The sequence below is a fragment of the Seriola dumerili genome, unplaced genomic scaffold, assembly GCF_002260705.1.
Source record: "Seriola dumerili isolate Sdu_G_001 unplaced genomic scaffold, Sdu_1.0 BDQW01000044.1, whole genome shotgun sequence".
NCBI classification, from domain to species: Eukaryota; Metazoa; Chordata; class Actinopteri; order Carangiformes; family Carangidae; genus Seriola; species Seriola dumerili.
This window is the reverse complement of record NW_019174299.1, coordinates 4,054,980-4,198,218: the sequence shown is the minus strand read 5'-3', so window position 1 is coordinate 4,198,218 and position 143,239 is coordinate 4,054,980. Positions and strand designations below refer to the sequence as shown.

At 40.8% G+C, this 143,239-nt stretch overlaps 10 protein-coding genes across 15 annotated transcripts in view; 4 read left to right on the top strand and 6 right to left on the bottom strand.

Annotated features, from left to right (window-relative positions):
• asic2 (acid sensing ion channel subunit 2) overlaps window positions 1–15,580 on the bottom strand; it is a 368,823-nt gene extending 353,243 nt beyond the window's left edge. The window contains exon 1 of the mRNA XM_022739489.1: window positions 15,008–15,580. Within this exon, the coding sequence (XP_022595210.1) occupies window positions 15,008–15,580 (573 nt within the window). The remainder of the gene's footprint in view (window positions 1–15,007) is intronic.
• An 8,524-nt stretch (window positions 15,581–24,104) lies between these two features.
• On the bottom strand, window positions 24,105–32,745 carry cunh17orf53 (chromosome unknown C17orf53 homolog). The gene is made up of 10 exons (XM_022739710.1): window positions 32,734–32,745; window positions 32,516–32,566; window positions 31,395–32,384; window positions 31,102–31,185; window positions 29,877–30,011; window positions 28,362–28,470; window positions 26,331–26,416; window positions 26,060–26,182; window positions 25,698–25,923; window positions 24,105–24,854 (listed from the first exon to the last, which is right to left on the bottom strand). The coding sequence occupies exons 1-10, from the start codon at window positions 32,743–32,745 to the stop codon at window positions 24,799–24,801; spliced, it is 1,872 nt and encodes a 623-aa protein (XP_022595431.1). The 3' UTR covers window positions 24,105–24,798.
• Window positions 32,746–33,098: 353 nt separating this feature from the next.
• asb16 (ankyrin repeat and SOCS box containing 16) lies at window positions 33,099–36,953 on the top strand. 2 transcript variants are annotated; one of them, XM_022739325.1, is made up of 8 exons: window positions 33,099–33,135; window positions 33,739–34,005; window positions 34,159–34,500; window positions 34,581–34,848; window positions 35,180–35,588; window positions 35,700–35,783; window positions 36,431–36,541; window positions 36,615–36,953. In XM_022739325.1, exons 3-8 carry the CDS (start codon window positions 34,164–34,166, stop codon window positions 36,798–36,800), a joined length of 1,395 nt encoding a protein of 464 aa, XP_022595046.1. In that variant the 5' UTR covers window positions 33,099–33,135; window positions 33,739–34,005; window positions 34,159–34,163; the 3' UTR covers window positions 36,801–36,953. The 2 variants fall into 2 exon arrangements, with proteins under 2 accessions (XP_022595046.1, XP_022595045.1); XM_022739324.1 differs by having other exon boundaries at window positions 33,739–34,500.
• Window positions 36,954–37,496: 543 nt separating this feature from the next.
• Window positions 37,497–40,976, top strand: tmub2 (transmembrane and ubiquitin like domain containing 2). Its single transcript, XM_022739329.1, has 3 exons — window positions 37,497–37,638; window positions 39,082–39,701; window positions 39,790–40,976. The coding sequence occupies exons 2-3, from the start codon at window positions 39,097–39,099 to the stop codon at window positions 40,175–40,177; spliced, it is 993 nt and encodes a 330-aa protein (XP_022595050.1). The 5' UTR covers window positions 37,497–37,638; window positions 39,082–39,096; the 3' UTR covers window positions 40,178–40,976.
• A 1,512-nt stretch (window positions 40,977–42,488) lies between these two features.
• atxn7l3 (ataxin 7 like 3) lies at window positions 42,489–49,972 on the bottom strand. 3 transcript variants are annotated; one of them, XM_022739327.1, is made up of 13 exons: window positions 49,723–49,972; window positions 48,937–48,976; window positions 48,700–48,799; window positions 48,460–48,592; window positions 48,196–48,367; window positions 48,006–48,103; window positions 47,888–47,910; window positions 47,738–47,783; window positions 47,141–47,178; window positions 46,964–47,032; window positions 46,805–46,848; window positions 44,612–44,748; window positions 42,489–44,527 (listed from the first exon to the last, which is right to left on the bottom strand). In XM_022739327.1, exons 3-13 carry the CDS (start codon window positions 48,748–48,750, stop codon window positions 44,331–44,333), a joined length of 1,008 nt encoding a protein of 335 aa, XP_022595048.1. In that variant the 5' UTR covers window positions 48,751–48,799; window positions 48,937–48,976; window positions 49,723–49,972; the 3' UTR covers window positions 42,489–44,330. The 3 variants fall into 3 exon arrangements, with proteins under 3 accessions (XP_022595048.1, XP_022595049.1, XP_022595047.1); XM_022739328.1 differs by lacking the exon at window positions 48,937–48,976 and adding an exon at window positions 46,038–46,112; XM_022739326.1 differs by lacking the exon at window positions 48,937–48,976.
• A 4,365-nt stretch (window positions 49,973–54,337) lies between these two features.
• ubtf (upstream binding transcription factor, RNA polymerase I) lies at window positions 54,338–63,350 on the bottom strand. Of its 2 annotated transcripts, none has more exons than XM_022739349.1 (21): window positions 62,410–63,350; window positions 59,940–59,998; window positions 59,284–59,456; window positions 59,094–59,177; window positions 58,846–59,001; window positions 58,683–58,747; window positions 58,466–58,592; window positions 58,265–58,375; window positions 58,023–58,156; window positions 57,790–57,931; window positions 57,665–57,706; window positions 57,408–57,518; window positions 57,051–57,206; window positions 56,810–56,956; window positions 56,342–56,452; window positions 56,166–56,254; window positions 55,877–56,066; window positions 55,718–55,765; window positions 55,526–55,579; window positions 55,304–55,432; window positions 54,338–55,217 (listed from the first exon to the last, which is right to left on the bottom strand). In XM_022739349.1, exons 2-21 carry the CDS (start codon window positions 59,974–59,976, stop codon window positions 55,104–55,106), a joined length of 2,220 nt encoding a protein of 739 aa, XP_022595070.1. In that variant the 5' UTR covers window positions 59,977–59,998; window positions 62,410–63,350; the 3' UTR covers window positions 54,338–55,103. The 2 variants fall into 2 exon arrangements, with proteins under 2 accessions (XP_022595070.1, XP_022595069.1); XM_022739348.1 differs by lacking the exon at window positions 62,410–63,350 and adding an exon at window positions 61,754–62,283.
• A 740-nt stretch (window positions 63,351–64,090) lies between these two features.
• Window positions 64,091–73,979, bottom strand: LOC111217489 (band 3 anion exchange protein-like). Of its 2 annotated transcripts, none has more exons than XM_022739381.1 (21): window positions 73,820–73,979; window positions 72,392–72,478; window positions 72,015–72,070; window positions 70,920–71,029; window positions 70,786–70,832; window positions 70,538–70,703; window positions 70,280–70,415; window positions 70,106–70,175; window positions 69,936–69,978; window positions 69,656–69,840; window positions 69,303–69,510; window positions 68,928–69,131; window positions 68,666–68,814; window positions 68,370–68,564; window positions 68,007–68,252; window positions 67,799–67,888; window positions 66,990–67,156; window positions 66,633–66,874; window positions 66,367–66,536; window positions 65,315–65,488; window positions 64,091–65,242 (listed from the first exon to the last, which is right to left on the bottom strand). In XM_022739381.1, the coding sequence occupies exons 2-21, from the start codon at window positions 72,416–72,418 to the stop codon at window positions 65,165–65,167; spliced, it is 2,763 nt and encodes a 920-aa protein (XP_022595102.1). In that variant the 5' UTR covers window positions 72,419–72,478; window positions 73,820–73,979; the 3' UTR covers window positions 64,091–65,164. The 2 variants fall into 2 exon arrangements, with proteins under 2 accessions (XP_022595102.1, XP_022595103.1); XM_022739382.1 differs by having other exon boundaries at window positions 73,836–73,979.
• Window positions 73,980–79,107: 5,128 nt separating this feature from the next.
• On the bottom strand, window positions 79,108–80,905 carry mien1 (migration and invasion enhancer 1). Its single transcript, XM_022739302.1, has 4 exons — window positions 80,794–80,905; window positions 80,463–80,560; window positions 80,238–80,314; window positions 79,108–80,147 (listed from the first exon to the last, which is right to left on the bottom strand). Exons 1-4 carry the CDS (start codon window positions 80,820–80,822, stop codon window positions 80,064–80,066), a joined length of 288 nt encoding a protein of 95 aa, XP_022595023.1. The 5' UTR covers window positions 80,823–80,905; the 3' UTR covers window positions 79,108–80,063.
• A 1,949-nt stretch (window positions 80,906–82,854) lies between these two features.
• Window positions 82,855–89,280, top strand: LOC111217724 (GTPase IMAP family member 8-like). Its single transcript, XM_022739709.1, has 6 exons — window positions 82,855–82,879; window positions 84,021–84,707; window positions 85,055–85,765; window positions 85,950–86,591; window positions 88,568–88,783; window positions 88,916–89,280. The coding sequence occupies exons 1-6, from the start codon at window positions 82,855–82,857 to the stop codon at window positions 89,278–89,280; spliced, it is 2,646 nt and encodes an 881-aa protein (XP_022595430.1).
• Window positions 89,281–108,506: 19,226 nt separating this feature from the next.
• LOC111217770 (tumor necrosis factor receptor superfamily member 16-like) lies at window positions 108,507–137,063 on the top strand. Its single transcript, XM_022739762.1, has 6 exons — window positions 108,507–108,545; window positions 111,130–111,292; window positions 120,729–121,091; window positions 129,784–130,024; window positions 131,543–131,787; window positions 136,922–137,063. The coding sequence occupies exons 1-6, from the start codon at window positions 108,507–108,509 to the stop codon at window positions 136,972–136,974; spliced, it is 1,104 nt and encodes a 367-aa protein (XP_022595483.1). The 3' UTR covers window positions 136,975–137,063.
• The last annotated feature ends 6,176 nt before the right edge of the window (window positions 137,064–143,239 follow it).

Sequence of the window (143,239 nt, the reverse complement as noted above, 5' to 3'; positions counted from 1 at the left end):
TAACATACCCAGCAGACAAAGAGCATCATTAGTATTTATTTGGATTCATGTTCATGTCCACCTCACAGGATAAATCCAGTATTGGGTACTCTATTTTTATCCGTTTATGAAAAAAACATTTCTGGTTCTTATGGTATTGCATGCTCAACTATGTTTACCTGCTAGCTGTTTACTTTGTCTGTTGGACATATACATTTTAGAGCTTTTTTGCTAAGAAAGGCTATCTGCTGCTGACCTGCTGAAAACAAGGTCAATGACAGCACTGTGAGCCCAAACACTACATTTGTGAGCTATGGAACCGAAACTATGAGATAAAAGACATGGAGTACCGTGGAGTTAAAGGTGGAGTAAGCAATTCTAATCCAATACACTTTGTCAAATTTAGTGAATATCTCGTCATAGCCTGCTAGTTGTTCATTCTGTGTGTATGCGCTGAAAAAAAAAAAAAAAAAAAAAAATCTACTGTTCCTACACAGCCCTGATTCTGTACATGGGAAAAAACAGCGGCTCGAACCAGGACACTCAACACTATTCCGGCCAATCAGCAACAGGGGCCATTCATGCTTTTGCACAGGACAAGGGAAAGAAGGAGAAAAGAGGGAAAGAGAGGAAATGAGGGAAAGGGGGAAGTGAGAGCAAGAGACAATAACTCCAGCACATACTAAGTAATAGTGTCAATTTAAGTATCACCAGTGGAAGGAGCAGTCTACCCTTCCATCACTGCCAGACTGTGTGGAGTATTGAAAGGAACTGATTGCGACTCCAGACGAGCAGCAAAGACGAATGTCTACCGGTGGCAGTGTGTACTCCATAACATAATCACATTGTCAAGAAGGAGAAGAAACAGCCAAAGAGGAGAAGGTCAAAAGAAGAAAAATCAACTGCTGTGATCAGGCAAATATGTACAGCCGCGTTAACATCAGTGAGGCCTTCAAATAGTTTACCAGCCCACTTCCTAAATGGCAGGCACACAGCGAGTGCACAAGAGGTAAAGAGACTGATAGGGCCAGTAAAAATTTTGTCAGCCACCTTGGCAATGAATTTTAAACGACACATCCAGCTGAAGCATCCTACCAGTCCTTTGAAATATCTACTAGTGAATGAGAAATCACTAAGAAAGGGTACAATCATGAGCCAACAGCCACAAAGTTCCTCCACCTAAGTCAAATTCACAGCATATACACATAAAAAATATACTAATTAGTTTTTCATGGCTTTTAAAAGTAATCTCTGTCAGTGACTCTATAGTGGTAAACAGTAGTGTGGCAATAATGGGGGCTGAAATGGATGAGTGGTAGGAGGTTCGACTGAAAAAGTAGCTCATTAAAAATAAATTAACCAATAAAACAAAAAACAGAAGAAATTAACGTGAACTAGTTGATTTTTTGGACTGTGAACTTAGTTTAATACATACACTCACCGGCCACTTTATTAGGTAAACCTGTTCAACTGCTAGTTAATGCAACTCAATGCATTTAGGCATGTAGACATGGTCAAGACGATCTGCTGAAGTTCAGGCCGAGCATCAGAATAGGTCAAGAAAGGTGATTTAAGTGACTGAACATGGCATGGTTGTTGGTGCCAGACGGGCTGGTCTGAGTATTTCAGAAACTGCTGATCTACTGGGATTTTCACACACAATCATCTCTAAAGAGAAAGTATCCCGTGAGCGGCAGTTCTCTCGGCGAAACTGCCTTGTTGATGCCAGAGGTCAGAGGAGAATGGCCAGACTGGTTCAAGCTGATAGAAAGGCAACAGTAACTCAAATAACCACTTGTGACAACCAAGGTATGCAGAAAAGCATCTCTGATTGCACAACACGTCGAACCTTGAAAGCAGATGGGCTACAGAAGCAGAAGACCACACCGGGTGCCACTCCTGTCAGCTGAGAACAGGAAACTGAGGCTACAATTTGCACAGGTTCACAAACATTGGACAATAGAAGATTGGAAAAACATTGCCTGGTCTGATGAGTCTCGATTTCTGCTGCGACATTCGGATGGGAGGGTCAGAATTTGGCATAAACAACATGAAAGCATGGATCCATCCTGCCTTGTATCAATGGTTCAGGCTGGTGGTGGTGTAACGGTGGAGGAGTGGTGGGGGATACGTTCTTGGCACGCTTTGGGCCCCTTAGTACCAACTGAGCATCTTTTAAACGCTGACCATGTCCATCCCTTCATGACCACAGTGTACCCATCTTCTCATGGCTACTTCCAGCAGGATGACACGCTATGTCACAAAGCTCAAATCATCTCAAACTGGTTTCTTGAACATGACAATGAGTTCACTGAACTCAAATGGCTTCCACAGTCACCAGATCTCAATCCAATAGAGAAGCTTTGGGATGTGGTGGAACAGGAGATTCGCATCATGGATGTGCAGTCAACAAATCTGCAGCGACTGCATGATGTCATCATGTCAATATGGACCAAAACCTCTGAGGAATGTTTCCAGCACCTTGTTGAATCTATGCCAAAAAGAATTAAGGCAGTTCTGAAGGCAAAAAGGGGTCCAACCCGGTACTAGCAAGGTGTACCGAATAAAGTGGCCAGTGAGTGTATGTGTGTATGTATATATATATATATATATATATATATACATGGTCAAGACGATCTGCTGAAGTTCAAGCCGAGCATCATACACATATATACACACACACACACACACAACACCACACACACACACACACACACACACACACACACACACAGGTAGTGTATTTATCTGGGCCTAAGATAACTGATCATAAAGTCAGCTGACTGCAGAGCTCAACTAAAATTTAAAAGAATTCATCATGCGTTCGGGCTGTCATTCTTCTGGGTGGGATACAGCCCAAAATATGGAGGAAAGAAAAGCCCTGTTTAAACAAAGGAATAGCCGAGAGAGAGAATCAATCCAATTTTGCCCTCGTGGGGCCAGTGTCTGTGATTTCCAGTCACGCTGTCCTGCACACATGCGTCATTTTGACAAAAAGAGCGCACATTGTCCTGACACCAATGTAAGATCCTTTCCAGGAGGACAGCAGCCGTACCTGGAGACAGGAGGGTCAGCGCTGGCACGTCAAACTGTTGAAGGGATATCTTGACATTTAAACTTTTAGACTGGTATTTCAAGTCACATTTGAAGGGAAAAAAAATGCATCTATATGGCAAATTACAGCAGCACTTCAAAAGTTCTCCATTTACCAACAAGAAGCAATTGTAGAAAAGCAACCTCTAAACTGTTTGAATGATGAAGCATTTTAACATTTTGTGGAATGTCAAGTCCAACTGATTAATTGACTGAATCATTAAGAAAATGTACTGCAGAAAAACATGCAACAAGTACTTTCCTACACTCCCTAAATGTGACAAGTGTTTAGCAAACATGACAAAAGACACTGCGGCTCAAAATATCAAGGTATCCATTTAAGCAGTGGTCACTTTCCATTAAAGCAGCCTAAATCTCTTTAGCCCAGCAAACAGACCCATGAGGCCTCAAGCACACAGCTCTCAGGTGACGCTGAACGCCAGGATCAAAAGAGCTACTGGGCAGCTTACAAAGATTAAAGATAGACAGACAGGTGGACAAAGGGAAGTCTAAAAGAGTCTGTCAGCCTGTTTAAGGAGGGCAGTCAGCCAGTCAAGTTTGAGCATCTAATGCTCCATACAGACACTGTCTGGTAAATTATGGAGAGGGGAAGAAGGCTGGGATATGAAAGGTAATAGAAAAACAGAGCAGGAGACAGAGAGCACAGGAGGAAGAGTATCACTGCAGACAGCATGAAATCACGTTCGACCACTACGGTAATAAAATCCTCAAAGCTGTATTTATGCTGCAGAGGAAATGTTTATGTAGTCATCATCTATGTTTATATAGCAGAAAATCTGATCATAAAACACAATCATGTCACCAAGAGAGGAAAATAAGCAAAGTTGATCATGTAGGGGGGGGTGATAAATGAGGTTCAGCTTCATGTCACATGCTCAGTGTATTGTACCCTTTGAAATACAAGTGCTTCAAATTGTTACCACTTCTCTCAATACTGCTGTTGTCACCATTTTAATAATTGAGGAAGGTAATGACTTATTTGTTGGACAACTTCTTAATAACCGGTGAAAACTTGCATTAGGAAATATATGTTACCAAAGGGTTACCTTAATGTGCCTACTTCCTATATGTTTCTGAGTTTTTATCTGAACAACTTTTCAGTTAGAAACTGCAATGAAATAACAAAATTATTTCTCTTACTCTTTGAATTTGTGAAATTCCAATCCCCACTTTCAGATAGGCAACATACCCTTAGGGGTGGGCAATATGGCAAAAATATCATATCACGATTTTTTAAAAATAAAATCACGATTTCGATTTTAACACGATCTTAACTTGGAAAAAGAAAAACAGACAATTTAGACCAAAGAACCTTTCTTAACAGATTTTATTTCAAATAGTCGCAGTTTTGCCTGCATGTGCAAACAACGTAAAATTTAAGGTAAACAACAACAACATTCTGGTTCGTCGTGTTACCACCTGACGTGCGAACGGTTTCTGTGCAAACTTTGCAAATTACATTTGCTTGCGCTTGATCAGTTGCGGAAAATCCAAACCAATTCCATATAATGGAGGTGGAATTTTTTTTTAGCGACCGACTCCGTTTGGCTTTCAGCCATCGCTCTCCATGTGCTACCGCTACACACACAAACAAGGAGGCGGGTAGGAAAGCGCGTCACTGCCCGTAATTCGCTATGATTGGTCGGTCAGGTTGACGACGTCAATACGTCTGGTGCGTCGGTGCATCAGCATAGAACTGCAATTTATAGAATGTGCCCTAGACGATCCCACGATCTCTGCAGTTTGAAAGATCGTCTTCACGTTGTAATCCTTCACGATCTAATATCGTCATATCGCCCACCCCTACATACCCTGACATAAACCTGAGGTTGTCTTTAATAAGCTAGAGCTAGAGACACTAGGAGACTTTTCCAGCAAAGATTAGATACCCTGGTCTTAAACTTTTGGTTTTGGATATTACGCTTAGGGCTGCCACTAACAAGTATTTCTCTAACGAATTAATCGAATAGTCGATTGATCTAAACCATTCATTTTTACTGGAAAATCTAAATGACACTGGCATGATCAATAAACCCAGATTCTTCTCAAAGACTTATTCAGTGTAAATTCTCAGGCAGCAGCAGACAACTTTATGNTTTTTGGATATTACGCTTATAACTTTATGAAAGTATTTATCAGCTGCAACGACAAATGACATTAAAAAGCTCCGTCTACTAAGGAAGATCCATCACGTTTGTGGCTGATGTCACTGAGCGCCAAAAGAAATAATAACCACAAAATAGCACTGGTTAAACAAGACTTAGAGTGAAGGGATTTAAACTGCAATGTGCTCATCCTCCCAAAGTCAGACATTAAACATACACTTAATGATCCAGCTCAGACTATTACTGGTTCTTTTAAAAAAAAATTTAAAAAAAAACAATGAATTCAGAACAGGATTTAAATTGATTGTTCTGGTTAGTCTCAGCCAGTTGCTCAGTTTACAACAATCTGCCACGTTTTAAGATTTGTGAACTAAAGAACTAAGAACTAAACTAAGAAAATCAGTTAGATTCACATACAGACTGCTTTCGTTGTAGTGTTTCCTAACAGTTCGCTGTTAGCATAACCAGCGCCAAGTTGTTGTGTAAAAGACACCAAGGGTCGGCGGAAGAAACAGATGAAAATATCTTTTTGCTGTTTGTTGCATATTGAACAGTTGGTTGAATAAAGTTCTTATTGGCCTTTTACTTTTTATTTCACTTATAATAAAGTTCAGTGATAGTTGTCGTTAACTCCAGTAATTTTCAGTTATCTTTATTTCACCTGGTTCTGTGTCCAACGCAGCTTCTGTCATGCTGTTTGCTGTGTGTGTGTGTGTGTGTGTGTGTGTGTGTGTGTGTGTACCTGCAGCCCCACCTCTCCCGGAGAGCAGATAGAGTAGACAGCAGAGGATAGAGAAGCAGTGTGACCACAGATTATTTCGAAAATAAAGCCCTAATTATGCTTGAGTATGTTCAGCCAGAATTTTGCATGCACACAGTGAACTGTAAAAGCCATCATCAGTAAAATGCTGAAAACATGAGCCCATACAGTTTGAACTTTGTCATACCCATGAAAAGAGCTGAAATTTCAGCCGCCAGCTGTTGGGACAAACAAAAACACGTGTTGAGTAAACTATGTTCAGGCAGAATATTGTGAAAGCTTAACAAGAAACCTGTCGGGGCCAAAAAACTCTTACACTCTACAGCTGCAAGGAGCATAAACATGTAATGGCAACCTCCAGCAATCACACAAGTACCCACCCACATGATATTTTCCGACAACCAAGACTGAGATTTTATGACTTTCTCACTGAAGCATCAATTTGCTGCGATTTTCTTAATCAACTAAGTAGCCTACAATTCTGAAATTTAGTCTTAGTTTTAATGTAATTCAGGGCACAATCACTTCAAAGTACATGCTCAGTTAAAGCCATTATAGCTTCAACACATGAAAAATATATACTATATTACAATTTCTAACAATTTGCAGCTGGAAGCGGAACCCTGTTTCTTACCTTTTCTTTTCTAAATGCATCCATACTTGAAACCATTAAGCTGAATGGCCTTAGAGCAAGTCCTGCTGCTCTGTAACTGAACTGCAGAGGTTGGTAAACAAAAAAAGGACTTTCTATGCAGATCAATAAAGCATAACATTATCATGATTATGCAAGATACCATTCTTCTTGGAAGCTAACTACTGATTCAAACAGCTCATAATTTTCACTATGTAACAGTTAACTAGCCAGTTCACCTTTGATTTCATAATAATTTGTCAGTATCTGCTGAAAGCAACTGATGGCTAATTCATAGAGCAGCTACAACAGACACACACATGAAAAGCAAGACTGACTGCATGTGACAGCACATTACAACAAAATCCACATGAAAATAAAAACATGCCCTACAGCATATTAAAACACACACTCATGAACAACACGCATACACTCCTTCTCCTCCTCCTCCCGTGGCCAAGATGAAGTAGGTCTCCAGACAGGCTGCTGAGGTAATGGACCGTACTTCTCTCCTCTCTTCCAGTCTCCTCTTCTCTCTTTTCTGGTGTGAATGCCAGCCAACATCCAGACTCAAACCATGACTTCATGTCCCGTCTACTCCTCTCTTCAGTCACTGACAACACTCTCTGTCTCTGCTATAAACCTCTTTTCTGTCTTGCTTAAAACACCAAAAGGTGATCAACTGGGCCAACAAATAAATATGTATAGCAGTGATGTCTTGAGCAGAACTAGGGGCTTTTTTTTTGGATCGACTGGTACTGATTTTATAAAGCCATATCCATTACCAAATCATAACCAAACTTAATACACTGCACAGTGAAGTAAGTGCACAAAATAATTTTAACACCATCCCGCAAAAGAGTTGTTCTATTTCAGTGACATTTTAAGCATAAAGAAAGTCAGTCTAAATGTATTATAAAAAGACTGGGTCTGTGCTCGGCAGGAGTCTGGACTCACTCAGGACTATTGTGGAGTGACGCACGCAATGTAAGGAGGCCATCTTGGACAATACCAACCATCCTCTTCACAACATTCTAGCAGAACAGAGAAGCAGCTACAGCTGCAGCAAACGTCTCATCTCACTGCGCTGCAGAACAGAGAGGTTCAGGAGATCCTTTGTTCCCACTGCCATCAGGCTATACAACACCTCAGCCAAAAGAAGTGGACTAATCTAATTATTATTGTTTATTTATTATTAACTGTTTTTATTATTATCAACAATGAGCTAACCGACACATGAATTTCCCCTAGGGCATAAATAAAGTATCTATCTATCTATCTACACATGCTATATTCTGTATTAATTGGTTTATGACTTCCCAGTAAGCTCAGGTCAGGGCAAAAGAAAACCTCTGCATCGTTTATGCTGCTAAGTCACAACTTACTCAAGTGCAAGACCATGGTTCTATGGCAGCAAGAAAAACATCTGTATAACCTTTTTATGACGAGACCTTTGAAAATGGATGGAGCAGTTTAGGGTTACGCTAACCTTTCTTATTTTTGGTTGGACACCTAACAAACTAAATTACTCAATCATTTCATCAATCATTAAACCCCCAACTGTCAGTACAGCCAATAAGTCAGTATCAGTGGTTTGAGGATGAGGAAAACCCTTCAGGGAAAATTACTGCTGCTTTAAGCTTCACCACAACACACACTATATCAACAGCCTACCATAATCCACCACTGCAGCCAGCTGCAGTGTCTACCACATAAGCACTATCCACACTGAGCTGTCTGTCTGTGGCTGCACTCCAGCTTTTCTTCCAAGCTGGTTAAATAGCAAAGGTCGGCGCTGCCTCTCCGGGGTGTTTCAGAGTGGTGGGCTTATGGGTGGCAGTTCCATGCCCTTTAAGAGACTCAGACATCATTCCTGCCAGGAATGTAAAATGCCATGGTAATACCACATAAGTGATTAATACAGTACAACCACTAAAACCTATTGTGATGCATTGGGCTTTTAAATGTTGAGAAATTAATCTGAAGATGATAAAATGCAGTTAGAGAGATGGAGTGACCAGAGGATAAATGGGAGGACAGATTATAAAGAACACAATCCTCCCTGATTATGACTGACGGTAGTCTTGTGAGGCTCTGCTGGCGAGAGCAAAGCAAATCTAGTCATGCAATGATCAGCCTGTGAAGTGTTAAGGCCACAGGTTGTGTGTAATGGCTAATTGCTGTTGCTGTAAACAGCCAGCACCATAACATTTGCAGTGCTGATACAACAAGGCTTCAGTAAAAGGAAGAGACGAGTGGCTAATTAGTGTCTTTGTGATACAGAGCTCAGGGTCTGGCTGCTATCAGGTTTCACATTAAGGCAGAGTGTGTGATAGGGTCGTCCCTGGCCTGCAGTGCTCCAGGGTCTTTATATATATAAATGAAGTATGCAGCGAGTGCAGGCCTGGCACACTGAAATGATTCACTCTGGCAGTCACTGATGTGGCTTGTCAGTGCGATCAATCAGTGTTTAATCATGTTTGCAATCACATTCTAAAACAAACACAGGCAAGGGGAAATCTCTAATTCACATACACATGACACATGATCTACTCGAACTGACATCTGCACACCTTCTTAAGGCTGGGCATTATGGTTAAAATCAAAATCACAATATTTTACCACATAAAAATTATTGGCTGAAGTGATAAGGGACCCAAATCCTGACACATCTCAACTCATGATCAATTCTGATAAATAGATTGCAACCGAAACCATAGTCACAGTCATTAAATGTGACATTAGGCGTCTGCTCTTTTTTTTTTAAAGTTAATGTTCTATTACAAAGTGTATTTTGATGTGATTTTTATTTCTGGCCTATGTCCCGTATTAAAAACTGTGAGAAAATCCCCAATTAAGAGTATTTTCTTCAGTATCAGTATATCATGATATTGTACATGTAGGTCTGGGACAGGTGTGTCAGTTTGGCTTCTTTCATTAAATTAAGAAAAAGGTTTAGCTCTATATTTCCTAAACTCTATATTTCCTAAATTGAGGTGGTATTGGTACAAAACCTAAGAGTATCTAAATATTTCAATTCATATCATATTGGTAATTACAGGTTTTAAAAATATCCAATAAAACAAAATTGACAATATTTATTTCTTACACAAACACTTGAGGATCCTTTACATTTCATTATTTAAGATCTGTGACCAGGGTGTTCTACAGTTGAGAAATAATGTTGTCAGTGCTCTTTGGTGGACAAACATTTCTGTATGGCATTTCTGTAATGCAATTTCTTGTTAGTTTCCAGTTCTAAACAGAAATTTGCAAAATGATAATGCAGTATGATCATGTCATTTTATGATTTAAGTGAAAGAAGATAAACAAAATTACGTCTAACATTTTGAAGTAAACTACAGTATTTCAGTAGTTGTTACTGACACATGTGGACGCAATCTGAATCCAGACTGTATATTCTGGATTTTTCCCTTCAGCACCACAACCTTCTCACTGATCCACAGTCACACCATATTAACTAGGATGGAGTTGTATTCTGACTACTCAGCATCCTTGCAGAGATACTGGATTGAAAGAATCTCTAAACAGGGTGAAGGCAGGCTATTGTATCATTCACTAGCTCTGCTTGGATAGGAGAATGCTGAATTTGGCTCAAGATGTGCCCTCCTTTTTGGCATCCTTGGAAAAACAAGTGTACCAAAGTGCTTATTTAGGATGAATCATGTCAGGTGGATTGCAGACGTGCTCCCGTATGAGCATAAATTAACAAGATGAGCAGTCTGCACATCTGAAGAGACACATTATACATGCATATAGGTGGAAATGCGTACACTGATGCCACTTCCCATTTGTGCAGTACTCTGCTCCAGTTCCATCAGTCACATCACACTGACTCCCATGTCCCCACAATCCCCCCTACGGTCATTCATCACAATGTCACTCAAATGCTGACTCGGGTCCCTGGAGTGTCATGGTAATGTTGTCCCTCTGTGTGTGTGTGTACTGTGTCATGTATGCGTATATTTTAGTGTCTGTGTATGCGTTTGTGTGAATGCAATGAGTGCATGAGTGCATTCATGCATGCATCTTTTCTATTTTTGGGGACCTGGTGTTTCTTGTTTTGTTTTTTTTTCTTTCCTCTCAGAAGGCACCATAGATAGGAAGGTGTGTCGCTGCAGTGACAGAGAGAGAAGAGACAGAGCGAGTCAACAGAGAGGAGTGAGGAGAAGTCAGGAGGAGCTCAGCAGCAGCAACAGGCAGCGGGCAGAGAGGATGACAGTGCCTTCTAGTAGCCTCTCTGTCAACATGATTATATTTGAACCCTGCTTGAGGTCAAAGGCGTGTCAGACAGCTTGCAAGATGGTTACCAAGGGAAGTCAAATAGAGACTCAGTGGGCTACATGGGAAGGCAATGACAGAGCCAGGCTAGCTTGAAGATTCAACAGAATGAAATTATGAAAATCAAACGTTGTCCTGGCAGACATGAGTAGGGAACTGCTCAGTTGTAGCTTTGCTGTGGCTCACTGCAATATGGATCAGAGCTCCAGGGGGAGCATCCATCTGAAGGCATGAATGGAAAATCACTATGGCCAACATGTGATCCACCATTGTTGTTTTTCCCCTTAGCGTCTGCGCATTGAGCATCTCTCGGGCTGAAACATGAATGTATCAATCCAACAGTAACAAACACAGACCTACAAGATTTATTGTCTTAGATTACACACTGCTGAGGTGCAATAATGCTGTGGATGTGCTGTTAATGACAAAACAGTCTACTAGTCTCATCAGTCTAGAGCTCATCAAAGCACATCAGATCCCAGAGCGCTGTTCACGTTGTGCATGCACCACTGGTCAGTTTTGAGGCCGACAAACAAAAAGAACATCTCGTTAACTCTATCAGCTGCAATCTGTGTACGAGCTTTAAATAGAAAGTCAGGCCGCAGTGCATTACATGACCCTGTGCCATGATACATACTGTACATAATAACTCTGTTCCATAGACCAATGTAATTGAAGGAGAAGTACAAAGCTGACTGTAGCTGTACCAAGAAGCCAGTTGTTTCCACTCATTTCTGTGCAATATTAAAAGCTACTTGAAAAATCATAAAGCTTGCTTGAGTTGTGTTGTCTGTTACCATGCTGAGTTGGCATCATATTTTTGTCATACATAGGGTTGGATTTCATCACGATATGCAGTTCCATTTTGGATCCGACTCCCGTTCAGCAAAATACCTGGATTCAATAGACTATGGTACTATAGCTGAAATGATTACTCCAGTTATCATTTAGTCAATCGATATAAAAAATAATCTGGAACTATTTTGATAATTAATTAACCGTTTCCGTTAAATCTGTTATCATCTCCAAGCAAAAACTGTGAAAACTGCTACACATTCTCAGGTTTCACCTTCTCAAATGACAGGATTTGCTGCTTCTCTTTGTTGTATATAGTCATATACAGAATATTTTTTGTTCAAAACGTGACATTTGATTTTTACATTTTTTGACATTTCATTGACCAAATGATTAATTATTTAATTAAATAATAATAATAATAGGCAGAATATATCGATAATGAAAATAATTGTAAGTTGCTGCTAGGCCTGCACGATATGAGGAAAACTTGCGATGTGCAATGACAGTGTTCAATACTTCAATGACGTTATGACTTCAATAAACAAATGAAATGAAATGTGTATAAACAGTTTTGCTGAGTAAAGCTGAATGAGGAACACAGAAAATGGTCACTATCGGTCATCTCCTCCGTCCTGCTCCCTCTGCTGCAGGTAACACTGCTGGGGGGGGGGGGACTGCTGTCTCAGGCTGTAGTTATAAGTTTACAAAAGTTTGTGGTAAATTAAGCTGCAGTCTACACAAAGACAGTTTTCCTTTTAGCTTGTTCATCACAGTTTACTATTAGCTTAACTTTAGTACTCTGTACTCGCGTACAATAAACAGATGGAGAAGTTGAAAATGTAGTTCTTCTTCATTTCAAATCTTGTTGAACAGGTGGTGTGATGGAGGACGCTAATCTCACTTTTACACACAAAGGTTGTAATGACACTCACAGTGCTACAACCGTAGTTGTTGTAAAAACTTTTCTCCTCACTGGTCACCGCCGCCTCCGTGATCTCTGTGTGTGTGTGTGTGCGTGTGAGTGTGTGTGTGTGTGCGTGTGAGTGTGCGTAAGAGGCTGCAGCTCGACACACGCAGCAGTTTTTTTTACGGCTCATTTGGCTCAGGCATTGCGCCTTGAAAAGCCTGTGACTGCATAGCGTGTGTAAATGAAATCATTTTTTCTAATTCATCACGTTTCAATCAGTCTTTTGCGATGTGTTTATTGCATATGTTCATATGGCGATAACAATGAAAATACGATTCATCTGTCAGCACTAGTTGCTGCCCTTTCTGACTAACACTAAAGAATCTCTAATGCCACTGCTCTAATTCCCCAAATTTTATGTCTAAACCTTAACCTTATTGCATGGAACTCACTGAAATATGTTCAAGTGCAACAGTGCAGGATTGTTGTGGCACTAAAAAGCCAACAGCTTGCCTTAACTGAATGGATATAACCAAAAGCAGACACCCTAAATTTTGCACTACTATTAACATAAAAATGGCATGTTGAAACAGTTCATCCCAAAGACATTTCACTTTAACTCCAGTCCACAACCACATTCTTCTCCATCATGTCACGCCCATTTCAGGTGTAGGAATTTCCCAGTTGTTGTACTAGTCATTTTATATTGGTATTTTTAGCTCATTAACTTAACAGCCCTCAGGAACCAGGACTTCCAGTATTAAAGTAACTCATGAAAAGTAAGGTGTGAAATGTAAATTCTGCTCATTTCACACAGCTTGTTGCTACACATTGAGAGGCAAATTAAGTTTATTGCTAAAAAAGTGTTTCTGTCCTGTCCGCCAACAAAAGGTGTTGATTAAATTAATCTTTGAGTTTTACTTAGTTATAACTACTATTGTTTGTAAATGTTGAAAACTAAACCCATTTAGATTCAATACAGAATTTGATAAGATTCAGATTCAATAAATTCCATTAAGCCACAATCTTAGTCATAGTTACACTGTTATTAGAATAAGGTAATGTAGTGCAGTCCTTTCAAAATCAATCTGAACTTAAACAACATTATTAGGCAACAACAATGCAGCACCAACAAAGCTTATGCAGACCTGGTGTTTAGCGAGATGGATTTTCAACTCAAGAGTATGCCAACAATCGTTAACAATAGAACTGCAGAATAAATACATCCTAAACCCTAAAACTGTACAGAATATATTAAAAAATCGTCTGCAGAAATGTATGTATGATTTGTGGTCACGAGGTAAACCTTGCAAACACCCTGGTGTGGTACTCTAAAATACCAGCAACAGGATCCTTCACAAGAGTTTCCAGAGGCATCTTAGAAGATCTTAAAAGTCTTATGACTTTTGTTTGTCATTGAAGAAATGACATTGAAATTATAGTCTTTTTATTCACAAGGTCAACAGAAGAGTTTAACTATTCTCTTCTAACTTTTACATGGTGTTCACCTATTCACTGCTGGACTTCATTAAGAGTCAGTCAGAGAGTCCAAGTATGCAACAAGTGCCAACACTTGCTCACTTTGATCTGCCAAAAAGTGGAGTATTTGTTGAAACAGAAAGGCCTTAAATGATCAGCGTGTCAGTTTTAACAGTGCATGAAAATGCACAGCCTCTAAACAACATAACACTACTTAGCTCTGGTCTATGTCCTCAGGTTTTACAAGCACAGTTTTGACATAGAACAAACGAAATAAGAGGCTGCTACACTCAACGGCAAGCCAAATTAGTTTTCTAATTATTAGAAATTAACACCAGCAATCATCCAAATAATGGTCCATTTGTTTGGCTTTTTTGGCTCTATCAGACAAAGCAGCAGGTTCAGAAACATCCTTTGAATGTTCTGAAAGAAAGAAAACTATTTGGCTGGAATGAAGTATGAGGTAGCAGAGGGATTTGGGGTAATTTACTATTCACTATGGCCCAACACAAAACAATTTCTTTCATTAAGTGACTGCAATACTATACACCGGTTGCATAACTGTATGTACCAGTAAACACAATGTTAAGATGTAGGGGCTGCGGATAGCAACAAGGTAACAGCAGAGCGCATATTTACAGAACAAAGCATCAGAGTCAACCTGTGCAGCCAAACACTAAAGTCCCGAGGAGAAAACACAGCAGGAGACTCCCAGAGTAGAAGCGTGGGAGGGAAAGAGCAGCTATCAGCATATATCAAGTCATTTTACTGGCAAAAAAAAATGATCCATCTCTGGAAACTTGCAAGACTCAGAACACGCAACCCAAACACCTCAGTGCCACAGTCCTTTAAGGGCTGTGAGGCAGCAAAGACACTCTGACCCCACCTGATCTCAGAACAGAGCTGACATTTAAAAAAAAGAGTGGACTCACAGTTTTGAAGTCGCTGTGGCTGCATTCCTGGCCTTGGTAGCGGCAGTAGAGCATCATCTCTTTCAGGTCGTGGCCAACCCTCTCGATGAATTCCTTCATGCTGAACGGTGTGGGCTTATATTTGGTGAAGTTGGCTTTTTCCTGCAGGGAAGCCAGCACATCAGGCTCAGCCAGGTGTGGCTGGGGGATTTTCAGGTGCACATCCACCAAGGCCATTAACTCTCCTGCGTGGTATAGGTCATTGCGTGTGAGACGGCTGAAGCGGTATGCATTGAGGTTACAAATGGTCACGGCGGGAAAGACCAGGCTGCTCGATACCACGGCATCCACGCTGGTAACGTGAGGATAAGAGAGGAAATAGGCCAGGCGTTCAGCACTCTCCAGGGCTAACAGTCCCAGGCAGGCCAGCAGAGCTGCTGCCCAGAGCAAGCGGCGCACACTGGGCTGACCATAAGGGAAAACATAGCGCAAGCCATGCAGTGTGCTGGCATGAGCAAAGGCCTGCCAGGAGGTGGGGCGCAGGCTGGAGGTCTCCTGGCTCCCCTGACTGCCACAGCTCTCCTTCAGATCCATCATCAGCCCTCCTGCTCCTCAGCCAGGGAGCCCCTGGTGCACTCACACCTGCACAGGCAGAGACGAAATGTCAATAACAAACATAGATTCCACAATCATATCGACGATACTGATAAGATGCAGGAAGAAAGAGAAGAGGAAAATAGTGGCACAATAGGGCAAGAGACAAAGAGGAAAGTAGAAGACAGAAACAGAGACCTGCAGCAAACAATCACAGAAAAAAATAAAAACAGAAAAAACAGCTAATTTAAAGCCAAGCAACAAATGACAAAGAAGAGGAAGTAAACATATGAAGGCAAACCTCGCCACAATCCAAATAACTACTATGGAAAGTAAGAGACAGAGGATAAAGATGCTCCCTCAGGGCATCCCTCTCCATTCCACCTCCACTCTCAATCACTCCCTTGAGCTGAGAGTTACTGTGGCTGCCAGCAGCTCCTACTACACCCCCAACACTCTCACATATATCCACTAAACACACGCTCTACCAAAATCCCAAACTGCTCCCCCACCCCTACCCCCCTGCCTCCCCTCCATCCTCTGTCGCCCTCTGTAACTGCTCGATTTCATTGACAAAAATCCCAGAGGTAAGTCCTCTGTGACACCCAGAGCAAGAGGTGAGAGTCATTTAAGCAGCAAGCCAATCAAAGCTGCCTCTGTGTATTTAACGTCCCGACTCATCTCCATTCAAAAACGCACACACTCAGGCGGTAACTCAGTCTTCATGCACACACACACGGACAAACACACACCCACATGCACATCCAGGTTCCTCAGGATCCCCCATGCCCCAAACTAATGACAAGCCTAAGCACCTCTCTCTCGTTCAACCTAGCAAGAAGACATCCAGCCGGCGCGAGTGTGTGAGTGTGTTTGTGCGCGTGTGAAAGAGAGAGAGACAGAGCGAGAGAGAGGGGGAGAGAGAGAGAGAGGGCTGTTGATGATCAGAGCTGCTGGTTAGTCTTGCATGCCGATCCAAACTCCTCCCGTTTTCCTCTTCCTCTGGCCAGATACATCCGCTTTCTGTCCTCTTCCCAGCTCATCTGTAGCAGCGACGAACAACAGCGGAGCCGGGAGAGACGAGAGGCGCACACACCAACACACATGCTCGGAGAGAGAGAAAAAGAGAGAGAGTAGAGGGGAGAGAGAGGGAGGGGGGAGAACGAAGATGGGAAGGCGACGCTCTCGCTTGCTCTCTGCACAGCCAAGTCTCTCACTGAATATGTTTCCTCCTCCAGCACCGCCACCTTCACTCATTTGTCTTTCTGCCTTTGATATTTCCACATCTTGTCATTGCAAACAGGGTGATGGACGGATGAAAAACGGGAGGCTGTCGGAGATAGTAGAGGGGAAAACAGTGGTGGCTGCTTGGTCGAGGAGGGGGGTGTATGTCATGGGAAGTGAAGCAGAAGTAGAGACAGAGGAGTAAAGGCAGGGAGATGTAGGTTGAGCGGAGGGATAAGGACAAAAATAAAATAGAAACACTAAAAAAAGAGTAAGCCAAATTAATAAGTGTGGTCACACAGGCTGCACGGCAATGTCACATGCACAGATGTATAAGAGAATAACAATACACAGAGTGTTTGTCTCATATAAACAACTGAAATTGTGAACCTGTATCAGTAACTGAAGGCATTTTATCTTTGTGAGTAGCTGTGTTTATCAATCAAGAGAGAGAGAAAACAGCCAGTATGTGACGCTATATGGGAAGACAGGAGGAGGAAAGCAGTGAGAAGAAAACAAAAGAAGGTGTGAGGGGTTAAAAGGTGGTAGGAGAGAAAATAAATCAGGTTCTGTGAGGATTTGTACTGAATGTAAATAGGCCTGTTGTCAACCCAATCTATCACAGTAAATCAGAATGTCACCTCATAATTTTCAGCAAATAAAAGTTATAGAACATAATGAAACAAAACAATCGTACTTACCTGTAAGTAAGTTCAAACAATGGTCATGTAGATCATCATTATTATAAGCAATACTAATTGAAAACTACATGCATGCATTACACCTGCTACCTTGGCAACAACACTACTCCCATCTTCCGTCAAAGCCTGACTCAGTCCTTTGGTATCATGTCATGCCAACATGCCAGTTAGAGTCTACTATCTGAAAATTACTTAAACAAAATTACACCTGTGAGAAACCCTTACCAATAAGATGGCAGAAATTAAGGTTGTGATGGTCAATTAAGGAATAAGAAATTTACTAACAAACCAACCAACAGCCAGTTAAGGTACTGCACATTTTCTTAAGATTACATTAAAATGTTTGGTAAAAATGCAGTGTCAGCTGAGAACCTCATCTTCTAAAATTGTTGGGTAATTACTGTATACCTCTAATTAAGTGATTAAAAAGTACTGGGCAGCCCAAATGAAAGTGCCAGTCATAAAAATATGTCTTAATAGCTCTAGGATAAAAACTCATTACCTAAGTTTAAGGAGGGTACAGTATAATTAAGGTACTTTATATGTTACATCTATTTAGAGCTGCAAGAATCAGTTCATAAAAATAATCCCTAAATAACTTGACAACTGATTACTTGTTTAAGTTTTTCAAGCAGCTATGCCAAAAAAAAAAGAAGCTGTTTCCCGACTCTCAAACATCAGCCTCTGTTTATAATTATCACAAATGCAATATATTGAGGATTTTGACTGTTCGTCACATAAAAGAAGACATTTGAAGACCTGACCAAGGACTCTGACAAACTTAAATGGATTAATTTATGACATTTTCACGAATAAACAATTAACAGAGAAAATAAGTGGCACGTTAATGTCTGTTTATGTTAGCTAACTGGTCCTTGCTAAACACCTGGCGCCATGACTGCACCTCTTTTCAAACACTTATAATTAATAATAGTAATGCAAAATATTTTTATTTGTATTTTACAACGACGATATTAAAAGTGCGTTTTATCACGGTAAAAGTAAAGCGTTTGTTTTGAAGGTTAGCTCACCTGTCGTCATTGCAGACTTCACGGTTGCTACCTCGTTTTAATCCTCCTTCTTATTTTTTTCCAAATAAAAATTAATCCTTCAGTCGTGTACTGTTCTATTTGGATACTGTTGCGTTGGATAGGCCACTCAAAAGGATATCAAACCACATTTAAGATGTCTTTTATGGGCCTATGGTCTTCCCCTTCGTCCATGCACGGCTCTTTGCTAAAATTGCCAAAGGCTAAAACTAAACAATATGGCGGTCGGAAATGGCGTACTTTCTTTTCATTGTTGCCAGTTGCAAGAAAAAAAGACAAAAAAATAATATGTTTACGTGCATTTATGTACCCCTGTTCCTTTTTTACAGACATGCCTTCTAGTGTTTTGACTTATTTTATGTTCTACTTTTGTACTTGTGCCATTTTACGCCCACTGCTGTTTTACCTGAAATATTATATTTTACTTTTGTTAATAAAAAAAAGACCAACAAATGTATGTAAAAGTTTTATTTAAAATAATGCATAAGTGTTACCCATTATATCTTAGATATAAACCACACCAGGATACCTTGTATGCATTTTGTAAAATCAAAAAATAAATAAAAATAAATAAAAAGTGATGTGACTTTGATTTGATTTGATTCATTCGATCTCCTGTGTCAGGGAGTCCTGAATAGTAGTAATAATAGTCGTAATAATAGTCTCCCAAACAATGTCAAATGACCTGTAATAAGACTCTAATGTGATCGTCTGTGCAACAGTCTTTAATGTAAAATTCTGTAATATACAAAATAAATAAATAAACATTCACAATAAAATCGCATTTTATTAGTGAAGAATACCAAGAATAACATTTCATTTAATTTTTGTTGTATGATTAATCTATATTCATCTTAGATAGCTTTTGCCCTTATTGCATCAGAATCAGCTATGTGTTATGTGCATCTTGGGGTATCTGTCCATCTCTTTGCACTTGCAGACCAAGTTCAGCAATTTGCAACAACACAGACACACTAATAAAAAGTAAAGTGTGACTGAATTTGAGAGATACAGTAATGTATTTTTGTCTTTCTGTCAAGAGCACACACACACAGCCTACACCCACACACACTGTCAGTCAATCAGTCTTTCTCCCAAATGAAATTTGCTGTGGTCTCAGACAGCTGCAGGGTTTGCTGGTTTCTTAACAACTTAATTAAGCAAATCTCCCCTTTTCCCACCGAGGTAATGAGCGTAGTTTTACAGGGATTAAACAGTCTCCAGGGTTGAAAATAAGGCTTTATGCTTGAGCAATCTTATCTGGCTTTATCCATCCGGCTAACTTTCCATCCTCAAGATTATTAAAGGAATGAGCCTTGTTAGCCTTACAGTATTTTTCTCTTTTTAATTTGCAAGGTTAATGCTAAAAAGCTTAGTGCAACATTATGAAATGAGTCTATTACATTATCTAATATGAGTTTATTCTTTCTGACATTGGGTAAAGGCATAAATTGGCCTTCTTGACTTGGATTAACATCGATAGCTGATGATCACTCATTCAGTTTAGAGGTGTCACAGCAAAGGTTTGCATATAGGTGAGTGAGAAGTTAAAGGAAAACCCATAAAAAGTATCATTGTAATGCTACCAAGAGCATCGTGAAACTCTACTGAATGGATGAACACCACTCTCCTAGATTATATACAATCATTTGGTGTTTTGATGATGGGCTATCCCATGTGTTCAGTTGGGTTGAGATCTGGTGAGTGCAGAGGCTGCAGCATATGATTCACATTGTTTTCATACACAATCCAGTCACTGACCTCTCTTGCCGTGTGAAGACATCTCCATTTGCTAAGTTTTTCAACTCATTTATTCAGAATCTTCATTTTATGTGTCAACTATCTATATATAAATGGTATGTAAATATATGCACTTTATTATATGAACAGTAGCCTACAGAATACATTACGGACTACAGTAAGGAAACCAATGTGCAATGCAAACCCATTTTCACAGTTTTGTTCATAATTTTTCTTCCAATATTCATTCTGGACCTTGGAAACAGCAATTGACAAAACAAAATGAATTCCAGGTCCATTTACTAGCTGTTGTGCTTCCAATCATAACACAAGCTCTTTACCAGTAAATGTTGTATACAATAATTTTTTTTCCTTTACCTTAGAGACATACTGTATATATCATAAATTTCCAGAAAATATAAGTTCCAACTGACAACCTTTAAGCCTAAATGCATGATTCATTCCTAATGTGCACAGAAAAATAATGAAACTTTGGAAAATTACATTTTCATCATGATGAAGATAATTTGGTATAACTGAAAGCTCTACAGCACCTACTAAATGGACCTGGAGTTGATATTCTTTTGTTGATCGCCCTTTCAGAGGTCAGGAATGAATGCTGAATTTCATCTTGGTACAAGTTCTAAAAGTGTTTTGACCTTAGAAAGAGCAGCAGACAAAACAATCACACATCAAGGTCCATGTAGTAGGTGTTCTAGGGCTTTTGATCATATCACATAATCATGATCAGCAGATGGAGTTTGCCACATTGTCATGGAATTGTAGATGTACAAATTTGCATTCCCAGTTGAAGTCTGAAGTTCATTCTTGACCATGGAGACATATATAACAAACATATATCACAATTGAAAGCTTCTGAACACCTACTAAATGGAGCCTGAAGTGAGATTGTTCTCAACTGCTGTTTCCAAGGTTAAGAAATTTAAACCTCTGCAATACAGACAAAGTCTTTGAAGTGCACAAAAAAAAAAATCGTGCAATCTGATCAAAGGCTCCAGAAAACATACTTAAAACCTTGAGATGTGATTGTTTTGTAAACCAATGTTTCTTCTGGATTGTGGCTCTTGTTTTATGAACTTGCAGTTGAAGTTTCACTTTCAGACGCATTTCTCTGACTTTTAATACAAAATTGCCAGAAACCGGTAAGGATAAATTTAACTAAACCTGTTACTAATAATAAGATAAGTCGATGTTTCTTGTTCACTAATGTCGTTTATTGTGAATACACCATGTCCCTGTTTCTTAGCTTCTACGGAGGTAAACTTGGAGAATTCTTCAGCCTTTCGCTGTGAATTTCAACTGCCACTTTCTCCAATTTTCCAACCATTGTGAGTCATCAACAATTCACTTGAGAGAAATTATTTAAAAAAGACGCCTGTTGGATATTTCAGGCCTTTCTACCCAAATCTCAGAGTTAACGGTTCTTTACATCAGATTAAAAAGTTCTTTCCTCCTGAGTCTCCAAACAAGAATACACCACAGATAAGGATGCCTTTTAAAAAAATCTTTTGTGAATTTTTTTGGGGTCAGTAGGCACTTCTTATTCTATACGCATGACGAGACTGAAAGAGTAATTACACTTTCCGACTATCTTAATGGATTATGAAAAATAATAAGCTCTTACCAGGAGATAATTAGGATGTGTAAGTACCAGAGTTGGCAAGACTGGGCACAGTTGATTATTACCTCTGGCGAGAGGCGATTGAAGTTGAAGGGCAAATTATTCCAGAGTGTGAGCAATAGCTGCAGACTTATTGGAACCGAACCACTTTTGTGAAGGTCTTAATTGGTAGATGTACAGATAAGGGAAGGAGCAACCCCCTCTGCACTCACATACATAAAGATAAGAGCCTTGTTCTGGTTCATTTAAGTTCCCCTCCAATTAGGATTGTTATCACCATGACTCTGAACTGGGTGTTGGATGTCTGTATGCTCTCATAAACCCATGAACTTGACTAATGATGTCCACTAGGACCTGCACAGCCAGGGAGGGTGTTAGATGCTACCCCCTACTGTTATTGGGATTAATATTAGGTTATTTACTACTATGTAGATGTTCTACATCTACAGCAGTGGTTCCTAACTTTTTTGGCTTTGTCTACTTGTGACCCCACATCATAGGCAATGGCCTAAGTGTGGACAACAACTGTTAGCAGTAGAGCGAAAGAGAGTGATTTTTTCTTCTCGGATTATTTCATTTGGTGGATTTTAAAGGCTTGAAGAGGTGACAGTATCTGATATTTCTCTCAAGAATCATAGAATTTTTTCAAAAGAAAAAATATTTATGCTACTTAAAATCAGGTTGATCTTATCTCATCTTCATATATTTCCTGTCAATTAGTGGATACTATCACCCCTAGGTCTCTAAAAAGTATTCAAGAAATACAAATACCACAGGAATTATCAACTCTTGGTTTCGCTGGTAACATATGTAACCTGTGACGAGGGCCGTGCAAGTGGACATAGCACCATTTTGAGGGGGTCACAAGCCAAAAAGGATCTATAGACTCCTTAAGATTTACCTTGGGACTCTGTGTTGTCCTCAATCCCTGGTTGGGAATGACTGATCCACACTACACAGCACAGTTCTTAAGTATATATACAGTGACATGTTTTCTGCTGTCTAGATTCTGAACATCAGTGCACTGGATTTGAAAGTAATCAGTGGTTGTGAGGTTAAAATGCTGACTTTCAGCTTATAACTGAGGGTGTTCACATTGATATTGGGTGAACACTTACTTAAATCCCTACTCTGTAAAGCTCCTCAAACTTAAAAGCTTAGTTCACTCAAATTACAATGAACCCATATTTTCTCACTCACCTCTGATATCTAGCCAGAAAAGTGCAGCTTTGGTTTTGAAGTTGCTGCTACAACTCACATTCAATGGAAGTGAAATGAAATGTGTTTGTGTTGCTGCAAAACATTGAAAATTACATTTTAAAAAATTCAACAGCAACATCTTTTTCCAGAAACAGTGTCCCAGTTACTCTGGACAATCCACTAAACACTCTGTCAACAGTTTCCATTCATCTTCGGTGTAAAGTAGCTTCACTGTAAACTGTTCACAGTGAGGAGTGTAGATTATCCACCGGTCTTTGGAAAGACATGTTGCTGCTGACTTGTTTTAATTTCTTTTTCCGGTCCTTTGCAGAACTACAAATGATGTTAAGAGACTCAAAACCTGGACGAGTAAAACAAACAGTATCTGCATGGCTAGTTACTGTGAGGAATGAGGGAGAAATTTGTGTGAACTGACCCTTTAATGTTATTCAAATCCATTTCAGGTTAGCAGTGGGGAGCTTGTAGCCCTTTACGTACAACCCCACCCCAAGTTTTGAAGCTGTAGAATAAGGACAGACCCACAATTTCAACACTGTTTTCTCCATATGGATGCAAAAGTTGCCTAAGCTGAAAGTCACCACCTTACCATCATAGTCATTGTCTAATTCAAGATCAATTGTGTTGACATTTTGAGCCAAAACTGTATAAAATGCATCACTGTGCAAATCCTTACAGACTGTACTGTAAACTGTACTTACTTCAGGCACACAGCAAAGAGGAGAAAGCAAGAATTATTCGGGATGACTGCAAATGCACTCTATTTCATCATCCCCATTCTCTTTCTTCTGAACATAAACCAGGAAATTTGCACAGCTGCATCATACACAAAATGACAAAAAGGCTGAGGATTAACCTGAATCTGTTACAGTGTTTGTGAGGCTGGGGTAGTGGAAGAGTCTGGATCTGGGGCTCAGATCCTATTGGGAAAGCCTACATAAGAGCCTGTTAGTCACGGTACAACTCTACCCTGATTCAAGCAGGGCTGGGTAAATACTTTTTGGTCAAGCAAACCACATGGGACTCTAAGACTGCCTCCCTGCAATCCCTGCCCAAAAACCTCTATTACACCTCTTAATGCACAGTAACAAGCTGGGTCACAGTTTATCCACTCCACTCTGACACTCAGATAAACAGACACCAATGAGAAGAGAGGGCAAGGACAAAAACTAACAGGAAAATGAAACAGACAAAGAAGCCTCACCTCACTTTTCATTTAGCATAATTTGCAAATCAATGCTGTGTAGATTAGTCTTCTATTTCAAGGTCAGTGAAGCAAGGGCAACAATGGACAATACACACCCAATCTCAGACTAATTACCAGAATTATCTTTATGAGAATATAAATTGTGGAGCTGAAATGAAACAGGGATGATTTCTGCAGCTTTGTAATTAAATAATGAGCATGTGTTGGCTTTGAGTGACTGCTCCTTATAACAGATCAATCATCAATGATGCACAGCGATGAGACAGCAACAACAAATTAACTCAAGACTATACTCTGTGGTATTTATGAAACGGGTATTGAACACAGTTGACGTACTAGGAAAACATCTTCCCAGGATGAACTGTTGGCTGTTAGTCAGCCAAGAAATAACTCAAGTCAGTGGAGACAGTCTGTATGTTTCCTGATGTAAAGTTACATCAAAGGCTGTAGGTGTCCTCAGGTAACTCTCCCAGGAGTTCATCCAAGTCATCATCTGCACAACAGACATAGAATGGAGACAGGTGAGAGCATGAAACAACTCACTCCTATTCAACTGCCATGCTAGAAAAACTACCTGTCAGAATTAGTGTTACAAAGTAAGAGTGATTAATGACATCTAAATGAAAATATGTGATGCTAAACATTTATTGAAGACATTACAGAGGTAGCTAGGAACTGAGGGAAGAGAGAGGTCAGTGGCTGGAAATGAACTGGGGATGTTGCAGTTACGTGGTCTGTTGAGAGTTTAATATCGTTTTGTGTATTAAAATAAGGTACTGCACAGTGTGTCTAACTGAACAATGCTCAGCCACTTCTGTAATTAATCCGCTTTGTAAATCACCATGAACAACAGAATCACTGTTAGGAGATGTCATCCAGACAGCACAGTAACAGGAGCAAAAATTAAGTTGAGTGTTTTATGAGCAGTGAGGGTCTGGAAAAGATTATTCGCTCAACTGATTGACATAAAAATATTCTGGAACTATATTAATAATCAATTAATTGTTTCAGTCATTTTTTTTTTTATGCCAAACATTTGCTGGGTTCAGCTTCTCAAACGTGTGGATCTGCCGTCTATCTTTGTTATATATCACTGTAAATTTATATGAACTGGTTTTGTTTTTCATAGTATATCATGGTGTATGTCAGTGTACAATGGAATGTTTCGCTACATTGGATTCAGGGCCAGAGAGTCAAATGTCTCAACATTTTACCATTGCTTCTGTTTTATTCAGAAAAAACAGCGCCTGACACTTGGGAAACTCAGGATGTGACAAGAATTAATGTCTTTCTCTCTCACCAGAAGTATTATTACAGTCAATCTGAGGGGGCCCACCTGCATCCCAGCCTGTGTCCTGTGCTGCTGGATACCCAGCAGGCTCTTGGGGGCCTCTGCTGGAGCTCACTCCAGTGCCAGTTGGAGCTCGAGGTTCTCCGTCTCCCTCTGTGCATTTTTCACCCTTTTCTCCCTCGTCATCCTCCTCGTCAAACACCAGATGCATCCGAGATACCGGCTCCCGGAGGACCGTGGGAGACCGAGTAGATGATGGCAACATCCGCTCCTGGATAGGAAAAAAAAAAAAAACATTTTGAGGGGACAGCTGACAGGTTGACAGAGCGTTTCTGGATGACAGATTTAATATTTGTTGGAATGCAACTTTGCTATTCTTGTTTTGAGCTGACAATAGTGGGGCTCACCAGGACCAGCGGGGGGAGCTGAGTGGAGGACAGACTGACTCCATCAGGGGCGTAGATCCTCAGCAGGTTGTTGGGTGTCACGTTCAGGTAATGGTTACGATGGGAGGGGGAAAACACACCAACCTGCCCAAAGAGCAAGCGGAGACAAACACCATAATCTGAATAAACCCTGTAACCATTATACATTTAGATGAGGTTAAAACACTTAACTGCAGTTTCCAACATTAGTGAAATTAAAGTTTTAAGTGATGGTGGTGTGAGTGAGTTTTACTTGTTTGAGCAGCAGTACGGTTCCAACCTTCAGCTCCTCCACTCTGTCCTCCAGGAGCTGCCGATGTACAGTCCCCTGAATCTCCCCTTCAGTCAAAGATATTAAGGATAACAGAACAATGACAAATAGCTAATCAATGTTTTTGTTTTAACAATGAAAAACACGACACAATGCACTGTGAGAAGTGCTCAGTGACAAACCCAAAGATAAATATCACCTAACTCTGCTGCTCCCCTCGGAGTGTTTTAGAGTCTTTAGGCTCATTTTGTTTTATAGCCCACTACTTCACTCTCACCATTCTCAGTGTCATTTGCCCTCACAGGAGGCAGCTGCTTGCATCACAAACGCTCTGATAAACCCAGTGTGCAGCACATACCCAGCACCAAACAGCAGAGAAGAGGGAATATTGGACTTAGATTGACCAGGTAACTAGAGACATGACTCCAAATGAATGCTAATGTTGCTCCATAACTGCTGAATGTGTAAATAACACGTTCACCCTATTGAGTTGAAAAGATGATGTCAACGATGTGTTTAGATTAGAGCTACACAGATAACTCAGTCAGTATTTATTTATTTATTGCAGATACAGTATATCGTATCAGTGTAAATGTTTGCCACTAAGTGACAAGAAACTGCAAAACAGAAAAGCCAAACTTGGTTTAAGGTCATTTAGAAACTGTCTCACTATTGCATAGCTTGTCCACCTGAGACCACTGACAAAATGATTTATACACTGTAAAATGTCTCATTCAGTGTGTATCCTGCTCCGTATCAAGTCAGTTTGTTTACATTACAATACAAATCATTATCAGATTCTGCTTTTCTGATTAATCATTCAGTCAATTAAAAGTCAGAAAATGCTCGCGGGCGCCTTGGTGGCTCACCTGGTAGAGCTCGTGCTGCGCAGGTTTAGTCCTAACCGCAGCAGCCACGGGTTCCGGTCTGACCCACAGCCCTTTGCTGCATGTCATCCCCTCTTTCTCTCCCTGACTTTCCTGTCTATCCCTCACCGTCCTCTCAGAATGAAGGCAAAATGCCCCAAAAAAACCCCAAACAAAAAAAAAAAAGTCAGAAAATGCTCATTATAATTTTGATCAGAGTGCCATTACCAAACTACCAAAAATGTTCAATTTATATGAACCAGAGAAAAGCAGCAAATCCTCTTGTTGGAGAAGCTGAACCCAGAAAATGTTTAGCTCTGTGCAGTCTCTCTTGATAAATAATGTACAGGATTAATCAAATATCAAAATTAAACCCGCTAACCTTTTCAGCACTAGTATACAGTCACCATAGGCTGACAGCAGCTCCAGAGATAACTGCCTGCTAGAGAAAAACCTGAAGAATTTCCAGCAGGTGGGAGGCGAATTACTGACAGAAAGGTCCCTCATGGTGTCAGAAGCACTTAATACTCACCCCTAATGCCAATCAACTGTAACTGAATCACAAGAAGGAAGTCTGGTGTTGAGTACAATATCCACTCCTGAGTGCTGATAATCAGAACACTTTCATTTGGCTGCTTTCTGGGGACCATGGCAACTGGCTAAGCTTAGAGGTGGATCGGACAAAAAGGGTTAAGCCTCGAGACAGAGCAGCAGAGGAAAGGAGTCAGAGGAAAGAAAGGGGCTTGGTGCTGAAGTGGCAGGACAGATGTGAACTGGACTGAATGTGTACTATATGTACATGTATATCTGTGTGTGTGTGTGTGTGTGTGATCAAGCATGTTACAGTGGCTGAACTCTGCTCTCGCACCATGCAGAGCTCAATCAGGCGAGTTCTCGGTGAGCAAAATGTCAAATGTGAAGCAAACAGCTCACAGCTTCTCCACCACCTCTCTCTCTCTCTCTGTCTTGTATTCACCATTGCTTAACACATTTATTTTTTTATTTTCCCTACAGCAGTGCAGTTTATTTGGAGCCTGGGTGTTTTTACCAGCTCCAAGATCTTTCAGTTTCTTTCTCTTATTGCACATTTATACACATTTCAACAATGAGCCTGTGTAATTATTTTGTGCATGTGCATGTCCAGTACCTGTTGGGTCTTTAAACACAGCCTTGGCATCAGCATGCGTGTGGATGATGCTCTTCAGAAGCACAGCCATGTTGGGCACTTTGTTTTTTGCCAGCTGTTTCAGTGCAGCCTATATTTATGAGAGAACAAACACACACATTAGCTTTCTTTGTTAATCTGTAATTATTGAAAATTGATTGGCAACTATTCATTTGTAAAGCAAAAATTTAGGAAAATGTTTGGTTCTAGCTTGAAATATGATAGTAAACTGAATATATTGAAATTGGAACTGTTGGTCAGGTAAAACAAGCTATTTCAGTCCTTTAGCCTTGGGCTCTGGGACATTATAATGTGATTCTTTTAAATATCGTCAGACATTTTCCAGACAAAACCACCATTTGATTGATTAATATGAGAAAATAATCATCAAAACTGAGCTTCAAACCTCTGAATGAAGCTGCGATCACATAATAACAGTTCGTCTGATCAGCAAATAAACGTTCTGCTCTCCAGTCACATATCTGTACACTCGGCCAGTAATAACAAAGCTGTTTGGCTCCATGAGACGTGTGTAGAAGTTTTAACATTTTTGTAACCCTGTTTCTTTGCATTGCAGTTCTACATGTGTTTGAATAATTATTTAAGTCCACTATTTGTAGGATTTGAAAGTTCTTTGTTTTGGAAACATTTGGTGACGGCACCAAAAATGAAGCTGTGGTGGTGCTTGAATTTTATTTATGAAACCTAATTCAATAAAAACAAAACAACTACCAATCTATATCAAAAATTCACATCCAATACATCAACCAATAGAAAATCTAACTGCCTAAGTCTTAAATCTTACCCCCCTGACTTCTGGTTTTCACCATCAGTTTAAATGTCACACTCACACAGGGCTGTGGCGATGTACCGATATCACAAATAAACAGCACTGAGCAGTATTTAATGATGGGATCACAGTGTTTCTACGCTGCATTAGGTTTAACATGTTATTGTTCAGCCAACAGAAGCAGGGAGGGCTGTGTGTTAATTTGTTTATTCATGCAAACAGGGATTCTTGGAAGCTGCGGTTCATGTAAACAGCTTAACCTGAATGAGCTTAGCCAGAGTCCTGCCAGTGACTGTGTGCATGTAAATGGAGCCGGTGACAAGCAAGCACGACATTAAACCAACATGTGTAAGTCTCTCACAGTGACTGCCACTCAAGAACACTGATAAGTTATTCCAGAGAGGCCGACACACACAGAAAGAGCAGAATAACAGCAGAGTTTCAATTAGAGTGATTGATGAGTGATCGCACTGTTTATAATTACAAAACACCTCCAGTAGGGCGCCATCATTTGTCCTGATTATGCCAACAGACCTCCAGCAGCTACACACAGTCTGTTATGATGGAGGATAAAATAAACTGCTTGACCTAAATATCAGCACACGTGTTACAGCGCCTGAGTAAAACAGTTTGAGTAAGACTTTTTTCAGTAGTTTATTCTTGTTACCGAACAACGAAAAAGGTGCGTGATGGCAATGGGAGATCACCTTTCGAAGCACCATGACCACACTGTATGAGTGCAGGAAGCACGACGGGTTCCTCTCATCAAGTCCCATCTCTGCCTTCATCGCCGCCCAGGCACCACCACTGAACTCCTCTTCCTCAGTTTGTGAGCTAGAAGCCTTTAAAATCAAATAAAAACAGTTCAATCACTCCCAAAAAAACAACAACAAGAAAAAAAACAGCCACTATGCTGATGTGATGCTGATCTTCAAGTCTTATGGTGTGCACACCTGGCATTTTTTAAGCCATTCCTGTTGCACTGCAGGCTGGACCACTTCAGTGCCTGGTTCTGAAGGTACAACAGGCTTGTAAAGAGACGGAAATGCATCCTGAAATGCTTGGAAGATCTAAACCTAATCCTGCCTTCAGGTCATGTCAGAAATATCAACGTGTGTTGTAAGTACTAAATGATAATTACCATACAAGCGGTCATTTACTGTTTCTCGTCACAATATTTTGACAAAAACATCAGTCCTGTGAATGCAAATCCATCCTGTTTTATTATATGCTCCCTTATCCTATTCAGCACTGCAGATAGATGAAGCCTATCCCAGTGTGCTCTGGGTGACAGGCAAAGGAGTGGGCCATTGTGCCACTGCCACTCTTCTCTTCCTCTTGGGCACTTGTTCTGACTATAGATAAAAACATAAAAATAAATGTTTCTTTCGTTTCAGAGAAGAAAAAAAAGCAGTTTCGATTGAATTTCCAAGGAGGAGCTAAAGGCAACACTGAGTGTAGTTCAGTGTTGAGTTTCAGTGTGGCTTAAGTATTGTGTTCTCTCACTTCTGCAATGAGTAAAACATTTAATTAATAGATAAGTTGATCAACAGAAAATTAATCTGCATGATTTTAAAAAACAATTAATCCTTTAAGTCATTTTAAAGTAAAAATGCCAATGATTCATTGGCTTCTCAGTCTGGATATTTACTGTTTTTTTTAGTTTTCTGTGATATCAAATTGAACATTTGGGTTTGGAGCTGTTGATCAGACAAAACAAAGACACTGAAATATGTCAGCTGGGGCTTTGGGAAATTTTTCCACTATCCTCTGACATTTCATAAACCAGACAAAGAAAATAATCAATAGATTGTGGTTAGTTGGGAGTTCTAGATTACATCAGAGCTTTGATTGATGCTCATGCCACATCAAAATATAACAAGTTTTCATGCATTTTGTGCAGGTACTTGTCCCTGTTGCTAGTTTTATTACCTGGCTTGGCAACCGAGCCACAGCACCATGGGCAGGAGTATGAGGAACAGATACCACTATGTCGTCCAGGCTCTGACCCTGCGGCTGAGAGAGAACAATCAAATTAACTTACAGCACAATGGTGGAAAAACAAACAAATAAACAATAGATTTCTTTGACAGTTGTTTCATTTGTACTTAGGTGGCATATGTACAGAGCAACAGCTGACACACAGCAACCAGGTAGATACAAACAGACGGAAGGAATTTCAGCTGCGTGGCAGAGGGAGAGCACCAGGGCTAGGTGGCACTAACCTGCTGTGGCAGGAGTCCAGCGGGGCCGGGGAACCGCCGGGGCCTGCGCCGGTGAGGCTCAGAGCGAGGCCTCTTCTTAGGAGGCTTATTGGAGGCTGATACCAGCTGGACCAGGCGGTTAGTGAGGACCGGTGTGTGAAGAGGATGAGGGCTCAGAGTGGGGGAGCTCACAGAGGAGGAGGAAGGTGCTGGGGAGACTGTCTCAAAGAGGCCACCGGCCCGAGGGGAGGGTCCTGGAGTTGCCCACTGTCTCTGTGGCCTGATGAGTGTCCTGGAAATTGGGCTGGGGGCAGGAGAAGTTGCAGTGAGACCAGGGAAAACACTAGGAATGTGTGGGGAGGCTGATATGAAAGAAGTACGGGGAGCTGGAGATCGCACATGAGCAGTGGAGAGGGTCCTAGGAGGTAGGCTATGACTAGATGAGCCATACGGTTGGTGTGCAGCCAGAGTCCGTTCAGGTAGTGTTTGAATCCCTCCACAGGTTGCAGGTCGAAGCATTTTGGATGAAGATGGAGGCTCAACTGTGGGCGCAGGTGGAGCAGGAAGCGGCTGCCCCATCTGGCCATCACACTCATCCAGGTCTGCCAGGTCAACATCCCAATCATCAAAATCATCCTGAGCCACACAGGGCTTAAGCAACCCCCCAGTATTAGCATGACTCTGTGGTGGTGCAAAGTTAGGCTGAGTATTTTTCAGTGTGGGAGGACAGGGGGGGTGAGGCTGAGGGGTGGAAGACGAGGAAGAAGAGGAGGAGGAGGAGAGCTGTCTTAAACCCAGAGCAACAGTTTGTCCAGCAGCAGTGTGCGTGCTGCTTCTTGATGCTGTGCCATTACACAGGGCAGCTGATCTCTCTGCAGTTTGCTGAAGGCGATTTTTCACCGGATCTCTGTGAGCAACAGAGGAGGCACGCAGCGTGCAGGATGACACAGCAGCTGCCACATCGGCTGGTCCAGACGCCGAGCGGACAGGCCAATCTGTCCCGAGCAGGTCCTGGGAAACACACGCACAGTGTGAGACATATTGGACAGAAGGAAGACAATTACGTTACAGACTGTGAGCAGTCCGCACTGACAGTTAAGTAACAGCTGAAATCAGGTGTGTTCGAGTCTGCTGATTATCACCTCATCATCAAAGTCCTCGCCAATGCTGAACAGGCCACTTAACTTACAGGTCTGTAACAAAGGTGACAACACACGTCAGATGCAGTACTATTTAGCAGAAAATGGTCTAATAAAGTAAAACAAACTGTCATACGCTAAAACCTAACGTCTTATTAGCATATCATATGTTAGCCTAGTTAGCTCAAGCTGGTTTTAGTTTTCTAGGTTTGCTCACTTACCATCGCAGTCATGGGATATCAAGGAGGAAAGCCGTATCTGATCGGTTTGCTTCGCAAGACACCGAGTGCCATTCAGTAACCGCATATAAATATAATTTTCTTGTCTTTTTTAATATACCTTTACTTTGACAAACAAACGCTACTAGCCAACGAGCTAAATTAAAAGTTTTTTTCTCGGCTGCAGCTCGTTAACGCGCCTCCACGTTCAAACATGACGTAATGACGTAAGAAATGTTTATACAAAGATTGTTAAAGCAGAGCGAGAAGCCAGAGGGTTCACTCCTCAGCACGTCCGTCGCCGCGTTCAAGCCAACAAACTTGAGTCAACAGGAAGAAGTTTGAACGCTTACAATTCCATAACAACTGGGCAAACATCTAGATCAGCTGCTAACGGATCCTGTGGTAAGACTGCTTTGCCCGTGGCTTTTTAGCTTTTAGGATTCCCATGCCATCTTATCTGTTAGGTTAGGCAAAAACTTTTTTTGTTTTTTGTAAACTATTTATTTTAAATTAAAACTCTAAATCTTTTTTACATCCTGAATAACAATATATCTTAAAATAATCTGTAAGTAATGAAAGGGGTGAATAATTTTCCAAATATACATTAGCCAATATTGTTTTCATATATCAATTTCCTCCAGCAGAAGAAAATGGATGGATGGATAGATGGATGAATTCCCTCCATCCATCTATCAAATCAAACTGTCTTCCTCGCTAATTGTCCACTGTCTCACTCAAGGTTTTTGCATAATTATTGGCTTTGCATAAATCGGGGATGTTTTCACAGTAGCATTTCCGTATTTTGCCTTTTTAAATCGTACGGAAGCTGTTAATGGCTGAAGTTTTGTCAGATATAGTTGCCCTGAATCAGCTTTTTCACATTTACAGTATCACATATGCCTAAGAAACAATGTAATACTCTACAACACATTTTAAAAGTTGTGACTGGATCAGGATTTTGTATTTTGACATTTCTTTATTCTTTGGTTTACTTGACTGTTTTAGGGGCTATAAATGCTGGATCAATGCTGTCATCTGGTGGCCAGACTGGATAAGTCAAGTGTCAGCTTGCATTCTGATCTATTAATAACTAGTGCTGAAGTTGTATTTGAGCGACAATCTTGTGACTGCACTCACAGAGAAAGGGCATTTCATGTGGACGTCTTCATGTTAAAGTTTAACTTAAAAGGGAAACACAACTGATTGCAGTTATGAGAGCTTTTACTTGACCGCTGTGTGGACCCCTGTGATTCACTGCAGTCCCAGTGAAGGGTGAGTAACTGTCGGCTGCCATTTTTGTAAACACTACTGTCCAGAGTGTTGGAAGCAAGACTCTGTTGCTTTATCGACTTTAATGTATGGAGTTCCAGCTCAGACCAAAAGGGAAAATTGCATAAAAGACATTTCTCTTGTACTGACACTAAGGCGCCATGTCAAAGGACACATTTCCTTTCTCGTCTACCTCACTGCGTTCTCTGAGACTGGAGCAGGAGTATCAGGAGTGGCAGGATGCTCGACGAGCATTGGCTCAGAGGAGAGCCCTCACCAGGGCCCCTCTGCCCCGAGCCCCCAGGCCTCCTCCCAGGCAGCAGCGGCTCCAGGAGGTCCGGGCACCCCCGCCCCAGGCCCGCTGCAGAGACACGGCCATCCACAATACCTTCATGTTTGGAGACATGAAAGGAGTGTATGCGGTGCTGAAGGACCCAGCAATGGTCAACGCTCTGATGGAGACAGTGCATGAGGAGATGGTGTGGGCTCCAGAGATGGGTAAGACTTTCAACATTTCTTTGTTATTATCTTACATAAATGATTTTAATTACTTGACAGCCCTTCTGTTTCTCTGTCAGGCATGTGGACGCTGAGCTCCAAGGTAAAACAAACCTCAGCATTACGTCTGGCTGCCAGCAGAGGACACATAGGATGTGTGGAGGAGCTGCTGTTTCGTGGAGCTGAGGTGAACGCTGACCCCGGAGGCAAGACCGCCCTCCATGATGCCTGCATAGGCGGCCACGCTGCCTGTGTCAGGCTGCTGCTTTCTCATGGAGCAGATCCTGAACTGCTGGCTGCAGATGGCAGCGCTCCTCTTCACTTCTGCACCTCTGCGCAGTCGTTCCAGTGAGTGGTAGAGGAGCTGAAATCACTAGCAGCTGACTATTTTTACTGAACATTAATATCAATATTCTGTTCTCTGTTAGGTCCAAGTTGCTCTCAGGGTTCAATGAAGTCCAGCATCAACTTAATCTTTTCTTAACCTGAAAAAATACTGTAAAGGTCACTTCAATTGCCTGTCAAGAATGTAAGAAAATTCAACTTTTCCTAAAGGCTTTGAGAATCACCTCTTTCAAGAAATTACCAAAAACAGCAGACACAAGAGCGGCCCACTTTTGCAATGAAGATATTGATGCTTGTCCATAGTGTGATCAGAATTTTGTGCACTTCGTTCCAGGTGTGCTGAGTTGCTGTTAGAGGGAGGTGCAGAGGTCAACGTGAGGATGAGGGAGTCGAGGCTCACACCTCTGCACGTGGCGGCTCGGCGAGGCCTGGAGGAGCATGTGGAGCTGTTTCTGAGCCATAGGGCAGATGTGTTGGCCACAAATCAAGAGGGGGAGACCCCTCTGAACGCTGCATGCTCCGGAGCTGAGAGGCCGTCTGAGTCCAGCCGCTACCTCCATGCGATTCAAATGCTGCTAGATGCAGGAGCTGACCCCAGAACTGCAGGCAGAAAGCAGCACACCCCTTTGCACAACGCCTGTGCAAACTGCTGCTCCAGGATTGTCAACGTCCTCTTGCAGCACGGAGCAAAAGCCGATGTCGTAAACTGTGCAGGATACACACCAATGGACTGTCTGTTGCAGGTAGCAGACGTAGAAGTTTACAATCTTTTAAATATAGTCATAAAGTAAAAGTAAAGAGATACATTTTTAGCTCCAGCAGAGGTATGAACACTTATTTGCTTGTTCTTTAAGGTGGTGGAAGATTATCCGGACCAGCAACCTGAAACAATAGCACGATCACTTCTGAACCACGGAGCCAAGCCTGTTTCACCAAAGGTTCAGTAAAAAAAAAAAAAAAAAAACACTGAGAGAATGTGGTGACCGACACATGTAAAGTCAAGTGTTATCTAATGCGGAGATGGTTGACAGGTGCAAAACTGTGAAAGAAAAGGATGAATTCTCGCACACTGGCTGCTCTGAGTTCATACAACATTTTGTTTGTGGAACTTTGTCCGCAATCACTTTCACAACCTGGAACAACAACATGTTTATAACAAAGCTAAACTTCTAACTGATACAATTAACCAGTCTCACTGGGAATGTGTTTGAAAAAATATTATACAAAAATGATAACACCTGTTAATAAGTATATTGATGAAAACTAGGACAACATAATATATTACAGTATAAGAAAGCTATTCCACTAAATATCAAGTAAATAATTCACGCAAAAACTCAAGAGTAATTTGGCCAATATTTTAATGCAGTAATAAAAGATATAGGATATATATATATATAAGAAATAGTGGGAGGTAACATGACAAAAATGGCCCTGCCACATGTAATACTGTTAATATGTCCTATCAATCAAGTTAGACAGACAAGGATTACCCCCTGAAATCCTCTCCTTCTTTTAATGTAGTTTGAGTCAACAGTGTTTTTAAATTCAGTGAAATTCTTGCTGTTCTCTGTCCTCTCTACAGATGCTGAAACAGTGTGTCCTCTCTCCAGCCACTCTGGAGGTGATGCTGAACTCGTATACATCTGTCCCTCCCTGTGAATGGATGGACTCTCTGTCCGCTGAGATATATGAGGTGAGCTCTCTGCTTCTTCTCTTCTTCTTTATCATCCAGGGTTCTAGTTTTTGTTTGTCCCTCTCCGCCTCAGGAGCATCGGCCTTTCTTTAAGTTGGTGCGTGAGCGGAGCGTGCAGCCTCGCTCTCTGCAGCATCTGTGTCGATGTGCCTTACGCCTGCACCTCGGAGCCCAGTGTTACTCAGCAGTCAGTAAACTGGACATTCCCAGCACGGTGAGGGATTATCTGCTGCTGTATAACGACGGGAGGCTCAAGTGACTTCATGTTGTACACATGATCCAACAGGATGGTGCTGTTTCATAAACATTGTCTGAAATTGACAAATAAAAACCTGATTCTGTTATTTTATTTTTTAAACTAACTTGGACAATGTATAACTTCAAAAATTACAATATTTCCCTGTGGACTTTCTGGAAGAAAATACAAATAAACTAACGTTTACAACCTGGTTGATTATTATTCATCTTCCATTTATTCAGGTTTGGTTTGGTACTTTTTATTTATTATTAATTTCTGCACTAATAATTCACAGTGCTAATAATATAAAGCTTATGATATGCTTTTGTTATTGTCTATACAAGGAAAAAATTAACCCTAACATATTTACTCAAACATTGTAGATACGTGTGAGACTGAGGTACTTTGAGTATTTCCATTTAATATTACTGATATTATGTGATGCTGATAAATGCATTTCTGCTGATAATACTTGTGCACTTTAACTTAGCTTTAATACAGGATTTATTTGTAATAGTGTTCTTCCATTTTGATATTGCTACTCTACTCCATGAATACAACTCCATGGCTGCTAAAGATAATGGATTGGCTATAACCTTGTAAATAGCATGTCGATAAAAAACATATTTCCATTGGTCTAGTAAACACACAAAACTGCTATTACCTTTCTGTGGGTTGTTTACAGTTGTTACTGTATGAGCAGGAGCAACAGAGGCAACCCGTTACCAAAACAAGCGCTCCCTCCCCAGGTGATGACGTCACGCATTCTCCTCAGTGTTTAATATGTGGTATTTGAGTAGCAAATTCTGACTAGCATTCAGCCTCGTTTTCAAACATGCTCTGATTTTCCAGCAGGCAGGTAAGATCATATGGTTTCTATGCTGCGAAACGTCCACACAAATCACCATGCTCGGTTTGTTAAAACCGCTGTGACGACTCAAACCGAGGAGCGAGAGTCGTAAACAGCCGAAGGTCGTTTTTCAGCTAGCAGGGTGGGCTAGCTTACAAGCTAGCTTAGCTCGCTAACTGTTCGGTAGGAACAACGGGTAAACTACAACATAACAAGTTAGCAGCGCAACAGACGAGCTTTCATAACAGCACACGTTTCCTAAAAGGTTGACTGTCGAGTATAACGACTAACAGGACGGGAGAAAACACAGCTGACACAGGTTTGAGTAGCTGGATGGTTGAACCTAGCATCACAGCTACAAGTAACAGCTGTTGACTAGCCCTTATAGCTGCTGCGGATCTTTATGCAAAGTAGTTTTCACCTTAAACGACTTTGTACTCGGTAATGCCTCATAAAAGATAACTGTCTGTCCGCAATCCTGATTGTAATAAGAACATCTGGCTGTGAACTACTGTCTATATACTATGTTTTTATGTGAGGAGACAGGCAAACGTGAAGAAAACCGAGGTTTGTGTAATTCATGTTTTTGAGTAAAGTAGCTTTGTCCTCATTATCTCAGTTTGCTCGATCAAAAAATAAAACTTTTTACCTGTTGCAGTTACAGCTTTTTCCGTAACCCTTTTCCTTCCAAAAACAAAAGAAAAAGGAATCAAACTTTACATCATCTTTTGTTTTCTACTGTCATTATATACGCCATGGGTGGGACTTACGGATAAATATGTACAGGTTATATTGTTATGATTATCTATATTATTTATTAGAGTTAATCAGTTAACAGTTAAATTAATCAGACTAGTTAGATAATCGTCATCTTTGTGATGGTAAACTAAATACCTTTGGGTTTTGGAGTGCTGGATGGACAGAACTGGCAATTTTAGGTCGCTGCTTTGGGTAATTACACTTGGCCACTTTACTGTCTTCTAACAATTAATTGATTAATTGCAACGGTAACTCAGATTAATCAATAATGAAATTAATCATCAGTCACAGGGAATGCCTTCTTGGTAAATCCAGTGAATTTGAAAACGTGATGAAAAAAGGTATTTTGTCACACATGCGCAAAAATCCTTTAAATTTGGACTTGCTATAAAACAGTCCTGCTGCTCACTAATAAACAACATTGTCCACGATGACCTAACACAACCAGAGATAAAGGGGCAAATACCATGGTGTGAATCAGATTGCAAATTCCCTAACAGCTGACACATTTGGTTTGAGTTACAGTACATGTATTGTTATGTATCGCCCAGCCTTGCCATGTTGTTTGTGGTAGGGTTAGGGTTAGGAGAGGCTTGGAGAGCCTTTAACATTGTGTTTAATCTTGCTCAATGTTGCGACTTTGCTTTACAGATTGTAAAGCCCATGTTTTTCCAATGTGTTTGTCTTCATCAGGTGTGGAGGACAGAGATGGCAGTGTGTGCACTGACCATGTTGGATGGGATGGAGGAGGAGGTAACAGCAGCAGGCGGCGTGTTGCTCCTGGTCCTGGCCCTCATCTTGGCTTGGCTCTCCACTCATGTGGCTGATCGGGGAGACCACATACTGGGCACCATCCTCACTGTGGGTGCTCATGCCTCTCTGATCGGACTGGGAGGTCACGACAGCTACGGTGGAGGGTCTCCCAGCACTGACACCCCTGAACAGCAGACTCCTGCACCTTCACAGGAGAACAAGCCAGATGATGGCGAGCAAGGGACTGAGAGAGGAGAGGGGGAGGGAGCAGAGGGTGTTAGGACAGATCTGCTCCTGGACATTCAGAGCAAACAACCGCAGGCTGGAGGACTACATACTTCTGATGAGGAGGATGAAGAAGTTGACGAGGAGGAGGATGAGGAGTCGTCGCTAGAAGAGGAAGATAAAAAGGTTATAAAGTCTATGACAGCTTTGACCAATACCATCGCCACATCCACAACTTCTTCTACCACTTCCATTTCTGTCCGACTTAAGTTTTTAAATGACACGGAGGAGGTGGCTGTTGTAGAACCAGAGGATACAGTGGGAGTACTGAAAAGGTTGGTAAACATCCACATATAAACTTCAAGCATTAATCTTAAACATGTCTTTTAATGGCTCTTGTCTCTCACCTCTTTTCCTCTCCAGTAAATACTTCTCAGGTCGGGAGCATCAGATAAAACTGATCTACCAAGGCCAGTTGCTGCAGGATCCCAAGAAGACTCTGTTATCGTTAAACATCACACACAACAGCGTGATCCACTGCCACATCTCCCAGGTTCTGCACGAGGCCAGTGCAGAGGAAGGGGCACAGCCTGGAGCAGGAGTTGGGTCTGGGGTCTCTGGGGGATTCAGAGCTGCAGGTGTGGCCATCAGCACCAGCAGCCTGGTGGTTCCTGTGTTCGTGGTGATACTGGCTGTGGTGTGGTACTTCCGCATCAACTACAGGCAGTTCTTTACAGCTCCTGCGACCATCTCCCTCGTGGGAGTCACTGTGTTCTTCAGCTTTCTGATATTTGGGATGCACAGCCGCTGAAAAGGCAGAGATGGCACACGCTTACAGCTGAATGTTTTGAGGTACAATAAAAATAACTATAGCTGGTGGGCGAGTGTCTAGAGAGATGGACTAATCAAAAAAAAGGTCCTCGGTGCAGATACCACAGCTGATAGGAGTGTGAGTGAGTGTGTGGGTGGTTAGGTGAGCCTGTTTGTGCATGTACCAAGATAAAAAAAAAAAGTGTGATTGTACAGTATATATGGGTAAATAATAATCTGCAGTGAGTGAAATTCTGCTTAAACTGAACCATAATTTAGCTTCTCTTCAAACCTGACTTAGTGGTTCACACCATGTTTTAACAGTCTGGCTTTATCTTGTCTGTTTTTCTTGTTGTTAGTCCAGTTTCTGTGTTTTAAAAAACTTAACTGATAGATGCAAGAATCTAAAATCTTTTGGAACCACTCACTGTTGTGCTGTGTGTGCCAGTTTGACTCTTAGTACCATTATTTTGTGTTATATGAATGATTCAAGTTCTTTATAAGCAAATATAAACTATACAGCTGCCTCGGTGCTAGGCTGAAAAGTTCAGATATTTTTGTTGTTCAACAATGTTGCTATGTAGAAACGGGCTAATTTAAATAATCAGTTAGACATGACAGAGACTTTTCGAGAAGATATTGTAAATATATTGTGTATTTTCTGTAAATAAAATGATCGAATGAATCAGATGAACCTGCATCTGGCACTTAAAGATTTGGAGGGGGATATCAAACCCTCCTGATTATGCTGGACTGCTCTGGCTTCAGTGATGTCTCAAATTAAAGCATTTCAAACCAAACTTGTTTCACTATCTGTTCATGGTCTAAAGAACTCAGTCTCTGAGTACGGTTTGTGTTTATTTATATACAAACATCAGTATGCATGGCAGTGAAGAAAAATAACCTATGCATCACATTATGTTGAGATACGACAGTCATTCACACATGCACTCATTTGTGCTTGTGCATGAAAATATATTGAAAACCTACAACATTGCATTCTCTGTCAGTGCACTCGCACAGATACACAAAGAGCCACAAGAGAACATCAGCTGTTAGCTTCTTTCACAAAAGGTGGCTGGAGAATCAGATCATACCTAAGTATCTCAATAACAGTTCTTTTATCTTTAGTGCACGTCACAAGACTACTGCAAAAGACTCGAAAGGGCACAATCAAAGTTACTGCAGACCCTGACAAACATGAAAAAAGTAGTTAGCCATAGAGGAAATTAAATCATTTCTGAAATGTACAACTGAATGTGCTTGACCTGAGGGAGTGTACAAAAATGATTGGGGTGTTTTTCATAGAAAGGAAATGTGACGTGGGCTCAGATGTGGGGATATTAATAATCAAACATGTATTTTTAAATTTGCTGTAGCATGATATGCTTAAAGAAGAACAAGTTTAGAGATTTCAGCATTGATGGACAACATCAACAAAAAAAACTCCATCTGCAATCTAAAGGAATAATCTTCTAATGCCCTGGAATTTTTTGTTACCCTATCCACTTGGACCTATGTCTATTCTGTTCTTCAAAACTGACAAACTGATCGTACTATTGAGATATGACTATTGTTCGCTGTATACAGCCAAACACACTTGTATGACCCAGCCATGTTTTTGATGTCACTATTTGCTCTGTTTGTCTTGTCTCTCAAGAGTAAATGAAAAAAATATATATATATTTTGGAGTGGGACAATTTAATTCTTTCAAATATTTAATCCCAAAAACAAAACAACTCCCCCTTCTTGTCTTCCCCAAATTATTTTTGTACAGTTCCTAAGTTTTACAATTCACTTCTGAGTCTACAACAAAAACTGCAACAGGAAAGTCTTTGGGTTTGTCAAGCCAATTTATAAGAAAAAAAAGCTCTAAGAAGAAATACTGCATCTCACCTCTAAAGCGTGTAATACATCTTACAACTTTTACACCGGACATCGTTGGTTATAGGCTTACAAGATGCAGACTTACCACCCATGATCATGAATGATAAGCAGAGCTGCAGCATTGATCTACTTATATGTAGAAACTGAGTGAAAATACACAAGCCAGTTCTGTACTGAAGAAAGAAAAGAGTTATGGTGGATTCATGATTCAATTTCCATCTCATGTCATACATACATGTACTGTACATGTGCCCTAAAAGCCTATTGGCTAATCAAATATCAAAATCTGCATTTACACACAAATAATATACACATCACTTAATAGGCAGTGACAAATAAAGACTTAAATATATTGTTGATGTAAACAGAAAAAAGTTAAATATTTAAAATGGCACATACTTTCACAAAAATGTCACATTCTAGGATGCATAGTTTTGTGAAAATATAAATGATTACACACATGCACACCCTTTAACCACACACATACACACACAGTACACGAAAAAGTGACGTTCACGCTGAATTTAAGTCAGCATACAGAGGCGCGCGCACACACGCATACACACATACACACACACAAACTGTGCAATACAATGCTAGAATTAAAAAGCCACTGATGAGTACTCCAGTATACGTGTGTCAAGTGTCAAATTTAAAGCAGTTAAAAGTCCACGCTTCCTCACAACCAAGTTGAAGTGAACACAGAGTCAAAAAAAAGGAGGGACAGGTCACAAGGCCGCAAACAATGACAGAGTACCTGAAGGTTTCAGAAAGCCACATTTAAGATTTCAACTTTTTCCATGCCTTTGAGGAAAAAATAAAAAGCCAGGTGGATAAATCAAGACTGCCAATCGGCCTTTTCAAGAACAGGTATTTTGACTAGTCACAGCAGGACGAGCACAGGAGTAATTCATTCTGTTGACTAAGGCTGTGTTCCATTTAAGTGTATCAGTACACACATCAGTGAGCAAACATACACACTGACAGAACCCCGAATTTAGGAAGGCTGAAGGCTCTTATTAATATTAATATTATAAATTACACCAGAGGTTTTCCTCCTAAATCGAGTCAAAATTGTTGCTGTGAAAAAGGCCATTCACAGTGTCTCTTCAAGAGAAAAGTAATTTAGCTTTTCCAGCATAAAATTAAATCGAGGTTAGTCCTATTATATTGTACAGCTCAGTTTTAATTGTGAATTTCAAAAACAATTCTCTACTTCAGCTGATCAACAGAGACAGATTGTAGTGATCGTGTCATTTAATACAAATTCTGCAGCTGCTTCATCTATATGGTCAAAACTATGTGGACACTTCAGTCCACATTCCTTTGTATACATACACTGGGGCTGTTCTCATGATTGGAGCCATGTCCGTTACTTACAATCAAAGGTAATCTAAATGTACAACAAAGTGATGTTTTATACAATAATGTACTTCTGACTTGAAACAGTTTGGGAAAGAATCTTTCCCTGTTTCAAAATGACGAAAGCCTTGAGCACAAAGCCAGGTCCAATAAGAGATGGTTTTCAGTTTAGTTCGGTGTGCACAGATCCCTGATCTCAGCCTAATCCAACACTTTCAGGATGAAGTGGAACACAGACTGTGAGCCAGGCCTTATCACCCAACATCAGTGTTGGATCTCACCAATGCTTTTGTGGCTAAATGGGATCAACTCTCTACAGCCAGGTTCTAAAATCTGATGGACAGTTTTCTCAGAAGCGAGGAGGCTGTTATAGCAAACTTCAAAGACGGTGGTTTAGGAAATACGTGTTGAAGAATCACATAAAATGTTCAGCATTCTTTTGGCCATATAGTGCAACAGTGTCAATTGAAATTCTTCTTGGAAGCCTTCCAATCATGTAAAATGTATTACACTGAAACAACATTTCAGATGACCCACAGTTTGTTACTGGTGCAAGTTCAACAGACCAACTATAAAAAATGTCACATGAATGCACTGTCACCCTGATATACACATTAGGGCAACAGCAGCTGTCTGTGTTGACCAAACTGTCCAAATTACTGCAAAAGTCAGAAGACTGTTTTAAGACTGAATTTCCCTAATACGTACCTAAAGATGCTCTGACTGGACTCTGTGACTGACCAAACCTTTTCAGACACTGTGTTCAATAAAATGGAGACGCCTTACTTGTTAAGGCAGAATGATTTAAAAACCACTAAAATCAAGTTTAATCCCAACCTGCTCATACCTGTGAATGTAGGTATGAAAGGAAGGACTCGATCCAGAGGAGGCAAACAGGTTGTTGCTAGTTTAAGTCATCATAGATACTTGAAATAGAAGGTGCTGAGAGTTTGGGCCTCTTTTTTTTGGTCGACAAGCTGATATTACTCTGAGAGCTGCTGCTGCTGCCTCCAGTCAGACTTCCTCCTCCTCCGCCACTATTCAAACCGAGAGACGTCCTCTTCTTCTTCTTCGGCTTTCTTGAATCTGAATGGTTGGTGCCTGTGAGAAGGACAAAAAGTAATCCATCCATTGTCTATAAGCTCTATCAATAAATGACTTTCGTATACCATATTATTTCCTTACTGGCTTTAGATGAGGCAGAGTCAGTGGGTGAGATATCAGGGGAGTCTTCCCACTGCAGGCGGCTCATCAGGGTCTGTCCATCTGGAATGTCAAAGCTGTCGTTCTCCGCCACAGTGTCTGCATCTGGCAGCGACGGCCTACCCCAAGAAACGCAGACAAAGCCACACAATGTTAAGACTGGTGAGGACTGCTGAAGATTTCCAGCTCACAATTTAACCACAGTAACTCTACATGTTTACAATACCATAGCTTTATTAAATATAGGGGCTGTAAAATTTCTATCATCTCTACATCACAAAGTGACCACAGTGTATTTGTAATTGTTAGACAGCGTCATTAATCCACATAGGTTACGCATCAGTTATCAGGTGTCACCTAGACCCACTCACTTCTAATCACATTTGTATTCTACACAGTTTATGTAGTATTTACTTACTACTTGTGATGATTTTGGAAATAATTAACTATAACTTGTCTCTCGAGCTGAAACAATTAGTCATTCAATTTCAAAACCTCTCTGTGATACAAAACGGTTCGCCAGTGAAATGAGAATGAAATCAGCACATTAACGATTATGAAAACAAGCCCTACTTCTCTCTACAGTGAAACTATGACTTTACTGTTATCAAACACAGATGGGCTGAAGGTGTGTGGGGTGAACTGATTTTTTTCTTTGCATAAGGATGCCATTTTGGAATAATAAAAATGCAGACTTTCTGGCAGAAAAAAAAAATTGAGGATGACTTTGATAAACATGTTTGATATTATATCACTTTTGATCACCTCTTCAGCCTGCCAGCAGCTAAATATGTTACAGCTGTACAGCAAAACATTCATGTTTGTGAGAGGTCTGTCAATAAGAGTTTGTCAGTGTTAATACATGTATGTAGTTTATTTTTTGTGATAACCCAGAGAGTCATGTTAATTCATTTTTAGCATTTCAAACTAAAATATCAACCATAGGAAAATAAAAACATATGCATAATTGTTTATTTACATTTTCTAAGGCTTGACATATTATATGGAGTCTGTGGGTGAAAGTTGCATGTATGAGTGGCATAAATTATCTGCCCAAATTGTACACATACCACAGAAACCCATTCTGGGCCAGGAAAAACTTCAGTGGTGATCTATGATCTTTAATTTATGATAAAAGGTCACAGAATACTAGGTGCCCCTTCAGCTGAAGTGTACACCTCTGTTAAGGAATATTCACAACCTTTGTCAAAGTGAGTATTCACAACATTGACCACGAGCATTGTTGTGTTCCCGCCTCTGGCCAACCCAACCGATCAGAAACAGTGAACTGTATCAGCAAGCAACTGCACCATGAGGGCCAAAACACGCATTCAAACATGACTTTTGTTAGGTACACTTGCGGGTGGGGGTGGGGGTGGTGGTGGGGGGGTGGGGGGGCAGGGCACACTCACCCGACGGCCCCAGGAGGAACACCCTGACGGCCCTCCTCTGTTCGTCCGTGTGCTGGGGACATCGCTGAGACCTGGTGGAACACAAGGTGGCATTATATATCCCTGACTGTCCGCCACACAGCTTCATGAATCACCCTGCCTCTATCGACAGCCACAGGTAGGGAGGGAGGTGGGACGGACTGCTGTGGACACAGTCAGTGACCAATCACATGGGGCAGAGCAGCAACGAGGTGTTAAGGGTAATGAAATGTTAGAAATTGGTCACTGACAAGGTCCTCCATGATCTAATTAAAATTATCTGTGTGTAAATATTGTTGATTCTGAGATCTTTGCAGAATTGAATTTTCATTTTTCAGGGAAAGCAAGTCAATTACTGGTCTAATGAGTTGCCACTTGTGTACCCCTGAGTTAGTCCCAACATACATGATCATTTTCAGAAATACACAGATGAAACTGATCATGTTTCCAGAGTTCACATGCAACCGTGACCTTCAGTTTCAAACAGCATGTCTAAGTGGTTTAGTACTGGACAAGTTTTCATGACAAAGCTTCACAGAAGAGCCAAACTGAGGGACGTAAAGACACTGACCTCAGATTTGGATAACTAACATGGCAACACCAACACAAGCCGAGTTGGTACAGTACCTGAATCTGTCCTGCATTATCCCAGATATTCGCTACACATGAGAAGTTAACCGTTTTCCCAGAGTGAAAAAGTTTTATTATTAGTTCATCTATGTGCCAGCAGATTTACAGTAATTACCTGGTACACATCTTCTTGGTGTGCTCAGAGATCACCCCACATTGCTGTGAAAACAAACACTGCATTAATGATCAACATCTGCAAAATCAAAAACAGAACAGAAGAAATGAATGAAATAGAAGCTCTATAAACTTAAATGGATCAATAAAAGTTGCTTACTGTTGTTAAAAGGGATCTGACTTCATCAGGGCCTAATGTTTCATAACTGATGCCAGTATTGTAGTTATACTGAAAGACATACAAGTGCCATTATTAATACTGTGCAATGTGTTTACAATACAAAATGGAAGAACATTTTGGTCTTAAAGGCAACAGGAACAGCAAGAAACTTGTCACCTTGTAGGGCTCTGAACTGATGCTGCTCCCAAGCTCACCTGAAAAAAATATAAGTTAGTCCGCTTTACCCATAATGCATACACCATTAAAATGTTAACAAAATGGGACTGTGGGTCAATACATCTGGTACTAGATTTTAGGAATATTACTCTTGCCTTAGACAATGTCATATATCAAAAGAATAATAATCTGTGGGCAAGCTTATTACAAATCCCAGCCTACAAATAAACAGTTTTAATTCCCCCAACATTGTATTGTGCTGGCATTTTGGTTCTGGATCAGTAAATCTAAAAGGAGAACCTTTTGCTTGTATAACTTCTCTGTCATTGTAATATTGCTGTTTACACTACATTGTGGTTGGCATTAGATACTAGCAGGTGTCCATATTCTGCTTCCTGTAACTGAGGAAACTGCATGCACAGAACATTGTGATGCAACACAATAATCAGTCTTCAAGTCTGTTAAACAGACCAGTGAGCAAAACCTCCAACAACAAGTCTAAGGCAGAAACGCTGCAGACATTTACTCCATATTCAGAAAACATTGGGGACCAAACCTCTTTGCTAGACTACAAAACTAAATACCTGATAGACTCACCATTTTTGTGTTTTAGAGATTTGGATCTTCTCGGGGAATTTTGATTCTGCATGAAAAAAAAAAAACATCCAGATAAAATTAACCTCATTATACACATCAAAACCTATATTAATGTACTAAGTGCAAAAGGGAAAACAAATGCAAAAATACCTTATCTGACTTTCTCTTCTTGGCTGTAAAAAAAAAAATACATTTGGTTATTATGTGAAAGTAACCTGGAGTTCTCCTAATAATTTTCTTGGCACAGCAAGTATTTTCTGGTACTTACCTTTTTTTTCTGCCCCATACGACCAGTCATTATCATTAAGGTCATCATTGTCTTCCTGATCACTCTCTGATTTGCTCATGTTGTTATTGCTGGCTAGCCTGTTTAAAAGCAGAAAAATAATCTCATTAGATGTTCAGACGTTTTGGATAAATACAGCACAAATAAATACATCAGTCCTTTATTGACTTACCTGCGGTTGGCAATACGACTGCTGTTGCGTCCCATACCGAGACATTTCTCCAGGTGTGGGGCAAAGCGAGAAGCTGCTATCAATCTTTTGCAGTTTGGACACTCACACTCTTTGTTCTTCCACTGATTGTATACCTGGCCAAATATGTCCACTCCTGGTTGATCCACAATTTCTTAACAGTAATAAAACATTCTGTAAGCAAACACGCCAAAGACCAATGAGCAGCCAAACAGACCAGAACATATTTAAAGACATGGCACCAACCAAACTCCTTCATGCTCTCTTGGTCCGTTTCATCCAAGAAGAAATAGCCCTGTTTCACAGCACGATGTACTTCAAAACACAGGCCCAAACAGGCATCTTCCACCAGCTCAGAGTAGATGTCATGGACCAAGGCCTACAACATGAAATACATAATTTAATACCAATACATACCTCATCCTAGATTTTAAAAATCTGCAGTTTTGAAGACAGAAAAATGTCAAATTTCACACAATGCCTCACCTCCAGCTTGGTGTTGTCTGGGCCTGACAGGGGCATATCCTCCATTTTCATTTGAAAATCTGTATTGGAAATCTTGATAGCAAGGTAATAAGATGCTGACCTGTGGATTTAGATAACAGAAAACAAAATTGAAGCCCCAATATGGTCAGTGGTTCAACAAGTTAACAGATTTCAAACTGGCAAATCCAATCTGTCAAGGATCCAGTTGATGAGTTAAACTGATTGCAAAATACATACTTTTAAAATAGCTATCAATACTTGCAGATCTGTCTTCATTCTGTTGGAGAGGAAAATATGTGTCAGATATTGGACATTAATCTATTTCAATTAAAGAATGAAACTAACAATTATTTTCACTATTGATGAATCTACAAATTATTTCTTGATTAGTCGATTAATTGCTTGGTATGTGAAATGGAAGCAAAGATCCTAGAGCTCACTGTAACACCCTAAAATGTCTTGTTTTGTCCAGGCAATAGTTCAAAAGTCAAATATATTCACTTTACTAAAACAGTAAAGTAAGAAAACAGGGATGTGTTCCAACTGGAGTCAGAGAATTCGATTTGGGGATATCTTCCTCCAAACGATCGATCAATCATCAAAATTGTTGCAGATAAATTTCCAACTAAACACTGCAGGAAACATCCACCCTGTAGGAACCGGACTCTTAACTGTCGAATAACACCACAGCTAAATGCGTCAGGTGTGATAATTGAGATAAGATGTGTCTTTATTTACACTATATACACAGCAAGAAAAGCTACATTTTAAACAAAAATCTAGCTAACGTTAATGGAAAAAAAACGACAATATAAATACAGCTAGCGTCAATATCAGTTTGTTAGCAAACTCAACACTCTTTAACGTTGAATGTTACTTTTTATTTTTAGCATTTCCTAGCTAGTCCTGATACTCTACTACTTTGAAATGACGGAAAAGCTTTTGAGGCGAAATACTCAGGTACAATGTAGTTAAGACAGTGATGTTAGATTTTAATTTCACCCAAAAACAGTTTCCTCTTACCCTGTCATACCGAAAAGTCAGCCTGAACCAGGCAGTTTCTCTGATGGAGGCAACATCACCAAGTCAGTCCAAATAAAATACGTTAACACGAAGCCTGGTCTTCAGCTATATCCATCTTTATATCGTAGGTAAAACAAAATCCTCGTTAAAATGATTGTTGTTGCAGCTGTCGGTTAAATTAACGTTAGAAATCCGCTTGACAACGAGGAGGCCAACAGAGCAGCCAGAACCAAACACCGAAATAAAACTAACTTCCGGCTTCAACTTTAAAAATAAAAGCCTTTAATGTTAAGCGATTTAGTAGTCCAGTGGCGGAAGTACTCAGATTTTGTACTTGAATAAAAATACAAATACCACACTGTGAAATCGCTCCATTTCAAGTAAAAGACCTGTATTCAAAATATTACTTTAGTGAAAGTATGTCTGAGGGTAATCAGAAAATGTACGGTATTAAATGTAAAAGTACTGACTGCAGAAAAAAATGACTGTGATTAGATTGTTGGATATTATTACTCATGCATTCATTTGTTGGCAGCATTTTACTGTTGCAATTGGTTGAGATGGATCTTATTTTTAGGGCTGCAATTAATGATTATTTTAATTATTGGATCCATATCCTTTTTTTCTTGAGGTTAGGGTTTGGTTTGTAAAAAATCTGAAAATGGTGTGAAAAAATGATGATGTCTTTTGGGAAATAATTCCTTCAATAATTTTAATAATAGTATCAAATTAATTAAGTGACTAATTGCATCATATTCTCTTAGGCTCTTCATATATTTTTTGAGTAAAATCCTGATTTGTAAAGTAACTAAAGCAGCTAGATAAATGTAGTTGAGTAAAAAGTACAATATTTCCCTAGGCCTAGGCCTACTTGAATAAATGTACTTAGTTACAGTACATACCACCTAAAGAAGTATTCAAATCACTTACTTAAGTAAAAGTAGCACTACCACACTATAAAAATACTCAATTGAAGTCCTGCGTTCAAAATCTTGCTAATGCAAAAGTAATAGCAACTAAAAATAATTAAAGTATTGACAATAAAACTAATAATGATGCAAAATGGCTCCTGTCAGCAATATATTATTGGATTCTTGGATAATTCATTATTTTCATATTTATGCATATTACTGTTAAATCATATTGAGACTTTGTCAGTTATCACTCAGGCCTTGTTCCCTCTATATTTAGCCATTCTTTTCCAATAAAACATGTGGTTTCTAGGCAACTTGTGTGACGCAGCTTAGGCCCTGTTGATAATTTTATTTTGAAGGCACAGTTAGCATGCTTCCGCTATGACTGGCAGACTTGAGGCAGGCCGGGAGGCTTACCTTCCACTTCCGACCCCGATACATGAACGCTAGATCTTCACTCTAATTTGAATCAGTTTGTTGAGCCTGAGGTCACCACTACCTATCATATACACTCTATGGCCAAAAGTATGTGGATACAGCTACACCCACACGTGACTGTTGAACATGTCATACCTAAGCCATGGGCACTAATCAGCTGCTATAACAGCCTCAATTCACTGGTTTCAGGCTTCCATCAGATTTTGGAACTTGTCTGCAGGGATTTGATCATGTCCAGCCACAAGAGCATTAGTCAAACTCAATGCTGATGTTAGGTGATAGGCCTGGCTCACAGCCAGTGCTCCAGGTCCTAAAGGTGTTGGATGGGGTTGAGGTCATTGCTCTGTGGAGGTCAGTCAAGGTCCTCGACAACATACTGGGAAAACCATTTCTGTATGGACCTGGCTTTGTGCACCGGGGCATCATCATGTTGAAACAGGACTGCGAACTGCACACATTGCACAGAGTGTAAGGAGGGTTAATAGGGGCCCAGTAGCTTATTTCTGGCCTCCTGACAGGTTAATGTGGCCATGCAAATGTATGCCTAGAAATTGGAAGCACACTAGGACTGCAATTAATTATTTTCATAGTGGATTCATTTGCTGATTGTTTTCTCAATTCAATTGTTCAACATTTTGGACTATTAAATATCCAAAAAGAATGAAAAAACTCTAAAAACTCGATTTGTTTATTTCTATAAACGTTGACCAATTCAAATCATTGTTGTGTCTGACTAACTGTCCAAAACCAAAAGCTAATTTAGGTCATCTTTACTTGATAAATGACTTAGATGATTAATCAGTTGTCAAAATTGTTTCCCATTCATTTTCTACTAATTGACAGAGGTGATTAGTCAACCAGTGAGAAACAGTCCCACGCATAATCTGAACCAGTAGGGGTTTGCACATACGTTTGGTCACAAAGTTTTTTTTCCCTGCACATCAGCACTGATTCACGGTCTGTCTGTCTGTCTGTATAAGGTTAAAGTAGAACACACACTTCTAACTGTTAAAGATCATTTTTATTTGCCCAAATACTTGAACTACAAGGACATAAGAACACCCTCAACTATAGAAAACATCAAATTTTCTCAAATGATCAGCAGTACAAACTTGTAAAGCTTTGCTGTCTTAGATATCTCTATAAACCAACATAAGGGAGAGAACAACAACTAAAACAGGTGAATTGAACCAAAAATTCTCCCCCGTGAGTGAAAGGCTCACTGGCCTCAGAAGTCACAAATGAGGGTTTGCCAAATTAAAAGTACTAACAAAACAATAAGCACTCATTACAAAAAACAGTATTTACAAAAAAATTACAAGTTTTTTTTTTTTTTTTTTTTTAACCCATATTCCACTGGCAACTCAGTTCCCCAAATCCCTTTTACAAACTCCCATCAATCAATTTCGACAAACACTTTCCTTTTCCCTCCCAAAGTTATTTAAATAGTCCACGCTGGTTTTATTTTAGTTTGTGATGAGATTCATAATGGTCAAAATCAGTCCATTACTGACGGATTATTAATAGTTGCCATGTACTCATCTGTCTGCAGACCCAAAATGACAGTCATGGAATTCCGTTTTCAGGTAACAAATGACATGACGGCGCCAAGCAAAAGAATTACTAAAGACCTTTGGAGAGGAAAAGAAATTAACAATTTAACAATATCTACATTCATGGTGTTGGTATGATGTCCCCACACAGGCATACATGCACGCTGCAGTCACATCATGGTACGCAACAAAACAGCAAAAATAGCACACATTAAAGCAAAGAAACACACATACACCCTCATATATACATAGTTCTGTGCATGCATGCACACAAACTCACACAGAGGGACAGATTTACATTAAGTGCACACTTTTTTGGGATAAGCATCAGACTAAAACCCAGACGGATTACAGTCCATACCATTAAAATTTCAAAAGAAAAATAGATGAAACCATACAGTTCAACATCCACAAATGATTCCAGATGGGTCAGAACGCAACTCCTCACAATTAAAACAAAAAAACCTATGAACAAGTCAAATAAACCGTAAATGAAATGTAAAACAACGGTTTAGAGAAGGAATATACACCAACTGTATGAGATACTCTTCAAAAACAGTCAGATTGAGCTCTAAATGTAGAAAAAAAGTGATCCCTTCAATGACAAATTGCAAGCACTACACAGTTTGTCACTGTCAGACCAGAACAAACTGAGTCAAACGATTGTTTCAGACTTCTGAATTTATGCACTACAAGACATGTTTGTAAATTTTGATAAATGACAACTCTCAATGACAGACACATGGCAATGGATCCACAGTGCCTATATAATATATGTAATCCACCAACATTTGACCTTTTTGTTTTTCAACACTGAAGCACAGTGGATGTAAGTTTTGTTTTTTTACACTAATGATAAGTGAAAATCTTTTAAAATTAACCTGTATTAAGTGTTAAAATAAAATGCAAATAACCAATTACATAGGTATTGAAAGGTTGAGCCAATTGTTTAATAAGACAAAAGTTGTGTGGAGATCACTTGTGTCACGTGTAACCAGTAGACAAACCTCCATCTGGTAGCTCCAACAGCTTATTAGTTAATTTTCTAATAAAAACTACACTGTGATATGAAGGGACGTTCCAAATAAACTACAACAAGTTTACTTAAAGGTTAATTCAGGGGAAAGACACAAGAAATATTTCAAGGGACGGAATAGCCTGCAGACTATAATACGGTCAATTGCTTTTAAGAAAGAAACAGCACCGCTGTAAATCTGCTTAGAGTAGGCCGTTTTGGTGCAAGAAGTGCAGCCAGACTTAAATCCACTAGAGATTGTGTGGAAGGAAATGGAAATTGGTGTTTACTCACAGTCGCTAAACACAACATTGGGCCGTTTTGGAAAAAGAAACGGGGAAAATGCAGCATCTATGTATAGAAAGCTGATCCACACAGAGTGCAGTCTGTAACTGCTGCAAAAGCTGCTTATAACTAAATACTAAAGAGGGTGAATACATATGTAATCAGTTGTCTTGTATTTGGCCTTAATCTAGATACTTTAGCTCGTTGCTATTTTACAGCGAGTTAAAACAGGATCAATGCCAGTTTCTGTTCTGCGTGTTCTAATCTGCTGTACTTCTGACTACACCCTACATCACAGCAAATAAGTCAATTTCTAATAAATGTTTCAGTCTTTCTTTCGATGAATAGTGTCAAAAAGCTTCATTACATCCACTTTGGTTCAACATTGTAAAACAATAAAACATGAAAAGTCAAAAGGGGGGTGAACATTTTATAGGCACTGTCTTTTTTAAATGAAAACACAGGTAAGAAACAAGTTCTGAAATTTTCCAGCAACAAAAAAAAAAGACATTCATAATGGCTTGTTTTTTTTCCTGAAAAAATACCACCTCTTTAAGAACCAAATGATAAAATCTACATCATAACATGAGAATAGAGAACAAAGCGACAAAATTCTGGAAAAAAATATTAAATGAAACATTCTGAAGAGTGCAATTTTTCAGTGCCCCGCACATCCCCCCTTCCCTAAAGTGATCCCCATAACATGTTCTTTGGCTCCATGAAGCCTGTTCACAACTCATGCCACCTATCTCCAGCTAATTATCAGAATAATAGAAGAAACACTGGAGGGTAATTCATTACCCTGGACATTAAAACTCTAACCTTAAACCACTGAACCTGCAAATCAAGATTGAAACCAGCGGCAGAAATGTTCATGACATCACCAAACCAGTGGGATGCTGTTTTTGGCATAATGTCAGCGGCCCGTGCTGTGAGATGACCATCACAGCGGGGAGGGAATGAAACAGATTTTGGACATAAGGACAGTGTCCCTCCATGAGTACAGATCACCAACGCAGCAACATAAAGTGGGTGAGTGTGAAATGGATGAGGCAATGCAGGGGCTCCCTCTGGTGGTGGGAGGAGAGCAGGGTTGGCACAGTGGCAGAGCTCCCTGGACTCTTGGCTCAGCTCAGCGCTGCTCAGTTCGTCTCAGGACGATGTCGACCTGATCCATCAGTCCGAATCAGAGTCTGATGTCCCTGGTGAATTCGATTCGCTGCTGCTGTCCTCTGACTTGTTCTCCTTGTCCTCCGCCTCGTCATCATCTTCATCGTCATCTTCCTCCTTCTTCAAAATCGAACAAAAAATAATATTCAGCACAATCAATGTCAGGTCATTACTTCTGTACGTGGCCACTGACAAATGTCACTTACGTCTTCATCGTCGTCATCATCCTCTTCATCGTCTTCATCATCCTCGCTGGATGAGTCTGCGTCAGAGGAAGCCTTTTCCTGCTCATCGTCGTCATCATCTTCGTCCTCATCGTCCTCTTCCTCGGTGTCCTGTGGACACAGACATTTAACCACATGAAATTGAAATTTGCAGCTGATTTTTGAGTCTAATGACAGAAAACAGAACAATGAGTCGGCACTCACAGATTTCTTGACCTTCGCCTTGGGGCCTCCTGGTTTTGCAGTTGTTCTCCTTTTCTGAAACGTCCAAAGAGATAAACATTCATTTAAATACATCAAAAAAAGATACAAGAAGTGGAAATATTATAGAGGTACTGTGCTGTAAATTTCTGTGACACAACAATGTTAACCATGACAGTAAAATAACTGACTTACTTGTGAATTATATTCTTTGTAAGTGTTTCTCTCTTGTGAAGACAAGCTCTGTGGAAGGATGGAAGTGTATGATAAGAAAGATAAAAAAAAATTAGACATTTCTACATTTTCAGTAGAAAATTCATGGCTTATTTCCCCCCCCAAACAATCAATCCTTACGGCGAGCCACTGTTCCAGTTGGACTTTATACTGCCTCTGCTTTTCCTCAGCGATCTTCTTGTAGCGGTCCTTGTCCTTCAGCGGTAATCTCTGCCAGCGGCTGCCAATCTCAGCCATCCGCTCTTTCATCGGTAGGTGATTCAGCTCTCCATTGGACAGCATCTCCTGAGAGAACTTCTGATAACCGTTTCTAGAGTCAAAAGCAAGGGGAAAAAAAACACAAAATTTTATGATTTCAATACTGTACAAACAACAGGCAGCATGGACAAGTTGGATGTGGAAAACTTACGATGGTGGTTTCTTGGGTTCACCCTCAAACTTCATCTTCTTCCCTGAGGCAATGGCAGCAACAGGTGAGCGCATCTCACACAGGTCTCTCTGTTGAGGACAGAAAAGCCAATGGTTAACTCTCACTGGTACTGTATACAGATGTTAGGGACTCCTGCTGGACATTGACAGTGATACCTCATATCTTTTCTGATCCTCTGCTGCCTTTTTGATCCACATGATCTTCTCTTTTTTCTCCATGGTGCTCCAGGTTGCTTCCATTGCTTTCTGTGCCTTCGGTCGATCGTTCTGCAAAACAAGGGGTTCACATTAAATGTAATAAAAATTAGTATAACAAATTCTACTGTTAATACTGTCACCTAAAGAGACTGTTTTATATTATATAAAAATATATACAATGCATACATAACTTTTATTTTAGATTTTCGATTATAAACTAGTGTCACAGACAGAACAATGACACCTGTTGGTAAAAAGGTAAATACTGTAAACACAGTAAATTAATTCATGCATGGATATCAGTGATCTGCTTAGTGTCTATCCAAAATACACACTTTAAGCATCGCATGTTGAACCAGTGTTTCAGCTGTAACAGGGCAAAACAAAGTTGCCAGTTTCATTCTAGAAACCAAGGGTCATGTGTACCTTGAATCTGGCCAGATAATCTCCAATGACACTCTGCTGCCAGATGTCCTGAGCAGTCTTGGGTGGGTCTGGCAGACGACTACGATCTTCCTTCTCCTTCTTCTCTGACTCTGCCTTCAGGACCGTTTCTAAGCGTTTATACTTCTCCTAAATGACCAAGACCATTAAAAGGTATATTAGAAAATTATATTTCAAACTGTTCTTATCAACATGATTTGGCTCCTTTGATCACTCAACTGACCTTCTTCTTATCTGGCAGTTCATTCCACATGCGCGCCAGCAGTCTCGTGAGTTCACTGTCAGAAAGGTCTGGTCGCTCCTGCTGCAGTTTGGGACGTTTTTCCTCAGAGAATATGAACATGGCTGAAATGGGCCTTTTGGGTTTCTCTGGATTGGCCTACAGATTTCAAAGCAAAAACAATTTCAGAAAAGGATACTATAACATCTACATCTACATTACATTATTACACAATATGCACAAATTATCTTTAGCTTTTTATGTTTAAGTGACAAAACAAAAAAGTCTGTATCGGAGCAAATGTGAAGAGTGTAACCACCTCTACAAACTGGGTGGGTGTTGCTGTATACTCAGTCTTACTTTTGCTTTAGGGTTTTTCTTTTTGGCGGCAGGACTGCTGGCTCCACTGCCCCTCTTAAAACCTATCTTATCCTCGCCCAAGACCCGCTGCTGCTCCTCCACTGACAAACTCTACAAAGAAAATATAAATAAGAAACTCTGATGAACTCTTACAGCAAAAACTATAGCACACAAATAGAAACAGTCATTGCTTTGATGTGAAAACTCTAAGCACGGCAAAAACACCAGTCAAAAGAGAAATAAAAAATAAGACTTACACTGAGAAATCTGTTCATCTCAATTTCATACTCCTTCTTTCTCTGAAAAAACATTAGATTAAATTATTAAGACTAAGTCGAACAACTTGCTTTTCTTATATAATGTGACTTGATTCTGAACTAACCTGTTCACAGCGTTTCTGATAGCCGTCCTTCTCGCCCTGTTTCAGCAACTTCCACCGCTGGCTACACATCACCATACGCTCTGTGCTGGGTACGTCCTTCATGCTGGACATCAACTCCGCGCAGAACATAGAATAACCATTTCTGAAAGCATATATACACAGAAAGATTTGTCTAAACAACTCTCACATGGTGGCGTCATGTGTCAAGCATTGTATTTTAGCTCTTAACTCACGGCGGTGGTTTGTCAGGTCGGCCGTCAGATTTGTCCTTCAGGTGCCTCTCGGCCTTGGTCAGGGTGGATTTTGATATAGCCCCTTGGTTCATGTTTAACTCTGGGTGCTGCTGGATGTACTCTCGCATCGTCTCCTAGAATATTAAAAAGAACACAAAGAGTTAAAAACAGTGAAAATGCTTCTAAAGACTCCAAATTTTGTAAGACGCTGATGTAACATATCACCATCATTTTAGTCTCACCTCATACTGTTTCTGCTGCTCCAAGGACTTTGTGATCCATTTGAGTCTTTTTTTGTCGGACAACTGTGTCCACTGTTTGCCAAGACTGTCCTTTATGTCTTTGGTGGTCGCCTGTTGTCAAACAGAGAAAATTAACAACTGTAGGGCCACACAATTAAAGGTTAAGAGGTTGTATTTTGTATGTTGTAAAGGCCTACTTACATCTGGGTGTGTTTTGAGGAAGGCCTTCTTTTCATGGTTGTACCACAGCTGTTGGGGTGTCTTGGGCTTCTCTGGGACATTTGAACCTTTCTTGGTCATGCTCTCCACAAGGTCTGGGTGTTCTTCCCTACATTTATAGATCATAAATCAGCATTTAAGCACAGATATCATTCTTAAATATGCTGCAGGTACACGCCTAATATGTAAGTAATCTCACCTGAACTTCATCATACTTTGCACAAATGATTCCTTGTCTCGTAAGAAGTCATCAACATATTTTTTCTGTAGAAAAGAAAAACAATGTTTTAGTTATATGTTTTGAAACTATCAAATAATACCACAGTCAACATTAAAAGCTGTAGCATTTGTTTTTGACGGACCTTCTTTTTGTCAGGCAACTCCCTGTATTTCTTTGAGAGGATTTTAGTCAGATCTAGGTTGCTCATCTCAGGGTGCAACTTTGCGTATTTGGCCCTCTTTTCCATGAAGAAGCGAAAGTATGGAGTCAAGGGCTTCTTGGGAAAATCTGGATGTTTCTGTATATCATGGAGAAAAATACTGGCGTGAAAATTGTATTCATAATGTGATAGTTGTTTGCTAGTCAAGCAAAATGTATGTTTTAAGTCACCTTTATTTTCTTGCCCTTGTAAGGGTTCTTGATATAGTCTTGAGCATCAACTATCAGTTCGGTTAGAGTCCTGAACTTTCGAATCTGTGGTTAAAGCAGAAAAATAAAACATATTAACTAAATGAAGCACTAAATTTGACATTTAGCAGACAATAAATAAGTGTCATACTAACAACATGAGCTGGCTCACCTCTTTAGAGACTTCCTGCCACTTCTGCTTACACATCTCTGCTGTGTAGGAATTGAATGCCACCTTCTGCCAGTCAAGGTGGGACTCTGATGTTTTGTATTTAGTCAGGTCTTTCTGAGGCAGGGCTACTTTCATGGCCTCCAGCAATTTTAAGAGGTCATCCTGTGCCCAAACTGTTGTGATGCAAACACAACAGAATTTACTCAAAAATAATAATAGATGAAATGATGAAAACTTACAACAGTCTGCTCTGCTACAACACTAGCTATAGTAAACATTAATACGTCAACAGTATAGTTCAGTTTAGGGCTGCAACTATTGATTAGATTGATTACTGATTATTCTCTTGATTAATTGTTTGATCTATAAGATTTATGAAAATAGAAACAAATGATCAAATTTTCCTAAAGGTGCCATCTTCAAAATGTATATTTTGTCTAATTAACAGAACAAACCCTTTCAATATTCAATTTTTGATCACATAAGACAAAAATGCAACAAAACCTCCCAAGTGAGAAGCTGGAACTGGATATTTTTGCTTGAAAAATGACTTAAATAATTAATCAATTTTTAAAATACCTGCCAAGAAAAAGTTAGCCAGTTAACTAATTGATTAATTATTTCAGAAAAATAATCAAATATTTATTTCAATATACCTTGGTCTTGGGTGGTTGCCTCCATTTCTCCATTCATTTGTGGTTGTACTATCTTTTATCTACAAGAGCAACAAAAATCAAGTCGTCAAACATAATCTCTCACAATAACATGATCTTTAATATAGAAACACAATACAATCTTTAATATGCGAGTTCAAACTAAGCTTCTACATCAGAATAGACCATGTTTTTAAATTACAGGATTTTATAATAATGTTTTTTTTTTTTTAATCTGTTTAATATTCATATGATAAGCTTTGATTTCCTTAAAAAAGTGTTTGTGATGTAAAAGTAAAACCGGTGTTTTCAAGTGGCGGATTTCAAATTTGCCTCTAGATAATGGTTTATGTTCATTACACCGCCCCTTAAACGTTTACGCTACATGGTGAGACATAGGCTATTGCTTGTGACGGCTTCAAATCTCAAATAACACTGCGGAGGGCTTCAACTAGCACAACTAGCTACGACAACAGGAGTCTCCGTCGAGCAAATTTTGCCAGCCGGAATTTGGCGTATTAGTACTGTCCTAATTCCACAACAAAAGTATCGTGGACGCACAAGAGCGACCATTTTCTCGCCCGGTCCGCTCGGTAATGGAGGATTTTCTGTCGGAGTGGAGGTTGGGGAGGATCCACGGAAGGAGGAAGCGAATGGACGTGGACGGACAGGCAGCTGTAGGCGACCAGCTGACCACGGACGGGGGATCTGCTTTCGGTCTCCGACGAAGGGGAATGGTGGCTTGGAAGCACTGCAGCCAAATGCGCCACTCGGTAGAGGCGCCTCATCACCGTTGGATGCGGATCTAGCTCCGCCATGCAAACCTATAATCTTCTCTTCCAATGTTCACTACGGCTGGAGCGAGGAAATCAGTATAATATTAGCTTTCAGTTAATAAATGTGCTTCAAGAGTATTTACAGGCCATTTCATTTATGTTTTTGGCGTTTAATGTTGCGATTTTAGAGCAAAACTTGGTGCATTCTTCAGCGAGGCGTAGCCGAGCTGTGCTCCAATGATGGCGGCTGCTCGTTGTTCATCGTGTCCTTGATGGCCCCAGCTCACTGTGGTGTTCACGGTGTGACCTAGCTACATGAGAACTACCGATTTCACCTTTATATAACTAGGGAGCTGATATTACGTACATTTAGAGCCATTAGAACATAAAATATGTTAAATTTCATTATAATTATAACATATGGAGTATAAAAATTGGGAGCTGAGGCATTACATGGCCAAGGACAACTTGGCACGCCAAATGAAGCTTAAATTGGGCATTTATCCTATAAATTTATAGCCATACATTTTTAAAATGTCAGTGTTTAATATAAAACTTTAAGCTTGTTTGTATTTAATAACAATCTCCTACTTCCTATAGGGTAGATCCGGACCACTTAAACGTGACAAATCATTTAAAACAGTTGTTCAACAGCTCAAATTTTAGCTAGCCTTAAACATGGTTAAATTTATTAAAGACTTAGCCGAGTTTTGGAAAAACTAATTTTAACAATTCGTTACAATGTCCGAGATAAATCTCGTGGTGGTGGGTTGGAAGGAGTTGCGGAGGCACAGGAAGAAAGAAGAAAATGGAAAATGTTTTTAACGGCCAAACGTTACAACCTCGACATTTACTAAAGAATTCATTTTAACGGTAGCTGCGACCGGTATCTGTTACACTATTGCGCGGTTAAACGGTCCCTTAAATTATTAGTCTAAGCTTTAAGGAAACATGTTAACATCCGAGGCTGAGCAGCTTCACTGGCGCGACAAACAGCTCCAGGTCCGCCATGCTTCAGCTCTGCTCTACAAGGAAACCTACCGTGACAAGGTCCAATGGCGCACTGCAAACAGAGAAAACCGAGCTTAAAACTAAGTCCAGGGCGTTGCAGACTCCCTTCCCTCGATCCAAAAGCACATAAGCGAGGACAAGAAGGCGGGTTCTCCGAGCTCGGTCGTCGGTGGTTCTGGGCTAGTCAGTGAGAGAGAGAGGGGGAGAGAGAGGGCGAGTCTCTGCACGGTGAGATATTAAACCGAGATCCCTGATGGCTAACCGAGAGAGGCGGCTGGCTGTTCCGCCAACAGCCGCGTGGAGGTCTCGGCGCGGAAACCACCGCTAATTCCCCCACGCAAATGACCCGGTTACAGCACGAATAGCCGAGTTTCGATGAAGGGAAGTAGCATAACAAACTCGCTGGGTGAAATTTTATGAAAATATCCCCTTTACCTACGGGTCTTTTCCAGTTTCTTCCCCGCTGTAGAGGACAAGAAAATCGGGTATGGCCGACCTCGTCTGTACCCTGCCACAGCGGTTGGTTTGCTTCGCTACTACAAAGAGCCTACCGACCGAGACGGTTTATATATTTAAAAAAAACATACAATAAAGGTGTATTTTGTGGGTTCCAATAGCTTATTCAGGTTTATTTATCGCGTATTTTCGCCGTGTTATGAAACCGAGCGGCTGTTGTGTTGGCTTACCTGTCTCTCGGCGTGAGCCTCGGCGTCGTTGTGGAGGAAGAAGGGGAGGGTTGAACGATAGCCAGCACTGCGCCGTCGGTCCTGGGCTCCAGTCCCCGCAGAGATGGTCCTTCCCCCCCGCCTCCATCTCTCTCGCCGTCTCCCTCCACTCAACGCGCAGCAGCTCCTCTCCATCCAACCATTCGCGATGCCGAGACATCCACATTTTTTTTCCGATCTCGCACCGTTATTTCTGAACCCAACCGCGGGCGATTATTTTTTACTCCCGGAGGCCACCCTTTCTGATCTCCAGCCGAAGTTTGTAATATTTTCTCAGGTCGCTGAAAGTTTCATGAAAGCCAAAGCAGTGTCAATGGTTGTCTAATTTAATGCAACCGGCTAATCTCACATACTCCCTTAACTTAATGTAATTCACATAAAAAATATATATTTTTGAAGTTTATAATCTTCATGCATCAGTGTCAGATTTCAACTCAAGAGATAATTATCTAATACGTCCACATGGCAGTCTTCTCGTCTTTTCACATTGCCCATTTCTCTTTTACCAAACTGTAAGCGGCTGTTTGACAGCTTCATTTTGGCCCAGCATGTTTTTTCTTTTCAACTCCACCTTGTGTGTTTGTGGGCGGGACCCCCGGCCGTCCAATCCAGTCAGGCCGATTCAGGGAAAACAAATGACTTTCAGGCACTCGGCCTTGTTAAACTGTGTTGCCTTCCCTGGCTGTGGGAAAACTGGTTTGTTCGCACAAAAGTAAACAGACATGGAAACTTTTAGAATTTGTAGCCTCTATGCATGGACACAGAATTAAATGAAAATACAAGACGATATAAATAATCTTACGAATAAATAAACAATATACAACTAAGCCATGTGACTGAATTTCTATACATGTATGAAAACTCAGCTTATAATTATGAAATGTTATTTTATCCACCCTATTTTCAAAATACCAGTTTACTGCAGGCTGTTTTTATTTTGTTAGGTTTTAATTTAAAGAAAATCCCTTTTTATTTCATAATGTAATTTTTCCAAGTAAATGCTCACATTATTAGCTTAGTCATTTTTGTCTTGATTGACAGTGACAGACTTTTTGATGAAAAGTGGCATTAGTGACTACAATAATATTACATTATATTAAGAAATAAAACCTGCTGGAATTGAATAAGAAACACCTTATTATGGAAGCAAACTGGATGAAATAACAATAATGAACTGAGTTTAAGACATGGATTATTTCACAATTTCATGGTTGCACTAATTTGTCTGTTGTTATTAATATATGGGTATTTATTTTATAATATATATTTGTATTATATAACCTCAGTTGGATTTTTGATGCTTAATCTTTACTTTATCCCTGTGATTTGAATAAAGTAATTACAAAATGTATATGTCTGAGTGAATTTTGCCACCTGTATCTGGAAAAAGCCCCATTCTGTTAAGTTTTGTCCTCTTGCAGTACAGTAAAATTTCTCATTCTAGACTAAGAGTAGTTAAGAGTATGTCCATGATGTAAGAGAATTGAGTGTAGGACTTTACTAAATGACATTGAAAGCAGCATGCAGCTAAGTGGCAGGCATCATGGTCCAACTGAACAGCTTTCCTGTTGCTTGAAGTTGGCTGGAGGTGATATGAAGCTATGATGTTTTCTATTGCACTCATGAAAACAAGCACTTTATAGGCTGTTTTTTATTTTTAATAAAGTGTAAATCCAAAGCATGTACAGTGTTTCAAGCACACAAACACACGATAACTAAAACAAAAGGCTTAATAAGATACATTTACAAATAAGTTTTCCCCTGATTATATCATCAGTGCAACAGTCAGCTCAAACAATTATATCTCATTATCTGCTATCCACTCATTGCTGCTCATCCCAGTTCATAATCATCAAAGCGATTACACACTTAAAATCTCAAATTGAAGAGCATTACACATCTTTCCATACACTTTCAAATCAGGTCGACTGAACAGGAAAGACCAAATTGTTCAATAAACCATACACAATACATGAAATGAGGCAAACTTGAGTAACACTACTTAAAACATTTTTGATAAAGTTTAGTTGAAAGGCTACTGTATGGAGCAAAGGCAGGGCTGATAGTCCAACAAAAAGTCATTATTTGTGCATGTGTAAAGAGTAGATCAACTTTGCTTAACTTAAATAGTGAACATGGGTAGATCTACATATGGCAGCAGTGGTAATCACTTTAAAGCTATACTGTAGTTAGGCATTTAAAGAAAAAAACAATATTATAAGTGGATTTATCTCAGGTCTTAAAGTTAAAGATCCCTCATTTCCAGAAGATATTTTCCTGAATCAGAATACCACTTAGTATTTAAGAAAGTAAAATTACATATACCTTACCTGAAAACAAAAGGGAAGCATTTTAATGATCCCAAAATGAATGCCACATAAACAAGTGAAATATGAAAAGGAAATACGGAAAACAAAAGAACAAAGGACAAGTAGAAATGCATCTTTATGACAATATGGACTGTATATTAGTTTTCTATTGTGGCGACAGACAAAATTTCAGTTGCAGGAATAATGTATGAATTACTAGAAATGAGAGGTAATTTCCTTTAAAGATAAATAATAATAACAGAACAGTTTGAAACTGCAAAGAGTTGTTTATAAATACATATTTTCAAAGACACCTGATATTCAGTTTTCACATAATTACTGGCATTCGAGAACTGAGTTGACTTAAAAGTTTGTGAACTAACTAAATATGAATTGTATGTTGTTGTTTATGGCAGTGGGGACTCATTATACACATCCTCCCCGGGTTCCTCCTCAAATGTCACTTTGGCATCATCTGCATCCAGCTGCAACACAAACACATCCAGTTACAACACAGACACCTAGGGTGAATACAACACATACAGAGAAGTACTTACACATTTCATCTCCATGACAGAGAAGAGCCTGCCGGTCATGAGCATACGCAGAGGGATGGTGAGAATAAGAACAAAAGGCAGAGCCAGAGAGAAGGAACTTATCTTCACCATCCACAGGACGGCCAGACACAAAAGCTGGATCAGAGTGAAGAGATGCATCCGCAGTGTCTTAACCTGCACAAACCAGGCAGAGGAGGGTGTTAGCAGAGGAACTAAAGACTAACATGAAAATGCACAAAATCTAATGTATATGATCATTTACAGGAATATTGTCGTTGGCTAATGTACACTGAAATATGAGGGAAAACAATTATTGAATTGAATTATTGGACAGGCCCACTGGGGACAGAGACAGGAGACATAAAGAGATGCAAAGCAACTACAAAGATGGGCAAAATCATCACAAAGACATGTAAAATGATCACATCAATCAACCACTGAGACACGAAAGAATCACAGATATCTGAAACAACTGCAAAATGACCACAAAGAGCTGCAAAATGTCCACAGGGAGACACAAAATAACCACCGAAAGATGCAATATGACCACAAAGAGAATAAAAACGAACACACACACAGTCTCTTTGAGTTTAGGTGTCTTGTTCCTATAAAGGAAGGGATGGGGGCGAGGCTTTCACATGTCTGTGCCTAGGGGTGGTTTGTGTCATAATCTGTGCGTGGTCTTGTGTTCTTTGTCCAGTGAGACTGCCACAGACAAAATATTAAAGACATGCTGCAAATCAGCACAATGCCGCCACAGACTATAGCCTCCAAAATAAAAGTACTGAATCAAGCACTGGCAACAAAAACAGAAAACAATAAATTTAAGGATTTTTTTTTTTTAGGGCTTTTTAGGACTGTTGTAGTTAATGTATTTTTTTTGGTTATTTAGTCTATATGACAGCAATGTACTGTATTAATACTTGCAAAAAACTGAAACTGGCACTCTATTTCCAAAATGACATGATATCTCTAGACATTAGGGTGTACCACATGAAAACATATTAATGATCAGAGTCAAGTAGTAAACTGTGCTTGAGGAAGTTTCATACCCTGGTAGCGTAGGCATCAGAGGGATGATATTTCTTTGGTGTGATCAGCAGAAGCATCCTGTCCCACATCTGGATTCCACTCAGAGACGTGATACCCATGTAGAGGAATATGCCGAACAAGGCTGTCATGGGAATCATCTTCAGTATAGGTTCCATGTAAATAGAAACACCTAGAAATCACAGAAGGAGAATGATGGTTAAAGGAGAAAGGTTGTTTATCCTGACCCTGCTGTTTTTGTGTCAGCACTGTAGAGGGCAGCCCTTACCAACCAGGATGGCCACAAGAATGCCACTGATCCTCTGCTCAACAACCTTCTCAATCTCTGGTTTCGGGCCCTTGGACATGACAGTGAGAGCGTTGGCGTGGGTGACGGATCGCACAGTGGCAGCGCTCAGCCAGGGCACCCCGAAAATAGAGGAGATGCCTCCCATGGTGACCAGGATGAGCAGATCAAAATGGAAACCAGATCCTTTCACCATCTTCCTCTCAGGTTTGCTCACAATCAGGCTAATAATCCATTGAAAGAAACAAAAAAAATCTTCAAAATATTATCTTGGTTTTGATTAGCTAATTAGTTTTACGTGAAGTCTGTTGTCATGGCATCATTTATAGTGTCACTCACGTAGTAATCTGGGACTCGAGGAAGATGAGGATGAAGACAAGCAGTGCAGGTACACAGCAGGCACCCATCATCCAGATTGGGAAGGGCTTACTCTCTCCCATCGGGTTGATGAACCAGCCTCTGGCTTTGGGGTTGGTCACTTCAACACCTTTTGGCACAACCAGTTTCTACAAGCAGACAGGATGATATTCATTCAGAAAGATGCAAGTCAAGGCCTTTAGTAAATACTTCTTGTAATTTTGTATTGATTTGATTTGGATTTCTGAGCATTGAGGAACAGGGAAATCAGAGAGGATGGTAACCAGGGACATATCATAGACAGGATAAAGGAGTGTAGACTTGATTTATCTTCCTTTTTAACATCTCAGTATACACCATGGTAATTACTAACACATGCATATAGGTCATATAGTTCTGTGTGACAACCACCAGATGAAGGTCATAGTTTACCAACCAATGTGTCACCCAAAGTATTGATGGACACAGGAAGTTTGAACAGTGTGCTGATCATGTTATCCACACTAAAGATCTTCTTCATATCATATGAACCAAACTGCACATATGTATTTACACAGGCTACTTAAAAAGGGAATATCATGATTCATGTTCATGTCTAAGTTCGAGACTGTGACCAAAAAAAATGTAATGGCTTGAAAGTCAATATTTATTTTAAATATTTACATCAACACACAACTATATACATATGTGATCCTAATTGCACACTGTATGAGCTTTGACATATTCTATTAGGAAAAAAAAAGAAAACGATCATTTTTGAGGACATTTTGAGATGCTTTCACAACACTTACCTGAGTGTAAGCATCCTCAATGCTGATATCCACAGCGATCATGAAGAAAATAGCAATGGGGACACCGAAATCTCCAATCATACGACGGATCTTGTGAGAGAGCAATAGATACAATATGACCAAATTCACAGGTACCTACTTGATGGATTTCTCATTTACAATACTTCAGAGTCTTGTCAAAACTACACCTCCCCTAGGTTGGTCTTACCGGGCCTGGAAGGTAATGACCATTCTTGAACTGACGGAGGAAGTATGCGATGAAGAAGCAACCAAACATCAGGCACATAGACAGCAGGGCAGTGTTGGGGTAGGGCCTTTCAATCTCTAGTGGATGATAGGATACGTTGCCATCTGGATGATACTCGATGTGCTCTGTGATGATTGGGTCGAAGGGGTTGTCCGATGTGCTGTTCAGATGTTCGTAGTTCAGAATCAGAGGGTGGGCTTTGAAGATCTGAGCAAGAGGAGAGGAGAGATGTCAGAGGTAGGATAAAAACAGCGAGACAACACATTGAACAGTGATGGCATGGAAATGTGATATGAAATAGATGGAGGGATGAGGTGAGGAAACCTTGATGAGCTTATTGAAGGTCTCATAGATGAAGATGAGAGAGATGAGGATGGAGAAGATTTCTTGGGTGAAGCGGGAGATGAATCGGACCAGGAAGCTGCCTTCCACGGCCACGATGATCACCACAATCACTATCAGCCACATCCCCACCCAGATACGACCCACAATGTACTCAATGTTTTGGGACTTGCAGAACTAGTATGGAATTAACAAAGGGAAAATGGATGTTAATGAAGGAAACATGGCTTTCCAAAGATTGATTACAGTTGTTTCCACATCTGGCAACTTGTACATACAACATAAAAAGCTTCCTCAAACACCAGCAACGGTCCAGAGAAACCGATGACAAGGACAGGCTGGGCGGCGATGAGACAGAAGATGACACCCTGGATGCTGGTGGAGATCATAAGCTCTGACACGCCCATCATTTTTTCTGTTTTGTCAGCTATGGTCAGACAACAGACAGAATTACTAGAGCTATCAAAGGTCAATGAACTCCTGTAAATGATCTGAGCCTGAGAAATCAGACACATCTTTTTATCTGGGACCCTCTCTTACCCAGAAGTCCTCCAAAAGTGATGGCCGGGGATAGGGCAGCGAAGTAGATGAAGATGACGGCTGCGAGGACCTGAGGGTTCAGAGCATCTGTGTAGTCGCTGATGTAGTGGCGGTAACGACGCTTCATGTCCTTCACCATTCCACCGAAAGGATAGCCAGTACGGGCCAGAGGGTCCTCCCTTGGCCCCTCTGGGGCTTTCTCATCTGGAAAATCAAACAAATCAAACTGATGTTAATATTGATTATGTTAAATCTGCTTAAGATCAGGTTGTTTTATCAGCACTTTTCTCTTTTATCTAGCACAGGCTACATTTGTAGATTTGGTCAGGATTTAAAATCTCAGTCAGCACTGTAAGTACTGTACAGTATGCTGACCTTTGACCATGTCACCAAATGCAAGACGAGTGTCACTGGGGCGGAGTCTGTCACACAGCATCTTCCTCTGGAAATTGATGATGGGCTCCAGCATTTCCTTATCTTGGATCTTAGTGGGAGGAATCACGATGCTGCAGTCCATGAAGTCAGCGATGGCATTGGTCAGATCTTTTTCAGTCTGGGCCAAGAAGGCTTCCAGACAGAACACCTGTCAGCAGAGCCATACAGAAACCTTTCATTCACCTGCACCAAACCAATTAGGCTACTTCTCATCAGTGGGGTTGTGTATTCTTATTGCTGAAGCTACATGTCTCTGGGATACTTTTTTCCCTCTCTCCATACTATCTCCTCACCCAGTCAGCCATCAGAGCACCCATGGCTCGCCCACTCTCACTGTAGTCTAGTCCGCTCTGGCTGGGGCCCATCAGGACAAAGACGAAGCGAACAGGGACAGGAGACTCCAGTGCAGACTCCATCACCACAGAGTCACTCAGCCTGACGAAAGCCACCACTGGTTTCTGCAGGAAGTCCAGGACACCTGTTGGAAACACCAGTTTTTAGCCATATCTGCCCCAGAACTACATACAAAAAGCTGGAGACACATAACTGCATCAGAATAACATGATAGCATACCTGAGAGGACAATTGAGGCCTCCATGTTGTCAGAGTTGTCCCTCTGCAAAAATAATGATCCAGCAGTACAATACGTGTCAACTCTGATATGTTAATACACAAATATGATATTGATGATTAGCCAAATTATTAAAAGTAGATCAAACTGAATAAAAACTAGAGATTTCTACCTTCTTGGTTACAGAGAAGGTCTGCATCTGAATATCTCCAGAGGGTGTAACCACAGGTCCCTCGTTCTGACTGGAAGGACGAATAAAATGAGCGTGAAGTGCATGCTGCAAACATTTTTTCAGCATTATCATCTTGTAGAAAGAGACAGAGAAACGATGGATCCTGTGGGTTACCTGCGTCTCATGAGGAGAGCCCTCAGCAGGCCATCCCTATCACTGGCACGGATCTCACTCTTGTTCAGCAGCTCATCAGCCACCTTCTCAGCCACAGCAGCCAGACTGTTGGCATTCAGGTCCAAAATGACAGCCCCTGAGATCATGTCAGGTCATGTGTTACTGGGGCTTTTAATTTCAGTGGTCATATTCATAGGACTAAAACGTTTAATGTAACGCAAACACTGATTTCAGTTTCATTTAGGGTTCAAAATTCACCTGTAGACATGGTCTTACGGAGCTCGATCAGACTCTTAAAGGTGAGATAGGAGACATGAGAAGGACCCCATTTTCTTGTGGCGGGGTTAAAGTTTTCCTCGTAGCCCACCCAGCGGCCAGTCTCCTGCCAGTTGCTGTCCGTGAGCTCATTCAGCTCCACGTAAGCCTGTGGTAATGCAACAAAATTAGTTCATGACAGTGGATGATGGTGATTTATATCAATGAGGTTTTACAAAGTGTCAACTAACTTGAGCGTCCCCTCTTGTGGTGGCATTGGTGTTCAGGTTCATATATGCTGAAATAAAGAGATAAGTGAGTGAGTTGTGCTCAGATTTAAAGAGTCAAATAGCCAACAGCTGCATGCGCTGTCAGGTGAGTTTACCCTCGGAGCCACTGGGGATGACGATGGCCTCCAGAGGTGGCTCATCCTCCTGCCCCTCTTCCTCCCTCCTCCTCTCCAGGTCATAGATGCTGCTTTGGTCTGGTGGAGTCCTGGTGGAAAAACCGACACAGGAAATAAAATAAGACTATGGATCAGCATCCTACAATTCCACCCCAGATATTACAAACAACAATAATAGAGTAATTCAAGCAATGCAATTCAGCCCTGATAGGGAGAAAACATTTGGGATTTGGAAAATACGTTCTTATAATTATGTCTGTAAGATAAATGGACTTTGAAGCTTGTGGTTGTAGTTAGCAAATGCCTTAAGATGAATTCAAGTGAGGGTCTCAGTTTAGCCTAATAAAGATCAACACCATCAAGTTCTGCTGTTACTGCTATTCTGTTCTTGGCCACAAGGGGGCAGTGTTGCTCAACCTAATATAACTACTATTGCCTGCTTGGAGTAGTTGGGATGTTGTGCCCTGAGTTTAGACTCTCAGTCAGGCACCTTCACACACAAGCTATTTGTAAAACCCCAGTCTTTTCTGGTGCAGGCTGAGTCTAACCCATATGGCCACATTATATGCCACAAACCATAGGGAATTTATCATTTCTTTGGATTCATGTTCTTGGCCTCCTGACAAATGTTAGTCCAATATTCACTCTGTTTTAGCTCTGTTGTGGTCTCCAATTCCTGGGGGAAATAACTGGCTCTTTAGCTGGTAAATGCATCACCAGCTGGTCATTATCTGTGTATACACAGACAGACCTGTCTGCTGTGTGGTACTGGGGCAGTTGGTGTATTCATTTTATTATTCATTTATTTCCAGCTGCAGCAGGCAGTAAAGTTATGGTCTCTAAAACAAACAAACAAACAAAAAATATATAGTTAAAAGAATGTAAAATACTCCAGTGGGAACTACAGACTCTTTGTTGGGTCATTATGACATAAGAGCTCTCTCACATTACATACATTTGAGTTATTGTTCAAAATGTTTCAGTGTGAATACACACTGGTGGAGGAATGCAGAGACATCATGCACAGGTAGTTACTGCTCAAACAGGATGACTTCATAGAAGGAAAGAACTCACAGTTGAACTGGAGAGGGGAAGGCTGAGTCATTGTCTTCATATGACATGTCACTGCCCTGCACACGAGGAAAGTTGAAAAAGAGTTAATGGATGATGAAGACAAATAGTTATTGCTGCAAGATTTAGGCTACTAAACAAATCAAACTACACTTCGTTTATCAATGTCCAATTTTCCAAGCTCCCTTTTCTATTTGACAGAGGCTTGGAGAACATATATAACAATATAGACATTTTTTCAGGTTTTACAGCTGTGGAGCTTTCAATAAATCTTGCAGCATGTTTAAGGCTTAGTGCTCGACATTTTTTTTTTTTTATTAAGAGTCAGTATCAGAGTGAAGATGTTAGATTTATAGTGCACATGTAGAAAAAAAACCAACCTCCTCAAAGCTGAAATTGTTTTCCATTGATGTTTCTCAGATGTTGAATTGTCTGTCCTTGAACTCTCAGCTATTTTTGTGCATCCCCTGAGAGAGAATAAAAAGGAATGAATGAACATATATATAATAATAATATCAGGTAAATCATCATTTTCCTTAACTAATGAGAAATAACTGCTGACTCACTGAGGACATAACGTAACATCAAATCTGTTTTTCCTGGTGAGCTTCATGGGTTTTAACATACTTTTAATGCAAGCAGGTGCAGCTACACCCAAAGCACAGGATTTGTGACAAATATACACCAGAAATCCTACAGTTTTCACCATTATTCTGTGGTCAACCAACTAGAGTGTTTGTACGATTTAAGAACAGGTTTCTCAGCCACTACAGAAACAAATGATGCCTCCTTGAGCCTCTTTAAGGAACCTTTGACAAAGATACCGCCATCTGCCACCACACAGCTGAGTCTGTCTGCAGAGCCATGGCTCAGGACAGATAATCGATCAGCCGTTGAGAATGTGAACTGCGTTAAAGTTTCAATAGAAGACATACAGAGCCTTATCTTTAGGTTACACCCTCCCTCAACCAGACACCTCTGCTCCCTTCAGTTACAGTAAAGTCAAAAACTTATAATAACTTATAAATATTATGAAGGACATTTAGCTACTGTAAACTGCAGTTATATAAACTGTCAAATTTATGCAAAAGTAAATGATAATCATATTAATATGCAATACCTGAAAAATAGGCATATCATAATAACGAGTATGTTAACAACTGACCACAATTAGAATTGGTCAAGAAGCTCAAGAAGCTACAAAGGTCTCATGGTTACACTTTTACTTTACATCTGCACAAAACCAATAAGGAATGGTTAATAATAACGACATGGACAAGCAATTTACAGATATGGCTTGTGCATGAACCGAACTAATTATGCAGATGAATATTAAGGAGGCATTGCTGTTTTGTGGTAACAATTATCCACAATGTAACTCTATGCATACAGATATTTTAGCACAAAGCCAAAAACAAGCAGGTGAAATATTAGTAAAAATGGAACGCAAGTTATAAAAATCCTCAGTGGCTGTTGTTTTCCAGAGATGAAAATCCCACTTGACCATGACCTCAAATGATTAAAACAGACTGACATGTTTTTACAGAAAATGCACAATAAACATTTTGTTTGTAAAGGTTAATTTTCCTGTCCAAGAAACAACTTCAACTCAAAAATAATAATTTAAATTTAAATAAAGAGTGAGCTCCCGCCCTTATCTTGTAAACATGGCAAACACATTAAAGGTTAGAATATAATGCTCTCCTGTCAGGGTGCATCAGATATCCATCTTGTTTGACCTCTACCCTCTAGTCCAGTGGTGCCATAAAGTGTGTCTGACCCTTGTCCAGAGAAGGTCACACCCCTACCTGCAGGTACTCCCACCTGGTCTCCAGCACTGGAAACAGGACGACCTCTGTTCTGTCAGCCTAGACGAGCCTGGTGAAAAAGTGAGTCAGGACAAGTAAAAAAGATGAGTACAGAGAGACAGAATGACAGGAGCAGGAACACCCACAGGAAACTACGTCGACCTGAAGAGGTGCCGTACCCCACAACCCCCTTGGTTGCTCAGCAACCTCTCGGGGTTGGTGGAGATAAGGCCTGTGTGACAGACAAGTAGCCCTATCGGTCAGGGACACCTTGAGACAGGGATATCCCAGCCCTAGTTTGTCTGCTCCGCCCTCTCAGTATGAACTGGGTTCAAGTGTGGACAGGGACCTTAAGGAGAACCTGTATGGACCTGAAACTCATCATGTCTGGGGGGGCACACGGGGGGTAAAGAGGGTATGGAAGGGTGAAATGTGCAGTATCAGGGGGCAACATCTTACTGCGTCATGTAGTTTAGGTGCTGGGGATTCCCTCATGATGTGTGTGTGGGGGGATTCCTTTCCCCTTGATCATCTGGAAAGTGATGTGATAAACACATTAAACTTTTTTTTCACTTCAGCCCTGAAGCTCACTTGGTTTGTCTCTAGTACATGTGGCATGGTCGCAACAGGGTGAGACATCTCGTCCAGCTGAGTGGAGCTGGATGCTGGTGGCCCAGCCCATGCTGATGACAGATATTGACACGGGGCTGCAGGGCAGACTGGTGACAGAGGAAAACATCAGAGGTTAATAAAACAAAACAAATTAAACAAAGAAATCTGGTTATCAATACTGTTGTCTGAGTTCACAGGCCCTGCAATGGGGCTTTGATTAATCCTTGTGCAGATGTGAGCACCATTTTTATGAGGCTGTACTGACCTTCCCAAAACATGTGAAGAACTGTCAAGGTGGCCACTAAGTCTTTAAGCTTATGGCATTTAATTGTTTTTGTTTTGTTGCTTCTCCAGAAAGTTATTTCAATTCTGTAGATTTTAGCAACTAACATAAGAATGATTTTTTTTTTAATGCAGTGAGCAGATACATTTCTTGTATACCTTAAATCACAGTTTGGTAGCAACAAAAAATGACTGAGAAGAAACCAAAAAATGCAGCACACTGTTGATCACTTGAACTCAGTTAATTGCTAATTAATAAAAAGAGCAAAAATTCCCACCAGCTTTGGGAGCAGAATCACTTCTCAAAGTGACCTTTGATTTTCTTGCAACAGCTGATAGTGAGGAATATCCAAGCTCTATTCTGACAGATATCAGTGCAGCATATTCTACCTTAGACCAGTGGTTACTCACTTTTGGGGTTCAGGAGGTAGAGCGGGCCCTCGGCCCTTGGCCCCCATGTCCATGTGTTAAAGCAACACAGTCTGTACCCCATGTTGCTCCCAATGGGCAGGCCAGTGCCTTGAATGGCAACTCTGCTGCCACTGTTGAGTGTATGAATGGGTGAATGTGAGGCAGATTGCAAATTGCTTTGTCCTTTAAAGTAGAAAAAAGCACTATATACAGTACACAGACTATTTATCATTTCTCAGCATGGGCCTGAATAAATTACATCTACTGTTAAGCCAAAATGAAACACTATCTGTGGACATGAGTTATGAGCAGTTCAACCCTCTCAGGCTGTTTAACTAGATTTTTTTAAGGCCTGAAAACTTGAAAGTATAAAGTGTTTCATAAGAAACAAAACAAAACGGGAGAAAGGTCAGACTGAAATAAATACAACAATTACAACATAACTGTTATTAGGGCCACAGTTGGGGAGAACAGTATTCTGGGTTGGCCTAAAGGATGTTGTACCACAAAACTGGTACCCAAGAAAACACACATGAGCCAGTGTGATCTGTTTTGTCGAAAACTAACATAGCTTCAAAGACAGGCATGAGCAGGGCAGACAGCAGCACATGTAGGATGATCCCTGAAGGCTGTGGCTCTCACAGACAACAGCCTTCATTCTGTCAGTGAAATCAAACACTATGTTATTGATAAGTGGTTTCAGCCCGCACTTTCAACAAGGCCATATGACTCAGTGAGACATCATGACTTAGGCTGCATGGATGAATCAATTTGTGTCTGCACATACACATGCATCTGTTGTAAAATGCATGTAGAAATGGAGATTTTGTGGAAGTCATGTGAACTTTGAAAACAATTCCACAAAACACAGGAACCTTTCCTCATCTCTGGTAGATGTTAGTTGTGGGGTCCAACTACACTTTTCCATTTTGTCGTCTAACCTCCAATCTATGTGATTTGAGTTTTAGTCCCCATGAGCTACACAATGAGCCTGAGATGCTGAAACTAACATGACTGACATGTTAATGTTATTTGCTTGAAGGCTTTAAGTACATGATGATTTTAGGATCAATGCACAGTGCTGACCCTTAAAATAAAGTGCCATCAGTGTCATCACATTCTACCCAAAAAATATTCATGCAGTATATCACAGATTTTCCACGTTAAAAGCTATTTTATAATTATATTAATGTAGAATATAATTGTCATAATGTAGACATATAGGCAGATGTAAATGTTTAGTAATGTATTTGTCTACGACTATAACTCTTTCTTTAAACTAAATTATTGATTAAATTTCAACAGATGGTTTGTAAGTGTCTGTATATTGCATGAAGAACGTCACAGTAAAATGTTTAAACTAAAAAAAAAACCAGCCTAAGAGTCATGCCACATGGTAGTGGTCCCACAAGACCGTACTGATAATGTCCTCATGCTAACATGCTCACAATGACCATGTTGACATGGTGATGTTTAGCAGGTACAGTGTTTACCATGTACAGCTGAGGCTCTTAGGAATGTCATTAGTTTTACAGAGATGTATAAAACATGTATTTGGTCATCAACCAAAACATTGGACAAAATAAAATTTTGACCTGAGGGTGAAAAGTGTTTATCAGAGTTGTTTGAATTTCTCTTGAAGGCACCATGACACAAATTATATCATGTCAATAGAAATCAAAAACCTCAACATGCTCCACATGCTCAACTGCTGCAATCCCGCCATAGTAATAGTTATCACACTGAGAAAATACATACATACACCCCACAGTGAGAGACAGTGGGCCCCTGCTAAAAACAGTGTGGCACAGGACTGTTATCACCAGTGGTGGAAGCTATCTGCCGTGTCCATGTGTCTCAACATACAGTGTACAGACACTCCCAGTCTCCATATAGCATCTTCATAAGCTTTAGTGTTAACACATTATTTTGGGGAATTTAAAGATAGTAGACTGAAATAAAGACGGTTCCGAACTCTGTTTTGCACAGTGCAAGATTAGAAATAAATGTGTAGAATGAAAAAGCATATGATCAACAGAATACCTCATAACAACCCAGTTTAGAAGGATATAACATAAAAGCGCCTATATATGAAGCACCAGACATGTGGACAGAGTGTGAGTTGGACTTTTACCCAAGTTGGTAAGAACCTGCAACAACAAGAAGATAAGAGATGAGAGGGAAATCTCATTGGCTGAAATACATAATGACATATAAGCCAGTGTTTGTAGCTGATAATGCTGTGGAGTCATTTAAAATGTCAGTCGACCAATCACAAACCACCAAATTCACGTGGCTACGGTATCGATAAAAACTACTCAACCATTCACTGGATGTTTTCATGTTTAGTTGTCTTATAACATTGAATCAAAGTAGATTTATTTAGGCTTTTTCTCACAGAGAAAATAACTTTTAACGTCAAAGTGATCTAAATTCATTAGAAAATATAAAACACCAAATACTTGTTTACTTAAGTATTCCCCCTCTTACTAATAGGATACGCCTAAATCATCACTGGTGCAGCCAGTTGGTCACATACTTAGTTAAATGGAGATCAATTGTGTGCAGTCTATTGATTTAAAAGTACTGGAAGGTAAGACTTCAACACTCTTGCAGGCAGAGTACTGGACATTTTCAAACCGCTTACTGGAGGACTGAGTGTAGGGCAGCACACATCGGCTCTATCAGCATTACAACAACCTGGCTGCTGTGAGTTATCACTGAGAGCCAGAGCCAGAGCCATCACCAAAGACCCACCTAGTTGTAGTGTAACACACCAAACCACACAATATACCATCCATTAACAAGTAGTAAATGCAGTGTGGGTCATTCCTACTTCATTTCAGCGAAACGGAAAAGTCAGTTTAACCACTATTACAATTCTTTAAGTCAGAATGCTAATACATGTTTATTCTTCATAGACTGGCTGTGATCATATTTTATTTATAATGACATTTATATAATTTCAGTGATGAGATACTAGTGATTCTCCCTTTCTATGTACAATTCCTGAATCTGATTTGTGTGCTCAATGGTCTCTGACCATATACCTAGAGATAAAGATACAAAATATTATGTTTCAGCATGTTCTCAGTTGAGAAAAGGCAAAATTTCAACAATTTCAAGAGGTTAGTAATGCTTGCAGCATGTATTTGCAATATGAATTGAAACTACAGCACATACTACAAACCCCAAAAAATCTTATAACTTTAACTACATAAAACCAATTGACAGAACAACAGAATGCAAAAACAGCCTCAATAGTTGTAGCAGTTTTTTCAGACCACTACATATTCATCTCTTCATTTGAATTCTCTCTGTTCTTGAGTTCAGTGTGGCACCTTCCTCTTTCTGAGCTGGGGGATGCCCAGAGCCAAAAAGCGAAAATGTGACTCTTTCTTGAATTTGGCGCCCCTTAGTGTAAACAGTGAGGCAAGATCCTGCATGACTATGACTAAATGATTAGTTTTTTTTTGGTCTGCTCATCATGATAAAGTTCAGCTGTAATACTGAAAAGTCATCAAGTGTTTGTTTTTTGTTGGTGTTTCCCCAGCAGTGAATTAGAGTTTTAGTTAAAGATAATTTAACAAATTATGGAACAACAGGACTTCAAAGTTTCTCATTTTATTGTCTGAAGTGTCAGTATGTTACGTGTGGAACTTAAATAACTGCCAACACAACAAACAGAAAAACCTGTCTAACCTGTATTACTAATTAGTTGCTAGTTGCTGGAAAACATTACCAAGAGACACATCATGTCAACAAATGGATAATACCCAAAAGAGCAGCTGTGACTCACAATAGCACACCATTACCACACCCACTTAGGAATTTAAAGAAAATACAGTGGTGTTGTTAAACCAGGTAAGAGCTTAGACAAAGAGTATAATACTGTACCTTTTGTGTCTGTATGAAACTGTGAGGTAATCATGCATATAGTTTATACAGTGTGTTGAAAACAGGAAAAAGTGACAAACGAGCAATTAAACAACCATTACCTTTATTCAAAGTCTACAGTTTGGACATCTGAGTTAACAAAGCAAAATGATTAGTGGAAAATGAGCTGACATCAAATCAGAGTGAGCTGACAGACCAGTGGGTGGTGGTCTTCAGAAGCACTGCCGATGGTTGCTCTAGTACAAGTACCAGTTCAAACAACAGAGGAGCTTAAAACCAGAGTCAGACCACACACTCGGCAGAGCTCAGCTGCTCCAAACTATTACAATCACTCATTTAAATGTTTTAACTTATTCCAGTTTGAAATGCATAAAGATAGAAAACTATTGTAATCTTAATGTTTCTTTACCTACCACAAATTCTGACATTGTTTAGCACTCCAAGTGTTTTAAATAATTATGAATGCTCATACAAATGCTATAATAACAGGTTATTCAGCATAGACCAGAACTGAGGCAGATATCAAAGAGTCTCCCTTTGTGATTAAAAAATATGTGCAATTCCTTTTACTGTCCTTGCATTCACTGAAAAGTGGTAATTGCATCTGCGATCAATAAACTAAGACAACTAAGACATAGAACAAAAAAAAAAAAACAATTAGGCAATCAGGCTGTAGGAAAATAAAAGTGAGCTCCCTCCAACTCAAACCCCTCTGCAACATCTTCTCCCCATCTCTGCTCCTATAAGGAGGGAATTCCAGGAAAGGATTCATCATACCACAACCCTTATTACTTTAGGCCACAGTAATCATTAACAGCCTGGAGCACCACTATGGGAGCAGAGAGAGGAGCCAGACGGCAGAGCAGAGTTTGGTGATATGCATCAGAGAAAGTAGCTAGTGGTCGTAGTGCATCTCTGTTGGATTTGTTCTACCCCAGTCTGTTTTAATAAGGTTGGGGTAAACCAGAGGTGGCATTTGGCAGTTTACAGTTGCACTGGCCTGTCTCGATGCTGCTGATGTTAGAGCAGGACGGAGGGAGGTTTACATGATGACGCATGGTGCGCGGCTTTTGGTGATCTTCTGCACAGGTTTCCCATCTTGGGCACTCTGGACTGCATTCATGACCTGTAGCAGGAAACAGACCAACACAAATCAGAGACTGTTATTGCTGTGGTTTGTATTTTATGGGTATGGGTATAAGTCTATGTTACTCACATCATCCTCATAGGGGAAGCCACCAGTCTCAAGCTTGGAGAAGACCAGCTGCCCATTGATTTCAATCTCGAAGCTGCCTGAGGTACAAAATAAAAGGAGATAAGATTAGATTTCTGGGGTGATCTTTGATCCAGAAATGAATGGCTTCACATAATGGTCAGATCAGACATACAAATCCTGGATCCAAGTTGAATTATTTCCTCATTGAGTTTAAATAATACTTACCCTGTCTTCCCACGACGCCTGACACATCCGCTTCGGGAAACTCACCCTTGACAACAGAGGCGAGATCCCGATAGCGGGGCTCGTAACCTCATCCACCACTGTAGGAAAAACAAACACATTTAACAACGGTTAGCAGTCATTGTGTTTCTGAAGCTACAACCAGTGCTGCCCAGTCACCTAAGCTTATCTTAGCTGTGAGCTAATGATGCTAATGCTGGCTAATCTACAGTGATAACCTCCTTTAAAATGAGACCTATGGGACGAACACAGACACAAGTTGGCTGGAAACTTCAACAAAATGCAAATGAATGTAATAAAACCATATCAGTACCAGTATTCCACCATAATTTTCACCCCCATCGCTGCTGTTGCTCAGGCTTCGTCACAGGCTCCGGGCTCGATTAAGTGTATGGTGTGTTTGCTGCTTGTATAACGCTGAGCCGGAGAGCTGGGCGGAGTTTAAAGCGTACCACACCAGTCACACCAGCTGACATTTACTCACACCGAAATCAAAGATAGTGCAGGCACAAATTCCTTAAACTGTTTTACATTTCCTGGAGCAAATTGTCGTCGGTGACACACAGAGGACTGAAGTTTTCTGTAGCTGTCTAACATGAATAGTAATAGTACTGTCACAGCCTCTGACCTAGAGGCTAATCTTGGGTGCCAACACCAAGCAGGGGGACACACGGAACCCATGCACACTTCACCACTAGTTTTATTAACATTGTTGCTATCCATGTTGGCTCCAATAATGTGAGGATGAAGCAGTTATAAATCAAAGCTAAACAAATCTGGCCCATACATTAGCCACGTGCTTTTTTTTCTCCCAGTATACACAGAATCTGGCCTATATACAGCATGACTGTCAGATGCCACTTCCACGTCTGGATCAGTTCTGGCTCACACACAGAAAATCTTCTGTCTGTCAGACAATAACAGCTGGAATCTGCCCAGATGTGGAAGTATATGGGCAGGACTCTGGCCAAGGACCCAGGAATATGTTGGGCCAGATGTTTCATTTTGCAGACGTTTCAGTTTGCCAGAGAGATATGTTGACATCAAGTTATTTCCAGTCAGAGAAATACTCAGGGGGCTGACTTTCAGATTGACAGCCAAGTCTAAAAAGTAGAGACATTCTCCCTCCCACACTGTATTACTCACAAGTTCCCTAAATACATGAAGCACAAAATTCTAATGATCATTCCTATGACTTGTGGTGAAGTGACTACCACCAAGCGTTCACAGGCCACCAAAATGTTCTATTAAAGAGATTTCTTATTCCAATAAACTCATTATCTACTAGTAGCTCTACAAACTGGCCAATTACTGAAAACTCAACAAGACCCTCAAATTTAGTTTTTATAAATGTCAGATCATTATTTACTGAAGCCTAATGATAAATGATTTCATTCTTCAGCATAATATGGAAATATCAGATATATTTATGAGAACGACATAGCTTAAACCAAATGTTTTCTTATGATTAGACGCCAGCAAATAGCCTCCCCACCTGAGTACACCAATGTCCATGTTGCTCTGCTACTGAAAAAGGTGGGTGTCTTGCCTTAGTCTACAAGTCTATTTCTGATTTAACCTTCAAACTGGATGTTGCTTTTAACTCTTTTGAGGCTCTTGTATAAAAAACCATCTCAATCAGCTACGAATGACTTTGTCCAGGGCAACAGACTCCACCTTGTGGTACAATTGGTGCCTCATTCCAGATGTTGTGGATCTGGATCATTGTCCTCCAAGATTCCCAGCCTCCTCCTTGTCTTTTTCTTGCTCTGTGTGTTTGTTTCCTTCCTATACATGTGCATGATTATGAAAGAAATGCATTTAATAGTAAAGGTCCCCAACTATATAAAATATAACAAAATGTGCCTCAGAAAAATAGTCACATGTAAGCTGATATAGTTACGTAATAGTGGCAATACTGCAATATAAAAATACTCTATAACAAGTAAAAATCCTGCATTAAAGTATCCAAATTAAAATAGTACAGAAAGTGTTTTACTGTTTATGTTACATTAAGAATAGTCTGTCAGTGTTTTTACAAAATAAACTGTCTCTATCTGTCTATCTGTGTGTGCGTGCGTGTGTGTGTGTGTGGTAAATGATAAATGCCTCACACACTCTTTGTGTTTTTCTTCAGAGTGGACTGTTGACCTGTTGATGAGAGGTGTGGTTCTTACTGTCCACTGCATGTGTTTCTGATTACTCATTACAGACAACCTTCAGACTCATAAACACATAAAACACAAACTACTACTATCATTCCTTCAGTAGAAAACGTACTTTCTGCTCAAAGAACAAGGAAACACGGACGTGACATGAAGACACAATGTTTATTTTAAAATCGACCAACTTTTAGACAAACACAGAACCTGAGATGGCGACCAGTGAGCTGTCACCATGTAAGTTTTAGTTTCTGATGACCTATAATAACCTCATTACATCCATGATTATGTCTTGATTTTCAGTTTTAAAGACACTGTTATGAAAACCCAAATGATCACTTAGTAAAAGGAGTCCTCAGTGTCATAATTTTAAATGTCTTAATATTTTTTTATTTTAATTTGACAATTTTTGTGCATTGTAGTTTTATTGATCAGCCTGTAATTCATTGTCATATCATTCTTTCAAGTGTGATATGATTGAAGGAGTTAATAATGTTATATTAGATTTTGTTTAATATGTTTAAAATAGAATATGTTGGGCCTATCATGTACATTTTCAGGGCTATGACTTTTCTATTTTCATTGTTAAATTATGTGGTGATTATTTTCTCAATTAGTTGTTTAACTGTTTTGTTAATAAATTGTCAGACGATAGTAAAGAAAAGGCCATTAATTAAAGTCAATCTAATATATATATATATATATATATATATATATATATACACATATGTATGTATATATAACAGCCCAAAACCCAAAGATCCTCAAATTACTTTCATATAAGACCAAGAAAATATTTACATTTCAGAAAGTGGAACAAGTGAAGTTTTGCTTTGAAATTCTTAAATGATGAATCAATCAGCACAGGTTTCAAAGATATTAAAATTCAAACATATTCAATGTGCTATCATAATAAACAAAGAGAACCAAATATTCACATTTAAGAAGCTGAAACCTGAGAGGTTTTGCTGTTTTTGCTTTAAGATTACTTAATCAATGGATTATCAACAAATTGTTGCTGCTTAATGTTCTGTCAAAGACATTCAAACTCAAACAAATTCAGTTTACTGTCATAAAAGACAAAAAACACTAGAAAATATTTACATTTAAAGAGCTGACACCAGTGATTTCTTTGGATTATCAACACTGTGGCCAATTAAATTGACTAATGGATTAATTGAGTAAATGTTTCAGGGTTACATTTTGCTCATTGTTTGCTCATGGTATGAATGCACTTTGATCTGTCCCTGCTCAAATGAGAATTTATCAACCCATTTGAACAAGGAATTTGATTTTAGGTGATGTAGCTTTAATATTAACCTTCTCATCCTTGTGTCCTCTTTTCCTAATTGTGACCTGATGTATTTCTCTTCTTTAGGGGGAGGCTGGTGCACGTCACAGTTAAAGATCGTCCTTCTTGGTGGCAGAAACTCTGGAAAGAGATCTGTGGGAAACTTACTCCTGGGAAAAGAGGAGTTTGTCACCAAAGAGAGGACCTCCTGCTCCCGGAGGCTGGGCATGGTGGCCGGACGGTGGCTCACAGTGGTGGACACTCCCGGCTGGTGGTGCGACTTCAGCGCTCAGGACACATCCGAGCTGGTGAAGAGGGAGATCATAAGTAGCGTCTCTCTATGCTCGCCAGGCCCACATGTATTTTTGATCACGGTCAAGGCGAGCTCGGCCTTCTCGGAGAAGCGCCGGCGGGCTGTGGAGGAGCACGTGGCCCTACTGGGTGAGACGGTGTGGAGTCACTGCATGGTTGTCTTCACCTCTGTTGACAGGTCCAAACAAACAGGAGCAGAGGAGCATGTACAAACAGAGGGAAAGGCTGTCCGCTGGCTCAGGGAGAAGTGCAGTCTGAGGTGTCACAGTGTTGTCCTGAGCGATGATCCTGAAATCACAGAGCTGCTCGAGAAGATACAGAAACTTGTCACAGAAAATGGAAACAGAGTGTTTGAAATGCAGGAAAACATTTTACAGGCGGCTGCAGAGGAGAAGAGACGAGCGGAGGAGAGAGCTCAGCAGAGGTTTCTGAGGATGAAAAAACACAGAGCTCTCATGCAAAGTGAGATAATTATCATATTTAAAATGTTTTGCTTCACAGAGACATTTTGTCTCAAACACTGCTGAGTTCTACAATGTCTTTAGATGTTCACTTGATGCTCCTTTCTTTGTTCAGCCGTAATTTGCTTTGCTGTTAATGCAAATTCCAGTAGTTACATTAATTTTATTCATACTGTAACTACATGGAAGTAAAAAATATGCTACGGGCTAAAAATGTATAAACAGCTAGTAGGTCCTCATCAAATCATCATGCTACATAGAAAATATATTGAATGTAAGTCGGAATAAACACTGAAGCAACTTAAAAAAACCTCCCTTTGCTCTGTATTTCCACATTGATTCTTTCAGAGAGGTCGCGACCCATTACCAATATCAGGATTGTGTTGGTGGGAGCAAAGGGTTCTGGGAAGACTTCAGCACTGAATACAATCCTGGGCAGAGACAGCACCCAGCCACTCAGGAGAACAGCTCAGTGTCAGGTTGGAGAAGGAGTGGTGTTTGGGAGACAGCTGACCGTGGTGGACACTCCAGGCTGGTGGATGAACTACTTCTGTGAGGAGAGTACCATCTTTGACCAGAGGGAGCTGGTGGTCAGTTTGTCTCGCTGTCCTCCAGGGCCTCATGTCTTCCTGCTGGTGATCCGTGTGGACAGAGCCTTTACAGAAACCTACAGGAGAGCAGCACAGCAGCACCTCCAGCTGATCAGTGAGCACATCTGGGGTCGTGTCATCGTGCTGTTTGGTTTCGGGGACTGGCTGGGAGGCACGACCACTGAGCAGTACATAGAGAGCGTGGGAGAGCCTCTGCGGTGGCTCCTTGAAAGATGCGGCAACAGGTATCACATCCTGAACAATAAGACTAAAGGAGATGGATTTCAAGTCAGAGATCTGATTGGTAAGATTGAAGAAATGCTGACTGGGGGCAACAGTTACCAATATTATGAAATAGAGAGGAATGTGATGGAACAGCTGGAGGTGAAGATGAGAGGAGAGAAGGAGAGAGCCAAGGAGAGACTGATGAAGAAGGAGAAACAAAGGCAGATGGCGAGGTCTCAGCTGGGTGAGTTAACCACAGTTAAAAGCGATAAGCACTGTCAGCATGATGCTGTTTCACTTATTTAATAAACAATATTTAATTTAACTGATCAGATGTTCTTTTCTGTTTGGATTTGAGGACACAGTTCAACTGGACAAAGTTTGTTTGCCATGTTTCTAATAGAGCTGTCAAACTTCTTTCCAAACAGAGAAGCTCAACCCTCTTCCAGAAATGAGGATAGTGCTTGTTGGTGGCAGGAGAACAGGCAAAAGCTCATGTGGAAACACCATCCTTAGCAGAGAGTGCTTCGACACTGACAGCCAAACCACTTCCTGCACTGAAAAACGAGGCAAAATCAGCAGCAAGATGGTTACAGTGCTGGACACACCAGGGTGCTTCTCTGTGACCTCTGACCTCTTCATGGCTCCTTCATCCTGTGCTATCCTTCTAGTTGTTAACATGAGCTCCTCATTCAAAGATACCCACAGGGAAGACTTGGAGAAACAGCTGGAGGCAGGAGGAGGCCAGATGTGGAGAAGAGCTGTGGTCCTGTTCAGCTACGGCGACTGGCTGGGCGACACGAGCATCGAGCAGCGCATCGAGAGTGAAGGAGAGCCGCTGCAGACACTTGTCGAGAAGTGTGGCAACAGATATCATGTCCTGGACAATAAACACCGGGGGGATGGGGCTCAGGTTAATGAGCTGATTGAACTGATGGAGGAGATGCTGGTTGAAGACAGGCTGGCTCTTCACAGAGGTGACCGTATGTGGAAACGTGTCTCTGCAGCACAAGAGCAGGAGCCGGACGCAGCGATTCTGTGTAAGAAGGATCTAAATGTGTCCTGTGACTGTGAGTAAACCTAAACTGCTTGTTTTAGAGAAGTGGTTCCAGAGATGGGATTTCCCCATAGTTGCAGGAGAAGTCTGAGGGGTCATGAGACAATTCAGAAACAAAATCCCTTTAGTGTTATTGTTAATTACATTTATTTTTCTGAATTTTCTCTAATATTTGATTTCATCTCCTGAGAATTACTGGATCATCTCTTAAGACCTCTATCAAAACAATCACTTATCAAATGACTTGCAATACACATGTGATCAATGACCAAGGATCACAAGAAGATATTACTTCATTTTGAGAGGTCACAAGCCAGAAAGGTTGGGAAACAGTGTCAGAGCATCTGTTTCTGTACTTTCACACACACTTTTTCCTATTGCAGCTCTAAAATTCAGACACAATATAAACAGAAAAAAAACAAACTCATCGTTTCACTTACGTTTAGGGAAACATGATAATGATGTATTTGGCAATATTTTTTTACACAAACTACCATGATTTTAAAGAGTCTTATATTTGTATATATATATATTTCTATATATTTGTTGAAGTGAGATATTAAAAAATTAATTTTGTTATCTTATGCTAATTAAAACAGAAGAGAGACAGAGAAGATAATAATTAAATAAAATAAAAATATAGAATAAATCAAATATAATAAATCAGGTGTAAAATCACTGCAGTCTGTATGAAAATATTTCTGTAAATTTCTATAATAATGTGATATTATTCCTGAAAACAAACCGTTAATCCTGCAGATATTTCTGAAATTATCTCTGTTAAAGTTCTTAAATATTCGGATAATTTTCCTGTTAATCTGCTAAAATATTACTGAAAATATTCTCATAACAAATTATAATAACTTTAAAAAACCAAATAAATGATAAATACCAATTATATACAATCTTAAACAACAAAATAAAGTGAAAAAAATAGAGGTTTTTATTGTTTGACCACATTTTGTTTAGTTGTTTTATTGTTTTTCCACAGACACACGCGCACGCACTTATATTCACTTGTGTAATGTACCTCATGTCGTCCGAGCTCAGATTAGATCCGACGCCTCAGGGTTGAAGAACGACCTTCCTCTCTGGGCCAGCTTCAGCTCTCTCAACTCTCAGACTTTGACCCTGACTCACCTGCAGCAGGTGGGGCTCAGCTGACAGAGGAGGACACTTTGGGCCTCGTGTACCAAAGCCTTGCGTAGAATTCATACTGAAACGTGGCGTACGCACGAAACTGGAAAGATGCGTATGCACCAAAAAATTCACACGTCTGAAACCGTGCACGCGCAGGATTCCACGCACATTTTCTCACAGAATTATTTTTCACGAACTTAATTCACGTTCTCTTGATTGAAATGAGTCAAAATATTTACAGCAGGATGTTTTTTTTTTCTTTCCTTTTTTTTCACAGCCATGCTCGTTTCAATAGACTCTCACGTGGAATGAAGCAACGCGACACTATGAGACTATCCAAATCTTTTCCAATTTTACACGTTAGTTTATCAACGAAAGTAAATGACCCACACAGACAAACAATATACATATACATATATGTATTTATATACACACGTGGTGGTGTGCAGACTAGTTTATTATTCTTAACGATTTCACAGTATTATGAATGAATTGTGGTTTATTTGGTAGTTTCTCCTGGTGTGACTAATTTTACTAATTGCATTAGTTCTGTACGGAAATAGAAGGACGCTATTTGATAGCGGCTGCCCATGTCGCCCGTATATAAATCCGCCAATGAACATGGGGAGGGATCAAATAAAATCTGGTTCATGGTTCAAACGAGGACGTAACCCTCTTGGTAAAAGAGAAACAGGTTTATATCTTAGGATGGATGGAGGTGGTTGTTTAAGGATAGGCTGGAATTCTTATGGCTCCCATGAAATCACATCACTGTTATTATTTCCTTTACAGCCACTGAACTGGCCTCTTCTACGACACAAACATCACTACACTGTTGTGGAGGTGCAGGTGCTGATGGTCAGATAGTGGCAGCACCAGTAGGAAGAGCAGGAGGATGGACTGCACTCACCACCCTGGACAGAGACAGCTTCATGTCCATCTTATCATCGATGCTCTCTGGTGAAAGACGACTGAGGTGGACTGCTGCAGGCCAACAGAGATTAACAGTAAATCTGCCCAGCTGGTTCCCTGCTGATGATCCTCACAGCAGCCTGAGACTGAACGGTGAAAGCCAGGTGCGTCCGTTCTCACCCACACATCCAAAAATGCTTTTGATTTTACCTCAAACACAGAACAGGATGCTCACAGAGGAAAATGTCATGAATGTGCATTCCCTTTGCCATCCTGCCCTGAGAGAACGGACCCTTAGGAGGCTCACTGAGTCAGGAGGCCTGCAGCAGCTGATTGACCAGTGGGGTGACAGCAGCCTGGAGGAGCTGGAAGCCTTTATAGACGCATACTTTGAGATGGTGTGGGAACAAACCATTGGGCCATTCCAGCCGACTGAGCTCGACTCTCCTGCCACAGAGCAGGACACTGCGGTCTGGGAGGCAGGAGAGGAGGAAGTGCTCTCATCCATAGACAGGAAACTCTCAAAGCTGGAGCTCCTCGAGGAGATCAGGAGCGATCTGTCTGAGCTGAGGGAGAGTGTGGAGCACAGCTGGAGGATCATACAGGAACTCAGAGACAAAAGTGAACAAGACCCCAATCACACATGTTGATACAAGAGAAATCAAGAATCAAAGATGGAGGAAGTAAGATAGTATTAATTGTTATTTAACTTTACAGTAAGTACATTTACTCAAGTATTTTACTTGAAGTACTTGCAGTCTACTTGAGTAGCCTATTTTCATTCTCTGCCGCTTGTTACTTCTAATCATCAGGTGCATATACTTTTTACTCCACTTCATTTATTTGATAACTGTAGTTTCCTTGCAGATTCGCATTAACACTGCAAAATAGCATGATTTATGATATATTATATAAGTTAATAAAATAAGATAAAACTTCATTGAACCCTGGTGAGAAATTCACAAGCTACACAGCAGTGTTCAATGTAGTTAAAACAAGCCCCACACACTGCCAGCTGCAACATTGAAATGATATACACATCAATACATCATTTAACAGTAATATAACATACATTATTATGATTATACTCTTGTACCTTTTGAATGCAGGGTTCTTACTTGTAACAGAATATTTCTGCAATGTGGTTACATTAGTAAAAAAGTCTCAGAACCTCTATGTAGTTTTGTTATGATATTTCTCCACAAGGGGGCGGTGCTGTATAAGAGTGGGTTTTGCATATTATTGTATCCTTGTGTCCACCGATCCACCACAATACATTTGTTTTTCTTATAAATGTTGAAATAGATTAAGTAAAGTGAGTTTGATGGTTAGTTACTCCATGACTAAACAGTGAAGAATGAAACCAGATTTTGCAATTACATTTTCCCCATTTTCTCCAATATGGACCATATACACTAAGGAATGTTTCCAGAAGTATATGGACACTTAAACATTACACACATATGTGAAGAAATCTGTATTTTTTTTTAAAAATATATTTATTTTATGTTGAGATCGCATTAGTTGTTTGTGTGTTGACCCAATTCTCAGGCAAAGTTTGAGCTTGTACTAAATGCTGTTTCTAATAATTCTATTATATGAGGAGAAGCAAAACACATTAACACAATGCAGAAAAGCAGAACATCGAAACAGCCTCAGCACAACCCTGGCATACTTTTAACAGCAATTAGAAATGAGATTATGTGAAGAGTATATGGACACCCGAACATTACACCCATTCGTCTTGTTAAATATGTCATTCCAAAACTGTGGGCATTAATCTGCTGCTGAAACAGTCTCCACTCATGTGGGAAGGTTTTCTACAAGATTTTCAAACCTGACTGCAGGGATTTGCTCCCATTTAGTCACAAGAGCATTAGTGCGATTAGCATTAGGCCTGGCTCTCAGTCGGCGTTGCAGTTCATCCAAAAGTTTCATCCCAACGGGGTTTGAGGTCCTGGCTCTGTGCAAGTCAGTCAAGTGAGAAAACCATTTCTTTTTTTGACATCCCTGCATGAAAGGCATGAAAGAAAAAAGCTAAAAGAGTGGAAGCTTAGAGGCCGGTCCATAATTATTCAAAGACCATAAATGTGGTGTGGCATCTTACATAGAGGTTTATCCTCAGCTCAAAATATTGGTAAGTGTCTGTCATATATGATAAATTATTAAAATACAGAGATCTTTAAAAGGTTTAGCTGGTACAGTATTTCAAGTGAGAGCCTCAAAATCTGTGAAAACAGAGACTCATTACATGAATTTGCAAACACAGTGTCTGTAGAAGTAACCGAGTATGAGGAACTTAAAAATATGGGGACAGAGGTTATGATCTCATGGAGATCGTCATGTGCAACCCAAGATGGGGTCACAAGTGTTTGACCTCACATTTAGGGTGTCAAAATACCATGTATTGTAATAGTCAAAACACAGCTTTTAGAGGGAATCTGTATAGTCGTACAAGAAGGGAGACACAGGATCAAAAAAGAAAAAACTTTTTTTTATGTTAAAATAGATCACTGCCCCCTGTTTACTGCTTGGGTGTAGAAAATAGAGATAGAAAGTAACCTGAAGAATATATACAGAAACTAACTATGGAAGAGAGGGGTGTGGATAACTGTTTCTCTGTTAACTCACTCACCTTATATCAAATGATTCCCTACAGCCTGGCAGCTTCTTGCACACTTGATAGATTGACATTAACTGCATTCAGGAGAACTCACATGTGTGCTTTTTCCAGTCTACAGCCAAATACTCTCACCTCCAGGAATCTGACAGAGGTTAAAAACAGGAAGTCAATGAAGCCATTTTCTTTGTAGAGAAAATAGAGAATCTGTATTTCTTCCATTCAAAGCCTTTTCTTGTCCAGGATTTATCAAGGGCTTTTAAGTGAGTCACACACACACAGACACATAATGCTGCAGAATTCAAAGGCTAATAGCAATATGGCTGAGTAAACACTGTGACAGTCCACTGCTGTCAAGGCCAATCTTTAAGTCCCCACAAAAAAGATTTTTCTGATGTAGGTAAAGTTGCTTGATCTAGTTTCCTGTTCTGGATGTGAAAAGTGAGATATATCTGAAATTTGAAAGCATCAATTTTCTATTTTTAGCCATGTCTGTGCTCTGGTCTGATGTGTTCATTCCTCACAAGAAACATCATTGTGTGTCCATCTCTTTTATTAAAGCTGCATTGAGCAACTGCACGTCAGTGACTCCACATGGCGGTGAGAGATAACTGCTTGAAAAATTCAAACCTCAATAACCAGATATCATGTAAAGGTGATGTCAGTGAACTGAACCAAGCTTTACACTTTTGATTTACTTCAGTTTAGCCGAATGAAAAAATACTCATGGGAGTGCAAAAATATTACATAGAAAGTTCAACTTTCTAAGTCAAACATAATAAGATACTGAGTCATAAGTATATCTCAACATTTTGGTCAAACTGAGATAGATAGATACTAGGTTAAAATTAAAATATAATAAGAAAAAGTTTGCTAGCAAGTGCAAGCATCTCTATAAGGCACTGAACACACAGCTGTGTTTTGAGCTGAATGCTAACATTAGCATGCTAACACGCTCACAGTAACAGTTGGTAGTGTCTCCAAAAGTTTACATTTTGACTCAGAAAGTCATCATTTTGACAAAGTATCTCTTAATTCTGAGATACTGCGAGTATCTTTATTAAAAACACAGAGAAATTGTATTTATTTGGGAACTGATACTCTTCTCAACTGTGTGACTGATAGAACAGGCAGATTTGAATGAAATTTGTTTTCTCCTCTTCGTCTACAGGTGAAGTTTTCCTTTCATGGCTCTTATCATCCACAGCGTTGTTTTACTCTGAGAGAGAACCCTGGTGTAAAGCTCCCAAAATGCAGTTATAACTGTGGTAGAAAAATCTCAAATGCGGGGATACAGGAAAGGGATGGAAACATTTCGGGGATGGTGTTACTGAGAGCATAATAGCAAAGGAGTGATTTGTAGGCAATCATGGTTTATTCATCTCTGTCAGTCTTCATCCAGAGGCTTTCTCTTCTTGCATTATACCTCTTTGAATATCATTACTCCTTCAACCCCCCCTCCCTGCTGTCTTATCATCTATCTTCCTTTGTTGTCAACATGTTATTCCTCCACTCTATTCTCCTGCTGCTCATTTTCCCTCTGCCCATTTTCTCTTTCCTATCTCACCACGTCTTTTCTCTCTCTGCTGTCCCATGCTTTCTGCAGTTCTTCATCCCACGGTCTCCCCTCCTTCTCTCAAATCAAGTCGTGAGTGCTCAGCCCTCCCCTCTCATTAAAGGAGTTCTGCAGCCCAGGAGGAAGCGCAGGAGAAATGGATCTCCCCTCTCTCTCTGTCATGGAGGCTGTTCAGGAGACAATTCTGAGCCCACATCCATCTCCATTAGCGAGACAGCGCAGCGACCGGCACGACCCCCCACCCGCCACCCTGTATCACGTTTCACTGCCTGCTATTTTTCCAGGTGGAAAAAGAAAGCCAGGCAGAGAGATGGGCAGGGGCTGGGAACAGCGATGGAGAATAAGGAAGAGAGGGATGATTTAGATCATCCATCCTCCACTTCCCTTCATGCTCTGATACGATGAAGTCCCTGCGGGGCAATGTCTGGGACACGGTACAGTGTTGACCAGTGCACCTCAGCAGGAGGGCTGAACTTGTCTACCCTTTCCAGCCCATAAAGAAAGTCTGCATCATGAACTCCCAACCTCACAGTGATACCGATTTCACGTACAGATTTTGGCTAAAATTGAGGATACAGTACAGAAACAGCTGTATCAGATGATAAGGCCAATCCACCTGAAACAAATCAAGTCAACTCTCAAAGGACAGCTCTGTTATGAGTACTTCACTGATCTAGTTTTGCACTTCAATAGCAGTGACTCATCAGACTCATCTGACTCATGATTGACAGTTAAAAAAAGGATCAAAATCGAGCTTGGAACCAGAGATACTGTCTTGTCTTTTTTAATTCCACAGATTCTCCTTCTTCAAAACAGGGTTCCTACATTACCCACAATGCAACTTGACCACTGACACTTCATTTGGAGATTCGGATATGTTAGGCTACTAGCGGCTGATGTAGCCTCGAGCTGTAAGCCTCACTGCTTTCTAACTCCTCGCCCTTGTATGTTCAGATCTTCACACAGCTCCCTCTGGAACCTCTAATGGCTTTTTACAGATGTGTTTCACATATGCAGCAGTACTCTGTACCTGTAAACAGACTTTGATGTGTATCATTGGAGTTCCCTGTTAACCTTTTGCGCCAAGTCGGAGCCAAGTCTAAAGTCAAGTGCGAAGTGTGAGGGCAAGGACCTTCATCCTTTACAACTGTTTTTCTACACAGCTGAGACCAAGTCCTAGCAGTGCACAGGACTAATAATGTTGCAGTATTTTACCAGGTCAACACATAAGCCTTGAATGATTTGGCTATTAAACCTGAAGTCAAGTCATAGAGTGAACTCTAAGTCTTAAAGCATCACTGTGTGACTTTGCGCAACAATTGGCATATTGGTATAAAGTATGCAGAATTTGAATTTCTCTCCCAAGGTCCCTTTTTTTTCAATCTTTACACACATAGGCTACTTCTCATACTTTTATGTGTAGTGTGCAACACCATGAATGCCTGTAAAATAGACTTTCCAAAAGTGTGTGTTATCCCTGTTTGTATGATTGATCGCATCATGGCATCTCTCCTTCTTTCAACCTGTCTTCGACTATGGTCGACACCATGGACGACACACACTTTTAACTCTAGATATGTTCAGACAACATTTTGTATGACCTCTTTTTTGTGATTTAAATGTGACTGTATACTTAAATCTGAGCTATACAGCTCTGGTCCTCATTTCCCAATATCTAGGTACTAATGTGAGTGCTACAATAAGTGGTGTCATTTAAGGACAATAACTGTTAAGCTCTTTATTTTATTCTGTTCATTTAACTCAAAACCAAACCAAGTCAAACATTCGGTTGAAAGATGTAGCTACACAAAGCTTACCTATTGCTGTTTTATTCATTTTTACTGTCTCAGGATTTCATCAGGTCAGAACTTGAGACTTGAAAGTTTTTGCTTTTAAATTTCAAGTCAGGTGCCTTGGGATTGATAAAGCTTTTGGATCTCCAGGAGGAGCTGGAGAATGGAGCTAGGCAGAAAGATGTCTGGGCTCACTTGTGATGGAGAATGAATGAACAGATTGATGGATGGAAATCAAGTCAAGTCTTCATTATTGAGGTCTCAAGTAGGTCCAATCCCACTGCAGCCAAGTCCAAATCAAGTGCTTATTTATGTCCGACTGAAGTTCAAGTTTCAGCTTTGATTCCAAACCATTATCCATCAAGGAAGCACAGGGTATTAATGCGAGAGCTTCTGACCTCATTGAGACAGCATTACAACGTCATGTTTAAGCTGTGGGAACAATTTCACTTGAATGCTTCAAGAATAGTCTGAATAAATCCAGACTTCGAGTGTGGAGGTGATGTAGGATTGCATGTCAGAAGTAAATGAGGTACATTTGGCTTTACTGCCACCTGGCCCGGACCAGAACAACTCCACACACACAAACACACACTCTCAGGACTCCCCTCTTCCATCTTCTCAAATTCATGTCTGTCATTGCGCCCCATCAGGATATACCGGGTCAGGGAAAGCCTCAAGGGCAAAGTTCAGGAAACAATTAAGGGAAATAACTGCACACTAGTGGCCCGAATTACAGCTCTATTTTGAATATGTGTCTGTTTCTCAGAAGGTCCCACTCGTTAAATCATTAACCCCACGACTGGAGACCACAAAAGAGGAAAAGCAACACAGTTGTATGTGAAAAATTTAGACGACATCTGCTTCACAAGTGGCTATTACAAGAACTATTACAGAGAGGGATGAGAGGAGAGTCCCCTGTAAATCAATGGAGGCTTACTGGGTTTGTGGTTTGACCCTGAAGTCCATTTCACCTTCAGACATTTCGCTCCCAACGACAGCAAACGAGGCAGAATGCTTTCACAGCGTTTTATCACTGCAATATGTCAGTAGCACTTAAATAAGATATATATCATAGAGAATCTAAACATCTACCCTCTTCCAGCATAACCACTCAGGATTGCACCACAACAGCTCAGCATGAATTGCTGTGGAAATGTGGTTTCAACTTAAACACATATGAGAACATTTAATTGAATGGGTTTCTTTTAACTCTCAGTGTGTTTTCCCAACCAGGAAACCTTAGTCAAGAGGTGAAAAGATGAACTGAGATCAGATCTTTAGCCAAGCTAGCAGTGTGGCTCCAATGATGGCAATGTCAGCCAGTTCCCCACTTTGGTCCGGACTGAAATATCTCAACAACTACTGGATGGATTGCTGTGAATTTTTGTACAGACATTCATGGTCCCCGGAGGATAAAGCTTAATGACTTTGGTCATTGAACTTTTCCTGTAAGCACCACCATGAGGTTGACGACGGGATGCATTACCATGATATTTTGCACACTCATGATTCCCTGAGGATAAAGTGTAATAACTTTGATGATCCTCTGACTTTACATCGAGCGGAATATCAGACACTTTGACAAATAACAGAGCAAAACTAATGACATTCCTGTCAAAGTCAGCTATACTTTATGTGTAGAGCTAATTAGCAAATGTTGGCATGCTAACAAGCTAAAGTAAGGTGTTGGTGGGGTTTTCTGAATATCAGAGTCAGAAATCCAACTTCACAGGGCGTTCCAGTAGAAATTTTCCAACAGGGAAATTGGAAATTCCAACTTCCCAGCTTAATCTGAACACACCATAAGTACAGCCTCACAGAGCTGGTAGCATGGCTGTAGACTCTGTCTTGTTTCAACTTTCAGTGTGTTTTAAGGAGCATTTCCCATCTATATAATACACTGGACTGTTTTATCTCTTCAAGCACCTAAATGAACGAATCTCATGAGTGACAGTCGCTTTATGGTTGAAGTACATTAGATCGTAACTACAAACTGAGAAATCATAAGGAGTTTCATTGCTTCATTTCAAGGTGTTACAAAGCAAAAAGGTTGGGAACCACTGGTTTAGAAGTTATAGGTTTAGTGCACATTTGATTATTTGCTGTATCACATTAACATACTAATAGTTATTTTATACATGGCAGGAGCCATGAATTTTGGCATTGATACAATCTTTAACATTATATTTGGATGACTGACTTCAATTGTCTGTAGCTATATGATACTGCAGGCAACGGTCTTCTTCCCGAGGTAGAGAATGTATGGTTGAATGGAGGAGCCTGAGCTCTGTGGCTCGAATGACAACAACATTAAAAGGGATGTAAAGAGGTTATTGGGATGCCAGGTGTGTAACGGGAGATCTGTGGTGGCACTTGCTGCAAAACAAGATAATGGAATAAACAAGAACAGGAAAGAAAAGCAGTCGAATGAATACAGATTTCATGTTAGAATGATAGTAAATGTATTCATAAAATGCATAGATTCATATATATGCGCACACAAACACATGCATGCATATACAAACACACGCACGCACGCACGCACGCACGCACGCACGCACGCACGCACGCACGCACACAAACACTGTGATGGTTTATTTTGTCTCTGTGTAGAGGATTTCCAGGACATTAGCAGCCAGCCATGTATGCTGGTTGAGTGAACATGACCGGCCCCCACAAGGTTACGGCCTTTGATCACCGCCAATGAGACGAAAAGCACGATGGTATGGAAAATCAACACGACTGCACACCAAACAAACACATACACAGATGCACAAAAACATCTATCAATGCCATGCAGCAATAACATCAAATGCACACATCGTGTAGATTCACATGCACAAAAAAAGTGATTAAGCACCTGTATAAAAGCTTTCATCACTCAATATTATTTAACAGTATTGAGCTGGTTGTGGAAGTCCAGAGCTCAGGAAGATCACATTCTGGAAGTAATGGATGCTTGGAGGAAGGTAGAGGAAGAGGATCAGGTTATCTAAGATTGCTATTCAATACAATCCAACCAGCTAATTGTATTACTCCTCTCTCTATGCCCGGCTGTCAATACTCATCCTCGGGTTGCACTCAGTCAACAGCTCACCTTTTACTACCATCCCCTTTCTCCTGTTCTTTGCTCTTAACACCTCTTTTCATTTGTTTCGATTTATCTCCTGGCCTCTCCTGCATCCTTCTTTTGTCCACATGGTGTTTGCCTCCTTCCAGGTGCTCAAGAAGTCAAGCATCTGTGGCCTTGATGATCCCAGGATGCTCAAGTAGACCAAAGGAAGACAAACATTAAGATCATTAAGACAAAATGTGTGCAAGGCAAGAGAAATGCCAATGTCTCCGCCTGCAGGGGTATTTTGCAGAAGTTTTTTTTGCTTCTATTTGTGCAAACAACCAGAATATAATTGCAGTTCTCACATTTGAATATATTTGAATCATTATTTGTGCATCACAACAGTAACCCTATTTATCCACTGAGGTGCTTGATGCACTCTCGAAGAGCAGGGAACACTGCCTCGATAGACAAGATTTAAAATCACGCCATCAATATTCCATCACCATCACCTTAAGTGAAGCAGCTCATCCATTTGGCTGATTATAGTGGTTAGCTGAAGCGTCACCATGAAGAGGACGGAGAAAAGCAGGTAAGAAAGCAGATAAGAGCTACTTCTCTTGATTACAGTGGCTCATAAATGGTTTTATCAGAGGCAGTGCTACACTTCACTCCAGGGAGGGAGAGACTGTCTTATTTTATAAAGGATGCTCTCCAAACAATCTTATAAATGTGACTTTATTGTCATTTTCTAGGGCAACAAAATGATTATATTATGATAGACGATAACAAATCAGACAATTATACAATAAAACTTGACTGTTACATTTGAATTACTCCTTATGGATAAATAAAAGGTGAGAACATAAAGAGAGTAGAATCAAGAGGTCATATTTCCCTATTAAAGCATCATTCAGTGGGAGTAGTAGGAGGAGGTTGGGTTGGTGGAGGTGTGCTGAAACTAATATGAGGCTTCATCTGTTTGAGCTGGTCGAATCAAGTGGGCATCACGTAAAGTTAAAGTGTGTTTGGTTCAAAATGACCACATTTGTTTCTCCAGACTGTGTTTCATTGCTTTCATCGAGTTCACAAAGACATACTGAGGATCCACTTGATTTGGCTTTAGCTCAACTTTGGATCAGTTTTTGTACAGAACAAAGTGTTTCCGCCATCTCTTACATTAGAATCACTTTATTTATTTATTTATTTTTTAAACATATTTTTTATTCAAGAAAGGTAGTGCAGCATTTACAGCATTTAAGTACAGTATCTTGAACTGGTTTTTCATTTTTTGTCAATCAAGTCCCACCCATCCCCCACCCCCCCACCACCATAAAAAAAATGGAATACACAATAACAAAAATAATAATAACAATAATAATAATACATAAATGATACTCACAGTAATAACATTAATAGAGAGAAAAGAGAGAGAAAAAAAAATATACTTATATATACATTATAACAACAAGTAAAGAAAAACAAAAGAGGGTAAATAAGTGAATACAATGAGTAAAAATAACAAGGGAGGGGGGCGCTCTGCACTCTGTTACATGTCTTTAGTTTCGCATGAACAAAACAACACGTCAGGGCTCTATCATCTTATGGGAGAGTGTTTAGCCTGTCGAAATAAGAAATCAAGGGGTTCCATATTTTGTGGAATTTTCTTACTGATCCTCTGGTGAAGTACTTAATTTTCTCTAATTTCAGGAAAAACATTAGGTCGCTGAGCCAGACAGACACTTTAGGGGGATCAGGGGATTTCCACTGTAAAACTATTCTTCTACGGGCTAGCAAAGAGGCGAAGGCAAAAGCATTCTTCTTATCAGTGGCCAACAAGATCTCATTAGTAAATACTCCAAAGATGGCCATGTCTGCGGAGGGTTTCACTTTGGTGTTAAATGCGTCGTTCAAAGTTTTGCAAACAGATGACCAGAAATCTCTTAATTTAGGACAGGTCCAAAACATGTGGGCCATATGTGCTGGAGAGGAGTTACAGCGCTCACACCTATCCTGAATGTCAGAATAAATTTTGGATAGTTTAGACTTGGTGTAGTAGATTCTATGGAAAACCTTGAACTGTATCAGGCTGAGACGGGCGCAGGATGATGTACCATTAACTCTAGCCTGAGCGCAGTCCCAGACTGCTTCATCTATTTCCATCCCAAGTTCCTCAGCCCATTCCGTTTTAAGCCGTTCTAGTAATGTTTCATGGAGGGAAGTAATTATGTTTGAGATTAGAATCACTTTATTGAATTTTGAGATATTTTTATGGCCAGCATGAACACGAGGAGTGATTACAGTGACCTTTGACTCTATTAATATTGTTAGACTTGGAAAAATGCAAACCTGTTCTTTACCGGGAACAAGTGTATTGCAGTGATATCCAGTTCGACTAGACGGTGCATGACAAGGAATTATTAAACTATTGAGTGATAAATGGTCAGTTGACACGTCACAAAAGACAAATTTATCCATGTATCTCTAGTGGTGTAGTGGTGGATGTAATTTCTGTTTTATCTGCTCAGGTTTTGGTATATCTAGCTAGCTACTCACCCCAATATAATTTGATAAAAAAGTGAATGAATGAATGAATGAATGAATGAATGAATGATAAAGACCAGACCTTTAAGTCTATTTCCTGCCAATGAGCTGAAATAATTTCACTTGTTCCCCATTGAAAAACAATATATGTCAATTATTGACCTGGATCAAATGTAAGTTTTCTGACATTGATTGAATGATGTTTATTTCTAACTTCTGACTTGTTTCTAAAGCTGCAGTGGAAACATCTGAACTATGTCACCTTATTCCCCTTGTGCCAAGAAAAATGATTTCAAAACTAAACAATAAAATTAAATGAGTGGTTAAAATGGACATTTTTTGCAGTGAGTGTGTCAGTAAAACCACTTGTATACACTTTCCTGAGCATCACCTGCGTAAATTCTACCTGTCTTTCAGCTTCCGGGTACATCAGGGTCATGTGTTCTGAGGGGGTCACATGTTTTACAACATGCAGCTTTGGTGCTGCTGCCTCCCCACGCAGTGACAGCAGGGGATCCGAGGGCGAATATGGAAGTGAACACGCTCCGACCACCAGACACGTAAAGACAGAGACAGGGAGAGCACTGATGTTTTTTTTTCTTTTTAATGATGTCCAGCTGTCCAGGAATGTAACGGTGCACCTGCTCCATGATACCATCCCTCCTGTGTGTCTGTCTAGTTTTGTCAGGTATGAAAGGATTGGTGTTTAGTGTCTGAGTGTGTTGGGTCACTGCAAACACACTGAACCATCTCATGACCATCTTGTGGCTGTCTGGGAATCCACCCACTCAATCGGGAAACAGGCTTTCTGACTCGATATGGTCATCCTGCACATGTGGATCAGGGTCATAAGCACCACTCAGATGAGGATGCTTGTGTCGGACTTGTGCCTTAAATTTTAACCTGCCAATACTTTACAGTCGAGTGCACAAAAGCCTGAGTATGAACAGCCCACCAAAACTGATCATGTATAACAGTTAACATACTTGCCAGATGCTACCTGAACAATAGCTTGTGCATATCTAACAGTATTTATCTAAGATTGATTATAGTCTAAATGATTACTTTAGTACTTCTAATCTCGCTGCATGTGTCCTCAGGAAGTTATTTTTCATTCCTGCAGGAGATAAAAAGAGTTTCTTTGGCGTAAACAGCACATTCCACGTTTAGAAAGTTGGATGCAAAATGTGTTGTTCATTCCAAAACACTCTTATCACATGCGGAAAGAAAGGATAACCTCTGGAGATCTGGTGTGCAGTTGTGCCGCAGTAAATAAACTTCTCACTCTGGTCTACATTATTGTCCTGATTAGAAAAATAACTTCCAATAAAAGACATTAAAGAGAAAATTAATAAACTGAGAAATAGATATTGTATGTAATCAAAACCAGATTTTTAATGAGCTTGCCCAACCCTGCAGCACTAACTTTACTGTGTGAAGCTGGAAAATAAGCCATGGTCTTAATAATGGTCATGGGCCTGGAAGGGTTTTATGCTTGTTACTGGGAATGTATGACACAAGGCAACGAGACTCTACAGTCGACAGCCTGCTGACACGCTCACTATGAAGATGCTGATGGAGTAATACGCTGATGTTTCGAAGGTGTAACGTTCTGTCACAGCTCAGTAAACTGGACTTAAATGCAGAACACGGAGAGAAAAGTAAAAGGTCAAATGCTTCACCTCCATGAAGATTGTTTGCCCCCCCCCCAACAATCCAATCAACAGACATACACATACAAGTGTTTTTTATTTAATTAATTAATCAATTTTTCCTACCATAATACCATCTGCAATTATGATTATTACTCCTTTTTTCCTCCCCCTCTCATTTCTTTTTCCTTGATAATCTCTCTCGCCTTTTGTTGTATCCTCTGTCATATGTTTGGTCCAATCTTTCTCACCATTGTTAAACTTCTCTTCACTTATTTTGTGATCACTTAATAAGGGTTGAAAAAAGAAGCAAAAGGAAGCAAAGGGGACTATGGTGAGGGGCCAAGGACGTGGTGAAGGCCTGGCTTGGATACAGGAAAGCAGGAATTACAGCAGAACAGATAAAAAGGAGCAAAGGCCAAAAAAAAACAGACAGACAATCAGGAGAAAAAGGCTGAGACTCTATGACAGAAATGGCACAGTAGACAACATGGAAGGGGGTGAGTGACACTGCACCGATATAAATACTGAGTGAGTTAATGAGGGAATGTGGAACAGGTGAGCAGGTGGATGTGGCGAATCAGTTAATGGCGGGAAGGGCTGAGGGTCACTGCAGGGCAGGTGGGAGTGTCAAGATCTGAAAGAACAGGATGAAAAGTCAGGAAAAGGGAATCACCAAGGTTTTTACAGTTCATCCTGAAGGGAACGTGAATGTGTCTACCAAATTTCAGGGCAATCCATCCAACAGTTGTCAAGACATTTTACTCAAAACCACAAATGTGAACTTATAGAAGAAAAGTCAGAGGGTCATCAAAGTCGGTAGGATTTATCCTCTGGAGACCATGAATGTCTGAACCAAATTTCATGGCAGTTTATCAAATAGTTGTTGAGATATTACAGTCTGACTGACTAACAGGCTAACAGCTATTCCTAGAGTCATACCACTAACATTGTTAAAAAGTAGAGATTAAAAAGCACATTTACATTAATATGGAATGGCACATTCTAATCGCTATGCAATAGTACAGTGGCTTTTTTTAATTTGTAGTTTTATTAATTAAGTTCCTCATTTATTCCTTATTTGCTCCATAGAAACTCCTCAGGAATGTGCGTAATGTATTGTAAGCAGTTATGCTGTTAATTCTACTTCAGCTTTCTGATGTCTGCCTCCGACTTGTTTTCCCGTCTGAGCTTTTGGCTGCAGGTCATCTCTCCTGCTCCTTCACTATGGAGCGCACATTGGAAGTATACACGACTGAAAACATTGCTTTGAACATCCAAGCACAACAGATGAGAGAGTGACTGCATGATGAAAAGTCTGCAGATTTTGACTCTCTGCTTTGATTTTTGTGCGGAGCTGTGTTTCCAATAAATTGCTCTTGAACTCGGACAAAAAAAATCTGGCTTTGTAAAAACGCATAGTAAACATGAGTCACTGAAGCATATTACCCAGGGGGACAGTTTCTCTCACAAACACGGGAACACACCCTCCTTATGGAAGGAACAGAAGGAGACATTAGGATTCATCCTGTTCAGTGGATGCAAACGGAGTGGAAGTCATTAATTACTCACCTACTGTAATTAGCAGAGGAGTTAATTTTTGCTTAACTAATTCACTTAGTGCTGCTCAGAGTGAAAAGAGATGGTAAAAAAAAGCCATTTACACAGCCTGAAAAATTGTGCAAAAGCTGGCAGACTTCATTTTTCTAAATATATTAGCAGGAAATGTTCATTGCAGGGAAACCACAGGAAGGAGAAACCACCATCGCCATGTTAAAAAAAACCCCATTGTTTACAGCTTGAGAAAGTCTTGGGTCAAAAAGAGACTGGGAGTTTTTAGTCCAGGATTCACAGCTGGCATTTATAGTATCTGTTTTACATAAATATATGTGATATATGGGCATATTTTTGTAAAAAAAAAGAAAAAAAAAAGCTCTCTGGGTCCTGTAATAATGCTGTAACAAGGTCAGTTAAATATCTCTATGGGATCATCTGCTTAAAAATCCATTCTTATTTTTCTCTTTGAACTTCTGATATTTGAGCTTAACATTCAGGACGTAGGCAATCTTTCAGAGTTAACGTTAACCAAGGGAAAAAAAAAACCCCGAACCATGAATATGACAACATAAAGACAGCCTGCCAGGAGAAAAGTGTACGTTCCCCTCCAGCTTTGGCTCGGCTCCAGCTTTCAGCATGTAGTTTTTGTGGTTTATATTTGCAAACGATTTGTGAAGGGTGAAAGCATCTCCTCCTCTGTGTTGAATGGGAACTATAATTCTTGTTTTTAGATGTGTAACCAGTCACAGGTGATGTCCTATCCCATACTTGGCAGTCTATTCAGAACATGTGGTGTCCACCCTCTCAACTCAATACGCCTCCCCCAAAAGCATGCTGTGCCATAACTTCATACAGTGGCTCTCCAACTCTTATATCAGCGCCAGCCTGTCACCTCCACTGCACAAAAAGAGGAAATCACTGCATTTATGTAACATCACACCAGAGTCACACACTGTCTTTAAACTGCAGCAGGAGAGGCCTCTTGTCTCGACCAGACTTATCTGTGTCTAAACAGTACTGCAACATCTGTATTTTATAAGATATGCCTTGAAAAGAAGAAATACATTCCCACAGTTTGAATACTTACCGGTTTCCTCTGGATCTCAAGCCACATTTAAAAAAAAAAAATAAAAAAAAAAGCGTGTTAACCTGGAGATTATTTGTCTTACTCCTGCAATCAGGATGTGAACGATAGCCAGGGGTGATTGATTATATGGACCGCTTTTATTCTCTACCTGCATGGCCAAAAAACCTACCACATCAGAGTTCAACCAGACCAGAGCAAGCCAGTCAAGTCCGTTTTTATTTATATAGTCCAAAATCACAAATCACATAGAGTACAATCCTCTGAGTTTTATTATTGCAACCAAAATGACACAATGGCAATGACTTTCAACTTTAATTTGAAGCTGTTTGAAACTAAATCACAGAAACAGTCCATGAATTGTGGCCAAAAATTGTTCAGCTGATACGACGGATGATGGCGCAGGGTTGAAAATCTACTACACCTTTCGGGATCTGCAGATAAAGGCAACATAACCAGCTGCCCTCTGATTGGACTCTGCTTTGTGATTGGACTGTCATTGTCCAATCAGATTCAGGTGAAAAAAACAGGCAGATTTATTTTACAGGTTTTCAAATGTTGATTTACAACTACCTTATTTGTGAACATCACTTTACAAGCTTAAAATCATTTTCATACTAATATGGACCCATATACACGTAGGTATGGGGTGTAGTCATGCACAGGATTTACCATTTCTTGCTGGTTGTGGGGTCCCGTAAGGTATGGTACTGACGTGAGGTGGGTTCTGGCATCCCTATGAAAACAAACAATAGTAATTATACTAAATAAAATGAAGCTGCTCTTCACAATGCAACACTGAGAAACATTTATTTTAACTTAAAATTTTGTTTGTTCAAGCACAACCACAAAAGGTGACATTTAATAATACAGCTAACAAGTTTGAGTTTATATATTTTTTTAAAAATCTGCTGTAAAATTTCTCCATATTAAACTGGCTACTGAATTTTCACTTGCCATCTTCCCAATCAACAGGATCTCTGATAAGAAAGTAAACTCTAAACCTCAGGATAGAAAACCCTGGGTGACGAATTCCTGCTTTTCTTGAAGTCCGAGTTTGTCTGGAGACCGGTGTGACGAAGAGGAGATCTTACTTACTGACTGCGGAAAGATTTTAAGTTGCACAAACAAAGAAATGAAAGTTGTACTCAAGTGTGTTGCTGGTGAGAGGGTGTTTGGTTGTTACTGTTAGTAGGCTATAGATAAATAAATGTCATGTTAAGGCAATGTTTTCCCGCCTTGTGTTGCTCACCATAAAAACCTCCACCGAGTGGCAAGTCCTCTTCATCATCAATTCAAGATTGTATTTTATCAGTGACCTTGCAGACTGACATGACATTTCCTTTCGCTGACTAATCATATGACTGGAAATGTGATACGTACAGAGAAAAATACAAGTATCCTACCAGGGGCCCTGTCAGCACATATCATTATATCAATAACACTACTAATATAGAGCTCACATTCAGAGGACATGTTTCTATTTCTGGCCGTTTCATCTGAGAGTTGTAGTACATCTCTGTTTCACTGTTGCTAGAGTCTGACAATCAGAACAACATGAAGGAGAGTGTTAATAACAATCATTATCATTTTTCGATAGATAAATTGGAGCTTTAAAGCCCGCCATGACTACCCGCACTCCTGGGGTGATTCAGTGGCTTTACTCAGACTCTAGTGATTATAGACAGTAAATACTGGATTCAGAGGACTTAGCATGTGAACACAATATCGAAGAAGGCTGTACTGATGGAGAAGAGTGCTGTCAGAGTCATCAGAATGGGGGTTAGTCAGAGGTGCTGCAGGGGTGATCTCAAAGGAGGATGTAGGAAGTGGGGAAATTGATGTGTCCTAAGATCAATACTGGAGAGCATTTGCATCTCAACAGTGAAACTAAATCACCCTGTGGCTGCTGCTGCTGCTGCTGCTGCTGCTACTTCAGGAGCATCAGCCTCTGCGTCCCCTGTGGAGAAGGTGGAAGTGGCAGGGTCAAGAGGATCACAGAAGAAGAACTGAGGAAAGGTTTGAAGCAGATAAAGCGGTCCGATTTTTCGGTGACACCAACTGCTTAATCGCCACAGTTGTCTTGGATCAATATCCATCAACACTGGTTTTTCCTTAAGTGTAAAGTCTAAGTACCTCAATGAGCATCAAACAGGACCACGGTGCTTAAACGTGCATTAGCTGTTTTGAAGCGGTCTCACCAAATTTATTATTATCTTGACCCAAGCAGTGTTTAATGGATACATGTGATTCAAACCTCAACAATCCTCATCACTTTCAGCAGGTGTACTGTAGACTACACGATTCAATCATCACACTAAAATGAAAAAAATGAATGTTTTGTTATAAAAAATGATTATATTGAAATGAAATCTAAATCCCCGTGCTTTAAGGACATCCAGTGCTTATCCGTGCTGTGGTTTAACACAATAACCTGTGAAACCTGAGATCAGTGAAAATTAAGCCTTTTCAAGCGGCACATCTGTCAGCGAAGCGACTTCCCTTGAGGAAAGAACCTCATTCTTCATTGTTAAGCTCAAGATCATCACACCAGTCTGAGTGAGAGCAGCTGATCTGAGCTCAGCTGAGTCGCCCTCTTGTGGTACAAGATGACCATAGTGCCTTGTAGTGCCTTGAGCTGTAAACTGACTCAGGTTACCTTATTTACATTTGGAAGTTGTAATTAATGACGTTTTAGTCAAGTAAAAACAACAGACATGGAGAAATGGACATGGAGAAATAGAAACACCTGTTATCTCTTCAGTCCATGAGATTTTTTTGAAGTTGTTTGTGTGTTGACCCAGTTCTTAGAGCATGTTTGGAGGCTCTGACGCTGTGTGGAGGTCTTGTTTTGGGGTGCAGTAGATGGAAAGGTGTTTCTAATACTGTGACTCCCTCATTTAAATAACATGGAGGAGTAAAGAAATTAGAAACACACTTCAGCTTTATGCGATCCAACACAGCAGTGCCACAAACTACAACCTTTGGCACAGTGTGACGAAGAGACTACATGGTCAAAAGTATGTGGACACTAATATTACAACCATATGTGGTTGTTGAACATGTCATTCTGAAAGCATGAGCATTAATCTGCTGCAGTAACAGCCTCCATGGTTCTGATTTCAGTTTTTTTGTTGTTGTTTTTACCAGATTTTGGAACCTGGCTGCAGGGATTTGTTCCCACTCAAGAGCCACAGGAGCATCAGTGAAGTTGGCCACTGATGTTGAGCGATCAGGTGTTGGATGGAGTGTGCTAAAAGAGGGGTCTAGAAAGTCTTTCTCAAATTATTTCCACAAAATATTATTGTACAGAATGAGAGAAGTCTACAGGGGAGTTTAATTACTTTTGGCCACATAGAAAACAATAAAGATAGAGAAGGGGGGTGGGGTGGGGGGGTTAATATTGCTGGATGAGTCAGACATTTATGTGTGTCCCTTATGATAAAGATAAATCATTTTTATGCCGCTTTTGCGATCAAGACCTCACGTGAGATTAAAGCAGGAGCGAGAGTTAGAGAGACAGAGAGAGGGAGAGAGAAAGGGGAGAGAGAGAGGAGCAGGTTGTATAGTCTTACTGCAGGAGTATCAGGGGTAATAAACTGGAGGGTGGACGTGCCCCCTCTCCTCTCCTCTCCTCCCCCCTCCTCTCCTCTCCTCTCCTCTCCTCTCTCGCCTCCGCCGCAGTGCACTTGCAGCTGAGCAGCACTCCGGACAGGACGGTCTCCTCCTCCTGCTCTTCTCCTTCCCTCCGTTTGTGTGTTAGTGAGGTAGTGTGGTGGTGGTGTTGCGGGGGGGTTGCACCGACAGTCGCATCTGACTCCAGCGTGCGGAGGGTCCCGGACAGACGCGTGATGGTGCGGACTCATTGATAAAAAATCTGTGCAGCTGGGATTAAAATGAGCACCCCTGCTGAGCGGCTCTCCTCCTCCTCCACATAGCGCTGCTCTCTCTGCTCAAGATCTGTTTCATGTGACTCCAGCAGGCGACGCAGGATGACTACTACCTTATCGCTGGTGATTTTGTGCGCCTTGGTGAGTAGCCTGTACTCTAATGTTTGCTGCAATATTCCTTTAATACTGCTAAATTCTCTAATAGGACTGTTGATGAGTTTTTACTGATCTTATGCACTTTGTTATTTTATTTTGAAAGATTTCCTCTCACTGGAGTGTTTCTATATAGTTCCTATAATATTCCTATTGGGGTTTAGATTGTGACCGTTTATTGCTATAATATTCCTTTTATAATCCTGCAGGGACTTTGTGGTGAGTTTTTCTTGACCCCAGAGTTCTTTGTGGTATCTATAATCTTCTGCGTGATGGCTGTGATGTATATCATAGGTGGTTAAATGTGTGGTGTATTGTTGCTGTGGTGTAATGCCATATTCACTGACCAACATGCTGTTCCTTCCCCTGATAAAACATGCAGGTGCTGCATGTTGCTAAACACCCACTGATTTACATGTGATATTATGCCCAGGTTATATTATATTCCCTCTAGCTCTGCACACACACATGCCCCTGCATGCACACACACACACACTCACTGTCACCTCCCTCTTGGTTTTCATCCAGGGAGTAAAAGTTAGACCGTACTGCGAGGATTGCTTTATTGAAAATTGAGATTTCTGCTTCACATTGGGCTGCAGCCAGACATCCAAAAGCTGAAAGGCCCAGACTTTAATAGTATTAATGAGTAGAAGTAATTTATTTCTATTTTCTAGTTTAATTTTGGGGATAATTAGGTCTTAAAATATGAAGAGATAAAGATGCTGCAGCTTATGGAAAAGTAAATGGATTCATTTAATTCTTATCCAACATGAGCTGTAAACTGTAAAACTTGCTGGTTTTGACATAAAACCATGGAGGCTCCTCTGATAATGTGAAAAAGTTGATTACGGAGGAGGGCGGTGATAAAGCGCAGAGCTGCAGGGGCACATCCTCCCAGCCCTCTGGTATGTTCACAGCAGCTGGTCTAATTGGGCTGTGCAGCTCAGTCATCATGTGAACAGCCCCTGTATGTGAGGGGACACTCTGTTATGACAGCTGGTTTTAAGGGTGGCGACGGTCGGGTGCACTTTGGTGGAATTAAATTTAGAAATAAACTCTCAGATTGACCATGAAATTGAGTAGAGTACAAACCAAGCATATCACAGCTGGGTCACCGTACGTTTTTTTTTTTTGTGTGTTCCTGCTGCTGGTGAACAAATTTCCCGCTGAATTTGCCATTAATCTGTGCTTGAGCTGAGTGATACTCCAGGGAGGGGTCACAGGAAAGGGGGCTGGCGCAGCAGTCAGGGACATGAATCTCCCCTCTGTACATACCAGAGGGGACTCTTTTCAGCTTCTGGGCTGCATCCAAAAGTCATTTTTGCAGGCAAAAAAAATGTGACTGTCACCCTCAAAATACACTCAAGAAAAACCTGAGGTTTGTGCAAAAATGTTGAGATAACAGGTTGTAAAGTCAGGAGAGAAATGCACCTCGAGAGCAAAAAGTAGAACGACAGAGTGGGGGAAATATTGAGCAAGAGCAGGGAGAATGAGAGAGAGAGAGAGAGCTGATGACTGCTCAGTACATCTGTTTCTGAATGAAAGCAGGGATGGAAGAGAGGGGAGGGATGGATGAGAGAGAGTGAGAGAGAGAGAATAACAGAAAAGACTGAATTGATGTCTCAGCAAATGTGAATTAAGTGGAAATGAGCTTTTGCCCGTTACATAATATAAGCCACAGGACATGAAAGTGATTCAGTGTAATGATTTTCTTTGTTCTAAAACGTCTGGATATGAATTCCTTTTCTTTAACACTGTTGTATACACACACACACACCAGTGAAACAAGCCTCAGTTCCTTTGCCAGTGAAGCTGCCTGGCATTTATATCAGAGAGCGTAGTGACAAAATGCAAGAAGAGAGGAAGGAGAGAGACAGAGACAGGGTGATAACTGGAGTAGATTAGACAGATTAGACAGGATTATATATTATACATGGAAATACTATGTGTCAGGATGAAAGAGAAATACAGCAAATGTGTGTGTTTACAGTGCTGTGGCTGCGTGCTGCAGGTATTTAGAGTGACATTAGCATATACAAATTAGGACAGCGGGTCTTATGATCTGATGCATACCCAACTTTATTGCCTCAGCTGTGAGTGAAGGTTTGCTCTGTGCATGAGTACATCTAGGTACAAGCATGTGTGTGGATGTGCCCGTGGTGATCGGAAGCAGAGGTTGACGTTCACAGCTACTCTCACCTTTAGAAAGTAATTAGGACAGGCATGTGTGTAATGTCTTGCACACATGATTTAATGGTTACTGCCTCGTCTGGATGTTGTAGGTTTACTATTAGAGCTGATGTGCCTTCAGGGGAGCTATTATGGCAGATTGCCTTGTTCAAAGTGTGTCTAATATAGGTGGGGACAACATGATTTATGATGAATTCTGATGGCGGTTGGATTTAAGGAACAGGTCAGACACCTGGCAGTAATTTTCATCAATTTGTTTCGCTGTGCATGTTGAAATCACAGTGGCTCTGTGCTGTGTGTGTTTGTATAAGTTTGTGTGAGCTCTCTGTGAGTGTGCTGCTCTAATGTAGCTACTGTACTGCTGTCCCCTGTGTGCCAGGTGGCGTTAGTGTTGGCGTCTAAGACGGAGCGGGCGGTGCTGCTGACCTGTGACTCCGGCCAGTACACCAACGGTGGAGAATGCTGCTTGGAGTGTCCACCTGGAGAGGGAGTGGTGAAGAAATGTGGTGCTACTCAGACCGTCTGCGCCCAGTGTCTGGACAGTGAGTAGAGCTTTCGTTCTGCATGTGCACTGAACTGATCAAACTCAGTTTAAAAAAAAAAAAAATTCAAATAAAGCACCCTTTATACAGGTTTCATAAGCTCCAATTCATGGTTGATAAATGGTTAATGCATCATTTATTACTGCTTTAAATATCAATTATAAGCCAGTAATAGAAACAACATCCCTCCAGCTTACCCTGTGAAAAAGCCCTGTGAGGAGTCGGGACCACATTCCACTAATTAAAAACGTATTAACATTTACAACTACGGACTTGATTGAATATTGCACAGATCTGTTATTAATGACTTTTTATTATTCATGACTGCAGACTTGATGGCTTATTTGAAAGTGACAGACTATACCAAACAGAAAGATCGAACAGACACCAGCCAAAGGGATTGCTCAAAATCCAACAGCCCAAAAGTTGTTTTTATTAATGACTTACAACTAATCTCTAATATAATTATGATAAGTGACTGATAATTATTAATAGAGTGATTACAACTCAGATAATATTTTAGTTACATTTCACAATGCGACTCTATTTTGGCAAATCATCAATCAATCAATCAATCACATTTTCAGTTTAAAGAACTTAATTTTCCACCTAAATGTTGGCAATAGACAGATTGTGATGACAGTGTAAAAAACAGCAGCTTAAGTCAATAAAAGTTTCGGAACAACTTAAATAAAATGATCCCTCCTCATTTTCCAACTGCCATGAGGAAAAACAGGATTCTTTATAAACCAGTTTTAAAAAGGTGCCTCATTAATCATTTTAATCATCATTTTACGAGTACCATCAGTTATACAGTATGTTGTGGACGTTGTGAGACATCTGAAGTTTGTGCTCCTACCACAATTTGCGGTCTTCAAATCATTGTAAAATTACATTAAAAACACTCAACAGCAACATGTTTCCTCAAACGTAGACCTCACTGTCCTAAAATGTGGTCCCTGAAAATCTGCTCAAGGGAAGGTCAAAATATGTTTTGTATTTCAGTGATTTGGGTGAACTGACCCTTTAATGGATGGGAAAATGAACTTTGCACACCAACATCCTAAAACTTGACTTTGCAGAAACTTCATTTCCTGAAATGTGTCAAACGAAAGAGGATTAAATTCAATCTGGAAACAATCAAATTCAAATATATACACATGTAAACTACGCGGCTGTCCTCACCACCATTACACACACTGACACCCGATTAATGCAATGTTTCTGCACCGCCATCATCTTTATTTATTTGTTCGCATTCACTTTCTTTGCTTGTAATGGCAGCTCGGGTCCTGAACTCCAAACAAAAAAGATCATCAAAGCCAAAACAAACTGGTATTGTCCAATTTGGTCATTTGTATCAAGTGTCTGTTTTCGTTTTATCGAGAGTCCTGAGAAATAAGGCAGGAATTCATATGTTTGATGCTTGTAAGTGGGTCCAAATGTGTTCCCTTACAGCTCTGCTCAGGCTGTGAACCATCAGCGCTCACTCCACAGAGCAGAGCTGGGAGAGGTGCCAACACTGCAACATCACGGAGAGGAAGAAGAAGAAAAATAAGAAGAAGAGCAGCCAATGCTGCAAACAAATGTGTTCTTCTCAATTCAGGGGCCTTTCTGCGTCACGTCCCTGCAGCTCTCTTTGCCCTTTAAGATGCTGGTCTGTAACTTTGTCAGAGTGCGAAGGAAACGTCAAAGTATAGGTCACCAGTGTCACCACATAGCGCAGGAGGAGCTGAAGAATTGTGACGACGCAAATGTGTCACACCTGCTGGTCTGAGTGCTACCTTTTCCTACCATTCAAATGCACATGGTAATTGTGGCATGTGGTGACTGACACAGAGCAGAAATCCAAAATGAGCCTTTTTTTTTCAAACACGGAGTCAGAGTGCGCTCTCTGTTCAGCAGTGATTGATTGCATTAATCCATCTTGACAACATATGTAAACACAAGCAAATGGTGCCTGTAAACAGGAACTGCTGAGTCTTTTAGCACCAAAACTTTCTCTTGTGCAAAAGCAGAACACAACAATATCAACTGGATGTCATTATTGGGGAAATTATGAAATTCTGGAGGGAATGCAGGCATGCTTTTTTTAATTTCTTTTTATGAATTCTCTGATTATCCTTGAACTTGTGACCTTCTTTGCACAACAGATGCTTATCTCTGTGTTGTGTTATGCTATTAAGAATCTGGTCGATTTCACCCCTTGGAAGCTTCTTCGCCTCGAGGAACTCAAGAGCTGCAGCAATGGGTAGACGGACGGTGACATGGTTCTTTACCTCTAAAGAGGGTTAAAAAAAAAAAAAAAAAAAAAAAAAATAAAAAGCCACAAAGTACTGCAAGTTAATTTCACATAAACCAACTCTGTCAGACAAAATCAATGTTAGAAAAGATAGAGGCGTAAAAAAATGGGTGTCAGTGCAAAAATAAAAGAGACATAAAGTGGACAATGTAAAAATCCAGCCACACCAGTAGGAGAGTGAGCAGAGTAATTAATAGTCTTCATCAAACAATGCATATGAAAGACTGGAGCAGGAAATTGGTTGAGTAGAGGTGCCTGGAGTCTGTACAGAACGTCTGGACTTTATCTTTGCTTTGACGTCACAAGGAATTTGTCTTGCACGTCATATTCCTTTTTCATATTCCTGCAGTAAACGGTGGCAGACGATGCATAGATGGTTAACCACAGCCCCATTTTCCTATAATGTGGTCTGGCCCTTTAGCAATGTAATTCTGATTCTCAGTATTTTTTTTATTTATTTATTTTTTTAGTTTCCCTCATCCCCCACCCCTCCACACCAGCGAATCCCACCAACCCTCGTCGTGTCTCCTCTTTTCTCCACCTTGTGTTCGCTTTTCTCATCCCCCCCCCCGACGCCACCACCTTCCCTCCTCCTCCTCCTCCTCCTCCCTGTTGCTATGACTCATCGTCTCTATTAGCGGATAAAACGGTATTAGAGAGCCAGGAACCAAAGGGCACGATCTGCTCATTCATCATGCATACTCTTACATCAATGCATCTTTACCCGTTTGATCCAGCTAATTAAAGCATATTGAAAAGCTGATTGTGCCTCTAACAGTGAACAACTACAGACGGGCGACAAATTCAAGGAGAAAGTAACATAACTCTCTACTGGAGGGATGAACGCCATTCCTCCAAAAGACATTTCCTCATTTGGTGTTTTGCTGATGGTGGTGGAGAGCGGTTGAGATCTGGAAACCTATGATTCACGTCATTTTCATAACTGTACTTGCTGAAAGTCTGATTGCGTCCTGCGTTGAGAGTCTCAGTCACCTGAGGAAAAGTTGCTCCTCTGTTTTTCCTTACCTATCACACTCCAGCGTCACGAATGTTTGCTGTCGACCACAATTTCCTATTCACTAACGTCTTTCTCATAGACAGTAAATGCAGATGTCACTATTGAGACTTCAGCCAGTTGAGCGGTCTTTGTGACTGAGGCTCCTGCCATCTATACCCCAACAATCAACCTCTTTCAAAGTCACTTAGATCTTTTGTTCTTACCATCTTGTTACAAAACCAGAATCAACAGGGCCTGTTACAGCTTTTTTATATCTGCCACAGAGCCTGATTGTGTGGAAGCATCTGTGTTTCTCCAGTCATGTATTAAGGTGTTTCCTTTATAATTTGTCACCCGTCTGTATCTTGCCCTGCAGAACAGGAACAGCTGATAAACACTCAACACTCAAATATCCTGGAGGTTTCTGCTGCATTTTCATTGGTTTCAATATTGTTTTTGTTTCAACTGATAAAATCTTAATAACCTGCGGCCCACAGGAGATCGTACACTAAAACAAGGTAGAGTGGGATTTATATACAATGTTGGAGCGGCCATTGGGAGGATCGGGACTTTTCCCGATGGGCCGGTACGCACATTGGGCTCAATATGAATGAAGAGAGAGGGAGAGGGAGAAAGACAGTGTGAGCAAGAGGGAGGGAGATAGAAGTGGCTGTGGTTCTATGTTCTCACTGTTGCTGACTCATTTTACATGAATAAGAAAGTAAAAAAAAAAATCAAACAGTTCTGGATGAAAAGCTCAGAGAAAAGTCCCAGCACAGCTCCCAATAAGTCCAGTAGTCAAGTTTGCAGCATAAGCAGTAGGCAGAATAGAACAGGAAGCTTAGTAGTCGTGGGCTGTCATATGAAAAGATGTTTCATACAGTTTTTCTTCACAAAATAAATAATAAAATCATCACTGAATCTGTAATTGAATTGAAATGACAATTACACTACATTATTATATTACATTACAAATCATATTAACATAATTTATGTGCAGGTGTTACTATTTTGTGTATACAATTCATCATGTTTATAGTTAGATGCTGAGAAACTAACCTTTCCTGAAAAACTAAAAGTATGAATACATTTTCTAAAGTGCAGAAATGAATAATTGAAGAATAAAATTCAACACATCCATTTCCTGTTTCATGGTAAATATGGGTGAATCTTTATTTACCACAACCCCCCTTAATTCCCCACTTCCTGCCAGTGTAACCCCCCCCCCCCCCCCCCCATGGCCTCTCAATCCTGGTTTGGGATGAGTGCCAGCGTCAGCAGCGCTGAAATATTTATCAGTCGCCTCCACTTTTCTCTGCTGTCATGGGAGACAAGACAACCGGACCTGCCTCACTTAGTGAACCATTCAGAAAAACCTGCCCTGCAAACTGTCTGAAGATCTGAGAGAAAAAAGGCAGAGCCTCACGAGTCAGAGTAGTGTTTAAGATGAGCCGTGCTGGCCGACTGGAACGGGGCTCACTGGGGATTTAAAAGAGGAAAGAAAGTAGAATCACAGCCTCGTCTGGAGAGAACCGAAACACGGCAGCAAGAATCGCTTCCAACTTTGGATCATGAGGGATGAAGAAAAGGGGAAATGGAGATTGTCCTCCGGCAGGTCCTCTGTGGTCGTGTCACAGGAAGTTTCTTCCCTACATGGCGTTCCAGAACAGGTCCTCCAACTTAGATCGCCATATAGGTCGCTTGTCCTACCCTCAGATTCAACCCATAGGAGCGTATCAGATACACCAAACTTAGTTGTCATGCCTTGATCTGGTTAGGTTTAGGCACAAAAACTACTTGGTTAGATTTGGGAAAGGGTCATGGTTTGAATTAAAATAAATACTTCCTTAGAAGCAGAGCACTTTCGTTGTCATAGTTACTATAATAAACATGTGGTTACATTTGTGTAATGGTCCTGGTTCGAAGAGTCAGTTTCACACGGGAAAATAACAGAGGTCTGTTGGGTGAAAGTCTGTGTTTTGCTGACCCATCCATCCACCCCAACTTTATCCTAACATGCCGCTCTATAAACTACGCCATCTAGCTTCCTCCTGCTCCCGTCATAATTGCTACGACCACTGGAGGTCGCCTAACAATAAAATGTAACTATGGGTCGTAATAACCTGCTTGCACAGTTAACCTCGTTTGTTACAGGAGGACAGTCTCAACCCTAACAAAGCAAAAAGCAAAAGTTGAGTAGAACAGGATGCAGGAGTAAATGCTGATGGTTAAATTACAGCTTGCCTCCTAATAATAGCTTCGGTAATATCCTAAAACACCTGTTTCAAATCTGGAGGGAAGCTAAATGGACCAATGAAGCAGGGAGATAATTAAACACAGAAATGTTTCATGTTTAAAAAGATAATAGAAACTGTCACGCAGCTTTCCAAATGTTGATCATTTATCCACAGTCAGCAACGGGTCAGTGGTTCAGGTGGGAAGAAATTGGTGTCTCTGCTGAAATGTCTGACATGCTGTGGAGTGGGAGAAATGTCTGGCCTCGCTAAAAGCTTACACCTAAAGTGCTGATTGTGAAGATAATCGGGCAGTTTCAAGGCCATCCAGAGCTACATTATTGATGACGCTAATGGGGCCGAAACACATCAGTGTTTGAAGGGGGGTCTTCACAGGCTGAAGTGACACACTTTAAGTGCATCATTCCCCCATACACAGACACATCTCCCTTTACCGATGATCGTTTTTACTGCCGTACATGAAAACTCTTAACACTGAGCTGCACTGATCATTGTTCATTTGGGGACAATTATAAAGAAGATCATATTTTATTCAAGAAGACACTATCTACCTGACTCTAGATGGCACTGTATTTTCTTCTTGTGCCCCCCCCCCCAGATGAAAGCAGGAACACATAAATTAGATACACACATGCACAAGCCACACACTTTTATCCTCTGTCAGTTGAACCCAGTGCATATGGTCACATTTAGACGTGTTTACACACAAGGTCTGCAAGGGCTCATGCATGCAAGTTAAAAGTAGCGAGGAAGCCTGCGCGCTGTGGGATAATTGAAATGAATGAGGAAGAGAGCTTTGAGCCCGACTGCAAAGAAAACAAAGGCCTCGAGCTCACAAATTCAAATAACCGCTCACCTCAGAGGTCTGTTGTTTGTCTGGATCGTTCAGCCAGTGACACTGTCCTCTATCACTTCTGCCTCCAGACAGGATTAAGAGAAAGGGGTGATGAAAGAAAGAGAAAAGAGAAAACACTGCATCTGATGGCGAATGCGTTTACCTGAGGAGGAAACTGCACTGCATTTCCCCTAACCATTCCCTTTCCAGTCGCACTTCCTCAACACTTTGATCACTTGGTTTGGACTTGGAAAACCAGACCACCCGCGACGTGAAGGCTGCTTCCGATTGCGTGGTGTCAAACAGCCTCGAGATTCATTCAAGCAAATCGAGCGGTCACTCCTGCAGAGCTTGTTGAGCCGCCTTTCTGCCTACACCCCTACCTGTATCTATCATATCATTACCTCCGTCTGCTCCACTCAGTCTGCCTGTATAATGTGACAGCCTTCATCCTCGGCTTCTTAGCCGTGCTGCTGTTTACAAGGTGGTTAGAGCTTCAGTCTGTGCCAGTGTTTACTTGCCAGTTCCGCTTACAACGCAAAAGCTAGTGCTGGGACATTGCTGCAGGGCTTTTCACACTGACAATATGCTGTTGCTCAACACGACACCCACTAAGCAGTTCACTTGGAAAACACACACACACACACACACACACACACACACACACACACACACACACACACACACACACAGAGACATATGCAAATGCAGATAAGAGCTGTGCACAAGTCCCACATATTTACAGTCACACCCACTCCCAATGATTTTTTCACTCTAAAGCAATGAGTGAGTTAGTGAAACAGGCGATGTTGAGTGTTAATTAAGCACGTCACGTCACTCTAACGCACGGAGGTTAAACAGTTCACAAAGCTGTTTTGACATGTGTTCCTCTCTCATAATCATATGTTATGAAATTTTCATGCTGGATGAATGAATGGTGACCTTCCAGCTGCACTTTGCTGCCCCTCTAATGTTTCCTGTATGCAGCAGGGATTAAAACATCACACATGGTGCCGTTTCTGTCTGAACTGCAGCTCTTGCAAGGTGACCGTTCTCATGTTAAGCACGCTACAAAAAATGTAAAATGGGATTTGGAGAACAGTGAAGCTGCCTCTGTAGTGAATCGGAGCTGCAGTGTTTTTTTTCTTCCCCCTGTGAGCCTCTCCACTCCACTCCCATCTCATTCATCCACTAAAAACACATCCGTAGTGGACCCACACTTACACTTACACCCCCCCCGCTCTCACTATCTGACATCCATCAGATCGTATACTCTCCACATCTTTATACTTCTAAAATGTCTATCTGCTTATAAACAGTGTGCCATATAATAATGGACACTTTCTGCTAGCCCACCCTAGGGACCTCTCAGCGTAAGAATAAACTAATTTGAGGTCACTTCCTCAGCGATGAACTCTCCTGAGTCCTCACAATGCAAATGTTCCTGAAGAGCAAATCTGAAGTGTTTGAAGTAATTGAAAAGCAGCAGGCAATTAGTCAGCACGGCTTTTACCTCATTCCCTTCAACGCTGTTCTCCACTACTCAGCTGTGGTCTGCTATCTCTTTTGCTCACAACAAAAATCAATATAATGCAATAGAGTTGTCCTTAAAATGGCTGTCTTTTTGAAACATGCATTGATTATTAAAAAGGCACTATTTTAGTTCATTTTTTTAAATCAGGCCAGAGAGAGGACACAGGCAATTTGCAGAACCACATTTGTCTAGCTCAGCAGTCCACATCTTATGAAGGTTGAGCAAATGGGTGTCACAAACCAAAACTAACTTTTTAGCCACACTAGCACTGTGATGCTCCAGATATGATGGATTGCAATGAAAAGCTGTTGGTGGTTCCTAGAGGATATACCCTTTGGTGATCCCCTAACTTTACCTCTAGTGCCACCATGAGGTTTTTAGTGAAATAATTCAACAACTATTAGATGGATCACCATGAAATTTGGTGTGCACGTTTATGTTCTCCTATATTGAAATAACTTAATTTAATTTCGCATCAGCATTGTGTCAAAATATTTTTTATGTCCCACAGTTTGGTTTATGATGAAATACCTGCAACTACCTACCTGATATCCCCCTTAAGCTTCAGCTGTAGGTTACTTTGTGTGTATGCTAGTGCTAATTAGCAAATGTTAGCATACTAACATGCTAAACTAAGATTGTGAACATGGTAAATGTTCCCCTGACCTTTCCTGAAACACCAAACACCACGAGTTTGACATTTGTGGCCTGGAGTGAAGTCTTTTGACAACTGTTGGATGGATTGGATGAATAGATGAAATTTGATTGTTACAGCTCAGAGCACACAGGCTTCAGATGCATGACACAGAGACAGCAATGAAAAGTTCAAACATTTCACCTTTAGTTAAGGGTAATGTAGGAAAGGGCAGTTAAGGGCATAGGCAAGGGGCAAAGTCAGTACGTGCACCCAAATCCAAAATTATACTTAGATTATACTCTCTGTGTGTGTTTAGATAAGTTTAGATCAAGTAATGTGAATAACGTATTGGAAAACATTAAGCAAACTGAATTAAAGCTTTCCAGAAATGCTACGATTCTGACAAAATGACTCACTGTTTCATCTGTATCTCTCTAAAGCATCTAAATGCCACTAAGTCATCGCTTGATGAGTTTTTAAAATCTTTAAAATCATCTGTGCATCACTGTAAGCATGTGGATGCACCTGCACTTCACTCTGTGTGCATGACTGAGATCGAAGCAGTTTACTCAGCACAGCACAAACACATTGAGATCGATATCGTAATGAGCACAGCAGGCTTTTGACTTGCTCCCCAACAAGAGCACCTTTCTTGCCCTGCAGCACAAATCACTAAGATCCCAGTGGATCAATGTGTCCTCCCTTCCAATGTGCAGTAAACATTATTAATGTCATTAGACTCACTGTTTATCCCCCGTTTATCAACTCATATGTGCTGCTCTCTCCGTCTTCTAACCTCCTTTTCTCTTTTCCCCCTCTAAAATTTCCTCCTTACTTTTCTGTCTTGTCTCCTTCGACCTGTCCTCTGCTCTGCAGGTGAGACCTTCTCAGAGAACTACAGTCACACAGAGCAGTGCAGGCCATGCACACAATGTACCGGGCTGATGCGGTTAGAGACGCCCTGCACAGACTCCAACGACGCCGTCTGCGTCTGCAACTACAACTTCTTCTTCGACACGATATCCGGCCGCTGCGAGCCCTGTACAGTGTGCCCTGTAGGACAGGGCGTGTTTGCTCACTGTGAACACAATCATGACACGGTGTGCGAGGAGTGCGTGGACGATACCTTCTCTGACCGGGAAAGCTCCCTCGAACCCTGCCTGCCCTGCGCCATCTGTGATGACGAAACTGAGATACAGCTGGCCTTGTGCTCGCCAACCCGTGACTCTATCTGCCACAGTAAGTCATCTCCACACTCAAGTCGCCTTCACACCTGGAGGTCAGGTAACTTGGTCCACACCATAGAAAAGAAAGAGATATATTGTTGGTCCATTTCACAAACCAAACTAAGAGCTGTAAACCTGAAGTCATATGACCATCAGTGGGCAAGTTTGGACTCATCATAGATTGTCAGCATCACATGGGAAAATTTAAACTATAGCTAAAATGACTAGCTATAGTCAATGACTGACTGGAAGAAAAGTAATTGTCAGGTTTTATTCACAACTGATTAAGCAGTATTTCTACAGGCAAAAACATTGTCTGCCGCTTTTCTTTATCTTGAGTGATAGTAAACTGAATAAGATCATTGGATGGACAAAACAAGTAATTTCAAGATGTCAAATTGGGCTTCAGAAACTTGCAATTGTTTCTATCTCCAGCAATTAATTGAATATTTGAAAAAAAAAAAAAAATCATACTTGCCACCCAATTAAAACAAAGTTTATTGAGGTGACTGACCACAGTCGTGCTGCATTTTACCAGAAATTATGGGTTATTTTCTCTGGTCTTTACAAAGAGCTGATCTGTTAAATAATGTCTGACGGTGAAAACAAAACGGAACTTCTTATACGGTAATATTTTGAAGGTGATAGCTGCTAGTCATGGTCACTACGTTTTCCTTATATTTCAACTACGTCTTTGTTTACCTCTTTTTATCATGTTACCATGGTCACCAGGTAATAACAATACATGAGACTGGTTTCTGACAGTTTCCACAATGGGCAGATGGATCAAGTTAATAGATTTTTAGTTTAGTTTTGAATTCATTGCAAACACAGTCCTGTCCTACATCACAATAAAACCCCAGTTTTGAATCCTATCCTATGTTGTTTAGTCCAGTTGAATTGGCCTTGTTTTCAGTTAGTTTGGGCAGATCTGAACACAGCAGTCACACTACAACTAGAGGGCATACTCTGCAAGACTGAGCTAAACTGCTCCCCTAGCCCAGTGAGCTTTGCTAGCAGGAGAATGAAGCGAAGCCCGGCCTGGACGAAACAACAAAGCACGTTGCCTTCTTGATACTTGGATAGAGAAGATCTCCAATAGGTGAACATTTTTTTCTGTGTGAAAAGAGCCTCAAAACGCAAGAAACTCACCAACTCATCAACTGATTCGTACCACAGCAAACAAACTATAGGTCTGAAAAGGTCAGTGGAAATGAGAGCCCTCCTTGGTGTGGCTGTTTGGCCCAAATCAGAGTTCAAATGACATGTTCACACCAGCCTTATCAACCAGAACCAAATAGGGAGACACAACAGTTTGTTTGAGCTGCACCAAATATGTTAAATGTGAAAACACCCTTACTAGAGAACAAGAGTAGTCCCAGACCACAAACTGCAACCGGCTGCCAGTAACATCAGAGCTGTGTTAGAGGCATCATATATGTCTCAGTTATATTTGAACCAGATACCACGGGGTGACTCTCACATGTGTGTGTAGGAAGAGGCGAGGTCAGAGGTCGGCCCTGGTTAGATTTTCAAATGGCAGCAAGTTGAAAGCTTTATCATTAAAAGGTCAAAGACTACTACAGTGTCAACACAGAGACAAACACTAATCAGCTCTCCCACAGAGCAGAAGGCAACAGTGGAGGAGCAAAGTCGAGCTATTTGTATCTATGAGGAAAGGCGGCTCGTATACAAGGAAGTTGTAAATTGTCTCGGGTCGGATGAGGCATGAAATCGACCTCATCAGGGGGTTACAAGGCTCAAATCTGGGAGGTATAATGTCGTGGGTGTTATTGCTCTCAGGTTCGTTGCTGAAAATCTGTTATCCATCCTTAAGGCAATCCCCGATAAGTCAGGATTGAACAGAACAGCCTTTTCTCAACAATGGACCCTGATTTCAGAAGAAGTTTGTGGTTCTGGTTTGTTCCTGAGATGCTCTTCTCCTACCATGTGGATTTTTTTTAATGCAAACTTTGACCAGAGGCACTTTAGTTGCAGAGTGATTAAATGCTTTTAAGCAACCTCTTAATAGCTGGAACATTTGCTAATGTGGGGCCTTTTATTGATCTCTTCTGCATTATCATTTTTAAATGAATATATTAATGACAGTGTTTAATATGAATGTTGGGATTTAGGCTTGAGCTGCAATATGTGTCTTTGGAGGACTGACTTGTTCGAGGTTTCAGATATTTTTCATGGCCTCAGAGACCGGCAGGTATTTGGATCTAAGTTAATGAACCTCAAAAATCTGTCAACACCTTGTTGTAGTGCAGTGTTTGTGCTAGCACCACAGGGAGGTTGTCAATTCCTCTTTTAATAGACTGTAATAGCACTGACAGGCAGTGGAGAAATGGACTAAGGAAAGATAAGAGTAGGAAAGGTAAATGAGGTGGAAGAAGGGCTAATAACATAGATGATGACTTAACACCTTTCCTCCCACAAGTACCAAACACCATCTAAGGTGCTACAAATGAGACCATTCAAAATGTGACCTCTGCTTAGCTCTGTGCTACATTTTAAATTGTGGGCCATCAGGTCAAATTTAGCAAGAAATCTGCCAGATTGGTTCACAACAGTAAGATCATATCATGGCATGAAAGAGTGCTCAGGTGATGTTCTTTCCAGCAAAAAATGAGATAAAGTTTTTGCAGTTTTTAGCCATGCAAGTGGTTTGGCTGATGGCAATTTCAGCCTGTTAGTGGATTCACCTTTTATGTTCCAAACCAAAATATCTCAGAAACTATTGGATGAATTTTTAAGAAACTTTGTACAGACATTCATGGTCCCCAGAGGACGAATCCCTCTGACACAGGTGGCCTCCTGACTTTTCGTCTACTGTGTGACGTGAATTTGACTATTGCACTGTGGAATAAAATATTTCAACAACTATTAGATGAATTGCCATGAAATTTGGCACAGAAATTCCTCTTCCCTTCAGTATGAATTGTAACAACTTGTGAGCCCAAATCTTCATCTACCGCTACTGTTAGGTCAAAATATCAACATTTGGATTTTTTCAATACTTTTATATACTTTTAATTTAATGACTAAACTAATGGCACTCCCATTAGCCTATGCTGTATATTTTTTGCTGGGTAGCTAATGTTAGCATGCTAAACTAAGATGGTGAACATTATTACTATCATACCTGTTGAAGATCAGTCTCACCAGTGTCAAAGTTGCTAGTGTGTCTATCATTGGTGAAGGTGAAGGTGAAGGCAGTAACAGATGAAACAAAACAACAATCTGTTCTCCTTCTCGCTAACATGAACACATGTTGAAGCAACGTCCACATCTGTGCCCTGATACTCAAATTTCATACTTGTCAATACTTGCATCATGTGGAAAAGCAGCAAAGGCGTGCGAAAAAATGTCGTCCTTGCTGTATTCAAATTTCCCGAATAATACAACAAGTTTGAAGTTGTAATGAGAGCTTGGATGGTCAGAGGGTAGGAATGACTTTTTTTTCCCCTGCTTCTTGCCAACTCTGCCTTATTTCTTTTCTCATCAGGCCCCAGATTCCACCCATATCTAAACAAGCGTTATACTGTACAGCAATGTGGTGCAGTCAAGACTTCTGCTGATTCTCAGCAAGCACAGAGGAAGGCATGTTTACTCTGAAAGAACCCTCACGGCTAATGTGACAGGACTGACAGCCATCAAAAGAAAACCGCCCCTTACAACCCCTTAAAGACCCGCAATATGTATTCTAGAAATATCTGATGTACAGTAGTGTACAATACAGCCTTTTGCTGCCCATTTGGCGCCCACCCATGCTGCTGGTCTCACCTTTGACCTGCCTCATCCTGAGCGATGGTACTGTGGTGGTGACTGGAGATGGCACGATAAGTGACCTTGTGGGACGCCTGCTTGAAAGAAGAGCCCTGTCATATAGCACTAGTGGGAATGGGGGTAATGGCTGCAGTCACATGTGGGGATGATGATGTTTCCAGGCTTTCCATGGTGGTCTGAGATGACTGTGCATACAGATATGTTTTCTGCAGCAAACAGGAAGCTGCCTCACTGGTATTCTCATCCAGTCTGTGTATTTTATTTATGTGAGGAAAATATATTTTTTAAAATTCCTCCCCCGCCGTTATTCTCTCTCGTCTACATATGGGAAGAAGATATGATTGAGGTATTATCAAATCCCCAAATCCCCAGTTCATATCCAGCTGTCACCAAGTGTCAATTACATGATACAATGACAGAGACAGAAAAAGAGAGAGGGAGAAATAGAGATAAAAACAGACAGAGAGAGCTGCAGCATATGTGCTGTGCTGGTATTCTGTGCTGAGGGGTCGATATGAGTCCTGGGATTTCTTCTGCTCATGCTCAGGTTTCGCTGAGTGACCTCTATGAGCACCCACGCTCGACTACAGGACACACACACACACGCGCGCACACACACACACATACGCAATCTTTTACAAGCTTAGTCCTCTCCTCCTCCAGACACACACACTTTTTTATGAACATTCAAAATCAATACAGCAGATAGTAGGCTAACATGGCACATGCACACTCATCCCCCTGCCAAGTGCGCTTTAACTTCTACATTTTTCATTAAAACCCCAGACACGGCACATGTGTGAACCTCTTTGATCTGATATTGAAAACACCCACTGCATCTCTTATTGAAGGTCTCTGTCCATTTTGGCCTCAGCAGAGCTTTTCTGAAAGGTGCTGTTGAGTCTTCAGCTGAGTAGATCTGCATTAAACGTGAAGTGCTGAGTGTCCGTTCGAGTGTTTGTCCTCGAGAACAAGAGAGGGAAAGATTAACAAAACAGATAAAGGCAGACTTCTTTTCTTCTTATTACCCCGCTCATACCTCCCTCTCCTCCCCCCTCTGTGCATCTCTTCCCACAGTGGCCCTCGAGTGGCTGGGCTACCGGAGCGGTGGAAGGTGGCCAGTGTGCATTCAGCGCCTTCACCGCTGCAGTATAATTACTCCTGCTAATCAGAGCACTTTACAGCAGCTCCTCTGTTCATCTGCACCCCTCCCTTACTCTCTCCTAACACTCTGCCTCTCTGTCTGCCTCCCCTCTCCTCTATTAACCCTCCCGAACAGAAGACAGAGCGCTCACTTGAATAATTTGTAGTTTGTGTGTGTGTGTGTGTATGTGTGTGTGATGGATGTGTGCAAGTCAGGCGACAAACACTGAGGAAGATTGAGATAGAGGCCGAGCTGAGACAGAGGGAGAGTGTTTGGCGGCTGATAAAGAGGTCATTGTACATGTGCTGAGCCTGATAGTTGCTCATCTCCACCCTGAACTGGCAGCAGCCAAGACATCAACCTCCACACAGCACCCTGGGGTTAACTTCACCATAAAGACCTCAATGGCTCATAAAAATTAAATCTTTTTTTTCCTGCCCCCCTGGTCCACACCCTGCTAATAAACACATCTCCCTGCACACACAACCCCACGCTCATAAAATCCCGGGCTAGTTTTATTCTGTTTCATGAGTGTTTTAAACTCACTGAGGCCAAAATGAAATTGTTAAAGCTCCACCGCCGCCTATAAGCTCCCATTCTGCTCCAGCTGAGGTATGCAGCCTCTGGAGCCCCGCGTTTATCCTTTTGTCTATGGCCAACCCTGCCGTGTTTTTCTGCATCAGCCCAGAGAAACGGAGAAAAAGAGGGGGAGTTACAATAAAGATGTAGCGTAGTGTACCTTAGCGGCTGCCGCTCTCTGTGTTGAGTGAGTGTTATGTAAAGTAGAGTCCTTGGAGAGCTGTCATCATGGCTCAGACTGAGAGACACAATTTACAGCGGGTCCTGAGGTGTGACTGATGCATTTATACATCTGCATGAAGGGAAAATTCGTTGTACCAAAGAAAGGCGCTCACAGTGGTGTAGAATGACTGATAGCTCAGTGTGATAAAGGGGAGGCTGTAAGGATTCTAAAGGATTCTTTGACGTACTGTATATAAGACCCGTCCGTCTGCACACTTTCACTCACTTTCACACTTTCCATTCACAATTTATTCTATTTGCCAGCTCGTGTTGCATAGCTAATACCATTAGCCGGCCCTGCATTAGCCGGATGATGTATGGTGTAGCTGAGGAAACCTGACTACATCCCAGGAAAGGTCAAGAGATGCATGTAATACAGACACCCATGTTCCACTCCTCTGAATCCGCCCTCCTTTTAGACAGACCCGAATCAATAGCACAGCTTTAAATAGACCTCTGCATTATTTCTGTGTTTCTAAGTATGGCACGCACATGTGCCGTAGTTTTTCTGTCCATGAAGGATAATTTCTCCCATTTCAGTAAACCAATCTCCCCCTCGGGAGGCAGGAATGCCCCGTCATCACCACGCAGACAGACAGACCAACGTGGACTCCTAATGACCAACAGAAGTTTTTCAAATACGTCCACCTAAGTTGCCCATCGAGGTCCCATCGGACTATTAAAGGGAGTAACCGTGTGTAAATTATGCAACAAATCAATGTGGAGAAACTTGACTATCTGCCACGTCAGTGAAAACAGAATACCTGTGTAGACAGCCTCGGCCCGTGATGGTCCGCTGAATGTCTTTTTTTCTTGTAGACTCTCATCTGACCACATCAGTGGCCACAACAATCATTTGATCAAATTTTCTTCCCCAAATTCTCCATTTAAAAAATACACTAAATTTATTTACAAGATGATTTGAAACTAATTGTGTCTTAGATAATTTGCTCGTCTGCTTAGTACTAACACTTACATACACCATTAACGAAGCTGAGTTAGAGAGGTGATAGCATTTAAATATAATGGTATATTGTGGGTTTTGGCTTGATTTATTGCTGTCACTTTAGAAGAGTAGAGGTGAATGATCGATTGATTGTGATGCTAAAAGCAATGACAATTACACTTAAACTCCAACAGCAACTTGTCTTTGGTCTTTGTAAGAACAATGTCCTCACACTGTCAACAGTTTTCAGAGAGATTATTTCATCAAGTAGTTCCAATGAAAACTGCGGTTTATTCACAGCAGAAATGTCAGAGGTGGATACCTCACACCCTGGACAAAGAAAACTAAAAATATCTGGGTTGCTCGATACCAGAAGAGGTAAATGAGAAAATATGGTATTTATTTATGTATTGTTATTTGGATGAACTGGCCCTTTTAAAATAAGGTCATGTGAACTCTTCTGTAACTTATCAAATCCCCAAATTGTGAATAATTTAGCCATGATTTAACTGAATATACTGTGAATATTAGTGTAGACAGTGTACTAAGAGCAGGTAACTAGTATTAATATATACAGTAGCTGTGTAAATTTTGAGAGAAACTCCATGAATCAGCAATTCAGAGTGAAAGCTGAATGAACTTACAATACATGACAAACATTTAGAAATCCTTTCTGGGTTTATCCATCATGCTTTGGAGTTACACCCCAAAAAACAGAACAATTGTAAAGTAGAACAACCCCTAAAGTGTTTGGGCTACAACGTCCCAGTCTTTGGCCTTGAAGGAAGCCTTAGGGGTCTCCACAGGGTTAATCCTGTGAGCGCCAGTATGAAGCTAATGAGGAGCAGCCTGAGGTTCTGCTGGGAATTACAGTCTCAGATCTGAGCCGGGCTGCACATTCTCCATCCCCACCAGGCTGCTGAGCTCTGAGGAGTTTTGGTTTTGGCCGGACAGGCCCTCTCCTCGGCTTGCTGTACCGTACCCTGAGGGGGGGAATGATCTGCAGGCTACTCTGTGAGACTTTCTACCATCTGACAGAATCACTGCAGTGTTACTTACAGTACTTTTCAAAATAGAAAGCATAAGATGACAGGACCGTAGGAGAGATTTGATGGATGCATTGTGTTTTCAGGACAAATCATGCCCATCAGAGTGGGCACTGCACTGCTGCAAAGGGGGAAATTACACTGAATCATTAATGGAGCTCACAAAGAAATAGGAAATAGGACAAATTGTGAAAATGACTGTTTCCAGGCTTAGCTGTGATAGAAACCAGACCCATCCAGTAGCACAGAGCTTTCCTGCCTCTCTGGCCTCAGTAAAGGCTACACTCCACATGATGACCTCCCTAAAGCCCCAGACTGTGTTTTCCATGATCCCATATGACCTTAATGTCATGCAATGGGCAGAAATCAAACAGATGGGGATGTGGTGAGAGGAGACCAGGCGCATGGTGTGGGGTGGGCTGGTGGGTGACGGATATTTGCCCCCATCATAGAGGAACATTCCTTTGCTTTTTGCACACAGCAACTCAGCCAGCACCCATCTGTCTATCAGAAACAGCTGCTGCATGTGCGCAGTGTATCAGACATCTGGTTGGGGACTCGGTGCAAACAAGCTCTCAGAGAAGATATGAAAATGTGTCGGCATGGCAGGATTTCTTCTCAGCCAGGATAGCGGTGTGGCTCAAGGGGACAGCAGTGTCTGTCAGTCGGTCCAGACTGAAATATCTCAACAACTATTGAATGGATTTAAATTTGGTGAAGATATCAATGGTTCCCAGAGGATGAATCCTAATGACTTTGGTGATCCCCTGACTTTTTCTCTCACATGACCATGAGGTAGGCATTTGTGGGTTTGAGTGAAAATAAGCAAATGTTGGCAAGCTGGCAACATGGTAAACTAAAATAGTAAACACCATCTAGTGCGGCTGTAAAGTCTTAACTTTGTTTCTTTCTCAGTTGTATCTAGGTGTGTTTCTTCTCTCATAAAGGCTCATTTCTCTCATCTTCTTCCACACAGATCCTAACCTACCTACAGATATATCTCCCACCTCGGACATGGCTTCATCTCCACCCCCCTTCACCAATTATTTCCCCCCGGATGGCTCCGACAGCCCTTTGCCAGGTGGAGAGACGACAACATCGAGCGCTGGCTCTCCTCGCTTCCTTGGCCACGGCCTCAATGAAAACCTCATCCCTATCTACTGCTCCATCCTGGCTGCTGTGGTGGTGGGCCTCGTGGCTTATATTGTTTTTAAGAGGTCAGTTGGATGAAAAGACAGAGATGGAAAGCTTGCTCTGTGGCCAAAGACATTAGCACAATTGGGTTTTACACCTCAGCCACGATATAATCTAGGGCAGAGAGGGTGAACAGTGATAGTAATGGTGGTCTGGTTGGGTGATGTTAGAGTGACAGATGTTGCCCCAGGCTACACAATGGCAGGAAGGTGGCTGGTGAAATATTCAGGCATGCCGTGGTCAAAGGGGTTTTGACCCAGTTTTCAGAGAATCACTCAATGAGCTTTTTTCTAAAAAAAAAAAAAAAAAAGAAAAAGAAAGAAAGGTCACACCACTTAATGCATTATAAAGGTCACACACATGAACACATTAGTGAGGACATGCAACCACGCATTCAAGCACTCAGACAGACAGATACAAGCCCAGGCTAAAACACATTTGAAGCAAGTAAACAAGCTCATTAAAGGCATTGATTGTTTGAAAAGTGCCGACCAGGGGAAATTTGAGTGCCAGATTTATCAGCCTACAGACGCACACATCTGGCTAATACTCCTCCTGCACAAACAGACTGCAAATTATGTGCATTTCTTCAACACCCAATATTAAGTAAACATTTAGAGGTGTTAACTGTACTGTACCACTCAGTACCTCATGAATATTTTAATCATTGAGTCACGAGTCATTCATCCTCTCAAGAAAAGCTACAGTAGAGAATTGTTAAGCTTCCCCAACATTTTCTGAGCATCTTATTACAGGTTTCTATTCTATTCTTAGGCTAAAATAAATGATCATTCTCAGGGCACACATGCAGTTTACAAGATAATAATGGCAGATTTACCATTGAAATTCACAGCCATTTCTGTAACAATGATTTCGGATAGAAGCAGACAACAGCAGGTTGTCCATTAATGGAAGGCGACGCTGAATTGACAACTCTGTTTGGCACTTCATAGTGTTTCCAGCTCACAGATTTCCAAATAGTAATCTTGTAAAGGGTTTTAGCTGTTGATGGCTAAGAACATTATATTGTTCAAATAGCGTGAGGCTAAAGCTACATTTCCCAGGCGAAAGGAAGCATCGTCACTAGTTAATGATCCATGTAGAAGACATGGAAATAAAGGAAATACATTGTTCTTGTGTAAACGTATCTAATAAAAAGCAGGACAGAGCTGCTAACATTAGCCTTAACTCTTATAGCATCCAGGGTGTGCTTCCACATAGTAGAGAAGCACTGCACTGTGTAGATGTGAATGTAGCATTTTGAACAGGTTAATGCAGGTAGGACATGCTAACGATTGTGGCTTATGCTAGGGCATAAAAACTCAGGTTAATCCAGTCCTTACATTTTTGTTCCAGTGTTTGGTTTAGGATATATAGATAAGTGGTTGTTTGCCGACTGATATTTTAGTTACTACCATCTCTGATCATCCTGCTACAGGGAATGAATTTATCACTTGACTGTTATTGTTTTATAGCTCATAACTGCTGTGAAATCGAAAATATCGATAAGTCAGATAGGATCACACGCCATCTCTCCACAGGTGGAACAGCTGCAAGCAGAACAAGCAGGCAGCTAACAACCGCGCGGCTACAAACAACCAGATGGTGACGCCGGAAGGAGAGAAGCTGCACAGCGACAGCGGCATCTCGGTGGACAGTCAGAGTCTGCAGGAGCAGCAGCAGCAGCAGCAGCAGCAGCAGCAGCAGCAGCAGCAGCAGCAGCAGCAGCAAGCCCATGCTGAAGTCCAGACTCAGCCCTCACACTCACACACACAGGAACAAATAGGTGAGCCTGAAACTCACTCCTTATTTTAACATTTTCACTTTGTCATTATGAATTACTGAATGAAGGTTGAAGGGGCAATTTTATCCATTTAAAATCAAATCTACAACACAAACTGTGCAAAAAGCGAATGGGTCTGAATACTTTCTGAAACCACTGTATATTTGTCACAGAAACTCTAACTTAACATAAGGCTTTCAGCCAAGACTGAACATATTCCCCTTTCACACCTTGGTATTGTTGCTGCCAAAGAAAGTCATTATCAATTACATCAAGATACTGCAGTGAGATTTGGAGAACCTGTGTAGTAGTTTTTCATCATTGTGCAAACATTTTCCTCAGAGCCAAGACACATTTCTGGGGATTGAGATCAAAAACAAATATATCACCTAGCAGCAGGACTAATACCTCGCTGCCAAGAGCGGATAGGTGAGGCCAAATCTTACATACATGCATGCATGATGTATTAGACTCCAGGAATGTGGAGATTCTGATTGTGAGGCACTACAGTAACATGAATATGAGGCCTGCACCGAACATTAGCTCATTATACCCTCAATATGAGGCTGAGAGATTCAGTGTTGACAGAAGTTTGACACAGTTTCAACCTCAGTCAGTACATATCAGAAGTGTAATGTATAAGGAGGGCAAGAAACTTTACATGTTTGATCTATATTTACCTTTACTAGCCTTACCACTCCTCTATTTCTATATTTGTCTACTGGGGCTCACAAAGTATTTTGGGTGTGGGTCTGTAGGACAGGTTTTACCACATAGTCTGGCAAGCCAGACAAAATCTAAAAGGTTTTGTAAGATGAACTCAGTATATCATGTCGGGCGTGGACGGATAAAACTAACATCATGCACGAGCAATCATAAATTATAATTTACAATGTGCCTAATTTACTTCATGCAGTGCAGTGCATTGAGCGAGATGAACACAGAGGGAGTGTTAAGTTATTTCTTTTCTACAGTTATCTTTAATTGCTACATGAACAGAAGAAAACAAACAAACAAAAAAATAGCCTAGTTTGTCTCTTGTAATTATTTATATGTTTTTATTTTAAGGATATGTTTGAATTTATTTTTATATTTCTTACACTACTTATTGTCAACAAATCCCATGAGAAGACCGAAATCAACGATGTGTTAATTAATCTCTCAACACTTTTCAGCTTCACTACCCTGCCTGTGGGCTCCAGCCCCAAACCCAATGCTTTCTAGTGAAGATGTAGATCTGTAAAAAGGGGTCACAAATTCACAAACATATAGTTTCATTTTTTTTAAATAGGCTCAGTAATTTCCTCAAACAGCTGGGCGGTGCAGTTTTCAGCAAACATTACTCAAAAAGGATTAAATTATGCATTTCTTGGGGACTACTTTCAAAAATTGCTGTAGATGTTTACTGTCTCTGAATATTTAAATCATCAATAAATGTGATGTAGGGAGTTCACTCGCTGACAGCTGGGTGCAGGTACATCAAATAAGGCTGGCTGCATGGTGGGGAAGCTGCACTGAGCGCCTGCAAAAAGAGGATAACCTTTAAACAGCCGACTGGAGAGTAAAGGCAAAAGCTGCAGGAGTGAGATGCGACCTCTGCACAACAAAGAGCAGTCTACCCTCCTTCAATACTCACTTACATTAAAGAGATGAAAGCAGCATTCTCACTCGATCTATCCGCATAAACCTGACAGGCTTTTTACCTGAAGAAGAAGTCTCAAGTTCAGTCATGATCTTGTTATCCATTCAACATTCTCTCCCTGGCTCCCTCTTTCTCAGGATTTCATTCTTTCCTTTCTAGGTTTTTTATGTAAAGCCTAAGAAATAGTTATACATGGATAATAATGTGCTAACAAGCCACACAGCTGACAAATCCTCCCTTGAACAATCCGTGGCACTGTGTCTTGTCTAGGATACCAATTACATTCTAATGAGGCTTGGGAACAGCTTATTTTGTTTTTTGTGTTTTGTTTGAGTCCCTCTTTCCATTCTTCCACTCCACAAATGCAAAGCCCACTGCATGTTGAAGAAAAGAAGGAATTTCTTTTGGGAGGAAGAGCCCGGGATTGGTTCATTGAGAGGATGACTGCCCCGTCAACCCTGCTGCCTCTTTAACTGATTGGCTCATTAGCAGGTGTTACGAGACAGGATCCAGGCCTGGTCTCGCTGCCTTTCAAAACCTGATCCGGCATCGGCGTTTAGCACGTGCTAATTGGCATTAACACTGTCTGCGGGTGCGGAAGCCATTAAAAAAAAAAAATGCAGCAAATGCTCTCATGCAGGGGGTTGTTGGTTCTTCCATGACCAACCGGGGTATGGTAAAATACGCAAGGGGCTGAGAATATGCACAATAAATCCATGATAATCGCAGAGGGGTTTCCTGTTTCCAACGAACCATATTTTACTGGCGGCTAAAATAATGGGAACACCTCCAGTCAAAACAAGTCAAATAAGCTTTTAAAACGAGAAACAGAGCAATGAAAATGTCCCGTGTTTTGAGTGACAACATTCAGAGAGGGTTTTCCCTGCGTGAGTCACCGTGGAGGGGTGAGAGCCTCCTACATGAGGGGCGCTCAGCCTCATTTCTGTCTGCTCATCTCCATTAAAAAGAGCCATCTATCTGTGCTGCACCCCTCCCTTCCCCCACAACCTCTTTTGCTGCCTGCTTCCCCTCCTCTGAGTTGTGCATATTGAATGTGTTTAAAATTTAAACAGGACTCTAACCCCTTCACTCACATCTCCTAACTGTGCATCCCTGCCCTGTGTTTGACCTCACAGTCTACACAAAATGGAGTCAACGCATCTGTCGGTCAAAAACCAGTCAAAGGAGGCTCGGGGGTTATTGCAAAAATCTAGATTTTCAGTTCAGAACACAAGTAATAAGATTGTTATTCATCAGAATAAAGAGTGAAACAGCAGTTTGTCTTTAGCTGAATGTCACAGGGAAATGCTTATTTAAAAAAAAAAAAAAAAGAAAGAAAAAAAAAAGAGGGTCTTTATTGCAGCACTGCAATCAAAAACAATCATCAGGGGGACGCAGCATAGTTTTACTAAACATTTGTGATTCTGGACAAAAGCCTGAAGGAGCTGCAGGAGCTCAGCAGTACGTTCCTCAGTGTGTAACATTATACTGCTGCGGGTTACAGTGATAATGAGCTGAGTCATGTAACGAATTACTAGCTAATCCAGTTTCAGTGATAGAGGAGGGATGCCTTGTGGCTGGTTGTCATCCTCCCACATTAGGAAGTTTTAATAAACTACTCAGAGTGGATGTATTCCCAGAACTGTTATGAGTTTATCAAGAAGGGCAACAACAACAACATCATACATATTCAGTGTTTGTTTCACTTGCTCATTTATCTTCATGCTAGCATCTATGGATTAATGAGCAGGTCTACAGTTTACAGCCCCATGGGCCCCCGAGGTGACTCAAGGGTCCAGAGTCTCTGCTTGAAGTGACTCTTATTAAACTGTAAAAGAGACATAACATTAGCCAGGCAGCTGGTACAATGGCTAGCTTGGTTAGCAGTCAACTGACAAAAAATGAACAAATCACAAATCAATAATCACAAAACAGTTGTAATGTTGCAACTAGGGCATTTGCAGAGCAGATAAAATATGTCAATATTTGCTTGATCTGTAGTGGTTGCTATAGCAACAGAAAGTTCAACTCCAACGTAGGCGCTAACAGGGGCTGTGTCCAGGGGCTCGCTGACTCATAATCCATCCATGGATTTTGGGGTTTCAATGGAAAAGTAATAAAATAAGCAGTGCAATGAGGCACTGCCCCCTGGGAGTGATCAAGTAGCAAAATGAAAAACAAGTAATACATTTTTTTAATTAGTAAAACAATCTCATTGTCTCTTTAACCTTTCCCTGGGAGTTCTTGTGATTACTATGAAGCCATCTCAATTCCAATCTCAATCAGCAAATTTCAAAGCTTTACCACGGCTTAGGGTCCAATCAGGGTTGCCCGCATGTGCTGATTAAAAAAGAAAGAAGAAGAAGAAAGAAGTTGGCAACAAAAGCTTTCGCTGCGATTGGAAGTTCACATTTCAGAGTAGACCTGACTGAACTGGTTCAGTGAAAGACAGCTTGTATTGATTCCTGGAATGAGGTTGGACTCTATAAAACATTGGACAGCCATGTGGCTATTATTATCACTGCTGGCTGCAAGATGAGGTGCAATGCTCGTTCAGAAACAGTTGCATTGAGGCAAAAGTACAGGTGCAAGCCACTGTGCATGTGCCTGGACTTGTGTGCGTTACAGATGGCTGTGCACTGGCCAGCGTCAGTGTGTCTCTGCTCTGTGTCATTGACGATGTCTCTAGAGTGCCTGTTTAAACAGGAAGGAAGAGACAGAGGAGTGCTATGAACTGTGGCTATGACTGGACAGAATCATTGTGGATAGATATGGTGAGCAGAGAGGCTGAGCATGGCTATCTCAGTGTATTTGAAATTAGTGAAATGTGAGGAGAAGGATGGGATTTTTGGGAAGGGAAAGGGAATGTAAACGGAGGGAGAGCCTGTGACATTCTACCAAAGAAAGCCCCTCTTCTGAGGCTTCAAAATAAACCCTCTTGGACTACACTTCCCTGGCACAAGGATGCATTGATGAAGACGTGAAAACACCCACCAGACTCGGGGGTCCTCTCAGAAATGCCTCTGCATTCCTGAGGCGTTTCCATGGCTTCCCTCAATTGACAACAGGTTAAGAAGTTTGTGGGAAAAGAGAGCATTTGTCTCCCATCCTCATCCAGCTAATGATTCCAGTTTAACAGGTTTGGATGGGTGAGTGACACCACAGGGCCCCCTGCAGGCAAAAGGGGCTAGAGTATATAAGCATTTTGATGGATAGGTTAAGTTGTAATCTTTGTAGGGAGGGAACTTGCTGAAAAACATTTCCCCATGAATCAGAAACTAATCAAGGTGCCCTTAATCAAAGGACTTCACACTTACTAAAGAGGAGCTGCTCAGTGGGAAACACAAGAGGTGTTGACACAAGTGTGAATATGCATAACTGTTTGAATAAGAAAAAAAGGTTCTTGTTCAAAAAAAAAAAAAAAAAAAGTACCACCACTGATTTAAATATCACAACAAATCACCTGTTTGTGTTTCTTTTTTACTCTCCCTGCAGTGGTGCGGGTGGATGGTGACCCCCAGTCTGACTCACCTCCCCCTGAAGTCTGAGGAAGAAAAGGAGGAAGAAGAGGAGGCGTCAGAGCTGAAGACAGGGAGAGGAGAGCAGGGGACCCGAACCGTGGACCAAAAAGAAAGCAGGGGGGGAGGGGGGCCGGGGCCACACAGAAAGTAAAAACTGACTCTGACTCATATCTGAAGTGGCCACAGAGCAAAGACTTGACTTGCATGGACCTCCCAGCACCTTTGGGCTACAGTCTGACTCTTCATCCCTGCATAGAGTCCAACTCTATCTATCAGCGTGCCTGGACACAACTTCTACGGCAATATCAGTCACTACCTGCAGATACATTATCGTAGATATGCCAGTGCATCTCCTATTAACTGAGTAGTCCAGTATCTAATGTTGACATATGACATCATTCTCACTAACTGCCAGCTTGTCCTTTGCCCCTTTCTAATCTTTCTATTTTCCCACTAATTCCCACACCCACTTGCCATGATACGTATGTGCCTAAAAGGTAAATAGGCAGGAAGGTTCTCCATTATCTCCTCTTTCTTTTCAGCCTTTTTTTCCTCTCACTTCTTCCTCAGTGGCATCCCACTCTCAGATAATCCGCTCTCCATAGGATTCACTCTATTAGACCCCCGCCATCATCTGCGATACAAAAAGCAGCGGGGGAGCTGTGAGTCACTCCCAACTTCTTCTGAAGTTTCTTGTTCTTTTCATCATTTAAAGACAGACGCGTTTCATGGCATGCTCTGTTGTAAAACGTTTGTGTCATTGTTTAAGATTGGCTGCACCGACTGATACAAGTGACTCATATTTGTGAAGAAAAGGTCAATTACTGTGTAGCCCACTTGGTAATGGACCATTTTTTTCCTGAGCGAGATGCTTCTTCCTGCATTCCGCAGTCTTCATCCTCCCTGTGACATAGACCTCGTCACGTTGCCTCCCCGGTTTGTATTTCAGTAATTTTGTGCTTATAATGTAACACACCCGAATGTTTGTCTCTGTTTGTAGAGCATTTACTTTCATTTTGTAGCTTGAGGTACATCGCTGATTCAGCAGGGTGCATCCACGGCCCTCTGTGGAGCCTGGATGTGCAACAACCTTTCTGGTCTGTGGGGCTCTGCTGACTCACTGCGAATGTATCCAAGGGGAAGCAACAAAAAAAAAAGAAAAAGAAAAAAAGAGGAGCTTTGACGTCACCAGTGACTCAGTGTACAGAGCTCATTAAACTGGCGCTTTAATGAATCTGGGACTGAAAAAATTTGCAAAAAGGGAATCCCATCCATCATAATTTAAGTTTAACTGAGTGGAAAATTGGGACACCCCTCAGAGGCTGACTCTCTTTTTACTATCCCCACCGCCTCCATCTCCACATTCTCACTCTTGCAATCTTGCGTGCTGCGTTACAGAGCCTGATAAACAGCGTTCTGAAGCGCTAATGCATCGTCATTGGCGCTCGTGTCAACACGGGGCCCTTTAGAGAGACTTCCTGACAGGCAGGTAGTAATTACCTCAGGGTTTCAGCTTCATTTAGCCTCTGCTCCACTCAGCTCAGCCACCTCTCATCTGGATTAATGCTGTGGACAAGGGAGGGGCAGCGCGGCCCCCTTTGAAGCCTCGACGTAACAGATCCCTTATCCAAGTCCGACACCATTGACATTTACTATATCGCCATGGTGATATAAAAGCACTTAGTCTAGGCTCACTTCTAAGGTTGGTTGGCACCTTTTATCACGCAGGACCACTTTTATGTTGCCCCCACCCGCTGCTTGCAGTGAAAGGCAGCCGGTGTAGGTACGTTGTAAAAGAAGTCTACTGTAGCTGATCTAGACTGCGTTTATTCCTGCAGAGGCACCTACCTTCTCAGGGTCCCTCTTATTGTGGTATGACTATGTCAAGTGATCCGTCGAGGAATTCTGTAAACAATCTGTAGATGATTGTGTAGATGTGTGATAGGATAGGTCGAGAGGTATTAAGCAGCTGTTAGGTTCACAAAAGGAGAGTGTAGAAAGATTCGGGTTTATATTGTTGATATGCCAACGTGACCAACATGAGACTGATGAATTTAAATGAAGAGTTTGATATTGGAAACTCGCTTATTTGCTCTATTGATGAGAGTCTCTAACTCTCTCTAAGGAAGGAAATAAGTCCACAAACAAATAGTGCGACGTGTTTTCCTCGCCAGCTTGTAGAGTTTAGTGAGCAATAGATAGATAAGAAATGTCAGAGTGGAGACAAAGGAAATCATTATATCCTGAGTGATGCGGCCCGGATCGGTCACATGGTCTCCAACACCTCGAGACGGTGAAACTTTCTCATCTCTTCACATGTGATTCAGTCTAACAAGTAAAACTCTGCTGTATTTTGCTCACATCTCATATGGGCATGTGGTGTGGACACGTGACCACACACACACACACAGACACACACACACTACAGTGGATGATTCACTCCCTCTCTATTGAGAGAGCCAGTATGATTCATCCTGATCCTGGCTGTGGCAGTGACATTAAAGCAGACTCTGCTACAGTATGAGTGACCAGAGTGTTGATTTAAAGATAAAAAAAGAAAGAAAAACCCAACATACTCCTCAACTCCTTTTGCCCCTGAGGCTCCATAAGCCCTCCAGCAGCACACTCATCTACCCTGAACCGACTTATTCTCTTTCTCTAGCAGCTTGTGAAGTGAGACACACAATGTAAAGAATGTACAACCTGAACATATGCAAGACACATTCAAGGATAAAGTTTAGGTTTGCCCTCGTTCTGTTGTTGTAAAATTGTTTTTTTCTTTACACTTTCCTGTTTGTTTGTATTATGAATAGTATTACACTTTTGGAATCAGTATTTTTTCTAACTGATATGTTATTTTGTAGCACTTATTAGATGTAATATGAATGCACTCAAAGAGTGTACCACAGTTCAAGTGCCTGTGTACAGTGTCGGGTCTTTAAGTTCAGAAGTTTGGCTATATTTTTGGCATTTTTCTTTCCTCCACATATTTTATGTTTTTATGTGCATTTCTTTGATATTTTGAGAGCTAATGAAGGTTTTTAGTAAACAGAAGTCAAAGCTTGGAGACGCAAACAAACTGTATAAACCTGGCACCGATATAGACAGGCTGACAGTACAAATAAGTTGCCAGTGAGCTCATACTGTATGTTAACATGCTATAAATGCTGGCAACTTAACAGGTCATGTAGCATTATGAAAACGTATACATGCCACCTTAGACTTCTACTCTAAAACTCACATATGCTATTAGTCAATGGAAATCAGCTCTACTGTGCAGATGTCTTGCATGTACAGTAAGTTTCATCATGTATCTCCATGTCAGAGGCACCAGGACGTGTAATTTGCAGTAACATGAAATTTATGGGGAGGTTCACTGTGATTCTCTGTGATATTATTACTACAAACTCGATCAGGACCTGATCCTGAAAAAGCTGAATGTCACCTGTACTGACCTACTAATGTAAAATGCATTGTGTAAATGTGAATTTCTTAGAGTTGATACAAGATACAGAAATACGCTATAAAATGTACAAAAACAAAAATGAGTGCAAATGATATGAACATCCATAATACAATAAACAGAGATGTCATTGCGTTACGTGTCCTCTTTGTCTGTGTAGCTGAACTGGCAGAGAGTGGTTATGTTTGCAAACACACAGTAATCTAATCTGATGTGAAATGCCTTAAAGGAATGGTTTGACATTTTGGGAAAATACGCCTCTTCGTCTGTGCAAGCAGGTTATTACGACATCACAGTTACGTTTTATAGTAATTATTACAGGAGCGAAGGAGCAAGTCAGGTGATGTAGTACAGACAACAAAGTTCACAGTAGGAGGAGGTTGGGTCAATAAAACACATGATTTTCACAAAGGTAACTGCTGTTTCTTTCCCACGGTAACGTTTGTTATTGTTACCATGATGACGAAGGTCCGGTATGCCTGTCGAGGGTAGGGACAAACAACCTACATGGCCATTTAAGTTGGAGGTCTTATTCACTTCCTGGCAGCACAGTGCTGGTGGTAGCTTCATATTTATAAGACAAACATCATGTAACTCTTGGCAAGAAAGGGAATAAGTCTAAATGTCAGCTATTCCTTCAATGCAATATTAGGTTTAGAATTGATCCATCTAGACATCACGAGACGGACAGAGAAACCTCACCGAGCTTCTACTCTGATAATAATAAAAAGAAACATTTCAAATTATTCCAAAAGCTGACTTTGCAGACCTCAAAATCTCTCCTCAGACCTGATGTTAGGCTTAAGAAATTCAGTTTTAGTATTTTTTTTTTCTCTCTTCACAAAAACACCCACAGGGATTTGTGAAAATGACCTCAAGCAAATGAAAATAAAATGCTGAAACCAGAAAGTATGGAGTGGCAGACCAGCAGCCAAACCACAGTCAAAAGCAGTACCATATGTGAAGGTCCATTGGACCCGCAGTGTGTTTCCCCGCAGTCTTATCACAACTTAAGCTTTCTGGGGTCCAGTGGGGGTTTCTCCCTGCTACGTGTCAGAGATGAATCCTCACTGATTTATCCTCCACAGACACAGACGTGACATCAGCAGACGACATGAGAGGAGGAAAGTCACCAAAGTATAAATGTCTTTAACAGCACAAAAGTCTAGTTGCTGCAGTTTCTTGTGAAAATATCACAGTTTTAACAAAATAAATTCAATTTTACTTGATTGATTTTGTGCAACTGGAAAAGCAAAACAAAACAATCACTGTGTGAAATGTTCATGTGCCGCTCTTCTCCGTCCTTGGCTGGTTTCTATATGAGCGCATGAATGCAGCAAACCAGCCTGAGATGGCGGTGACAGATAGACTGCAGAATTTTAATTTCATCAGCAGGGAGCACTTATATGGAGACACTAATCAAACTACATTTTCTCCCTCTGTCAAGATTAATCAAGACTGCAAGTCAGCTGAAATGACAGAAAAGTCTTAAATAGATAAAAGGAGACAGAGATGCTTAAGAAGCAAAGGACGTATTAAAATATGCTCAGGGCGATAAAACTCAAACACGACCACATCACTGACTCATAGAGAAACATCCAGTCACTTTCAGCTTGAAGGAGATCAACGTCTGTTTTGGTGCTCTTTTATTTATTTATTTTTTTATAGGTGTTTTTTTCTAAGTCAATGGATTATTGCTTTAGCCATGAGAGACATTATTGGCCTCCATCAGCACCTGCTGCACTGAAATCTACATCATGCACCACTATGTGTGATTGGTTTACGACACAGAATTGTTTATGACCAAAAACGCTCTGTCTTTTGGTTGTCACATAATCAGCACCTGGAGGTCTGAATGGAAACGTTTGTGACTTGCTGCTTCATAGAGGACGCCAGCTGTGTTCACCTTAGATCAAAGCAACAACAGAGACTCTCCTATCTAGATAAACTGCCTAAAATCATTATGTTTATGTTGACCTGAGCTCCTGTCTGGTTGTACAGCGGCAGAAGTTACATGTTGCTGTTAACACTGCAAAACCTTTTAGGGAATGGACACATTAATGAAGTGACTTTGACACAGGAGACTGCTTTTCATATCTCGACTCCTCCAAATTAAAACATGTTTGAGGCTGTGTCTGGTTTTTCTATATATACAGTCCACTGGTCAGTGATGTCACCTATAGATCACTATAGATACCAAAGTAAACAAAACAACTTTATCAGCATCCTTTTCCAGAAAGAAGAGAGGTTCACCTGGTAGAGCGCGTAGGCTTAATGCTGACTGCAGTGGCCATGTGTTCGAGTCCGACTGCATGTCATCCCCTCCCCCTCTCCCTGAATTTCCTGTCAATCTCTCACTGTACTGTCAGAATAAAGGCAAAAATGTCCAAAAATATAACTTAAAAAAAAAAAGATACCTTACTTCTACCCTTAGTGGATGCCAGATTCTACAGGAGAAATACACTCAGTGGCCACTTTATTAGCTACACCTGTAACATGTATTGCAATTCCATACAACTGTGCTGCCATAAAATGTACTTTTCAGATGCCTTCAATGTAATGTTTTTTATTTACAATGTAAAAAAAGGTTTAATTTAATGATATGTTTTTTTTTTTGTAGTGGACGGCAATATAGTCAGGTGTTTCTAATATTCTGCCTCTGTCTTGTTTGTTAATGGGAAAGACAAAAATTAGAAACACCTCTCCATATAATGAAGTTCAGTACAACATCACCTTTAACTATGTCCTCGATAATAAACATAATTAAATTTACACATCTGACTCTGTCATCAAAAACATAATAAACTTCATAAAGCTAGAACTTATGGC

Coding starts and splice junctions, on each gene's coding strand:
- cunh17orf53 (XM_022739710.1), bottom strand. Junction 28,471..29,876: donor TGGTCATGGTGCTTCGAAAG/GTGATCTCCCAT, acceptor TCATAAATATAG/GCTGCACTGAAACAGCTGGC. Junction 25,924..26,059: donor AGCTCCCCCCGCTGGTCCTG/GTGAGCCCCACT, acceptor TTTCCTATCCAG/GAGCGGATGTTGCCATCATC.
- asb16 (XM_022739325.1), top strand. CDS start 34,164: ATGTCAAAGGACACATTTCCTTTCTCGTCTACCTCACTGCGTTCTCTG. Junction 34,849..35,179: donor ACCTCTGCGCAGTCGTTCCA/GTGAGTGGTAGA, acceptor ACTTCGTTCCAG/GTGTGCTGAGTTGCTGTTAG. Junction 35,784..36,430: donor CCAAGCCTGTTTCACCAAAG/GTTCAGTAAAAA, acceptor TCCTCTCTACAG/ATGCTGAAACAGTGTGTCCT.
- tmub2 (XM_022739329.1), top strand. CDS start 39,097: ATGGCAGTGTGTGCACTGACCATGTTGGATGGGATGGAGGAGGAGGTA. Junction 39,702..39,789: donor ACAGTGGGAGTACTGAAAAG/GTTGGTAAACAT, acceptor TTTCCTCTCCAG/TAAATACTTCTCAGGTCGGG.
- atxn7l3 (XM_022739328.1), bottom strand. Junction 47,911..48,005: donor GTATGGGGCAGAAAAAAAAG/GTAAGTACCAGA, acceptor TTTTTTTTACAG/CCAAGAAGAGAAAGTCAGAT. Junction 46,113..46,804: donor ACCAAGAAGATGTGTACCAG/GTAATTACTGTA, acceptor GTGTTCCACCAG/GTCTCAGCGATGTCCCCAGC.
- ubtf (XM_022739349.1), bottom strand. CDS start 59,976: ATGAATGGAGAAATGGAGGCAACCACCCAAGACCAAG. Junction 58,157..58,264: donor AGCAGCAGAAACAGTATGAG/GTGAGACTAAAA, acceptor TTAATATTCTAG/GAGACGATGCGAGAGTACAT. Junction 57,207..57,407: donor AGAAAAACCCTAAAGCAAAA/GTAAGACTGAGT, acceptor TGAAATCTGTAG/GCCAATCCAGAGAAACCCAA.
- LOC111217489 (XM_022739381.1), bottom strand. CDS start 72,418: ATGGAAAACAATTTCAGCTTTGAGGAG. Junction 70,704..70,785: donor CCACAAGAGGGGACGCTCAA/GTTAGTTGACAC, acceptor GCATTACCACAG/GCTTACGTGGAGCTGAATGA. Junction 69,841..69,935: donor GGCCTCAATTGTCCTCTCAG/GTATGCTATCAT, acceptor TGTTTCCAACAG/GTGTCCTGGACTTCCTGCAG.
- LOC111217724 (XM_022739709.1), top strand. CDS start 82,855: ATGGCGACCAGTGAGCTGTCACCAT. Junction 82,880..84,020: donor GACCAGTGAGCTGTCACCAT/GTAAGTTTTAGT, acceptor TCTCTTCTTTAG/GGGGAGGCTGGTGCACGTCA. Junction 88,784..88,915: donor CAGCAGCCTGAGACTGAACG/GTGAAAGCCAGG, acceptor CTGCCCTGAGAG/AACGGACCCTTAGGAGGCTC.
- LOC111217770 (XM_022739762.1), top strand. CDS start 108,507: ATGACTACTACCTTATCGCTGGTGATTTTGTGCGCCTTG. Junction 108,546..111,129: donor TGGTGATTTTGTGCGCCTTG/GTGAGTAGCCTG, acceptor CCTGTGTGCCAG/GTGGCGTTAGTGTTGGCGTC. Junction 131,788..136,921: donor ACACACACAGGAACAAATAG/GTGAGCCTGAAA, acceptor CTCTCCCTGCAG/TGGTGCGGGTGGATGGTGAC.